Genomic DNA, 122,291 nt, shown 5'->3' with positions numbered 1-122,291 from the left:
CCCTCGTCACCACAGATGACTTCAATGATGGCAGTCTCAGACTAAAGTATGTAGCGAACAACAGAGCAGCGGAATCATTTAGTGTGAGTCATCAATCAGGCTAGTCATCGGGTAGAACTTTTTAACTAAAGATTTTTTTTCTACAAAACTTTTACACATATGTTGACTGGTATGTTGCTGGAGATAATGAACATGTGGTGGAGTTGCCCTTTAACATCTACTCTATAGTAGTGTTGTCTTCATGTTTTGGTGGGATCCATGTGTCTTGTAAGCTCACTGATTCTCTTGTAGTGTTTTTATATTGTTAGAGGGAGAGAAACTACGCTGTGTAGGCTTTACTATGAATGCTGGATCGACACTGAGGGTGTCATTATATATAAGACTACAGTGCAAGTGTGTATGTAGTTTGTGGAGATAGTCTAATGGGGTCATCCAAACTAACAAATAACCCTCCATATAACAAGTAGCAGAGAAACAGGTCCCAATGTATCTAAAGAGAAACTCTGAAGGAATATTAAGGAGTAATATTAAGTAAATTAACTCCACATCAGCTATGGTGATATCCAAGCAATATATGTTAGTATGATACTGAATCTACATGACAGAGACTGAATATGAGTGTACATTTCCAGTCCTATGTCATGTCATGAAGGGGTGGTAGGTTGGGAAAATCTGTCAAGGGCAACATGCTCTCTATGGAGTCAGCAGAGGGGTAGGGAAAAGGATGCACATTTCACTTATGACATCATGACGTCCACAGATACCGAAGGATTTGTTGCTTTAACATGACCAGAACATGGCCAGATCGCCTGATTAGACTACCGTTAGATTAGGTGTCATGCTACTGTCCTGATGGGATCTTTTTCAGTGATGCCATTGGTTTCCACCTGACCATCTCACTGTTTGTCTATTCATTTGTCTATATGTCTGTCTGTGTGCATATCACAGGTTCAACGTTGCTCTCTGGACCAGCTACATTTTCTCCTCTCTTCTCCTTGTCATTCTCTCCTACTGTTTCTTCTTGCATGTAATCTGCCTCTCTGTCACAGAGCTGGCCCTTCCTCGTCCATGTAGCTGATGTGTTCCATCATTTGGGAGCATCCCTCCCCCCTCTCCCCTCCCCACTCCTGCATCTCAAGCTCCAGGTGTCCTGCCTCCAGCCTGGGGCCCCCCTGTGTCTCCCCACTCAGAGAGTCCAGGGAGAACGGCCCCGGGAAGAAGGGCGAGGGGTTAAGACAGGACGTGGGAGGGATGAGGTTAGTGGAGGAGGAAAAGGTGGGGCTGACCACCCTCAGCCCATGGTCTCCAGGTGAGGAGATGAGTGACGGGGGAGCAGAGCAATGGGAGGAAGGCGGGGGTGGGGTCTCCTGGGAGGGAGGCGGGGGGAACAGGCCCCTGCTGTGGCTACTGTGACTGCCTGGTCGAGAATGGTGGGGTCCCTGGCAGGGAGAGCAGGAGGGCGAGGAGGAGAGCGACAGTGAGAAGGAAAGGGAGGGGGACGGGGTGCGGGAGGCAAGGGGAGGACGGTCCTGGACAGGGAAGAACCCGTTGCTAGAGACCGGGAGGTTGGAGTGGTTAGAACCGTTGGAGAGGTGGGTGGACCCCTCTGTGGCTCCTGTCCCAGGGGAAGGGGGGTTGGAGCAGAGTAAGTCCTTGGAGCATCTCACTGGGGAGATTGGAGAATGGGCCTGGGCTGGAGGCCTCTGTGGAGGGGGGGTGGGGAGGAGGCAACCTGGCAGGTCCACCCTCCCTGTGTCAGCACTGTCCACGTCCAATAGTGAGCAGGACTGCGTTCGCCGGGGGTGGGGTTGTGGGGAGCAGGGCGGGGCTGGAGGTGGGACCACCAGAGGTGTCCTGGAGGACGGTTGGCTGGCACTGCTGGGGGGTGGAGTCAGGATGGGCGCCATGGCTGTCAGGATTGGCTGAGGCGCCACGAGGAGGAGGGGCCGGAGCAGGCGGGTCATTTCCTGCAGTTCCTGGCTGAGCTGAGAGACTTGCTGGCAGAGACTGCTCATCTGTGGACACAGACGAGAGATGCGTGAGTGTGACTGAAACCGGAATATTAGTGTTTTTACGTGTTATGTTACTATATATTATGTTTTAGATTCATGACCAGTAATTGATATGTTTTTATGGATCACCCTGAAAACAGTGATGATTGTTGACCAGCTAGAACCACTCACCTCGTCACTCAGCTTAGAGACACTCTGTTTGATTTCTGACTGCTCCTGGATCCCTACACGAGCACACACACACACGCACACAGACGGAGAGGTAAGTACATGTTGGAGAGAGAGCAGCAACAGACTGGTGGAGAGGAGATTGTATTACCTAGTCCTGGGGATGGTGGACCACTGTGTAGAAGACTGGAGCTAAACTCAAACTTTTGGGTTGAGTTCACATTTCTCTCTGTCTCAATACCATCCACAAACCTAGAGGGAGAGAAAGCGAGAGGGGGAGAGACAGAGGGAGAGAGAGTGAGGATCCAGATAATGAAAGAGGGGGAAACAGTTGTCAGAGAGGAGTGGAGGATTTAAGCCTATGTTCAGCCCTGCCTTCCTCATTCCTTCTCCCCCTCTACTCTACTGTAGGTCTCTTCTCTCTCCCTCTGGCTCTCCCCCTCTACTCTACTGTAGGTCTCTTCTCTCTCCCTCTGGCTCTCCCCCTCTACTCTACTGTAGGTCTCTTCTCTCTCCCTCTGGCTCTCCCCCTCTACTCTACTGTAGGTCTCTTCTCTCTCCCTCTGGCTCTCCCCCTCTACTCTACTGTAGGTCTCTTCTCTCTCCCTCTGGCTCTCCCCCTCTACTCTACTGTAGGTCTCTTCTCTCTCCCTCTGGCTCTCCCCCTCTACTCTACTGTAGGTCTCTTCTCTCTCCCTCTGGCTCTCCCCCTCTACTCTACTGTAGGTCTCTTCTCTCTCCCTCTGGCTCTCCCCCTCTACTCTACTGTAGGTCTCTTCTCTCTCCCTCTGGCTCTCCCCCTCTACTCTACTGTAGGTCTCTTCTCTCTCCCTCTGGCTCTCCCCCTCTACTCTACTGTAGGTCTCTTCTCTCTCCCTCTGGCTCTCCCCCTCTACTCTACTGTAGGTCTCTTCTCTCTCCCTCTGGCTCTCCCCCTCTACTCTACTGTAGGTCTCTTCTCTCTCCCTCTGGCTCTCCCCCTCTACTCTACTGTAGGTCTCTTCTCTCTCCCTCTGGCTCTCCCCCTCTACTCTACTGTAGGTCTCTTCTCTCTCCCTCTGGCTCTCCCCCTCTACTCTACTGTAGGTCTCTTCTCTCTCCCTCTGGCTCTCCCCTCTACTCTACTGTAGGTCTCTTCTCTCTCCCTCTGTCTCTCCCCCTCTTCTACTGTAGGTCTCTTCTCTCTCCCTCTGGCTCTCCCCCTCTACTCTACTGTAGGTCTCTTCTCTCTCCCTCTGTCTCTCCCCCTCTACTCTACTGTAGGTCTCTTCTCTCTCCCTCTGGCTCCAGATGTTATGTTCAAACAGCAACACAGCTGCCACCCCACTGAGTACATGTCAGGTGTGGGCTTCTCAAGCAGGGCTGGCAGGCGGGCTATGCAGTGTGCTGAACACACACACACACACACACACACACACACACACACACACACACACACACACACTCTCACCCTCTCTCTGCAGCCAGGTCACTCAAGATCCAAAGTAATATTCGACAAATAAGATTTGATTTGATTTGATGTCCGCCGGGGTCGGGAATCGCCTTCAATACCGGCCACTAGGGCGAACGGTGAGCACTATATTCCCATCAAGTAGGCTCTGGTTAAGGTAAGGGTTAAGATTTGGGATAAGCTTAAACCAAAAAACGATTGCGTAGCACTGGGATTGAACCCGCTAGTCTCATGGACAAACATTGGATTCTGAAGTCAATTTCAAAATTTTGTGAGATCTTGTTGCATACTGAGCCTGCTGCCTGGTGTGGAGGGAAATCCACACTCCCTCCGCTGGGACCCAATAGCACCGTCAGTTAGTTGCCATGGCAGCCAGACAGGCACTGGAGGATCAACGCTCAAGTGTTAATTGTGTTCAGTTCCAGTTCCTCTACCAGCCACCATGAAATAGACAAGTCTACTGTATTACAGCAATTCAATCCTCTGCCTGAGTTTACACCAGCTTGTTACAACTGTATACAAACTGTGGGGTATGATTTGTGTGTGTATGGGAGTGAGGCTGTGTGTGTTTCTCCTACCTGGGACTAAGCTCCAGCGGTGCGCTGCTGAAGCTGACCACAGGTATCTGCAGGGTGGCGGGGCGGGTGTGTTCTGAGGGGGCGGAAGGGCCGAGGGGGCAGCAGGGGGGAGCGCAGGGGTGAGTTAAGAACCCTGGTGAGACGTAAAGGGGAACGGGGGGCACACGATACAGAGCTCTGTTCTTCATCACCCTCCTCATCCTCCTTAATGGAAGAAAGCTTCTTCACCAGGCCTCCGTTACTCTCCCAGTCAACCTAGAGAGAGAGAGATAGAGAGAGAGATGAGAATGGTAATCTGATAACAGGGAATTCTATACAGATGGGTACAGGTAACTTAACATCCCATCATGCTTAGGGTCATGTATAAAAATGCTGGGCAGGCCATTATTTTGCCCCCAGAGAATGACAATGCCTCCATCCACAGGGCACAAGTGGTCACTGAATGGTTTGATGAGAAAATGATGTAAACCATATGTCATGACCTTCTCAGTAACCAGGTCTCAACCCTATTGAGATTCTGAAGCGGCTCCTGAGACAGCGTTTTCCACCACCATCAAGAAAACTTCAAATGATGGAATTTCTCATGGAAGAATGGTGTCACATCCCTCCATTAGAGTTCCAGACATATAGAATCTATGTCAAGGTGCATTGAAGCTGTTCTGGGTCGTGGTGCCCAACACCCTATTAGGACACTTTATGTTGGTGTTTCCTTTATTTTGGCAGTTACCTGTATTATATCCAGTTCCTTCAAATCTGCAAAATATGAAATGGTATTATTGTTACTGTTTTCTGACCAGGCTAGTGGAAGGAGAGGAGAGTGATCCATTCCACAAGAAGACCAGCCAGTACAGAGGGTGCAGTAGCAACAGAGTACCAGTGGGAGGCAGACTTGTACAACTCTACTCCCAGCTTCTCTCTTTCTCTCTGAGTTTGTGTATGATAGATCCATTCCTCAAACACCTTTGTCCCTCCATGCCCCCTCTCACCCAGCCCACCCCTCGCCAACCCCAAATTAATAATTCAACAATGTCCTCAGAGGCACACAAATGACTTCCAAAACCCGTGCAGCCAAACAGAGCATCAATTAGCGGGCTGTGAGATTACATGAGAAGGCGTAATGTTGAAAGGACAGGCTAAATCCACTAGTCTTAGACAACAAACACCACCTGCTACAACACATTACTAATGGATTGGAAAGGTGGCATGTTGGTGTACATGGCTGAGACAGAGAGGGAGAGAGATAGATGGAGATGAAGGAGGAGGTGTGTTCTATTTGTTCTGCCCTTACAGATGCCAGGTGATGCCAGGTGTTGCCAGGTGGGGTGGTGGGTGTGTGTGTATGCAGATCTCATCCACTATCTAAACAGAGAGCTTGTACCTGAATCCATGTCCACAGGCCTATTCAGTAAATGAGCTAATGAATGGGTGTGATATTCCACCATACTCCGCCAACGCCCCACTCTTTCTCTTTTCTTCCCTTCTTTCACCTTGATCAAAGACATTCGTTCCTTCCTCCCCCTCTCTCTGTCCTTTCTTCTACTGTCATCCCCCACTCCCCTCATATCAATTCGCCCTTCACAGTAGAGAGTCTATTTTTAACTCCCACTTTCTAATCTTAGCTCACAGCCCCAAAGGCAAGCAGGGGCTGCTTTACTGTGCGGGGGTGGGTGTGTTCACGTGCCTGTGTTCCTTCACATTCACATGATGTGTTTAATGTATGCATGGCGTGACTTCCATGGCCACAAGCATGCTGGAATGCAAGCAAGCGTGTAAGTGTGTGTTTAGTCAGAATGTTTAAGAATGAGTATTTATCTGCAGCCTATCTAGAGACATGTGTGTGTGTGTGTGTGTGTGTGTGTGTGTGTGTGTGTGTGTGTGTGTGTGTGTGTGTGTGTGTGTGTGTGTGTGTGTGTGTGTGTGTGTGTGTGTGTGTGTGTGTGTGTGTGTGCACATGAAAGCAAGAGCACGCTCGTGTGTGTGAACCCCAGTAGGTTGTATGTAAGTAGGGGAAGCGAGCCTGTTTCTGTAGCATGAGGCAGCTTGATGTACCAGTACACCCCCTGGACAGGACACTAGTCTGTCTCCTGTTTCTGTAGTGAGGCAGCTTGATGTACCAGTACACCACCCTGGACAGGACACTAGTCTGTCTCCTGTTTCTGTAGTGATGCAGCTTGATGTACCAGTACACCCCCTGGACAGGACACTAGTCTTGTCTCCTGTTTCTGTAGCATGAGGCAGCTTGATGTACCAGTACACCACCCTGGACTGGACACTAGTCTTTCTCCTGTTTCTGTAGTGAGGCAGCTTGATGTACCAGTACACCACCCTGGACTGGACACTAGTCTTTCTCCTGTTTCTGTAGCATGAGGCAGCTTGATGTACCAGTACACCCCCTGGACAGGACACTAGTCTTTCTCCTGTTTCTGTAGTGAGGCAGCTTGATGTACCAGTACACCACCCTGGACAGGACACTAGTCTTGTCTCCTGTTTCTGTAGCATGAGGCAGCTTGATGTACCAGTACACCCCCTGGACTGGACACTAGTCTTTCTCCTGTTTCTGTAGTGAGGCAGCTTGATGTACCAGTACACCACCCTGGACTGGACACTAGTCTTTCTCCTGTTTCTGTAGTGAGACAGCTTGATGTACCAGTACACCACCCTGGACTGGACACTAGTCTTTCTCCTGTTTCTGTAGTGAGGCAGCTTGATGTACCAGTACACCACCCTGGACAGGACACTAGTCTTTCTCCTGTTTCTGTAGTGAGGCAGCTTGATGTACCAGTACACCACCCTGGACAGGACACTAGTCTTTCTCCTGTTTCTGTAGCATGAGACAGCTTGATGTACCAGTACACCACCCTGGACAGGACACTAGTCTGTCTCCTGTTTCTGTTGCGTGAGGCAGCTTGATGTACCAGTACACCCCCTGGACAGGACACTAGTCTGTCTCCTGTTTCTGTAGCATGAGGCAGCTTGATGTACCAGTACACCCCCTGGACAGGACGCTAGTCTGTCGCAGGGACTTACCCCCAATCCCGTTCATACTGAGTGCCAAGCAGAGATGCATCAGGTCCCATTTTTACAATCTTTGGTATGACTCAGCCAGGGATTGAACTCACAACCTTCCAATCTCAGGGCGGACACTAACCACAAGGCCACGGAGTTGGTATCAAGGAGGTTGGTGGCACCTTAATTGGAGAGGATGGGTTCATGGTAACGGCTGGAGCAGAAACCATGTGTTTGATGCCATTCCATTTACTCCATTCCGGACATTATTATGAGCTGTCCTCCCCTCAGCAGCCTCCTGTGGTTTGAACGTGTGTGTGTGTGTGTGTGTGTGTTTACTACATGTGTCTGTAAGTGTGTCTATGCATACACTACAGTGTGCACAGAACTGACTGGTGTACCCAGTACATTGTGTTCCCTCCAGCGCCTGGCTCATGAGTCTCAGTCTTTCAGTCAGAAGTAAGTGAATCAGCAGAGACAGTGGGGACGGAATACATTCATTGCTGCTTTCACAAAGTTCCCAAACCCTCCAGCACACACACACTCTCTCTCTCTTCTCTCTCTCTCTCTCTTCTCTCTCTTCTCTCTCTCTTCTCTCTCTCTCAGCACACAATAACAAAATCAACATACTTAATAAAATAAATCACATTCAACTACATGGAGGTCCTCAATCAATCATTTAAACTTCCTGAGTGGCACCAGCACATGTAACTGCAGTCAACTCTGCATATTGTTTCACAAATTAGGGGCACAAAAACAAAAGACTCAAGGGATCTCTAATGTGATCCATTCCTGAGAACTGGTTTGTTAACTTATGATTCTTAACTTAATAACTAATGAAGTTATATATGAAGGGGGTTTTCTGTAAGATTTCTTTGTAAATATATCAAAGAGAATGCAGCTCTCTTCTTACAGACAGAGAGGTCCATCCCACATTTTATACAGACTACAATGATGAGTCCTAAAATTGTCCCCTGTGATAAAATATTGCAGACTGGTAGACTGCGTCCATGGTTTTCAAAACAGAGGTTGTCGCATGCATGTAAACAATATCACCTAAATCCAATACAGGGAGAAGCGTTGTTTGAACAATCTTTCTCATATTTTCAATACTGAGGCATGATTTATTTAAATATAAAAAAACAATTTTGCATCTTAGCTTCTTAGTCAGATTTTCAATATGCATTATGAAGAGGACAACTTGTAATCAATCCAGACACCTAGGTACTTATATTGAGAAACAAGCTTCATTTGGGCTCCATTTGTAGCGTAAATACGCAGGTCCTCACGGTCAACATTTCGTGACATGGTTTTACTTGCATTTAACACTCATTTAAGATCCGTAAGTGATTTCTGAATTGAATCAAAGTCATGCTGAAGTCCACGAATGGCCTGCTGCACCGAGGTGGCACAGGAATACAAAACTGTGTCATCTGCATAGAGAGGAATTCTACAAGTACTAACAGTGTTTCCTATGTCATTAATATACAAGGTGAACAATAATGGACCAAAAATCAAACCCTGAGGAACACCTTTTTGAATCTCAAGAAATTCAGATTTAACACCCCTCTGTCAAGATAACCTGAGTTGTTGCTAAGACAATACATTTTCCGAGCAGGAATCTGTTTCGTGATGGGCATGACTTCTGATAAATCCAATAGCTTCAGGAAAACAAAGTGTACGGGAATTTCGGATATCCACCAATCTAACCATTGAGCTTCCCATAATAATGGTTGATGACTGCTGTCCATTTCGAGCCGGAGCCCTCAGCCCAACCCTAGCCCCACCAGGGGCTCCTCTAAATTGCGCCCCACAAATGACAGGAATAGCAGAGCCCACCGTAGACCCCGGTAAACCAGAACCCACCGTAGACGCCGGTAAAGCAGAACCCACCTTAGACCCCGGCAATGCCATCACAACATTGGCCGATAAGGAATAAGCTCTTTGGATGCTATATGAGACAAACAAACACAAACACGCATGCATACATGCTCATGCGCACGACAACATGCACACACAGACACACACACACAGCCTTTGGGGCTGTAAGCTAAGATTAGAAAGTGGGAGTTACAAATAGACATGCTATTCTGTGAAAGGTGGAGACAGACCTCTTGCGTGTGTTTGAAGGAAGTGGTTGTGAACAGGAGAAAAAAAAGAAGAAAGAGTGCTGAGCCCTCCCTCCTCCACTGCCTGGGCTATTTTTATCCTGCAGGATCCAATCTTAGCAGGACCTGCAGGGGACACAGCCTGTCAGCGAGAGCCACTGACATCCCCGACGCTATTCTTAGCTCCGGCACACACTCCAAACTGCTGAACGCTGCTATTCCTGTCTCGTTGAGTTTGACTCCGCTGCACACGGCCAGCCAGATGTGTGCGTAGGGAGTGGTGTGTGTGTTTGTGTATTTTGAGGAGGGAGAGGGGAGGTGGAGTAGTGATTATGCATACAATGCATGATGTGGCCTCTGAAGGTGAATGTCCCCTCAGGCAAGTCCCTCAGAGTTTTATAATGCAGCATTAGCAGATAACACAGAGAGAAGAGAGGGACTCCATTTTGTTACTAGTCTCACCACTGTCCCACAGAGAGACAGACACACACACACACATGCATCCCTCCTCACTCGATGTTCTCTGTTGATCAAACAAACCGGGTACAGCTGCAGGCTGTACGCCTAACAATGTACTAGTGTGCGTGTGTCTGTGTGTGATATTGTGCGTTTGCATGTTTTTACTGCATGTATAGTAGTGTATGCCTGCACGTGTTGCGGTTTTACTCACGTCAGCTCCGTGGCCCTCTCTGAGATTGTATGTGAGGTCGTGTTGTATCTCGGAGATGAACTTCTGAGCATACTCTGGGTAGAGCCTCAGCACCTCCCTCAGCCCCTTCAGACTGATGTACTGCAGGTCACAGTAGGTCAGGGCCTTCACGTTGGCATTGGTCTTAATCACCTGCTCCTTGGTCAGAGAATCACTGCCGATCAAGTCCCCTTTCCCTGGGGGTATGGAGGAAAACACATTACACACATTACGTCACTTGCAGTCTGTGCTTTTGACTGAGCTTTTCCAATTATTCCAACATCAGAAAGACATATTTTCTATAAGGCTATTTGTGTCTCATGTCATAAAAGGCACTTGAAAGGGTCGGCAGTGGACATGGTGTGTATGAGTGTAATTTGTGTGTGTATGTGTGATGCAGTCAGTAAAAAGCTCTGTTTAATTATTACAGTATATTGAGGTCATGTATACAGTATGGATGATGACTATTAATAGGAGTAGTCATTAAGCATACCGGTATGTAATTGGGTGCTCTTTGTTTCATTGCACTAAATAAAGTATGAGAATGTATGTGTGTGTGTCCGTGTGTGTCTGTGTATGTGTGTGTGTGTGTGTGTGTGTGTGTGTGTGTGTGTGTGTTCGAGGTAATGTGGTTGGGTGATGGACGAAGCCGACTGCAGCGCCTCCCTCAGATGATCTTTTGGAACTTTTGTTTAGTATATATTTTACTTGCTTTGGCAATGTAAATATATGTTTCCCATGCCAATAAAGCCCTTAAATTGAAATTGTATTGAGAGAGAGAAAGAGAGCGAGAGCGAGAGAGAGAGGGAGAGAGAGAAAGAGAGCGAGACACTTACAGCAGTGAGGAGGGGGAGGGGCTCCAGGACAGAATGAGGAATGGGGTGATAGAGGGAAGAGGGGAGGGCCCCACTGTGCGTAACTTCTCTCTACCTCTTCACCCTCATCTCCACCCAGCAGACTACCATTCTCTCTCTCTCTCTCTCTTCTCTCTCTCTCTCTCTCTCTCTCTCTCTCAATTTCAATTTAAGGGTGTTATTGGCATGGGAAACATATGTTTACATTGCCAAAGCAAGTGAAATAGAGAATTAACAAAAGTGAAATAAACAATAAGAAATTAACAGTAAACATTACACTCACAAAAGTTACAAAAGAATAAAGACATTTCAAATGTCATATTATGTGCAAATAGTTAAAGTACAAAAGGGAAAATAAATAAACATAAATGGGTTGTATTTACAATCTCTCTCGTGTTCTTTATTTGCACTCTCACTCTGTATGCAGCCCCTCCCCTTGGTTTATATGACCTCCCCCCCATTCATTCTCTCCTTCTCCTTCTCCTCTACCTCCTCCTTCTCCTCCTCTACCTCCTCCTTCTCCTCCACCTCCTCCTTCTCCTTTCTTCACCATAATTCAACTCACGTATGATAGACATCTACAGGACTAGAAAATCAAGGTTTCAAGGAACCACTTTATAAAAATTCTTAGTTCAACATGACATTTGAAGAAGTGAAGCATCATTTTAACCGTTTTTCATTAAGAACATGCCCCCGCTCACCCTCATCTTTTTCTTTTTTTGTGGGCTATACAGATGTTATATTTCTGAGTATTGAGATGCAAAACTGCATGTATAGGAACACTTAGATTGTGTACATGTATGAATCCAGTGTTGAGTGTGAATGTATGTTCAAACATGGGTGTATTCATCCGGTATGCTTAGCCTCCGTCCTTGACTCTAGTCCATGTGCATGGGTGTATTCATCCGGTATGCTTAGCCTCCGTCCTTGACTCTAGTCCATGTGCATGGGTGTATTCATCCGGTATGCTTAGCCTCCGTCCTTGACTCTAGTCCATGTGCATGGGTGTATTCATCCGGTATGCTTACCCTCCGTCCTTGACTCTAGTCCATGTGCATGGCCTACATCGAACCATGTTTGTGTGTGTCAATATGTTCTGACTCCTTCCAAGGCAACCCCCTCCCCCCTCAGTCCCCTGTGTTAACTCTTTGTCTCCCGCTGACTCTGTGTTTGAAGGTAGACCTGGCTAGATGTACTCTATGGGCCGTGCTCCACTGCTCCCTGCTTGGTTTTACAGCTCTGGATTAATAATCCAAGGGTTTTAATCCTTTCATATCCATCCATTAATAATCTGAGCTGTGATGTGGCTCACCTGCCTGCCTTCTCATTGATGTGTGTGCCATGATTAGAGATATAGGCTGGGAGCTTGGCAGATTAATACCCTCACACACACACACACACACACACAGAGTATACCAAACATTAAGAACACCATAACTCTAACCAGTCATCAATCCAGTATCATCTGACCTTTTGAGACCCTGACATGTGGATCTATGACACACATGACCCATAGATCATGTCAGGGTCTCAAAAGGTCAGATGATACTGGATTGATGACTGGTTAGAGTTATGGTGTTCTTACATTTTTTTTCAATTGCTAACAAGCATCGGTCAATAGTCAAGCCACTCTATCAACAATTCTCACTCAGAAAGCATAGTCACTCATAACACACTGGCCTAAAAAACAGTAACAGGGAGCACTACATCAATTATGAACTTGTCTTTGAAGTTTGAATGATTTGTCACATAAATCAGTATTTCATAGAATAAGAACACATTTTCACTTTATTGACTGTACTAAAGTAATATGTAACAATAATGATTTGGAAATGCAGCTATTTGCTTCAATAGCCTTTATTTTTTCTATATCTTTGCATGTAGAAATTGACTTGAAATTGACTTGAAAGTTGAAACAAAAAACAAATTCCTGAAATTCCAGGGCTGCAAATTATATTTACAAAAAAGACTACATTATAGTATAATCACTCATACTGTACAGTACTGTGAGGGTTCTAGTTCTCATCAACATGTATAGTATAATCACTCATACTGTACAGTACTGTGAGGGTTCTAGTTCTGGCAGTCTGGCACACCCTGGCAGTCTTCAGGAGAAGTGTCTCCACACCCTGCCAGTCTTCAGGAGAAGTGTCTCCACACCCTGCCAGTCTTCAGGAGAAGTGTCTCCACACCCTGCCAGTCTTCAGGAGAAGTGTCTCCACACCCTGTCAGTCTTCAGGAGAAGTGTCTCCACACCCTGCCAGTCTTCAGGAGAAGTGTCTCCACACCCTGCCAGTCTTCAGGAGAAGTGTCTCCACACCCTGCCAGTCTTCAGGAGAAGTGTCTCCACACCCTGCCAGTCTTCAGGAGAAGTGTCTCCACAGCCAGTCTTCAGGAGAAGTGTCTCCACACCCTGCCAGTCTTCAGGAGAAGTGTCTCCACACCCTGCCAGTCTTCAGGAGAAGTGTCTCCACACCCTGCCAGTCTTCAGGAGAAGTGTCTCCACACCCTGCCAGTCTTCAGGAGAAGTGTCTCCACACCCTGCCAGTCTTCAGGAGAAGTGTCTCCACACCCTGCCAGTCTTCAGGAGAAGTGTCTCCACACCCTGCCAGTCTTCAGGAGAAGTGTCTCCACACCCTGCCAGTCTTCAGGAGAAGTGTCTCCACACCCTGCCAGTCTTCAGGAGAAGTGTCTCCACACCCTGCCAGTCTTCAGGAGAAGTGTCTCCACACCCTGCCAGTCTTCAGGAGAAGTGTCTCCACACCCTGGCAGTCTTCAGGAGAAGTGTCTCCACACCCTGCCAGTCTTCAGGAGAAGTGTCTCCACACCCTGCCAGTCTTCAGGAGAAGTGTCTCCACACCCTGCCAGTCTTCAGGAGAAGTGTCTCCACACCCTGGCATCTTCAGGAGAAGTGTCTCCACACCCTGCCAGTCTTCAGGAGAAGTGTCTCCACACCCTGCCAGTCTTCAGGAGAAGTGTCCACACCCTGCCAGTCTTCAGGAGAAGTGTCTCCACACCCTGGCAGTCTTCAGGAGAAGTGTCTCCACACCCTGCCAGTCTTCTGTCTCCACACCCTGCCAGTCTTCAGGAGAAGTGTCTCCACACCCTGCCAGTCTTCAGGAGAAGTGTCTCCACACCCTGCCAGTCTTCAGGAGAAGTGTCTCCACACCCTGCCAGTCTTCAGGAGAGTGAAGTGTCTCCACACCCTGCCAGTCTTCAGTGTCTCCACACCCTGCCAGTCTTCAGGAGAAGTGTCTCCACACCCTGCCAGTCTTCAGGAGAAGTGTCTCCACACCCTGCCAGTCTTCAGGAGAAGTGTCTCCACACCCTGCCAGTCTTCAGGAGAAGTGTCTCCACACCCTGCCAGTCTTCAGGAGAAGTGTCTCCACACCCTGCCAGTCTTCAGGAGAAGTGTCTCCACACCCTGCCAGTCTTCAGGAGAAGTGTCTCCACACCCTGCCAGTCTTCAGGAGAAGTGTCTCCACACCCTGCCAGTCTTCAGGAGAAGTGTCTCCACACCCTGCCAGTCTTCAGGAGAAGTGTCTCCACACCCTGGCAATCTTCAGGAGAAGTGTCTCCACACCCTGCCAGTCTTCAGGAGAAGTGTCTCCACACCCCGCATTCACAACATCCATTAAGGACATCTGGTCATGTGGATGGTGGTCATAAACCTTCCACCTCCAAGCAGAGAGAACCTCCTCTATGGGGTTTAGGAAGTGGGAGTATGGAGGCAGGAATAGTACTGACATCCTGGGATGTGCAGCAAACCAGTCTGTGACTGCAGCAGAGTGGTGGAATGCCACATTATCTCACACAACAACGAAGGTAGGTTTCTGGCCCCTCTCTCCTCCGCTGGCACAAGTCGATTACGCAGGTCATCCAGAAAATAAATGAGCCTCTCTGTATTGTAGGGGCCAATGAGTGGTTTGTGTAACAGCACACCATCATTGGACAGTGCTGCACACAATATGATGTTAGCTCCTCAGGACTGGGACATCCAGGTTGAATCCAGCTTCATCCACAAAGATGAATGTATGTGCAGTTTGCCTGTCTTCCATCTCCATTACTCTATAAAATACAGTAAATCCACAGTTTTACAGTACTTTACATTATGCATAGTTGTGTATGTACCCTGTTTGGTTATTGAACAGACATCTTACCTGGACATATTGATACCAGAGTTCTTTCACACGTTCACCGTTTCTCTCAAAGGGTACAACTGCTTCCTCCTTATTTCATGTTTCTCTAGGACTCTGGCAACTGTCGTTGTGCGTACCGTATTCACATTCCCAAAAGTAATATTGTCTGCCAGCACTCTGTCCCAAATTGCCCGCAGTTTTATTACATTGTTGCCAATTACCATGTCAACAATGGCAATTTCCTGCGCATCTGATAATATTCTGCCTCTCCCTCCTGTGGGAGGCAACCTTTGGATCCTACTGAAAAACACAAAACAATCAATTTATTTCAAAATGTCAGTACATGTAAAAATGTGAACATACTGTATTGTACTGTAATATGTAGTTCAATTATCATTGAAGGAGGCACATCTCACCTGTTGTTTTGCCGGAAAATTCGTACTGTTAATGCAACTGTTGAACGCTGCAGATTTGGTTGCACCCTTAAACCGTCCTCTCTCAAAGAGAGACCATGGTTTACAACATGGTCAATAATTGTGACCCTTATCTCGTTAGAGACCAATGCTCTTGGTCTTCCTCTCCTTTGTCCTCCATGCAGTCTCCCTGCCACTCTTCTTTCCCCACCAACCTGTCTTCCTTGATTCATGTTTCCAAACTAAATCATTCCAAAGCCGTCCTCTTTTGTGTATTTGGTAACGAGACTAAGAACAGGACACTTGGGTCGGCTTTCAGCTGAAATTACAATCAGCTGTGTTTGGAATGATGAAATATTCTGCTGAGATTTTCTATGTTTCAATCTGATTACTGCAGAAATGCACAGCATTTGCCATTACTCTGTTTTGAATGTGTTTTTAACAGTTTTGGAAACAGTGTGTTAGCATTTGAAAACATATGCTGCAAATATATAGTTTTGCAGGTGGTGGAGTATGAATGAGAAAAGAGATCATGGATTTCGGAGAATGTGGTCATTGAATGCATTTTGTGTGAAAGCAATGACAAATTATTCACAGTTTGGTCCACATAGACTTCTATTTCGCTGACTGAGTGAAGAGTTTTGACAATGTGACTTCAGTTTTGACCAATGCACTTTAACAATTGAAAAAAACTGTAATGCACACACACACACACACACACACACACACACACACTGAGTATACCAAACATTACAAACACCTTCCTAATATTGAGTTGCCCCCCCCCCCCTTTTGCCCTCAGAACAGCCTAAATTCGTCGTGGAATGGATTACAAGGTGTCAAAAGCGTTCCACAGGGATGCTGGCCCATGTTGATTCCAATGCTTCCCATACTTGTGTCAAGTTGGTTGGATGTCTTTTGGGTGGTGGACCATTCTTTGGGTGGTGGACCATTCCAAATCCTTATTTAACCTGCCTCCTTCCCTTCATCTACACTGATTGAAGTGGATATAACAAGTGGCATCACTAAGGGATCATAGCTATCACCTGGATATTCTCTCTCTCGTCCGGCCAAACCGACACGACAGCCTTCTCAAAAAGCCATTGAGTCATACAGAGGGATTTGACAGTCACAGGATGGTGGTGACTGGGCTAAGGCAGTATATTTGAAAAAGTATTGATACATTTGATATCCATGCAATATCCATCCCTCCATCTGTTTATCTGATGGCACCTTTCTATTCTGCCTTAGTGACGTTAGAAAGAACTGTTTCCAGCTCAGTCAACCTCCAGCTACAAATCCCCCAGGAGGACCCAGTCAGTCGGTGGCTGCTCAGCGCTAACACCTATCTGTCCCCTTCCATAGTCCCCGGGGGCAGACAGACAGGACTAGACCCACTGGAGCATGATCTCTCTCTCTCTCTCTCTCTCTCTCTCTCTCTCTCTCTGTCTCTCTCTCTCTCTCTCTGTCTCTCTGTGTGAGAGGAGACAGAAATAATGAATACTTTATAAGACACCAACACACAGAGATAGAAGGAGAGCAAGACTAAGGAAGAGAGTGATGCTTGAAACAGGAGCGAGGAGGAGGATGGAGAAAGAAGTCACAAAGAAAATCTACAGAGGAAGTACAGCGAATTTCCAAAGTATTATTCTTCACTATATTATGCTCAGTGTAATCCCATTGAAAACAAATAGAGATCAAATGTTGGAAGAGGGTTTTGTTGTTGATTTTCCAGTAGCAGTAGGACAAAGGTGCATAATTAGACTATCTGAAGCATTTCCACCCATGCCTTCTCACCGTGTCTTAGAGGGACACTGCTCCTACATAATTCTAGGGTCTACTGAACCATGTCCCCTCCCTCACAACCCTCGTTCCATGGACACACATGAATCCCAATAGCCCTAATGCTGAAATGGTATGACAACTCCAGTGCCACTTCCTCTCTCTCCTCTCTCTCTCTCTCTCTGTCTCCCTTTCTTTCTCTCTATGTCTATCTCCCTCTCTCCATACCTGATTAAAGTTATATTCCACGCGCTTCAACTAAATATACAGTAGTAACCATAAAGCGCATCACTATAGCCCCTGTGCTACAGGACTAACCATTCCAGGCACGAAGACTCACACGTCAGTAGACACAGGAGCTGCTTGCTTACCCCCCACGAGGGAAGGAGAGAAACAAAGGCTAGAGATGTGCTGTTAGAATCAAGAAAGACACAGACACAAGAGAATATACTGAACAAGAAAAAGGGAATGAATGAAAGACCACATCCTATAGACAGTCACAAAGTATTGACTTGACCTTCCACATGAATAGAGATCATTTGATATGTTGCTTTGGGGACATATTTAAGGAGATGATACTGTGCGTAAATCCCTCTCTCTCTCTGCTCCAACGACAGACAGATAGACGAAGGTCTGACACACTATGTTGATAGACAGCTCGATGTACTGCTGACTACTCTGCACTATTTACACATTACAATAACATACACACGCACGCGAACACACGCACCCCTTAGAGAAGTGCGTCCTATCCCTCCTATCCCTACAGACACACCTATCGAACCACACACATGATGTGACCCACTGCTTATACAACCACATAACATCTCTATTAAGGCAGCAATACGCTGTACAATCACACGCAGTCTGCAGTAGGCTGAACATGTGTCCCTGGCACACTCTGGTCTGTAAAGGACGGCAGCAGAGTGAAAAGTGAAGGGGGATCATGCATCAACGTGAAACCCTACACCAGCGACACTCAAACCAGGGCCTCAAGGTTAGCAACGCTGCTGCTTTTCTTCTTTCCCTGGAAGTAAAGACTCAATCAGTCCCTCATTAGAGGGTAAGGCTTGAAAACCAGCAATGCTACCGACCTCGAGGCCATATAACGCCCTCTTTACATATCATCTTTGAATGATAGTCAAGTGCTGCATGTGGGACATCATCCCCTTTAAATGAGGAAACTAAGCCGCCATGTTGATGCTAACCGCTAGAGGCTTAACCTTCATCATTACACATGACTATGGGGTCTGTTATCACACAATACACTTGGAAGACACAGCTCCCCCTCCATTTATATGTAAATAGATGTGCTTGCTGTGTGTGTTGTTTCATGTTTTTATGTATCACTGGTTGAAAACACTGTATGTGCGTAATGATGATAGGTATGTGTGTGTGAGCCAATACATTAGTCCACGGCGGGGAGCAGAAGTGTGTGTGTTTGTGAGTGATGATGTGAGCTAGAAAAGTGTGTGTGTCTACTGACGTGTGAGTCTTCGTGCCTGGAATGGTTAGTCCTTTAACCCAGGGCCTATAGTGATACGCCGAAGAAGTATATTTATGTTGACAAGGGTTTCATGATTACTGCTGTATATTGAGTTGAGGCACGTCGAATATAACTTGAAACGGGTATGTGGATCCAGAGGAAAGAAGAGAAGACTTAGAGAGAAAGAGAAGGAGAGAAAGGGAAAGCAAGACAGAGTAGGAGAGAGAGAGAGAGAAAAAGAAAACAGAGACAGAGCGAGAGACAGAGGAAGGGGCACTGGAGTTGTCATAGCATTTCAGCATTAGGGCTATTTGAATTAATGTGTGTGGCCATGGAACTAGGGCTGTGAGGGAGGGGACATGGTTCAATAGATCCTAGAATTATGTAGGAGCAGTATCCCTCTAAGACGGGGTGTCATGACGTTAGCCTGGGGGTAGGTTTATGACAGTCATAAATACCTCTTCCCCCCTTTTTTCCTCTCTCTACCCTACTGATGTTACATTTGCAAAACCCTTGGTTAACATAGAGATTCTGGGAACATCAGAAGGTGGGGGGAAATGAACTATATTCTGGTAATCCAGATGCGGTGGTACTTAATGAATATGATGTCAGTTCGGTTGTCATCTGAGACAATGATAAGATGACATAAACTCTACAGTGGAAAGTCTACACATCAGAGTTATCGGATTCACATGGAATTGTTGTTCAATTTAAAATGTGAGATTTGGATTTTCATAAGGTAGGGCTCTGCTCAATCAGTGGCCCGCCCCTGTGAAGGGACATGGGCTATAAAACTTTTCAAACACGCCCTCCTCTCCCTTCCTATATAAAGCCTTGACGACAATATAACCTCCTGTTCTGAGGATGTGAGGACGACGGTCCGATGTCAGAATGGTTCAGATAATAACTACAGAACGAAGCCAACATCAGCGTGAGCTTTGGTTGCGAATAGTATGAACTTTGAACTCTTATTCATTACAGAAGTGATACCTCCTAGCCGTTGAGTTAGCAACAGCAGCTGCAAATGCAGGTTAGGAAGGAACAGACAGAGTACTCCGTCTACCACACAACAACATTACTACAACGTATCCAATTTACCAGCAGAGACATTCTTCAAAGGACTCGGTTGGGCAACACGGCCTTCCATCTACCACCAACCTAACGAAGCGCAGCTCAGAGTAAATATTTATTGCATTTTCCTTTTCCAAATGGGCAGTAATTTAGAATGCATAAGATACTGTATTTACGATAGCACAGCTTCGCCCTTTGTTCCTCAGTCTTCCCACTCTTTCACTCAAACCCAGCCCCTTTTCTTTTGTGTAACCAGCTGTCATCTGTTCCGCCCGCTAGGGACATTTTCCTTTATGACGTAATTGGTAATCAAGTTATGATTAATTATGTATATGTGTAATTCTGTGTGAATAGTTAGGTATTTAGTAAATAAATAATTAAACCAAAATTTTGTATTGCTGATTCAACTTGTTAGCCAGGGTTCGTGAAGATAACCAAGAATTTACAACTTTCAGATGAGACTGAATTAAAGTGACGATTAATATTGACTGCTATTGATGTAAAATATTTCTAGGTCTTTAAGAGTTTATTCGGAAGATAATAGCTCTATAAATATTATTTTGTGGTGCCCTGACTCTCTAGTTAATTACATTTACATGATTAGCTCAATTAGGTAATATTAATTATGGATAAATTATTTTATAGAATAGCATGTCATATCACTTAATCCGGCATAGCCAAAGACACGACAGGGGTAAGAAGGAATGGGTGGAAAGGGTTAAGGGTTAGGGTTAGGATTAAGGGTTAATGACAATAGGATTTAGAATTTCGGTCCCCACAAGGATAGTACAACAATGAGCTAGGTCTCCTCTCAGTCTCCAGGTCTGTCTGATTGAACGTCAGCTCTCTGTGAAATTTATTGACTGTGGCCAGTCTACACTACTGGTCAAAAGCTTTAGAACACATACTCATTCAAGAGTTTTTAAAATGTTTACTATTTTGTACATTGTTCAATAATAGTGAAGACATCAAAACAATGAAATTACACATTTTGAGATATGTAGTAACCAAAAAAATAATTAAACAATTCAAAACATATTTTATATTTGAATTTCTTCAAATAGCCACCCTTTGCCTTGATGACAGCTTTGCACACTCGTAGCATTCTCTCAACTGGCTTCATGAGGTAGTCACCTGGAATGAATTTCATTTAATGGGTGTGCCTTCTTAAAAGTCAATTTGTGGAATTGATTTCCTTCTTTGAGCGATTGAGCCAATCAGTTGTGTTTTGACAAGGTAGTAGGGGCATACAGAAGACAGCCCTATTTGGTAAAATACCAAGTCCATATTATGAGAAGAACAGCTCAAATAAGCAAAGAGAAACGACAGTCCATCCATACTTTAAGACTTGAAGGTCAGTCAATATGAATACTTCAAGAACTTTGAAAGTTTCTTTAAGTGCAGTCGCAAAAAACCATCAAGCGCTATGATGAAACTGGCTCGCGTGAGAACCGCCACAGGAATGGAAGACTCAGAGTTACCTCTGCTGCAATGGATACGTTCATTAGAGTTACCAGTCTCAGAAATTTCAGCCCAAATAAATGCTTCACAGAGTTCAACTAATATACACATCTCAACATCAACTGTTCAGAGGAGACTGTGTGAATCAGGCCTTCATGGTCGAATTGCTGCAAAGAAACCACTACTAAAGGACACCAATAATAAGAATAGACCTGCTTGGGCCAAGAAACACGAGCAGTGGACATTAGACCGGTGGAAATCTGTCCTTTGGTCAGGAGTCCAAATTGGAGATGTTTGGTTCCAACTGCCGTATCCTTGTGAGATGCGTGTGGATGAATGGATGATCTCCACATGTGTATTTCCCATCGTGAAGCATGGAGGAGGAGGTGTTATGGCATGGGGCAGCTTTGTTGGTGACACCATCTGTGATTTATTTAGAATTCAAGGCATACTTAACCAGCATGGCTACCACAGCATTCTGCAGCGATACGCCATCCCATCTGGTTTGAGCTTAGTGGGACTATCATTTGTTTTTCAACAGGACAATGAGCCAACACACCTCCAGGCTGTGTAAGGGCTATTTGACCAAGAAGGAGAGTGATGGAGTGCTGCATCAGATGACCTGGCCTCCACAATCACCTGACCACAATCCATTTGAGATGGTTTGGGGTGAGTTGGACCGCAGAATGAAGGAAATGCAGCCAACAAGTGATCAGCATATGTGGGAACTCCTTCAAGACTGTTGGAAAAGCTTTCCAGGTGAAGCTGGTTGAGAGAATGCCAAGAGTGTGCAAAGCTGTCATCAAGGCAAGGGTGGCTATTTGAAGAATCTTCAATATAAAATATATTATGATTTGTTTAACACTTATTTGGGTACTACATGTGTGTTATTTCAGTAGTGTTGATGTCTTCACTATTATTGTACAATGTAGAAAATAGTAAAACTAAAGAAAAACCCTTGAATGAGTGCTCTAAAACTTTTGACCGGTAGTGTACTGAGAAAGGATCCTTTGTCAGTCTGTCACACAGTCAACTCTGTTTGTCTGTGTGGGTGTGTTTGTTTGTGTGGGAGGGGGTACTTGGACATTAATTTGTTGTTTCTTTACATGGCCTTGAATGACTTTTCCAACTGACAATAATTCATAATTCTGAGCGTAGTTACCCTAATCAACTTCAACATTTCAATATGTCATTGCAGTAATACTAATAGACCCCTTCTTCAACACAAGTCATAATCTGCAACAAGATATCACAGTCTCATGTCATTTCTTGACGTCCTTGGACAAACATCTATTTTTGCCTAGTAACTCACTTAATTTCATCCTGATTGGTTAAGTTAAGGGTTAGGGTTTGGGATAGGGTTAAAATAGGAATAACTCTAGGATTAAGATCAGGCAATAATTCCGATTGGTTAACAGTTCAGGCATTCATTCTGATTGGTTAAGTTAAGGATTAAGGTTTGGGATAGGGTTAAAACAGAAAAACACCTCCAGGTTAAGTTTAGCCATTAATTAAGACTGGCCTTGCTAACTCATTGTGGATGGATGGCTCAGTGGTCTAAGCAGTGAGCTCCAACTCCATAGACTGCTGGTTTAATTCCAGCTCCTGGCACTTGTTTTGAGTTGTTGTTTTTTTGCCCCTAGTGGACAGTTTTGACAGCTTCTCCTGACATCCTGGGGACCTGCAAAAATGCCACATTTCTACTTGAATCTGGAGTGATCTCTCTGGTCATAATATTGCCTAGTTCCCATCAATACAGATCAGCCTGTAGATATAAGATATGATGCACCAGCTGCTTGATACTGTAAAGGTTAACTAGATTTAAACTGGTATAGATTGGGGTTAGGGGGTTTCCAATCCAGTGCTCCCCTGTATTTCAACCTGGACTCAGGGGTACACGTAACATAGTAAATGTAAACCCAGGACATACCAATTGTGATATGTTACGTTTCGTATGGTATGCATGAATTTGTGGATGTCCATCATCCATTTTGTATGATATGTTACAATTTACAGTTTGAACAATATGTTACGAATTTGCAAATAGTGTGACATTCCAATTTGTTGTGACTAACATTAGCTAGGTGGTTAACACTAACATTAGCTAGGTGGCTATCGTTAGCTAGGCTAGGGGTTAAGGGTAAGTTTAGGGTTAGGGGAAGGATTAGCTAACATGCTAAGTAGTTGCCAAAGTAGCTTTTGTGTTTTACGCCTACCCATCCACCCGACCAACCACCTTACTTTAGTCTAATACCAAACGTAACATATCATACTAATCTGGGTGTCCCGGATATATGTTTACTATGCTACGTCTAGTATGAGACCAGGCTGTGTAATTCACTGCAAATGCATGTGTATTGTGTGATTGTTTAGAAAACAAAAGCAGGTCTGTTAGAATGTGTATGTCATCAGGTATATGCACTTATGTTTGTGTGCCTGTGTGCGTGTGTGCGTGTGTACATGTGTGCCTGCGTGCGTGAGTCTGTGTGCCCTATGTCTCCTTACCTAGTATAGCCAGCACAGTGTTGTCCTTCAGCACCTCCATGGACCCGGAGCAGACAAAGTAGATGGCCTGCAGGGCGTCTCCCTGGCGGATGAGGAACTCTCCCGGGGCGCAAAACGACGTCTTGATGATGAGGGACAGGGAGCGCAGACACCCCCTACTGGCCGACTCAAACAGCGGCAGCTGAAGCAGCTCCTTATTCAGGTGCATGGCGATGTCCGCCCTCAACTCGTCTGGGAAGTCCTTCAACAACTAGAGAGAATGGGGGATGAGAAAGAGAGAATAAAAGATGAGAGATAGAGTTTGGACAGAGAGGATTGACAGGTGAGAGAGAAAGTTGAAGAGGTAGAATAGGGGGAAGAAAGAGAGGCAAAACAAGTTATTGAATTGAGAGAAGAATCAATACAGGAGGAATTACATGTTTAACCAACAGGAGCATTGGGAACATGAAAATAATACAAGAAAGAGAGAGAGAGGCAGCACAGTCGTAAGAGAGGGACTGCTTAGTCCACTTTTGTTATAACCCACCTCGCTGACGTCGATGCCATTGTTAACAGACCAGGTTGTCTGGAAGCACTCCAGCATACGTTGCTCCAGGGCTTTGGGCAGGCGGTGGACCCTGATGAAGTCCTTCAGGTCCTTGGTACGGGTGTGGTAGAGGGATCGCCGAGAGTACATCCTCTGAATGATGGCAGTCACGTTACCAAACACCACCGCATGCATCAGGGCTGGTGGCAAAGGGACAGGGAGAGGTTAGTGTGTGTGTGTTGCTGTGTGTGGAGGGGGGAAGTGGGGGTGGGGGTGTGTAAGTGTGTGTGTGTGAGTGTGTGTGTCTGTGTGCGTGAGTGTGTCTTCAACGTAAGAATCAGTCATAGATAATACTTAATGATACTAACAGAAAATAGTTTCACGTACAAGATACATATACCAGATGCACAACAATCATCTACACCAAGCCCAGGAAGATCAGACAGTAATCTGTTACAGCCATACTGTATCTACAGAAGGTACATTGCTCATGTAACAGTGTTGCTTCCGTCCCTCTCCTCGCCCTAACCTGGGCTTCAACCAAGGACCCTCTGAACACATCAACAACTGCCTCCCACGAAGCATCATTACCTATCGCTCCACAAAAGCCACGGCCCTTGCAGAGCAAGGGGAAGCAACTACTTCAAGGTCTCAGAGCAAGTGACGCCACGGATTGAAATGCCACTAGCGCGCACCGCTATCTAGTTAGCCACACCGGTTACACTCACAGCGTTTCAATAGCATACCCCTGCCAAAATAGAGGTCTAATCGCACTGCCTCTCTCTCTCTCCCTCTGATTTTCTTTCTTATCTCTTTCTTTCCTGCTTATCCTTCTCTCTGTGTGTCTGATTACGGCTCTGCTCTTTCTACCACCCCCTCTTCCATCGCTCTCTCTCTCTCCACACACACACACACACACACACATACTTTTGTTTTACTCTCCTTGTGGGGACCAAAACATTTATTCCCTTTCAAAATCATATTTTCCCTAACCCTAACACTAAACCTAAACCCAACCTTAAATCTAACCCTAACCCTAATTGTAACCCTAACCCTAAGCCTAACCTCTAAGCCTAAAATAGCCTTTTTACTTGTAGGGTCTGGGGAAATGTTCCTTGTTTTACTATCCTTGTGAGGAATTCTGGTCCTCACAGAACAATTTGACTCTGCGTGATTGTGTGGGTTGTTGCTTTTGGAGGTTTGCAAGGATGGGTATGTGTGTCTCCAGTGACTGAGGTTGAGAGTGTGTGTAAGTCTGATAGAAGGGGCCACTAACAAGGGTGCTGTGACTGTGTGTACATGGATGGTTAAATATCAGAGCCAACTGAAGCAGACACATTGAAGGGGCCCATTCTAAGAACTCTCTCCTGACCGATTAGACAATCAGTGAGTTCCTCAGTCCTATGATCCTAGATGGTCATATCATTCTTATTGTGTAACAGTCTGGTTCTGGGTAGACAGGTTGTTGTTTCTCCCTGTGAGGATGAAGCTCTCTAATATTCTCCGTCTGTCTGGCACATCGCCACGGTTACCTGTAGGACTATAGCCAGCTTATCTGTATTTAAACCGTGTTTAAACTTCAACTCTCCAGGCAAAGCAGGTTAAATGTGCCTATTTTGACATGTTCCAATGAGACAATTTTGGGCAGGATGTATGAGTGTTTTGTGCTGTGTTTGTGTGCGCACACATTAAATGTGTATGGATGTGTTACTTTCAGTGTTGAGCAGTGTCTTTTTTAAGTGTATGACTCTGTGTCTGTGTTGACACTAGAGAGTGTGTTAATGTGTGGATGGCATTTCAGCTGTCAGCTGGCTGGGACAGTAATGGCACAGTGCTATGCTCTGGTGACAAGCCTGCCTGCCTGCCTGCCTGCCTGTCTGCCTGTCTGCCTGTCTGTGTAGCCTCCACACTTAATTACAGCACTTTAATTGCACTGAGGCCTAAGAATATGCCCTCCTCCTCTTTCTCTTTACTGCCCCCCTCTTATTGAAGAAGCACCAGACTGCCTGCGTGTTGAATGGCACCATATTTCCTATATTGTGCACCTTTGACCAGAGCCCATAGGGATGGCTGAAAGTAGTGGACTATGTGGAATAGGGTGCCATTTGGGATACATTCATAGACATTCACCACTCTCAAGTTACATCATTGACAGTTGTTCCATTTGCAAGAAGCCCTGGGGAAAGCAGGTTGCTGCGAACACGTTGCTGTTTTTTCATCTAAGCTAATAATATGCAGACAGTTTCCATTTGAACCATTTATTATGAACTAGTCTACCAGGCATGAACTCAAATGAACCAACCAACTCCAAAATGCGACAAGGAGTGGGCTTGATCAGTGTGATGTGGCCTCATGGGAGATGTAGTCTAAGGATCAGTGGGGAACTGTAAGGGCATTCAGCACAAAAGGATTCATAATGATTTATAAAATGATTTATATTTTTGTATTTAAATTTCGTTGTAATTTCTATTGAATCTTTTCTTCTATTTAAACAACATTCTATTTCATTTCTTCAGTTTGTGTTGGAAAGGGAATGGTTAACACTGAACATAAACAAAATCCAATTAGGATTGTTCTTTGGTGGTCTCTGGGGAGAAAAATCTAGCTAGCCATTGGCTAGGCCCTCAGAAGCTAGGCGGAATGCATCTGCATTCAACTGTATTAGGGCAGAATTTTGGAGTGACAGAGAAAACAACCAATCGCATTTTGCAATGGGTGGGACAGTTTTTTTCTACTTCCGCCTTCACGAAGGCCTAGACAAGTCACTGCTGAGTGCGAGCGGTATCCTAGTTTGAGGTTTTTTTTAGGGGGTAGATTAGCTGTAATATTGCAGATAGAGTTGAAGTCGGAAGTTTACATACACTTAGGTTGCAGTCATTAAAACTCGTTTTTCAACCACTCCACACATTTCTCATTAACAAACTACAGTTTTGGCAAGTCGGTTAGGACATCTACTTTGTGCATGACACAAGTAACTTTTCCAACAATTGTTTACAGACATATTATTTCACTTATAATTCACTGTATCACAATTCCAGTGAGTCAGAAGTTTACATACACTAAGTTGACTGTGCCTTTAAACAGCTTGGAAAATTTCAGAAAATGATGTCATGGCTTTAGAAGCTAGGCTAATTGATAGTCTAATTGACATTACTTGAGTCAATTGGAGGTGTACCTGTGAATGTATTTCAAGGCCTACCTCCAAACTCAGTGCCTCTTTGCTTGACATCATGGGAAAATCAAAAGAAATCAGCGAAGACCTCAGAAAAAAAATTGTAAACCTCCACAAGTCTGGATCATCCTTGGGAGCAATTTCCAAATGCCTGAAGGTACCACATTCATCTGTACAAACAATAGTATGCAAGTATAAACACCATGGGACCACACAACCGTCATACCGCTCCTAGAGATGAACGTACTTTGGTGCGAAAAGTGCAAATCAATCCCAGAACAACAGCAAAGGCACTTGTGAAGATGCTGGAGGAATCAGGTACAAAAGTATCTATATCCACAGTAAAACAAGTCCTATATCAAACATAACCCGAAAGACCACTCAGCAAGGAAGAAACCACTGCTCCAAAACCGCTATAAAAAAGCCAGACTAAGGTTTGCAACAGCGCATGGGGACAAAGATCGTACTTTTATGGAGAAATGTCCTCTGGTCTGATGAAACAAAAATAGAACTGTTTGGCCAGTGACCATCACTATGTTTGGAGGACAAAGGGGGAGGCTTGCAGGCTGAAGAACACTATCCCAACCGTGAAGCACAGGGTGGCAGCATCATGTTGTGGCGGTGCTTTGCTGCAGGAGGGACTGGTGCACTTAACAAAATAGATGGCAAATGGGTCTTCCAAATACGAATTGAATGTATGTAAACTTCTGACCCACTGGGAATGTGATGAAAGAAATAAAAGCTCAACTAAATCATTCTCTCAACTATTATTCTGACATTTCACATTCTTAAAATAAAGTGGTGATCCTAACTGACCTAAAACAGGGAATTTTAAATGTCAGGAATTGTGAAAAACTGAGTTTAAATGTATTTGGCTAAGATGTATGCAAACTTCCGACTTCAAACTAATGTACTTGTCTTCTTGCTCAGTTGTGCACCGGGGCCTCCCACTCCTCTTTCTATTCTGGTTAGAGCCAGTTTGAGGCGGTTCTGTGAAGGGAGTAGTACACAGTGTTGTACGAGATCTTCAGTTACTTGGCAATTTCTCGCATGGAATAGCCTTCATTTCTCAGAACAAGAATAGACTGATGAGTTTCAGAAGAAAGTTCTTTGTTTCTGGACATTTTGAGCCTGTAATCGAACCCACAAATGCTCATGCTCGAGATATTCAACTAGTCTAAAGAAGGCCAGATTTATTGCTTCTTTAATCAGAACAACAGTTTTCAGCTATTCTAACATAGTTGCAAAAGGTTTTTTTAATGATCAATTAGCTAATCCAAGTTTATAATTTTAAAAGGCTAACACCGTGCCATTGGAACACAGGAGTGATAGTTGCTGATAATGGGCCTCTGTACGCCTATGTAGATATTCCATAAAAAATCTGCCGTTTCCAGCTACAATAGTCATTTACAACATTAACAATGTCTACACTGTATTTCTGATCAACTTGATGTTATTTTATTGGACAAAAATGTGCTTTTCTTTCAAAAACAAGGACATTTCTAAGTGACCCCAAACTTTTGAATGGTAGTGTACAGTATATTATGTCCACACTATGAAGTTGGATTAGTACTGTGAAATTGTGAAAATAATGTCAATTTCGTTTTAGTGAAATAATTGTTTGAAAAGACTGCCTGAAATTCAGCCAGGCTGTTTTGGTGGGATGGAGTTTTGGCCTGCCTGGCGTCCTCATAAGTTAATAGACCAATAACAAAGACAAACGTTCCAACCCAGCTAGTTTCCCTTCCCCACTCAGACCACTCCCAGACAAACATTCTTGCTTGAGAAATTGCTCTTTACCAAGATGCGATTTTTGTTTGTTGTTGACCATTTTAATGAAAACATTTTTACCCAGATGTTAAAGGCTGCATTGGGCCTTTCATGTCGCCCTTCAAGGTGAACTTTAAAAGTGAAGTTTAAGATGATCATCATTTGGTGAGTGGCAGTGGCACCTGCTTGCTGTTAGGTATCTCTTTGTAAATATTGCGTGTGAAACATTGTTGCATTTAACCTTTACATCACCGGTTACTTTGTGTGCTGAACAAGATAAAATATGTTTGCAATGGGAAATAATAGCTGTACATTTCGATTTGGAAATGCTTAATGGTTGTATTTTTGTTATTATCGCAGGGGCCTACTGGATTCTTGTGAACGGGCTGTTTTTACAGTAGGCTATGCTGTGTGTGACTGCTCTCTTTCTATTGGCCGTGTCTATGTGATTTACTAAAAGGGTTTCTCTCCTGCACGGAGCGTGTAGAATACGGTCGCTTTCCATTCAGCACCACAAGCTTTTTACCTTTGATGTGTCACTGTTGTCATCGCTAGGCTATTGGTGATAGTGATAGTGTTAGGCTACTGTAGGATGTTTAAACTGTTGTTGTTGCTCGTCGCATTATTCCATGCAGGGCGTGTGCGTGACAGCCCAATGCGTGGCTTGTAATGATTAATTCATGATGTCAGCAAAAATCATTGCTACTCAAATCACATTTTAATTGTCACATGCTTCGTAAACAACAGATGGAGACTGACAGTGAAATGCTTATTTACGGGCCCTTCCCAACAATGCAAATAAAGAATTATAAAAAATTATAATAATAGAAAAAAAATGGTAACACAAGGACAAAATACAAAATGAGCAATGATAGCTTGGCAAAATACACGGGGTAACAGTACCGAGTTGAGGTGCAAGGGTACAAGGAAATGGAGGTACATATGTACAGTGCATTCGGAAAGTATTCAGAACCCTTGACTTTTTCCGCATTTTGTTTAAGTTCAGTCTTATTCTAAAATGTATGAAATTGTTTTTGTTTACCTCATCAATCTACACATAATACCCCATAATGACAAAGCAAAATCTGTTTTTAGACATTTTTGCAAATATATTAAAAACGGAAATTTCACATTTATGTAAGTATTCAGACCCTTTACTCAGTACTATGTTGAAGCAACTTTGGCAGCGATTACAGCCTCGAGTCTTCTTGAGTACGACGCTACAAGCTTGGCACACCTGTACTTGGGGAGTTTCTCCCATTCTTCTCTGCAGATCCTCTCCAGCTCTGTCTGGTTAGATGGGGAGAGTTGCTGCACATCTATTTTCAGGTATCTCCAGAGATGATCAAATGGGTTAAAGTCCGGGCTCTGGCTGGGCCACTCACGGACATTGTTGTGAAGCCACTCATGCGTTGTCTTGGCTGTGTGCTAAGGGTCGTTGTCCTGTTGGAAGGTGAACCTTTGCCCCAGTATGAGGTCCTGAGCACTCTGGAGCAGGTTTCTTCCATTTAAGAATGATGGAGGCCACTGTGTTCTTGGGGACCTTCAATGCTGCAGAAATATTTTGGTACCCTTCCCCAGACCTGTGCCTCGACACAATGCCTACTGACAATTCATTCGACCTCATGGCTTGGTTTTTGCTCTGACATGCACGGTCAACTGTGGGACCTTATATAGACAGATGTGTGCATTTCCAAATCATGTCCAATGAATTCAATATACCACAGGTAGAATCCAATCAAGTTGTTGAAACATCTCAAGGATGATCAATAGAAACAGGACGCACCTGAGCTCAATTGTGAGTCTCATAGCAAAGGGTCTGAATACTAATGTAAATAAGGTATTTCTGTTTTTATTTTTAATACATGCGCAAAAATGTCTGCAAAAACCGTTTACACTTTTCATTATGGTGTATTGTGTGTAGATTGATGAGGAAAACATATTTAGAATAAACAAAACAAAATGTGGAAACCGTCAAGGGGTCTGAATACTTTCCAAATGCACAATCTACAGTTGAAGTCGGATGTTTACATGCACCTTAGCCAAATACATTTAAACAATTCCTGACATTTAATCTTATTAAAATCCCCTGTCTTAGGTCAGTTAGGATCACCACTTTATTTTAAGAATGTGACATGTTAGAATAATAGTAGAGAGAATTATTTTTTCAGTTTTTATTTCATTCATCACATTCCCAGTGGGTCAGAAGTTTACATACACTGAATTATTATTTGGTAGCATTGCCTTTAAATTGTTTAACTTGGGTAAAATGTTTTGGGTAGCCTTCCACAAGCTTCCCACAATTTGTTAGGTGAATTTTGGCCCATTCCTCCTGACAGAGCTGGTGTCACTGAGTCAGGTTTGTAGGCCTCCTTGCTCGCACACGCTTTTTCAGTTCTGTCCACAAATGTTCTATAAGATTGAGGCCAGAGCTTTGTGATGGCCACTCCAATACATTGACTTTGTTGTCCTTAAACCATTTTGACACAACTTTGGAAGCATGCTTGGGGTCATTGTCCATTTGGAAGACCCATTTGCAACCAAGCTTTAACTTCCTGACTGATGTCTTGATATGTTGCTTCAATATATCTACATAATTTTCCTCCCTCATGATGCCATCTATTTTGTGAAGTGCACCTGTCCCTCAAGCAGCAAAGTACCCCCACAACATGATGCTGCCACCCCCGTGCTTCACGGTTGGGATGGTGTTCTTCAGCATGCAAGCCTCCCCCTTTTTCCTCCAAACATAATGATGGTCATTATGGCCAAACAGTTCTATTTTTGTTTCATCAGACCAGAGGACATTTCTCCAAAAAGTACGATCTTTGTCCCCATGTGCAGTTGCAAACCGTAGTCTGGCTTTTTTTATGGCGGTTTTGGAGCAGTGGCTTCTTCCTTGCTGAGCGGCATTTCAGGTTATATCATGTGGCAGACCAGGGGGTTTGGTCAAGACGTTTACATAGATCAGACACGGACAGAGTAGGATTAGCTCAGTTTCAAGGGTGTTTATTAAATAATAAATCAAAAAGAAAAGAACAGGTCTCCCCCATGAGACCCTCTCCGGGATACCTTCTCCTGGGCTCCGGGTCTTCCTGTATCCTGTCGGGCAAACAAACTCAACTCCCTCGGCTTAGCTCGGGTAACCGTATCCAACCACATGGAAGTCACCTCACTTCCCCTCGTCCTCTCCCTATGTGCTGCCCTTCTGGCAGCTTTATGGGCCTCGCACAGCTGGTGAGAAAGCCGCCTTTGATTACTCACCAGCTCCTAATCAGCCCCAATTTGTCCTGTCCGGAGAGCCCGTCGAGACCTGGCACGTCCAGCAGATGTGGCCACCGCCTCGTGATGTAGACTTCATCTGTTACCAGGCCTCAACGAGTCTCCCCCTGGTGGCTGACCTGCTGTACGCCACAGTCGATATAGGACTAGTTTTTCTGTGGATATAGATACTTTTATACCTGTTTCCTCCAGCATCTTCACAAGGTCCTTTGCTGTTGTTCTGAGATTGATTTGCGCTTTTCTCACCAAAGTACATTCATCTCTAGAAGACAGAACGCGTCTCCTTCGTGAGGGGTATTACGGCTGAGAGGTCCAATGGTGTTTATACTTGCGTACTATTGTTTGTACAGATAAACGTGGTACCTTCAGGAGTTTGGAAATTGCTTCCAAGGATGAACCAGACTTGTGGAGGTCTACAATTGTTTATGTAAACTTCTGACCCACTGGAATTGTGATACAGTGAATTATACGTGAAATAATCTGTCTGTAAACAATTGTTGGAAAAATGACTTCTATCAAGCACAAAGTAGATGTCCTAACTGACTTGCCAAAACTATAGTTTGTTAACAAGAAATGTGTGGAATGGTTGAAAAACGAGTTTTAATGTCTGTAAAATTCCGACTTCAACTGTAGGTAGGGGTAAAGTAACTAGGCAACAGGATAGATAATAGACAGTAGCAGCAGCATATGCATTAGAGCTAGATATAAGGTTGTGTGTTTTAACTGATGATATTTCTGTTATTTGTCTTGATTTTTTAGTTGAAGTTTGACGTAATACAACTTTTCCCCCCACTGAAGGTCCAATAGACATGGTTCGATACTGAAGCTGCATTCTCTGTTTCCTTGATAGAGCACATACAGAGAAGCTTGAAGCACTGTAGAGGAACACCTGCCCTACTGCTGGGAGACCTGGGTGTTTGACGCTCGTGGCAAGAGAAGAAGAGATTCAAATTGAACAGAGGAGAAGACCAACACTATCCTTGCTGCTACTGTATATTCATGTCTCAGTGGGGTCCCGGCACCAGTTAATGAGTTAAGTGAATATTTAGGCCACTCCACGCTGAGAGGCTCTCTGGGAGGGCACACACACGCCCTCGGCCCTGGCATATACTGCTCAACTCGAGGGAGGGAGAGGGGGGGGGAAGAGGGAGGGAGGAAGGGATGGAGGCAGTGAGAAAGGGATTAGGGAGGGGGATATGGAGGGAGTGTGTTATACCACTCACTTATGTCATAATTACTCAATAACAGTTTGCCATTGTCAGTATTGAAGAGCCACTTCTGCCGATATCGTTAGAATCTCTGGTACACTACATGATCAAAAGTATGTGGACCTGCTCAATGAACATCTCATTCCAAAACAATGGCATTACTATGTAGTTGGTCCCCCCTTTGATGATATAACAGCCTCCACTCTTCTGGGAAGGCTTTTCACTAGATGTTTGAACATTGCTGTGGGGACTTGCTTCCATTCAGCCACAAGAGCATTAGTGAGGTCGGGCACTGATGTTGGGCGATTAGGCCTGGCTCGCAGTCGGCGTTCCAAGTCATCCAAAAGGTGTTCGATGGAGTTGAGGACAGGGCTCTGTGCAGGCCAGTCAAGTTCTTCCACACCAATCTCAACAAACCATTTCTGTATGAATCTCGTTTTGTGCACAGGGGCATTGTTATCCTGAAAAAGGAAAGGGCCTTCCCCAAACTGTTGCCACAAAGTTGGAAGCACAGAATTATCTAGAATGTCATTGTATGCTGTAGCGTCAAGATTTCCCTTCACCGGAACAAAGAGCCTAACCCCAACCATGAAAAACAGCCCCAGACCATTATTTCTCATCCACCAAACTTTACAGTTGGCACTATTCATTCGGGCAATTAGCGTTCTCCTGGCATCCACCAAACCCAGATTCTTCCGTTGACTGCCAGATGGTGAAGCGTGATTCATCGCTCCACAGTCCAATGGCGGCGAACTTTAAAACACTCCAGCCGACGCTTGGCATTGCGCATGGTGATCTTAGGCTTTTGTGCTCGGCCGTGGAAATCCATTTCATGAAGCTCCCTATGAACAGTTATTGTGCAGACGTTGCTTCCAGAGGCAGTTTGGAACTTGGTAGTGAGTGTTGCAACCGGGGACAGACGATCATTACGCGTTATGCACTTCAACACTCCGCAGTCCAATTCTGTGAGCTTGTCTACCACTTCGCGGCTGAGCCGTTGTTGCTCCTAGACATTTCCACTTCACAATAACAGCACTTACAGTTGACCAGGGCAGCTCTAGCAGGGCAGATATTTGACGAACTGACTTGTTGGAAAGGTGGCATCCCATGATGGTGCCACGTTGAAAGTCACTGAGCTCTTCAGTAAGGCCTTTCTACTACAAATGTTTGAATATGGAGATTGCATGGAGGTGTGCTCGATTTTATACACGTGGTCAGCAACGGGTGTGGCTGAAATAGCCAAATCCACTAATTTGAAGGGGTGTCCACATACCTTTGTATATCTAGTGTATATTTATAAACAGTATACACCAGAGAGCGATAGCAGAGGAGGCAAACATCATTAGAAGGTGGTTTCCTATCCCCTGACACCACTGAGACCTGACGTTCTCACCAACCAATAACGTCCCTGTTGTATCTCCAGGGACTCACCTCCTATGAGCATGGTGCAGATGGAGAAGATCTTCTCTGAGTCTGTGTTGGCTGAGACGTTTCCGAAGCCCACGCTGGTCAGACTGCTCAGAGCGAAGTACAGAGACGTCACGTAGGAGCTCCTCACTGATGGACCCCCACCCAGAATCCCTCCACCCTGTCCCCCACCGACCCCCACACCACCAGCCAAGGCCCTCGCCCCAGTCCCTGTGACGTTCCACTGGCTGGAGTTCCACGAGTCCTGCCCTGCTAGCTCCAACCCGGACACGTTCCATTGGCTACTGTTGGCCGGGAAGGCGTTGACAATGGCGGGGTGCAGCAAACCAGGAGCCAAAGTAGCAAGGGGAGACAGGAAGTAAGGGGTGCCCAGACGCTTTCCCAACTCGTGGAGCCAACCTGAGAGAGGGGGGGGGGAAGGAAGTGGGAGAGGGAGAGGGAGACAAAGAGAGGGAGAAGGAGAGGGAGGGAGGGAGGGAGAGAGATAGAGGGGGGAGAAATACAAAAGGAAAGTTACATACAGATACCTAGCTGAATAACACATTGTGGACAGCCTGTCAGCGATCCACATAAACACACTCATGGGGGAAGAAACTGTAGCTTTAACCTTGTAGTTGAACTGGGCTGCCCAATGTACACAGTGCGCACACACACACGCACACACACACACACACATGCACGTGCACATGCACACAGACGCACGTACGCACATGCACACACACGCACATGAACACACACACACACACACGCACATGGACACGCGCACGCACGCCGCACGCACACACACACACACACACATGCACGTACGCACGCACATGCACACAGACGCACGTACGCACATGCACACACACGAACACACACACACACGCACGCACGCGGACACGCGCACGCACGCCGCACGCACACACGCAAGCACACACACACACACACACACTGAAGCTGACCCAGTGTATAAACAAGGCGCACTAATGAATGTCTCTGGGTAGTCTCAGTGAACTGAATAAACCAATATCATTAGGAATGTTACACCTCAGTTGTTGCCTAATTAGCTTGTCATTATGCAAACTAGCATTTCTAGGACATGTTGAGTATAATCTTTCTGATTTATGTGCCAGCGTGTGTGTAGTGTGTGTACGTGTTGGTTAGGTGTGTGAGTGTGTGTCAGTATGCAGCAGTATGTGTGTGAATACATTTGTTTATCAATGTGTTTGTGCACCCGCAGTGTGCACTGGGGTGGGTCTTTTGAATAGGGTTGCTTATATGGCTGTGCGAACATAACAAATTATGTAAGAACTTGGCAGAACTGTCTCAGTCAGCTTTTCTGTCCATGCACAGCCAGATACATATACTTTGCTGTCCGTGGTCCTGAACTAACTCTCTGGCAACTCCTCTTCTCTTACCTTGTCCAAGGTTCTGAACATACCCTCTCTCTCAACTGCCTCCTGCAGTCTCCCTGCCTTTGTCCATTTAACATACAGTATCTGTCCTCCTTTGCTCTGAAATAATGCTGTCCATGGTGCTGAACTCCAGGCCAGACCTCTATATAAGGCTGCTAGCAGGCTACTCTCCTCTCTCTAAGAAACTGTATCAGAGCCAAAGCTTGATTGATTTGTGATCTGTCTGCAGGTGTATCCCAGGAGGTTACATACTGTTATTCTAGCTCTGTCTGTCAGCCTGTCAGTCACCCAGCCCACGTCTTTGATAGATGTAGCAGGAGAAGCACAGACGGTTCTACTGAAGTTGTGAATCTTTGACGTGACACTCAAAAGATAACAACCTCTCTGAGAGTTCAGTCTTCACAGCATCCAAAACAACAGGTAGGGAGAGAATGAGGGGGATGAGAAAGAGTGAAATGACAGATGGAGAATTCTAGATGAGGTGCTGACAGAGACAAAGTTAGAAACTACACACACGAGTGCATACACATCACACTGAGTCCCATATATTCCATTTGAATAAACTGCCTGAATGCTATCTAGTGTCCCCGAGAACTAAATAAAATGTGCCTTTCAAGATTCTAACATCAGCCTTTAGTCAAGTTCTCACCAGAGACGTTCTCTCTCCTTCTCTCTCTCTCTCTCCCTCTCTTTCCCTCTCTCTCCCTCCCCCCTCCCTCTCCCTCCCTCCCTCCCTCCCTATATATTGCACTACTTTTGACCAGAGACATATGGGTCCTGGTCAAAAGTGTGCACTATATAGGGAATAGGGTGACATTTGGGACAAAGTCATATCCTAGTCAAGGACTTATTTGATGCAGCATTCATCTGCTTAGTAATTGCTCTTTTTGTTCTCTTAGACATTGTGAGGATCCAAGGTCTCTCATACACCCACACGGATTTCAAACACATATTCAACACAACAATGTTTACTTTCCAGCAATGGCTATTCCCTTTTCCATTATACAACTCTAGAATACTATAATTGATGTGGCAGCCTCGCTCTAGCCCGTTCTTCTACCTCCCCCTCCTTCTCCCCGTCTCTCTTCTGCTCTCTATTGCCTGTTTATTGCCTAGCTCAGTGGACACTCCACCACAGGGCTCTGCAGTAGTCTGCTGGATAGCTGGCCATTTGTAAGGAAGGGCAGGGTGCAGGGAGCTGAAAATCATTTGTCAGGCAGTATTGCGGCTGTGGATGCGGAAAAGAGAAGGGTGCAGAGAGATATATTGTGGCTATGCTAGCATGGAGGAGCAGGGTGCAGAGAGATATATTGTGGCTATGCTAGCATGGAGGAGCAGGGTGCAGAGAGATATATTGTGGCTATGCTATCATGGAGGAGCAGGGTGCAGAGAGATATATTGTGGCTATGCTAGCATGGAGGAGCAGGGTGCAGAGAGATATATTGTGGCTATGCTAGCATGGAGGAGCAGGGTGCAGAGAGATATATTGTGGCTATGCTAGCATGGAGGAGCAGGGTGCAGAGAGATATATTGTGGCTATGCTAGCATGGAGGAGAAGGGTGCAGAGAGATATATTGTGGCTATGCTAGCATGGAGGAGCAGGGTGCAGAGAGATATATTGTGGCTATGCTAGCATGGAGGAGCAGGGTGCAGAGAGATATATTGTGGCTATGCTAGCATGGAGGAGCAGGGTGCAGAGAGATATATTGTGGCTATGCTAGCATGGAGGAGAAGGGTGCAGAGAGATATATTGTGGCTATGCTAGCATGGAGGAGCAGGGTGCAGAGAGATATATTGTGGCTATGCTAACATGGAGGAGCAGGGTGCAGAGAGATATATTGTGGCTATGCTAGCATGGAGGAGCAGGGTGCAGAGAGATATATTGTGGCTATGCTAGCATGGAGGAGCAGGGTGCAGAGAGATATATTGTGGCTATGCTAGCATGGAGGAGCAGGGTGCAGAGAGATATATTGTGGCTATGCTAGCATGGAGGAGCAGGGTGCAGAGAGATATATTGTGGCTATGCTAGCATGGAGGAGCAGGGTGCAGAGAGATATATTGTGGCTATGCTAGCATGGAGGAGCAGGGTGCAGAGAGATATATTGTGGCTATGCTATCATGGAGGAGCAGGGTGCAGAGAGATATATTGTGGCTATGCTATCATGGAGGAGCAGGGTGCAGAGAGATATATTGTGGCTATGCTAGCATGGAGGAGCAGGGTGCAGAGAGATATATTGTGGCTATGCTATCATGGAGGAGCAGGGTGCCTGTGCCTGTATGGAGAAGGGTACGGTAAGGAGGGATGGAGGCAGCAGCAAGGAGCAGGGAACTGAGTATTAGACAGTATTGTGCATCGTGGCTGTGGTTGCATCGAGGAGAAGGGTGTACGCAGGGAGTAGGGAACTTAGTATTAGACAGTATTGTGCATCGTGGCTGTGGTTGCATCGAGGAGAAGGGTGTACGCAGGGAGTAGGGAACTTAGTATTAGACAGTATTGTGCATCGTGGCTGTGGTTGCATCGAGGAGAAGGGTGTACGCAGGGAGCAGAGAACTGAGCATCAGCCCTGACTAAGAGCTGCTCCCATGGACTTGAATTATTGATATGTATGCAGACAAAAGGTTCTGCAGCCGTTCACAGTACAACCCTACAGTACCTGCAGACACACACAAACACACAAACACAAATGTACGCCTGTGGTCTATCTGTTGATATGTCTTTGTTGCTGTTATTGTTGTTGCTGTTGTTGTTGTGAGCTGCTGCTGCTGTTGATGTGTTTGTCATGTTACTAGAGCCGGTCTATAAATACTGCTGATCTATAATAATAACAGATGAAAGAAAACAGGCTTATAAGATGAGAGGGTTTCTGTGTGTTTGTATAGGAAATTGAAAATATGCTATTACATTTGGTGCTTTCATGGAATGGTTTGGCAATGCTGATGGCTATGTAAGGCTCGAAAGACAATTCATGTTTGACAATCTCCCACCTAAAGAAATATTTTTGTCTCAAATAAATGTATCAATCTCATATCACTACAGTATAATATGAAACTGGTCCAACTCGCTTTTATACTACCCAATCAACTGTAATCATCCTAATGAATTAAAGATCAGTATGACCTTGCTTTAGCATTTGAAGGGCACTCCGCTTTTCTAAACCAACTAAATCTAACAGCTCAAGAATGGCTATGGCTACCACCAAAATCACCTCCCACAACGTACCAACTTTCCCACCAATCAAGCTTTGAATAGTACAGGCTCAATCAACTTACAGAAAATTGCAACCGGTCAGGAATGGCTGTGGGTACCATTAAAATCAAACCCTAAACTTCTGAATACAAACTGACCACCATTAAAGCCTTGAATAAGCATGAGCAACCAGGAAATGCCTGTGAAACCAATGACAGTCTCTGAAAAAGTTGGGTTCATGGCGCTTGAGTCCTGGGGCTGGGCTAAAGATATGCAGCAGGCCTGGCTGGAACACCCTGGGGTACAGTGCCTTTGTAAAGTATTCAGACCCATTGACTTTTTCCACATTATGTTACGTTACAGCCTTACTCTAAAATGGATTAAATGAAGAAAAAAAATATCTGCATTCTACACACATTAAAGCATAATGACAAAGCGAAAACAGGTTTCTAGAAATGTTTGCAAATGTATTAAAAATAAAAACAGAAATACCTTATTTACAGTATATGCGTATTGACCCTTTGCTATGAGACTCAAAATTGAGCTCAGGTGCATCCTGTTTCCATTGATCATCCTTGACATGTTTCTACAACTTGATTGGAATCCACCTGTGGTAAATGCAATTGATTGGACATGATTTCGAATGGGATCCACCTGTCTACATAAATGTCCCACAGTTGACAGTGCATGTCAGAGCAAAAACCAAGCCATGAGGTTGAAGGAATTGTCCGTAGAGCTCCGAGACAGGATAAGTTGAGACACAGATCTGGGGAAGGGTACCAAAACATTTCTGCAGCATTGAAGGTCCCCAAGAACACAGTGGCCTCCATCAAATGGAAGAAGTTTGAAACCACCAAGACTCTTCCTAGAGCTGGCTACCTGGCCAAACTGAGCAATCGGGGGAGAAGGACGTGAGGGAGGTGACCAAGAACCCAATGGTCACTCGGACAGAGCTCTAGAGTTCCTCTCTGGACATGGGAGAACCTTCCAGAAGGACAACCATCTCTGCAGCACTCCACCAATCAGGCTTTTATGATAGACTGGCCAGACGGAAGCAACTCCTCAGTAAAAGGCACATGACAGCCCACTTGGAGTTTTCCCAACGGCACCTAAAGACTCTCAGACAATGAGATTCTCTGGTCTGATGAAACCAAGATTTGTTGAATGCCAAGCGTCACGTCTGGAGGAAACCTGGCACCATCCCTACAGTGATGCATGGTGGTGGCAGCATCATGCTGTGGGGATGTTTTCATTGGCAGGGAGTCAGGATCGAGGCAAAGATGAACGAAGCAAAGTACAGAGAGATCCTTGATGAAAACCTGCTCCAGAGTGCTAAGGACCTCAGACTGGGGCAAAGGTTCACCTTCCAACAGGACAACGACCCTAAGCACACAGCCAAGACAACGCAGGAGTGGCTTCAGGACAAGTCCCTGAATGTCCTTGAGTGGCCCAGCCAGAGCCCGGACTTGAACCTCATCTAACATCTCTGGAGAGACCTGAAAATAGCTGTGCAGCAACGCTCCCCATCCAACCTGACAGAGCTTGAGAGGATCCGCAGAGAAGAATGGGAGAAACACCTCAAATACAGATGTGCTAAGCTTGTAACATCATACCCAAGAAGACTCAAGGCTGTAATGGCTGCCAAAGATACAAAGTACTGAGTAAAGGGTCTGAATACTTATGTAAATGTGATATAAAAAAAAATACAATCAAAAAAATGTAAAAAAATGTCTAATCCTGTTTTTGCTTTGCCATTATGGGGTATTGTGTGTAGATTGATGAGGGGAAAAAACAATGTAATACATTTTAGAATAAGGCTGTAACGTAACAAAATGTGGAAAAAGTCAAGGGGTCTGAATACTTTCCGAATGCACTTTATATTGGTGCTTTGGTACTGGTCCAGGACATAAAGATACTGTCAGTATCCTTTCTGGGGATCAGTGTCTCAGAGTAAGGGTGCTGCTCTAGGATCAGATCCCCCATCTTATTCATCATGATCTAAAATGAAAAACTGAACCTAGGTCAGCACTCCTACTCTGAGACACTATAAATATCGACTTCTGAGCCATTTAATATTAGGCTGTGGGTCAGACTATGGACAGGTCCACAATGACTAATGTTAATGATGCTCTTGATTCCAGGGGCGGCTCCATAAAGTGACTGACCACTAAGGTGTATTGATCAGTCAGTTACTGTGTCTCAGGCAGGGGTTGGAAACAAAATCATTTTCCTGGGGCCCCTAAGGCAGTAGAGCTGGCAGAGAGGACATGGTCTAGACCTGGCCAGTCGCCCACTGCCATATCTGCTACAGTTCAGAAAGTCAAAACAGATTACAGTTCACTCTCTGACTAAGACAGAGTGTGTTTGTATTTGTGAGTGTGTGTGTGTGTGTGTGTGTGTGTGTGTGCGTGTGGGTGTGTGTTTGTGTGTGTCTTTTTCTACCTACCCAGAGGATTTTAAGATGCAGTTTTCTATTTAGTGATGCATGTAGAATATCAAGGAGGTTTCGCGTTATTAAAATCATCTATTGTATTTATCATGAATACTATGAGGGAGACTCATCCTCCATAACAGCATAACTGCTGTTTCCTGATCAAATCTTAGGCTAAAATGATTAGACAAATCCTTTTGCAACAGCCAGACACGTTAGAAGTCCTGAATTGAATTACATCATGAATAGTCATTGTACAGAAGGTCTAGTAAGACCCATGTACAGTGCCTTGCGAAAGTATTCGGCCCCCTTGAACTTTGCGACCTTTTGCCACATTTCAGGGTTCAAACATAAAGATATAAAACTGTATTTTTTTGTGAAGAATCAACAACAAGTGGGACACAATCATGAAGTGGAACGACATTTATTGGATATTTCAAACTTTTTTAACAAATCAAAAACTGAAAAATTGGGCGTGCAAAATTATTCAGCCCCTTTACTTTCAGTGCAGCAAACTCTCTCCAGAAGTTCAGTGAGGATCTGTGAATGATCCAATGTTGACCTAAATGACTAATGATGATAAATACAATCCACCTGTGTGTAATCAAGTCTCCGTATAAATGCACCTTCACTGTGATAGTCTCAGAGGTCCGTTAAAAGCGCAGAGAGCATCATGAAGAACAAGGAACACACCAGGCAGGTCCGAGATACTGTTGTGAAGAAGTTTAAAGCCAGATTTGGATACAAAAAGATTTCCCAAGCTTTAAACATCCCAAGGAGCACTGTGCAAGCGATAATATTGAAATGGAAGGAGTATCAGACCACTGCAAATCTACCAAGACCTGGCTGTCCCTCTAAACTTTCAGCTCATACAAGGAGAAGACTGATCAGAGATGCAGCCAAGAGGCCCATGATCACTCTGGATGAACTGCAGAGATCTACAGCTGAGGTGGGAGACTCTGTCCATAGGAAAACAATCAGTCGTATATTGCACAAATCTGGCCTTTATGGAAGAGTGGCAAGAAGAAAGCCATTTCTTAAAGATATCCATAAAAAGTGTCATTTAAAGTTTGCCACAAGCCACCTGGGAGACACACCAAACATGTGGAAGAAGGTGCACTGGTCAGATGAAACCAAAATTGAACTTTTTGGCAACAATGCAAAACGTTATGTTTGGCGTAAAAGCAACACAGCTCATCATCCTGAACACACCATCCCCACTGTCAAACATGGTGGTGGCAGCATCATGGTTTGGGCCTGCTTTTCTTCAGCAGGGACAGGGAAGATGGTTAAAATTGATGGGAAGATGGATGGAGCCAAATACAGGACCATTCTGGAAGAAAACCTGATGGAGTCTGCAAAAGACCTGAGACTGGGACGGAGATTTGTCTTCCAACAAGACAATGATCCAAAACATAAAGAAAAATCTACAATGGAATGGTTCAAAAATAAACATATCCAGGTGTTAGAATGGCCAAGTCAAAGTCCAGACCTGAATCCAATCGAGAATCTGTGGAAAGAACTGAAAACTGCTGATCACAAATGCTCTCCATCCAACCTCACTGAGCTCGAGCTGTTTTGCAAGGAGGAATGGGAAAAAATTTCAGTCTCTCGATGTGCAAAACTGATAGAGACATACCCCAAGCGATTTACAGCTGTAATCGAAGCAAAAGGTGGCGCTACAAAGTATTAACTTAAGGGGGCCGAATAATTTTGCAGCCCAATTTTTCAGTTTTTGATTTGTTAAAAAAGTTTGAAATATCCAATAAATGTCGTTCCACTTCATGATTGTGTCCCACTTGTTGTTGATTCTTCACAAAAAAATACAGTTTTATATCTTTATGTTTGAAGCCTGAAATGTGGCCAAAGGTCGCAAAGTTCAAGGGCGAATACTTTCGCAAGGCACTGTATGTTATTTTATTCATTAATATTATATTATTCGCTATATTATACAACTGGATGCCTCTGATGCTGCATCTTGGCTAATGCTCCCTTGACAAAACAGATGACAATCTCAATGTGCAATGCAGACATCCCGGTGTACTGACCGATGTCCCAGGAGTTGGGGCTGTTTTCGATCTCTCTGCGTCCGATGAAGTACCAGACGCAGGCCATCCAGTGGGCCAGCAGGGCGAACATGGACATGAGCAGGGTGAGGACTACAGCACTGTACTGGGAGTAACGCTCCAGCTTCTGTAGCAGCCTCAGCAGGCGCAGCAACCGCACTGTCTTCAGCAGGTGGACCCCAAAGTACTGTAGAAACACATAGATACAGGCACACATATCTCGGTTCTGAAGGTAAAGTACTGTAGAAACAAATAGATACAGGCACACATATCTCGGTTCTGAAGGCAAAGTACTGTAGAAGCACACAGATACAGGCACACATATCTCGGTTCTGAAGGTAAAGTACTGTAGAAACACACAGATACAGGCACACATATCTCGGTTCTGAAGGCAAAGTACTGTTGGATCTCTGTGGAAAAGATTGTTTGATGAAAAGTGACATCATAGGTGTCAGTTCTCCTGCAGCTGCATTCCACAGAGCTACTTGGTTCTAGTTCTCTACGGAACCGACTGGCCATACATCCCCATACAAGCACTAGACCAACCAAATCTATTACTTTTCAATATCCACAGTCCCACACACACCCTGACACCCACTCACCACGCTGACGTTAAAGGCATAGAGCAGGTCAAAGGGCAAGGCAGCGATGAGGTCAACAAACAGCCAGGTGGTGACGTAGTGCACACATATGGAACGGGCATCATACACCACCTGGCCCGACGTGCTCACAAAGGTTGTCCGAAAGTTCAATGCAATATCTGCACAATGACAAGAATACATAGGATTTATTTACAATTCATTTCTTATTAACAAATGAATTCATGAATTCATGAATAGCTCAGACAAATAGCACATTTTTGATGGTTGATACTGTATAAGTTCCCTGCTATAGATATCATGGCTTTATTGACTCGCGTGGCTTTTATATTAAAAGGGTAAATTAACAATTGAGGGAAATGGTCCATAAGTGGTTTGTAAAATTGAATGGCTGCAGATGGACAGAATGTATTCAGTTAGGCTTTTTATTTGTTAAAAACAATTGAGAGAAATTGTGTATTGCATGTGGTTCATAAATAATTTTACTAGAGATGTATCGTTAACACTGCAGTTAGTGAACTTTTATGATGCCCAGCTGAGAGAGAGAGAGAGAGAGAGAGAGAGAGAGAGAGAGAGAGAGAGAGAGAGAGAGAGAGAGAGAGAGAGAGAGAGAGAGAGAGAGAGAGAGAGAGAGAGAGAGAGAGAGAGAGAGAGAGAGAGAGAGAGAGAGAGAGAGAGAGAGAGAGAGAGAGAGAGAGAGAGAGAGAGAGAGAGAGAGAGAGAGAGAGAGAGAGAGAGAGAGAGAGAGAGAGAGAGAGAGAGAGAGAGAGAGAGAGAGAGAGAGAGAGAGAGAGAGAGAGAGAGAGAGAGAGAGAGAGAGAGAGAGGAAGGATGAACAGAGTTTTCCACATGGGCTGCTAATAAAATGCTTAACAAATAAGTGTTAATTACCATTAACTTTAATTTAATAAGATGACTGGATGTATTCTCCCACAATGAATGTACTAAGTACCTGTAGGCAATAGAATTAGTGTTGGATGAAATTAATGCAAACGTCAACTCAATGAATGTCAAGGGGAGTCTGTGGAGGCTTGAGTACACACAGTGTGTTAATGTATTTGTGTAGAGGAAGGTACCCAGCCATAGGTAAATGCAGTCGACTGAGAGACATAGAATGTCATAATCATAAAGTCTTTAAATAGGGATGAGCAGCCGCTGCACCTGCCTTAATTAACATCTGCTAATCTGTGTATAACCACAAATAAACGTTGTTTAGATTTTTATTTGATTTCAAATAGTGTTGGAATAATGTTATAATGCAATACTTATAGATGCAGTTGAACATGTTAAATATTATTAAAACATCCAAATAATGTGCGATTCTTTTAACCGTAATGTGAGAATAACTTGAAGTTCTATTCCTTGTCTCCTCACCTAGCATGAAGAGGATCTCCACTAGGATGTCACTCACACTGGGGGGGCTGCGGGGGGCAGAGCTCCCTTCGTCCCGCCCCCCCACCACAGTGAAACACACATTATAGGGCACCGTGACTGCCACATAGAAGGTAGCCAGCAGGATTAGCCAATCCCAGCCTGCCTTGAAGGTCCCGTAGTGGAGCAAGATGAATCGGGACTTCTGAATGGCTGCCACCTTGTACTCTGGGATGGGTGGCTTGTCCCCAAACATGTTCTGGAGGGGTGAGGAGGAAGATAGGCACGTCAAGAACTGGACTTACATACGGTACTAGTAACACAACATACTACTTCAGGAAGTTTTTCATGAGAACATGACCTAAGCAGGAAAAACTCTAGGTTCTGGTCAGTTATAGTTATAGGCAATAGAATAAAAAGGAGGAGTTCTCTCTTTTGAAAACGACTGCATGTCTAAATGAACAGAAATACGAATGCAAGGCTATTTTCACCAAAGTCGAGGAGAACGTGCACAGCTCAGTCAGTCAGAACCTGCTCAGTCAACCTTCCTCCCATCTGTACCCTTCAGTAAACCTTATTTATTGGTGTATTTCAGAAAACTCAGTTTAATCCTGGAATGAAAACTCAGCAACATGACTATCATTGTAAATCCTGTGAATTTGACCCTGGGTTTGGACTGAAGACACTTTACACTGTGGGTTGGATGGGCTTGGTCTGGAGCTACAAGGTTAATCTATTCGACATCTACGGGTTGTTCAGGATTGTCCTCAAAGCAAGCTTACTCAATGTCATTGTAGCACTCCTTGAGATGTGTTTGGACACTTAGCTGTCGAGGCAAGGTGTGTACGTGTACAGATGTAGGATCTTAATTTGATCACTCTTTTGTTGATGAGAATTTTCCTGGACAGCAGAAAATGCATACTTGTAGTATATTCTTGGCTTAAAAAGGCTTCTAAAGTTTGTCATTTCCACTTGAAAATGTAAGACTTGATTTGCAAGTATGTATCAACCCCTACATTGTTTTCATCAATTATAATCCACATAATGATTCACATTTCCTGTTGCTGCATGATTATTTTCCTGCTGTAGCAAACTGGCTCAAATGACTATCCTATATCTGTATGTGTGTGTGTGTGTATGTGTGTGTGCAAGAGTGTGTGTGACACAGAGCAACTCACATTGTTGAGTTTGATCTTGCTCTTGTCCTGTTTCTGCAGGTGTCCAGACAGGTGGTAGAGCACTGCCCGGCTGCGTCTGCGGTTGGTGTTGAAGCCTGGGGGACGGGTGACCTTGTGCACTTCCAGACCCGTTTCCTCATCTGGGGACAGAGAGAAGGTTGTGGAATTCATTAATCATTTAATGAATTATTTTGTAGACATCTATATTTTATTTGACACATTTAACTGCTTAAACGCTGAGCGGTTGTTTTGGGCCCTTTGGGGTGTACCCCCCAAAAATACAATTAATCATAAATAGAAAATGATATATAATTTGAAAGCTACAGGCCTTTTTGGAAATCGTACTCAAATCTTACTGCTGGAAACATAAGAAGTTTGAAGTTTATTCACCTGTCTGTGTTATTTCCAAAAAACAAACTCCGTGACTTGAAAGCCCTGATTGGTAAGTTCATTTTAAGATGATAGATCCATTCAGTCATTTTGGCACAGTGTCTCACTACCCAAACCAGGTGCAACTGGTTTCAAGAGGCCAAGAGATGTCATGTGATCTCCTACTGCTATCTAGTAGGTGAACTGGGAATCAGACAGAGGATATATTTACATCAATGGATAGGTAGAGACTTCAGCTTTCTCCTCATATCATTCCTGTAAAATGAGAGGTGAAGGTATGGCACATTGCACAAGCTCTGCACTTTTAAAATGGCTGTGTTCCAATGGGAATTTGTGCATGTTTAGAGCGACACTATTACTGTAGGTAAAAGATTTGACAATTATTATTATTCTATATTTTTTTCAATTTTATTCCTGTTGGAACTGTAAATGGTGACATATTTTATCTCAAACCTTTCAAATCTCAAATTTTCCAACATGTGGACAACTGGGGTCCCCTAACCCTCAAACAATTCTAAATAAAAACCTGTACATTTCAGTATTTTTTGCTGTATCTCAGGCTCTGTAGTAGTCACATTGTTTCTGATATCTTTATCCGAATCCCACAGTACTTAACTTTCTGAATAGTAAGCATGCGTGGGTAGGATTTATAGTTTTGAAACCAAAATGTGTTTATTTTATGTGTCGTTTCGAAAATGCCACCAAAGGTGGTCAGAGTTGAACATTAAGGTACATAAAAAGTTGCCTCAGCCATGTGAGCACAACAACAGACACATTCTGAAATCCAAATGTAGGAAAGGAAAGTGTTTCTATCCCCACTTCCTGGAGTCAGGTGTATCTTGGCACCACTTTTAATGAGACACCATTACAGTGTATAGGGCCAGAGGTGAGTCTACAAGGATGTAACTGAATGACTCATCAGTAAAGATGACAGAGAGTGGGGGGGGGAGAGTGGGGGGGACAGAGAGTGGGGGGGATGGGGGACAGAGAGTGGGGGGGATGGGGGACAGAGAGTGGGGGGGGGGGACAGAGAGTGGGGGGGGGGGATGGGGGGGGGACAGAGAGTGGGGGGATGGGGGACAGAGAGTGGGGGGGGGGATGGGGGACAGAGAGTGGGGGGGATGGGGACAGAGAGTGGGGGGGGATGGGGGACAGAGTGGGGGGGGATGGGGGACAGAGAGTGGGGGGATGGGGGACAGAGAGTGGGGGTGGGGGGGGATGGGGGGATGGGGGGACAGAGAGTGGGGGGATGGGGGACAGAGAGTGGGGGTGGGGGACAGGGAGTGGGGGGGATGGGGGACAGAGAGTGGGGGGGGGATGGGGGGGGATGGGGGACAGAGAGTGGGGGGGGATGGGGGACAGAGAGTGGGGGGGGATGGGGGGGGGGGGGGGGGGGGAGAGTGGGGGGGGATGGGGGACAGAGAGTGGGGGGGGATGGGGGACAGAGAGTGGGGGGGATGGGGGACAGAGAGTGGGGGGGGATGGGGGATGGGGGACAGAGAGTGGGGGGATGGGGGACAGGGGGATGGGGGACAGAGAGTGGGGGGGATGGGGGACAGAGAGTGGGGGATGGGGGTGGGGGGACAGAGAGTGGGGGGGATGGGGGGGATGGGGGACAGAGAGTGGGGGGGGATGGGGGACAGGGGACAGAGAGGGGGGGATGGGGGACAGAGAGTGGGGGATGGGGGGGATGGGGGACAGAGAGTGGGGGGGATGGGGGACAGAGAGTGGGGGGGTGGGGGGGATGGGGGACAGAGATGGGGGACAGAGGGGGGGATGGGGGACAGAGAGTGGGGGGGGGGATGGGGGACAGAGAGTGGGGGGGATGGGGGACAGAGAGTGGGGGGATGGGGGACAGAGAGAGGGGGGATGGGGGGCAGAGAGTGGGGGGATGGGGGACAGAGAGTGTTTTTCTTTTACACTTCTGTCTGATTTATTATAGAGCAGACAACAATAGAGTGTGTAGGTGTGAAAACACTGCCAGGACCTTTGGGGGCCCTAAGCGAGATTTGGTTTTGGGCCCCCAACCACCTCACGGGCAAAACATTTTAGTAGCCCCCTTGTTGACGGCGGAGAGTAAGATTTAATTTAAAGTTAATATCCTGCAATTCTACACATTTTACCATGGGGTGTAGAGACATTTTTGCAATTTTAAAGCTCATTTCCGGTTAATCTACACATTTTACCATGGGGTGTAGAGACATTTTTGCAGTTTAATAGCTAATTTCCTGCAATTCTAAAAATGTTGCCGAGACTTATACCACGTTAATGATATGTGAGTGAGAGTGATCTACAAAATCAATGGGGGCTCCCTGGAGGTCAGGGCCCCTGGGCAGGTACTCTGCGTGCCCATTTGGTATTCGGCCATGATTACTACAAGTTTAGACAGCTGGCCAGACTAACTGACCATTGAGTGACTGTCAGTGACTGACATGACAAGAGAAAAACCGCTGAGGCACAATCAAATTTCAAACTTGCACCTTTTGTATTCTACTATTCTAATTCTCAACAGTAAATTGAGACCCCAACTGAGTTCCAAGCTGAAAGCGACCGCTTATGCCACTTATGCCTGCAGCCGGCCCTGAGGACACCTGTCTGGCCACGAGGGTCCACACTAAATGTAATGTTCTCATTCCCTAGAGTTGTAGATAGGGAAGGTATGGAAATGTCAAAACTAATTTCAGAGTTTAACCAACCAGACAGAATAACCAAGTCTCTCCCTCCCTCCCTCCCTCCCTCCCTCCCTCCCTCCCTCCCTCCCTCCCTCCCTCCCTCCCTCCCTCCCTCCCTCCCTCCCTCCCTCCCTCCCTCCCTCCAGTCTTACACACTCATTCTTATAACAGTGTAACACTTGTATGCTCTTTAAAGGTTACAGTCATTACATCTTCGTGAAAAATCACAGAACAAAAACATGACCACCTCTCTCTCTTCTCCATCCCTCTCTCTACCCCTCCCTCCATCCTATCTCTCTACCCCTCCCTCCATCCTATCTCTCTATCCCTCCCTCCATCCCTCCACCCCTCCCTCCATCCTCTCTCTATCCCTCCCTCCATCCTATCTCTCTACCCCTCCCTCCATCCTATCTCTCTACCCCTCCCTCCATCCTATCTCTCTATCCCTCCCTCCATCCTATCTCTCTATCCCTCCCTCCATCCTATCTCTATCCCTCCCTCCATCCTATCTCTCTACCCCTCCCTCCATCCTATCTCTCTACCCCTCCCTCCATCCTATCTCTCTACCCCTCCCTCCATCCTATCTCTCTACCCCTCCCTCCATCCTATCTCTCTACCCCTCCCTCCATCCTATCTCTCTACCCCTCCCTCCATCCTATCTCTCTACCCCTCCCTCCATCCTATCTCTCTACCCCTCCATCCCTCCATCCCTTCCTCCATCTCTCTACCCCTCCCTCCATCCTATCTCTCTACCCCTCCCTCCATCCTATCTCTCTACCCCTCCCTCCATCCTATCTCTCTACCCCTCCCTCCATCCTATCTCTCTACCCCTCCCTCCATCCTATCTCTCTACCCCTCCATCCTCTCTCTCTCTATCCCTTCCTCCATCCCTCTCTCTATCCCTCCCTCAATCCTATCTCTCTACCCCTCCCTCCATCCTATCTCTCTACCCCTCCCTCCATCCTATCTCTCTACCCCTCCCTCCATCCTATCTCTCTACCCCCTCCATCCCTCCTATCCCTTCCTCCATCTCTCTATCCCTCCTCAATCCTATCTCTCTACCCCTCCCTCCATCCTATCTCTCTACCCCTCCCTCCATCCTATCTCTCTACCCCTCCATCCTCCTATCTCTCTATCCCTTCCTCCATCCTCCTATCCCTCCCTCAATCCCTCCCTCCATCCTATCTCTCTACCCCTCCCTCCATCCTATCTCTACCCCCTCCCTCCATCCTATCTCTCCAGCCCTCCCTCCATCCTCTCTCTACCCCTCCTCCATCCTATCTCTCTACCCCTCCCTCCATCCTATCTCTCTACCCCTCCCTCCATCCTATCTCTCTATCCCTCCCTCCATCCCTCTCTCTACCACTCGCTCCATCCTATCTCTCTACCCCTCCATCCTCTCTCTCTATCCCTTCCTCCATCCCTCTCTCTATCCCTCCCTCAATCCCTCCCTCCATCCTATCTCTCTACCCCTCCCTCCATCCTATCTCTCTACCCCTCCCTCCATCCTATCTCTCTATCCCTCCATCAATCCCTCTATCTATCCCTCCCTCCCTCCATCCTCTCTCTCAAACCCTCCCTCCCTCCATCCTCTCTCTCAATCCCTCTCTCTATCCCTCCCTCCATCCTATCTCTCTATCCCTCCCTCAATCCCTCCCTCCACCCTCTCTCTCAATCCTCTCTCTATCCCTCCCTCCATCCTTTCTCTCTATCCCTCCCTCAATCCCTCGCTCTATTCCTCCCTCCATCCCTCTCTCTATCCCTCCCTCAATCCCTCTCTCTACCCCTCCCTCTCTCTACCCCTCCCTCCCTCCCTCCCTCCATCCTCTCTCTCTATCCCTCCCCCTCCCTCCCTCCCTCCCTCCCTCCCTCCCTCCCTCCCTCCCTCCCTCCCTCCCTCCCTCCCTCCCTCCCTCCCTCCCTCCCTCCCTCCCTCCCTCCCTCCCTCCCTCCCTCCCTATCCCTCCATCCCTCCATCCCTCCCTCCATCCCCTCTCTATCCCTCCCTCCATCCCCTCCATCCCTCCCTCCATCCTATCTCTCTATCCCTCCCTCCATCCTCCATCCTATCTCTCTATCCCTCCCTCCATCCTATCTCTCTATCCCTCCCTCCAACCCCTCTCTCTATCCCTCCCTCCATCCCCTCTCTATCCCTCCCTCCATCCTATCGCTCTATCTCTCCCTCCAACCCCCTCTCTATCCCTCCCTCCCTCCATCCCTCACTCTATCCCTCCCTCCATCCTATCTCTCTATCCCTCCCTCCAACCCCCTCTCTATCCCTCCCTCCATCCCCCTCTCTATCCCTCCCTCCCTCCATCCCTCACTCTATCCCTCCCTCCATCCTATCTCTCTATCCCTCCCTCCAACCCCCTCTCTATCCCTCCCTCCATCCCCCTCTCTATCCCTCCCTCCCTCCATCCCTACTCTATCCCTCCCTCCATCCTATCTCTATCCCTCCCTCCAACCCCTCTCTATCCCTCCCTCCATCCCTCCCCTCCATCCCTCCGTCCATCCTCCCTCCTCTATCGCTCTATCCCTCCCTCCATCCCCCTCTCTATCCCTCCCTCCATCCCTCTCTATATCCCTCCCTCCATCCCTCTCTCTATCCCTCCCTCCATCCTCTCTCTATCCCTCCCTCCATCCCCCTCTCTATCCCTCCCTCCATCCTATCTCTCTATCCCTCCCTCCATCCTATCTCTCTATCCCTCCCTCCATCCCTCTCTATCCCTCCCTCCAACCCCCCTCTATCCCTCCCTCCATCCCTCTCTCTATCCCTCCCTCCATCCTATCTCTCTATCCCTCCTCCATCCCCCTCTTTATCCCTCCCTCCATCCCTTCCTCTATCTCTCCCTCCATCCCTCTCTCTATCCCTTCCTCCATCCCTCTCTTTATCCCTCTTTCTATCCCTTCCTCCATCCCTCTCTTTATCCCTCTTTCTATCCCTTCCTCCATCCCTCTCTCGATTCATTCCTCCATCCCTCTCTCTATCCCTTCCTCTCCCTCTATCCCTTCCTCCATCCCTCTCTCTATCCCTTCCTCCATCCCTCTCTTTAACCCTTCCTCCATCCCCCTCTATCCCTTCCTCCATCCCTCTATTTAACCCTTCCTCTCCCTCTATCCCTTCCTCCATCCCTCTCTTTAACCCTTCCTCTCCCTCTATCCCTTCCTCCATCCCTCTCTTTAACCCTTCCTCTCCCTCTATCCCTTCCTCCATCCCTCCCTCTATCCCTTCCTCCATCCCTCTCGTTAACCCTTCCTCTCCCTCTATCCCTTCCTCCATCCCTCTCTCTATCCCTTCCTCCATCCCTCTCTCTATCCCTTCCTCCATCCCTCTCCCTATCCCTTCCTCCATCCCTCTCTCTATCCCTTCCTCCATCCCTCTCTCTATCCCTTCCTCCATCCCTCTTTCTATCCCTTCCTCTGGGTCCTGGTTTGGGTCCTGGTTTAACCCAGGGTAACTCACCAGTCTCTGGGCCTTGCTCTGGGTCCTGGTCTAACTCAGGGTAACTCACCAGTCTCTGGGCCTTGCTCTGGGTCCTGGTCTAACTCAGGGTAACTCACCAGTCTCTGGGCCTTGCTCTGGGTCCTGGTCTAACTCAGGGTAACTCACCAGTCTCTGGGCCTTGCTCTGGGTCCTGGTCCTTCTTGTTGTCAGTGATGTCCTTGTGGGACACCAGAAACAGCACCACCTCTCCCTTCTCATTCTTAATGGGCACGATGTCCAGCAGACACCAGAACTGGGTACCTGGAAGAGACACAGTCAATCAGTTACATTTTAATACACACTCTATGCCCCTAGCTAATCAGCTCATCTCCAGCTGTCTACAGAGACTTGAAAAGCTTCTGCCATCCCACTGCCTCCCGATAAAACCCAGTGAACATGTTGATTTCAATTGGAAATAGAGAAAAGCTATTTACACTGAATGATCTAGTCCCAATATGATACAATATCATCAAAACCCAGAAAACAACAACTCACTACCTCACTTTATGTGTAGTGTTAGTGTGTGTGCCTTACATTCTGCACCCTGAGTCCCAGAGCTCTATCAGACAGTTATTACTGATGAGACAGAGAGAGATGAATGCAGGATGTCTTTATTGCATAAAAGCTTTTTCATTTCAGGAAGCGTAGCTCTAATTTGGTCAATTCAGGAAGTGAAATGAGTTTGGCATGAAAACAATGAAGCGAAAAAACAAACAAATATACAGCTTTATCTGAGACCGGAGAAATAGTTTGCTATTCTCTATTCAATTGACATCATCCATACTGTATTCATGTACATCCACACAGCACTTCACGCGCTCTTTCTTTGCCATACTGTATGGCGTGTTGTGCCTGGCAGTGAGAGATGTGTGGCATGCTATGTCCTCCCAGCTGTCTGGCAGGCAGGAAGGAGAGTGACAGAAGAGATAACATGTAGAGGTGTGATGTGAGAAGTGGCTGACCCAGGTCATACAGGTCTGTGAGTCGCTCTCCTCACACTGTGACACCACTACAGATCACCATTACACTTGATACACCCAACTCTCAGCCAAGGTGAAGGGTTTCACATTGTCTGAAAGCTGTGGTTAAAAACAGGTGGTGATGATGATGATGACAATGAAGAAGATGAATATTCATATGATTTCATTTGACTAATCAATCTCCGCCAACTATATGAAGGAGCATGAATGTGCCGGCAGGCATTATCCAACCTGTCATGATAAGCACAACACATAGAGTATATTGAACACCACAGCGTTCAGCATGGATGAGGAGCAGGCCTGCCAGAAGCACACAGCTGTCCACATACCGACTACATCCTCTACGGACTAAAACCACAGGGGAAAAAAACAATTCTCTTTGAATCTAACACATCTGGTACCTACACTACAAGACCAACTGGCTCCCAACACATCCACGTGTACCATGATTTGATATCTCACCAAGTGAATGTGAGGGTTTTTGATCAAATGCGATCAGCAACACTTAACAGCCATCGTGAATCTGTGTCTTTGTTGATTTGAACAAGTCAAATACCCATGTCAGACCTTTCAGTGCTTCAAATGCCCGAAGAAGACAGATACCGTCGAAACACATTGCGTGCACCATAGCCAATGCATTTGTACCCAATTCATTTCTTTTCTGAAGTTCTTATTTAGAGTGTATTCACAGTTGAAGTCAGATTACACGCGGCAACTTCTACATTTTTATCTGCAAAGATTCATTAACTTGTATTTGTATATATTTCATACCACTCCGCCTGTCTGTCTGTGCTGCAACTGGAACATCAAAAACAAGCTTGACAAAGTCATAAGACAGTGTGACATGGTGGTGGACATGTTGTGGCTGTACATACATGCATACGATCAGGAGAAAACAGCCTCACATTCGTAGAGAGGAATAGAGTCCTATTACTGTTATGGTTAACGGTGTGTTTTCATGGTCCCAGTTGGGTGTATATTTAGATGAAAGCTGGATTACATCCCCAAATATGGGCAGATACAGTATGTGCACCACGTCATTGCTTTCTCTCTCGCTCGCTCTGCCGAGTGTGCATCTTGCTAGCTGTCACTCAAATGGCGAGGGGCTGACGCTCATTGTCTGAAATTAAAATTGCTATGGGGCTGGCGCACGTGTAGGGAACATGGGGCTGGCGCACGTGTAGGGAACATGGGGCTGGCGCACGTGTAGGGAACATGAGGCTGGCGCACGTGTAGGGAACATGGGGCTGGCGCACGTGTAGGGAACATGGGGCTCTTAGGGAACATGAGGCTGGCGCTGTCAGGCTGGCGCACGTGTAGGGAACTTGAGGCTGGCGCACATGTAGGGCATGAGGCTGGCGCATTGTCTGAAATTAAAATGAGGCTGGCGCACGTGTAGGGAACATGGGGCTGGCGCACGTGTAGGGAACATGGGGCTGGCGCACGTGTAGGGAACATGGGGCTGGCGCACGTGTAGGGAACATGGGGCTGGCGCACGTGTAGGGAACATGAGGCTGGCGCACACATGGGGCTGTAGGGAACATGGGGCTGGCGCACGTGTAGGGAACATGGGGCTGGCGCACATGTAGGGAACATGAGGCTGGCGCACGTGTAGGGAACATGGGGCTGGCGCACGTGTAGGCTGGGAACATGGGGCTGCTGGCGCACATGTAGGGAACATGAGGCTGGCGCACATGTAGGGAACATGAGGCTGGCGCACATGTAGGGAACACGCACATGTAGGGAACATGAGGCTGGCGCACATGTAGGGAACATGAGGCTGGCGCACATGTAGGGGAGGCTGGCGCACATGAGGCTGAGGGCGCACATGTAGGGATGACATGAGGCTGAGGCTGGCGCACATGTAGGGAACATGAGGCTGGCGCACATAGGGAGGCTGGCGCACATGTAGGGAACATGAGGCTGGCGCACATAGGGAACATGAGGCTGGCGGGTAGGGAACATGAGGCTGGCGCACGTGTAGGGAACATGAGGCTGGCGCACGTGTAGGGGCACGTGTAGGGAACATGAGGCTGGCGCACATGTAGGGAACATGAGGCTGGCGCACATGTAGGGAACATGAGGCTGGCGCACGTGTAGGGAACATGAGGCTGGCGCACGTGTAGGGAACATGAGGCTGGCGCACATGTAGGGAACATGAGGCTGGCGCACATGTAGGGAACATGAGGCTGGCGCACGTGGGAACATGATGAGGCTGGCGCACATGTAGGGAACATGAGGCTGGGGAACATGAGGCTGGCGCACATGTAGGGAACATGAGGCTGGCGCACATGTAGGGAACATGAGGCTGGCGCACATGTAGGGAACATGAGGCTGGCGCACATAGGGAACATGAGGCTGGGGAGGGAACATGAGGCTGGCGCACATGTAGGGAACATGAGGCTGGCGCACATGTAGGGAACATGAGGCTGGCGCACATGTAGGGAACATGAGGCTGGCGCACATGTAGGGAACATGGGGCTGCACAGCTTCCATAAAATAGTTGCTTTCAAATTAGGAATTTCGTGGCTAATTGAGGTAAGACAGTAATTCTGCTCATAGATGATGCATGTATGAACTACACATTGAGACATCCAGCCCAAAGTGAGAGGTTTGAAAAAGATGTACTAGTCACCAAAGTTCCGGAGCATGTCTAATAAACCTTGAACTGTTCTGAAGGCTCAGGTTGTGTTGTGTTCATACATGGGGATAAAGGAGGGATGTGAGAACACAAGTATACACTGTCACACACATGGACACACACACACACACACACATTCTCACAAACACACACATACGCACATTCTCACAAAAACTCACATACACATAAACGCTTCTTCTGTTTTTTTATGATCTCATCATCTTTAACTCCTTTCAGTCCCAGGCCTTGATGATGGAACTCACAAAACTTTACTAAATGTGTTTATTATTTCCTTTCCCTGCCCCAGAAGGCTGTAAAATGCAAAAGTATGCATATGCAGGGCCAGTAATGCTTGAATGAACCTTTAATTGGTCTTTTTTCTGTGCTTCTCTTTGTTTTAAGGCTTATATCTTCCAATAGCATCCGTCTAGCCCTCTATCCAGCCAAGCTAGTCTTCTACCTTTCTCCTCTAAAACCACTTGGTCTTCTCTTCAATGTCAGTTTTGTCCTTCTCGTCAAACATTATCTCTCCTATGGACCAGTTCCTTGTTGCCTCTATCCGTCTCATCAATCTCTCCTACTGGGCACAGATGTCAGTTCAACATCTAATTTTGATTTAAATTCAACTAACGTGAATTCAACAAAAAATGTCACCATGTTATTGGACTGAGGTAAGAAATTGGCACAATTTGTTTTTCTATCTATCTATCTATCTATCTATCTATCTATCTATCTATCTATCTATCTATCTATCTATCTATCTATCTATCTATCTATCTATCTATCTATCTATCTATCTATCTATCTATCTATCTATCTATCTATCTATCTATCTATCTATCTATCTATCTATCTAACTATCTATCTATCTATCTATCTATCTATCTATCTATCTTACTATCTATCTTACTATCTATCTTATCTATCTTCTATCTTACTATCTATCCTTCTCTCTCTCTCTCACACACACACACACACACACACACACACACACACACACACACACACACACACACACACACACACACACACACACACACACACACACACACACACACACACACACACACACACACACACACACAGGCCTCATTTACACCTAGCCTCTGGTTCATTCTCAAGAGGCTATAATAAGCCCAGGTGGGTTACTAGGGTGTGACTGACTGTCTCTCACCTCCTTTCTTGTAGAACACCGGCTGGGTCTATCTGTATGCATCTGAAATGGCCCCCTATTCCCTATTATTTTAGTGCACTACTTTTGACCAGGGCCTAACCAGGCCTTGGTAAAAAGTAGTGCACTATATACAAAATAGGGTACCGAACCAAATCTCCCTCTTGTGGCCTCATGGGTGGCATATTCATATGTATTATCATTTTTTTCTATATCAAACAGTTATGTTATATTTTAGTCTTCTGTAATGTATATAAAGTGTAATATTGAGATGCAAACTCAAAATGTAATAAATATCAACTCTATATCTGTCAAAGTACAGGTGTCTTCTTTTTTAAGCCTATAACTATGTGTGTGAGGTGTATATTTTGTTTGAAAGTAGATTTGTTTAAGACTAACAAGAAACAGTCTGTGTGACCCTGATGTAGCCCACTCCAGTAACAGGTTAAAGATGGAACATGCAGTAGAAGGAAACAGTGCTATTGGCCACCCCACCACCGTTGTTGTTTTTGTTGCAGATCTGAGGAGTGTTTTGTAGCATAGTAAAATATATATACCGTATATATTGTGCTCTTCTGTAGTGCGTCAAATGATGTCCGAGAGGAAAAAAACGTTTTCATTGCTTGCAGTAACATCTTTGTTGTTGTAATATTGCAAACGGACATCGCTGTTTCACCATTATGGATTCCGGATTTAAAGGGGCAGTACAGTCTGTTCAGTTGGGACGGACTTTTTGACCCACAGCACGACACCACAATCTGATCTGATTATTCTGACCAAATAACCAGTCATACTTTATTTGCATATGCACAGTGCATTTGGAAAGTATTCAGACCCCTTGGCTTTTTCCAAACTTTGTTACGTTACAGCCTTATTCTAAAATTGATTACATTTATTTTTTCCCTCATCAATCTACACACAATACCCCATAATGACAAAACAAAAACAGGTTTTTAGAAAATTTGGCAAATGTACAGATGTGGCAAAAAAAAAACACCTACTCATTCCAGGGTTTTTCTTTATTTTTACTATTTTATCAATTGTATACATGTAAAAAGTGGTAAAATAAAGAAAAACCATTGAATGAGTAGGTGTGTCCAAACCTCTGACTGGTACTATATATATATATATATATATATATATATATATATATATATATACAACTGAAATATCACATTTACATAAGAATTCAGACCCTTTCCTCAGTACTTTGATGAAGGACCTTTGACAGTGATTACAGCCTCGAGTCTCCGTGGGTAAGACGTTACAAGCTTGGCACACCTGTATTTGGGAAGTTCCTCCCATTCTTCTCTGCATATCCTCTCAAGCTCTGTCAGGTTGGATGGGGAGCGATTTTTAGGTCTCTCCAGAGATGTTAGATCGGGCTCAAGTCCGGGCTCTGGCTGGGCCTTTCAAGGACTTTCAGAGAATTGTCCCGAAGCCACTTGGCTGTGTGCTTAGGGTCGTTGTCCTGTTGGAAGGTAAACCTTCGCCCCAGTCTGAGGTCCTGAGTACTCTGGAGCAGGTTTTCACCAAGGATCTCCCTTTACTTTGTTCATCTTTCCCTCGATCCTGACTATTCTGCAAGTCACTGCCGCTGAAAAACATCCCCACAGTATGATTCTGCCACCACCATGCTTCACCGTAGGGATGGTGCCAGGTTTCCTCCACATGTGACGCTTGGGATTCAGGCCAAAGAGTTCAATCTTGGTTTCATCAGACCAGAGAACCTTGTCGCCAGGTGCACGGTGTTTCCTCTGACGCATTGGTGCGGCTGGCTTCCGGGTTGGATGCGCGCTGTGTTAAGAAGCAGTGCGGTTGGGTTGTGTTTCGGGGGACGCATGGCTTTCGATCTTCATCTCTCCCGAGCCCGTACGGGAGTTGTAGCGATGAGACAAGATAGTAACTACCAAGAAATTGGGGATAAAAAGGAGGTAAAAGGTCTTGGGGACCTTCAAAATCGCATATATTTTTTGATACCCTTCCCCAGATCTGTGCCTCGACCCAATCCTGTCTCAGAGCTCAATGGAAAATTCCTTCAACCTCATGGCTTGGTTTTTCCTCCACTGTCAACTGTGGGACCTTATATAGACAGGTGTGTGCCTTTTAAAATCATGTCCAATCAATTGAATTTACAACAGGTGGAATCAATGGAAACAAGATGCACCTGAGCTCAATTTCAAGTCTCACAGCAAAGGGTCTGAATACTTCTGTATTTGCTAAAAAATGTAAACCCTGTTTTCGCTTTGTCATTATGGGGTATAGCGTGTAGATTGATGAGGATGTCTTTAAAATATATATATATTTTAGAATAAGGCTGTAACGTAAGAAAATCTGGAAAAAGTCAAGGGGTCAGAATATTTTCCGAATGCACTGTATCCGGCAACTTTGAAGGGGTAAGCAGTGTAGGTTTTAGTACAGACCAAAGGGGTGCACATTTTCCCTGGGACCAGGATTGAGAACCACTGGTCTAGATGATCCTATCTGTCAATCAGGGCTGTGTATGTACATTACCGTTCAAAAGTTTGGGGTCACTTAGGCCAGCATCACAGAGTCGCCTCTTCACTGTTGAGACTGGTGTTTTACGGGTACTATTTAATGAAGCTGCCAATTGAGGACTTTTGAGGCATCTGTTTCTCAAACTAGACACTCTAATGTACTTGTCCTCTTGCTCAGTGGTGCACCAGGGCCTCCCACTCCTCTTTCTATTCTGGTTGGGGCCAGTTTGCACTGTTCTGTGAAGGGAGTAGTACACAGCATTGTACGAGATCTTCAGTTTCTTGGCAATTTCTCGCATGGAATAGCCTTTATTTCTCAGAACAAGAATAGACTGACAAGTTTCAGGAGAATAGTTCTTTGTTTCTGGCCATTTTGAGCCTGTAATCGAACCCAGAAATGCTCATGCTCCAGATACTCAACTTCTAGGTCAGTTTTATTGCTTCTTTAATCAGGACAACAGTTTTCAACTGTGCTAACATAAAGGGTTTTCTAATGATCAATTAGCTTTTTAAAATGATAAACTTGGATCAGCTAACACAATGTGCCATTGGAACACAGGAGTGATGGTTGCTGATAATGGGCCTTTGTACGCCTATGTAGATATTCAATAAAATATCTGCTGTTTCCAGCTACAATAGTCATTTACAACATTAACAATGTCTACACTGTATTTCTGATCAATTTGATGTTATTTTAATGGACCAAAAAAAGTGCTTTTCTTTCAAAAACAAGGGCATTCTAAGTGACCCCAAACCTTTGATCGGTAGTGTAAATATATTTAAATTTGTATCAACACGCCCAAACAATCAGACTGAGCATTTCAAGGGCAAAATGAAGGCTCAGGGAAATAAATGATGAAAAAATGCATTTGGAAATAAACACACAAAGTGATTTATTAGACCGTGAGGATTAAAAGACTTAAGCCCTGTTTATACCTGGTTCTAACATGGGTCTTTTTTTCCTGATCCACATTTTGATTTATGCCCACATTTGTAGGCAGGTTTAGATGATTAAAAGACAAATTGTGATCTGGTTGCCATCAGATCACACTGGCATCTGACTACCTCTAGAGGTAGTCAGATGCGTTCTGCCTGGGTATCTTACAAGTGTAGACGGATCTGGACAGTGAAACCATTTAAATCATCATTATTCCAAATCATTGACAGGTGTGTCACCATTGACTTATGGCATCAATATGTATCTTAAAATAAATAAATACATATTATTTTGAAGGAATATCTATCAAATAATTTGCATACATAGAGGAACCAGGATATCTGGTCACAATGAGGACACATTAACGGCTACAATGTGGGCACTATCATAATGTGGATAAGATCAGGACAAAGGACGCATGTTAGCAGCAGATATAAATGAGGCTTGAGTCTGTAGAACACCAGCTCGGTCTCTCTGGATGTGTCTGAAATGGCCCAGTATTCCCTATATAGTGAACTAGTTTTGACCAGAGCCCTAGGGGCACCCCCTGTCTCTGAGTCTCTCACCTCCCTTCTTGTAGAACACCAGCTCACTCTTAAATTCCCCCCTGTCGTCCAATGCCCCCTGGATCTTCGCCGTCAGCTGGTCGCTGGTCTCCGGCCCATACAGGAAATGACATGCGCAGCTCTTCTGCATCAGTTCGGCACGGGCGTAGCCGGTCAGCTCACAGAAGCCATCCGAACAGTAGACGATGGGGTAGAGGGACTGTACCTGGGCGTTACCCAGGACAAAGTTACTGTCTGTAGCAGAAGGGGGAGAGAGAGGGAGGGGAGGAATAAAGGGAGGGAGGGGGAGGTCGAGGGAGAGAGGGAAGGAGGAAGAGGGAATGAGAGGGACAGAGAAAGAAGAGAGAGGGGTTATAAAACTAAGAAGATGACACAAGGGACATTTTGTATAGCTCTGAAATTATTAATTATCAGCTCGGCTCATTTGAGTTTCAGGCTCATTTTCATTCCAACAACTTTTCTCTTCGTAAGCAGCAGGGAATCATCAGCCTCGTGTTGGGACATCACTGTGCTCCAGGAAAACCAAAAGAGAAAGAGCTGGGGCAGCAACCCATAACTTCAGACAGACTGAGAAAGAGAGACATGAGGGGATGGCCCAATGTACTGTAGACAGACATGCCAAAATGTCCTGTTCTTTCATTACAGTTTCATGTAAAAGCCAGAACAGATTTGGTTTTCTGTCACTAACAATGTCTCATGTAGGGACAAACATACCCCAACTTGAACCTCCATTTGTTGTGTTGATGGGTCTGGTCTTTCATTGTGGAGATGAGGGAGTGTGTGTGTGCTTGTGTGTTTCTCTGTCTTTGTGTCTGTCTTTATGTCTGTGTCTCTGTGTGTGTGTGTGTGTGTGTGTGTGTGTGTGTGTGTTTCTCTGTCTTTGTGTCTGTCTTTGTGTCTGTGTCTGTGTGTGTGTGTGTGTGCGCGTGTGTGTTTCTCTGTCTTTGTGTCAGTGAGTGTGTGTATCTAGTTTCACGCTCTGAATTCTGCGTGCCTGTCTCTTTGGGTGTGTGTGTGTTAGGTTGAATAGTACATTTGATCTGTCCCTTCTCTATTCTATTCACCTTTTCAATTGGAGGCCGCGGCAAACGAGATGGACAAATATTTCCCTTGACTATTTATTGCTTACTGTCCGGTTATTCATGTTGATCCATCAATCGCAAGGCTCCCCTGGGAGATACTTTTGTAAATATTTGATGGTGTAATGGTTCTGGAGGGGAGATTGCTGTATTCTGCTGTGTACTCTATGTGCAGATGGTAGATGGTAGATGGTAGATGTTCAATTGAAGCACGTAGTTGATTTGACTGCTGTAATGATGAGTGGGAAGAACGAAGGAGGGAACTAATCAAATCACTGAGACATGAACATAAACAGGATGTCAACACACCTGACTATGTGTGAGAAGGGGGTGTTTGTGTGGGAAGGGGGTGATGATGAATGTACTGTATGTGTAGAGAGAGAGAGAGAGAGAGAGAGAGTGTGTGTGTGTGAGGGACTGAGCAAGATCGAGAAAAAGGAGACGAAGAGTTGCACAGTCAGCTAGAAAGTCAAACTGGAGAGAGGGAGGCAGTGAGGCATAGCTGGCAACTCTGATCTGTTGGAGCCAATAAGTTTAACCCATCCCTCAGTGTAAGCTGGTTAGGGGTGTGTGTGTGTGTGTGTGTGTGTGTGTGTGTGTGTGTGTGTGTGTGTGTAAGCCGGTTAGGGTTGTGTGTGTAAGCCGGTTAGGGTTGTGTGTGTATGTGTGTAAGACGGTTAGGGTTGTGTGTGTGTGTGTCTGTGTGTAAGCCGGTTAGGGTTGTGTGTGTGTGTGTGTGTGTGTGTGTGTAAGCCGGTTAGGGTTGTCTGTGCGTGTGTGTGTAAGCCGGTTAGGGTTGTGTGGTCTCCTCATATCTCCCAGTGTGCGTCCAAAATGGAGTGCACTACTTTTGACATATAGGGGAGGGGAAAAGCAGTGCACTATAAAGATCATAGGGTGCCATTTGGGCACAGTGTGGTTGGAGCATTAGGCCTGTATGGGCTGGCTGAGCTAGACCTCCCTGGGGGCACGCTGAACACTCACAGCCTCTGGAGTACAGCCAGATGGCCCTCAATGATTTAGCCAGCACAGTGTAACACTGATCATGCAACAGGTGTGTACATGGGAGAGAGAAACTGTGGGTGTACACATGTGAGTGCGTAGGTTAAAGTTGAACTGACAGTGTTTTAACAACTTTGCAGGTATGAAACAAACATACAATCATAATATCAGTCAAAAACATAAAATTCTCAGTTTATGCTACAAAAGCAACTATATAAGAGGTTTTAAAAATAGGTTCTATTTGATTCAACATTCCATAAAGTAAAGTAAGGCATTGTTGGCAGAATAGATGAATATAGTTCAATGCATAATTAATATAATCCACCAATACATTTCTTGGTAGTCCAAAGAATATTGCTATCAGGTTGTAAATCAGATGGCCTAGTGCATTGATTGCTGCCTCCATTCGAGATGCACTGTTTCAGTTTCAATGACTCATTTTTAATGACTAATGTAACTAAGGCTGGAAATGTCAATACACTCAAACTAGCAAGGGCAATGATCACAAGTCAGACGTAATGTAGCTAATAGGCTAGCATATCTATTTATGTAGGAGGCTAAAAACATGGAGCCTAATGTTAGCCACCTAGCTAGCTGCTAGAAGGATGTAATTTCATTGGATGCATGGGTGAGTGACTGACTTTTCCTCTTCATTTTTTGCTGGCTCTACATAGCTAGAGATGCAGGTGTTATTTGGTTAGCTAGCAAGAACTTGAATGATTGCTATCCAGTTAGCATATCGCTTGCGTTCGTAAATTCACTCTGGCTATCTACTCTGATTTCAGAGCGCAGAAAAACGGATGAATTTACTAATGTGCAAACACCTGCTGAATATGGCCGGTTCAGGAAACGTAGGCAAAAAAAGTCATAGTTAATCACGAACGCTCTATCATGTAAACAGCACAACCAGCTCTACTACGGCGAGTAAAATGGTCAGAGTGAGGTGTTCTCTCATTTGTATCTGGAAGTAGCTAGCTAGCAAGCTAGCCAAATTTAGCCAGTTTGCTTGGGTGCTTGGTTGGGACAAACATGCATTGGCAGGCAAGCTGCAGAAGGACGTTTATCAGTGCAATTTTGACGGCCTACTAGCTGAAAAGGTTTGAAAAGGTTTATCTAATGTTTCTTCGTTAGATTTTAGCTCATCTTGCTCTGGCTAGCATTAGTTGTTGATGTGCATGACTGTGGGAGACAGAGCCTACCTTTTCAGGGTTGTTTGATCAATAGAACTACCGTGGTATTGACATATTTGCAGAAATCCATACAGGTGTATTTTGTGGCTTTTAGCAAATGTGTTCTAAAGTCACAACTGCCTGTAAACACACAGTCCAGTTCAAAGTGAAGGATGGCCGTATAAAGGCCTACTGTAGCTCACCGGTCTGTGTCGACTCTGGTCTTGGACAAGACAGATGTTTTATTTACTGCAGTACTTATTAATTGTCCAAATGCACATCCACTTTCCCACACTATTTAAATTTTTTTAAACTAGTCAGTTAATAACAAATTCTTATTTTCAATGACGGCCTAGGAACAGTGGGTTACTCCCTTGTTCAGGGACAGAACGACAGATTTTTGTCAGTCCGGGGATTTGATCTTACAACCCTTTAGGTTACTAGTCCAACGCTCTAACCACTAGGCTACCTGCCACCTCTGTATTGCTATAGAATTTACTTACTTAACATCATTCCCAAACGTTCTAAGAATTTATGAAAATGTGAAAATGACCATATTTAAGTGCTTGCTTCTCAGAACATGTTTTAAAATGTGTCATTCTCTCTGGAGGTGTATATGAACAGAATTGAATAAGATTTCATCTCGCTAAAATGCTGTCAGTTCCACTTTAAGTACTGTTCAAGAGATCAGCCCACTCATCAGTCAATGAGGAAATCCATTGCGTTCTCTTAATCACTCTCTTAATCGTTTCCTGGCAAGTGGCCAATTCTCTTCTCACTTCCTTGAAAGCTCATTTAACATCTCCTGCTGGTTCAATTCTTCTGGTTCAATTCACTGATTGATGGATAACTGCACAGGAATCAGCTACCTGAGTTTTTTTGCGAAACAATATATTGCCTTCTTCCTGTGGGTCCACAGGATACTATGCTACGCTAACAATAATGGCAACTAGGAGAGACCAAAGATGATCTATTATATTGACAAGATAGCCGAGTGACCGTTTTAAGAATGGAAATGCATTTCCTCAATGACTGAAGGCAGGCGAGATCAGGTGGGCGGTAAATCCTCTCGCTTTGCTTCTTTATCTCTGGAGAGACACAGGACTGTGTGTGGCCACTCTCTCATAACGTGATTATAAGATGTTTAACAGCAAATTCACATCAAAACAGTTCACACGGCACTTTGAGACATTGGTTTCTTTATAAACAATCAGCCTCTACTTGTTTACTTTGATGACTTTTTGCTTCTTGTTAGCCGTTGCCTGGATACAGTTCCCATATTAAAAAGCTAGACCTGCTGATTGCATTGATCAGAGTCCAGATCTCTCTTTTTTTCTCCTGATTTTCTTTCTTTCTGATGCCACCCCCTCTTTCTATCTTTGTCTATTTTTATCTTCCTCTATCGCTGTTTCTCTCCCACCCTCTTTCTCTTCCTCTCTCCCACCCTCTTTCTCTTCCTCTCTCCCTCCCTCCCTCCACCCCCTCTCCCTCTCTCTCTTCATCTCTCTCATTCTCTCTACCTCTCCCCCTCTCACTCTCTGCCCCTCCCCCATCTCTCCTTCTCCTCATTATAGACACCTTAGTGTGATAGCGGTTCAGACATGGCTATACTGGAGTAATTGATGTCTCTAACATTCCCTGTGATACCGCTCACTGCTCTGCCCTCTTTTTGTCCTCCTCTTTTCCCTTATACTATTTGTTTCATGAGGGTCTTGTCTCTTACTGTCAGTTCTGAGGGACATGGGAGTTGAGTCACTGTGTGAACTGTCCCTGTTCACTATGCAGAGTCCAAATGAAGGACAATAGTTCAGTTGTCCAGCTATGCCAGAGACTCTGAGCCACTCTTGATGAAACCCATGTTTGTTGGGTTTCATCCCTACTTTGCAACTTGCCTGTACATTCCAAATCAAATAACCTGTATCTTGTTATTTGTCAGAGCTCTCTTTGCTCTTTGATATAAAGATTGGAGTAGAAGGCCGTTACAATGTCAATGAGAAAAGCCACCACCCCCAATCTCATCAAATTGTCAATTGAGCGATCCACTTGTGCTCTGGGCAACAGTTGACAGAACGAATGAATACGCATGAACAGTAGCACCAGTGCAGTGAGGCTCTGAGGTGCTCCTGGCAACAGCCCCCTTAGTATTGTCCAGGCTCTGAAATCAAAGCACTGTACTTCAGATGGTGACAAGTGAGAAATGAGGTTTTTAAAATGGCAATTGAAAGGTTGTCACGAGAAACAACAAGGTGGAAATCCACAGTGTTCTGTTCTTGTTATTCCCTTGATGAGTGTGTGTGTGTGTGTGTGTGGGGGGTGTATTTGTGTGTGTGTGTGTGTGGGGGGGGTATTTGTGTGTGTGTGTGTGTGGGGGGGGTGTATTTGTGTGTGTGTGTGTGTGTGTGTGGGGGGTATTTTGTGTGTGTGTGTGTGGGGGGGGGTGTATTTGTGTGTGTGTGTGTGTGTGTGTGCGCCTGTATGTGTCCTACATTGATAAGTAGGTCTACGTGTTAATAATAAACAAATTGAAACACCCCTAGCCAGTTTAGTCTAGACATTAATAATCAGTGTTGGGACAGTGACCCGTGAAGGACGTGCAAGATTTAATCAAAATTGGCGAATAAATGAAATAACAGTTTTGAAGCATCCACTTTACTGCTGCTGGTACAAGCCTGCCCAGGGTTATATATAACCCGTGGAATGTTAATCACAACTTAGTTCTGAAAGACTGCATGAAATATGGATTAAATACATGGACTGTATGACCCAGGCCCCTTTTTTACACATGATATGAATTTTTAACTAACGCTTTGTCATGGACCATTTGATGCAACAGAGGGGGGAACCTGTCTGGCTGTCTGAACTGCTTGGGAAGCAGATTTGGTTTATTTATTTACACTGAACAAAAATATCAAGGCAACATGTAAAGTGTTGGTCCCATTTTTGATATGCACAAAAACCTTATTTCTTTCAAATTCTGTGCAAACATTTGTTTAAATCCATGTTAGTGAGCATTTCTCCTTCGCCAAGATAATCCATCCACCTGACAGGTGTGGCATATCAAGAAGCTGATTAAACAGCATGATCATTACACAGGTACACCTTCTGCTGGGGACAATTAAAGGCCACTCTAAAATAAGCAGTTTTATCATACAACACAATGCCACAGATGCCCCAATGAGTATTTCTGTCTGTATTAAAGCCATTTTGTGGGGAAAAACTCATTCTGATTGGCTGGGCCTGGCTTCCCAGTGGGTGGGCTTATGTCTTCCCTGGCCCACCCATGGCTGCACCGCTGCCCAGTCATGTGAAATCCATAGATTAGGGCCTAATGAATTTATTTCAATTGACTGATTTCCTTATATGAAATTATATGAAATCTTTGAAATTGCAGTATGTTGCGTTCATATTTTTGTTCAGTATGCTTTCATAACCGAGTGTTTGGGCCTGCATTACGGACGTGTGCACACAGAGACACTTGAGGGCTATGCGGTTAAGCTCTAACCGTAGGGGTGTATAATAACATGAAGACACTGGCTCCTCTCTCTCTCTCTCTCTGTTAATCAAGTAGTCATAGAAATGTAGTCAGCGTGACAGCGGAGAGGCATGGTGAAGTGCTGTTGACTCACTCTCCAAAGACAACCCTCTCCTGCAGTCAGTCAGAATCCAGATCTCTGATCTTATCAGCATAGCCTATATAACATGACTCTGTCTGCTTCTGCAGTGAACCTTTTTCATTGAACCTTTATTTAACTAGTCAAGTCAGTTAAGAACACATTCTTGGCCACATTCTTTAATGTTAAGAACACATTCTTATAATCAGACACCAGATATTTGCATTCTCCTTCAGTTTGAGGGCCTCTAGACAGTGTACAGTATACATGGGTATGGTGACAGTGCCCCCAGTGGCCAGGAAGTTTAATAGCAGGGTCTCTCTTTCTGCACATCTCAATGATGTTGTTTTGTGTTCCATGTCAAACCCACAAGTAAAACGTCTGAGAGGTCTAATCTATAGTCTTGATTTGCTAGGCTGGCTGTGTGAACAAGAGGGTAGATGGAGAAAGACAGAGGGAGAGGGTGAGATTAGGATATAGCTCTGGCCAAAGTAGCTATTGAGCCTTGAAGAATAATCAAAGATGGCTGACATTGGCAAACTGCAGATGTTGGGCTGTGGGTTATAACTGTGTGTGTGTTGCTGGACAGCAAGTCATTATTTAGTTATAAGGGGTTCTAATAATCACCCCCCAAAAAAACAATAGGTACCCCCACATACTCCAAACAATTGTTTAGGGTACTATGGAGTACTTTGGGGTACCTGTTTAGGGTGATTAGTAAGGGCTATTGGGCTACACTCCGTACTTTTCATTGGAGCTGCTTGGTCTCTGGCCATGTGAGGAGTTGGATTGAGGCTCACACACACACGCACTCACACACCCCGTCCCTGGCCTCTCTAACCCATACACACCGCTGACAGAACGCTGGGCTACACACTCTCACTGCACTCCAGCTGCTCCGTGTATTAGTCTCACAGCAAACACACACACACACACACACAGCTCTATGAATATTACATTCTTTAGCGGACGGGGATTGGTCACTGAAATACACACACAGATATTCAGACAGCTAACATACAAACTTCTCAAACACACATACCCACATACACTCAAAGACATATACACCTACAACACACACACAAACACTCAATGTGTTGAGTTTTCCCAATAACTTATCTATCTACCAGTTTAAGATCAGGTATCCATGGTTCTCAGGCATGGTGCCAATGACCAGGGCTGGTGAGATTGACACTCTGGATTCATTAAAGATCTGATCCTAGACCTACTATGGAAATCACCTGACCGTGCTGCTGCTCCAGTTTCAACTGTTCTGCCTTATTATTATACGACCATGCTGGTCATTTATGAACATTTGAACATCTTGGCCATGTTCTGTTATAATCTCCACCCGGCACAGCCAGAAGAGGACTGGCCACCCCACATAGCCTGGTTCCTCTCTAGGTTTCTTCCTAGGTTTTGGCCTTTCTAGGGAGTTTTTCCTAGCCACTGTGCTTCTACACCTGCATTGCTTGCTGTTTGGGGTTTTAGGCTGGGTTTCTGTACAGCACTTTGAGATATCAGCTGATGTACGAAGGGCTATATAAATACATTTGATTTGATTTGATTTGATCAGTTTGAGGACGGACCCCTCACAGTTTAACTGAACCCAAGTCCGTGCCAATTCCAAACGGTGCATAGTCATCAAGCACATCAATCTAAGCCCAAACAGACAGTTAGTGTCAAGTCAAATCCAGTAGACAACTCCAGTCATTAAGCCCCTCAATCCAGATGCTTGTTGCTATTGTTGTTAATCAATTAATCGTATTGATTAGCTATCGATTGATGGAAGTCACACAGACCAGGTTACACAGGTTCACTAATTAGTCCCTGGTTAAATGGCAAGGATGGAAAACTAGATCAGCGTCCTGAACGTGGAACGAGAGGGCTCAGTTTGTTGTTTTGAACGTTTCTGAACAAGTGTTTTCCTGACGGAGTTGAATTAAAATAATCTACCTGTTGAAATTGGAGCCTGTGACGCGTGGCCTCAGATGCTGGAATCGCTACTATCTCTCCTAGGATCTTACAAACCAAAAGTCTGAAGCTGCTTGGTCTGCTAGCATCACTGCTATCAAGCTAGTTATGCTTCCTTGACAGCTTGAACACAGCCCACAACGCAGTTAGCCCTTGTGGCTGGGACTGCGGATGGGTCCAGGCTTGTGGCTGTTTAAATCCCTGCTTTTGCTGTTTTCCATCTGCCCTGCGACTTGTCCTGGGGCTTGAACTGCACAGAGTGCCAGCGTTAGCCTACGCTGCTCCCATGCCGCCCAAAGCCAATGGAGAGAACAGTGTTTCTCTATCACAGGTGAGTAATGTTTTAAATCCACAAATATGTGCGTACAGGCAGTTATTACAGCAACAGGAAAAGAGCTAAAAGATCTTTGTCCAAATAACGGTGGATTTAATTCACAAAATAATGAACGAGCTGACCAGTGAGGTTCAAGACCTTAAGAACAGTTTGCAGTTCTACTAGGGAGAGGTGGATGTCCTGAAAGAGGATTGCAGCAAGATGACAACAAACTGTAAGTCCACAAGAGATGACATCAGCACAGTCTGTGAATCATTATTAACAAAGACTGGGAAAACAGAGTATCTAGAGGGACAGTCCAGACCGAATAACATTGTTGTGGATGGCATGCCAGAGCCTCCACATAACAACTGGACGGAGTCTGACGAGAAAGTGAGAATAACTATCAGTGAAAAGCTGCAGATGGATCATAGGAAGATTGAGGTGGAGCGCTCCCACGGACTGGAAAACCTGTAACCAGCTCAGGTGACAGACCCAGGCCGATAGTGGTCAAGTTCCTAAGGTTCAAGGACAAGATGGCTGTTCTGGAGAGAGCCCAAGAACTTGAGAGGAATCAACACACTACTCGGAAGCTGTGTGCCAGAGGCGGAAAGAACTTATCCCAGCCATGAAAGCTGCCAGAGAGTGTGGGGACATTGCTTACATCCACGACGACAGGCTAATTGTCCATCCTCCGTCCCAAACGCCTGGGTGTAGTAAAAGAGCCAAGCTTCTGGGTCAGTAGCTTCAGCCCCACACACACACACACACACACACACACACACACACACACACACACACACACACACACACACACACACACACACAGCAACTGGCACTCACAAGTGCCTGATTGACTTACTCTATTAGCCGAACAAGGTTCTTTACATGCTGATTTATTTTTAATATTTTTATATTATATCTATCTCCAATAAGATACCCAGGAAATTGCAAAAAATAGCACCCAGATAATTCCTTTGATGATGTAGCAATACAACGTCTACAAAAGAGACAGGAATGCCTATGGAGGAGGTGTTGCTGTATATGTTCAGAGCCATATGAGAGGGGATCTCATGTCCAATGATGTTGAAGTGTTGTGGTTGCATGCTCATCTGCCTAATCTAAAGCCTATTATTTTGGGGTGTATGTGTGCAATGCTTGATAATGTGTGTGATGTTAAGAGAGATCTATTTTCTAAGTGGCCTGAAAATAGACTGGTTTTCATGTAGCTTTCTGCTCAAGAGGAAGCTGCTTACTGAAACCAGTGCCTGTCATCTGGTTCAGGTTATGAATTAACCTATAAGGATCTTTACAAACAGTACAGGAACTATATCATCCACATGTATTGATCACATTTTTAACAATACTGCAGAACTCTGCTCTAAAGCTGTATCCGTACCTATTGGATGTACTGACCATAATATAGTGGCATATCTAGAAAAGCCAAAGTTCCAAATGCTGGGCCTAAAATCGTGTAAAAGAGATCATACAAAATGTTTTGTACTGATTCCTATGTTGAAGATAGAAAAATATGTGTTGGTCTCATTTGTGTAATGAGGAGCATCTACATTCTACAAGTTCTAGATGAATCTGTTGAACAAGTTGAGACCTAATTACTTGGTATTACCTTAGATTGTAAACTGTCATGGTCAAAGCATATAGATTCAATGGTTGTAAAGATGGGGAGAAGTATGTCCGTAATAGATGCTCTGCTTTTTGACACCACACTCCACAAAGCCAGTCCTGCAGGCTCTAGTTTGATCTTATCTTGATTATTGCCCAGTCATATGGTCAAGTGCTGCAAAGAAGGATCTTGTTAAGCTGCAGCTCGTCCAGAACAGAGCGACACGTCATGGTCTTCATTGTAATCAGAGGGCCAATATTAATACTACGCATACCAGTCTCTAAAAACAAATAAAACAACAACTCACGGCACAACGCCTCTCCCCCATGTGACCTACTTGTTGTGTGTCTGTATTGACATGTACAGTACCAGTCAAAAGTTTGGACACATCTACTGTAGTCATTCAAGGGTTTTTCTTTATTTCTACTATTTTCTATAATGTAGAATAATAGTGAAGACATCAAAACTATGAAATAACATATGGAATCATGTAGTAACCAAAAAAGTGTTAAACAAATCAAAATATATTTTGTATTTTAGGTTCTTCAAAGTAGCGACCCTTTGTCTTGATGACAGCTGTGCACATTCTTGACATTCTCTCAAACAGTTTTGCCTGGAATGCTTTTCCATCAGTCTTGAAGGAGTTCCCACATATGCTGAGCACTTGTTGGCTGCTTTTCCTTCACTCTGCGGTCCAACTCATCCAAAACCATCTCAATTGGGTTGAGGTTGGGAGATTGTGGAGGCCAGGTCATCTGATGCTGCACTCCATCACTCTCCTTCTTGGTCAAACAGCCCTTACACAGTCTGGAGATGTGTTGGGTCATTGTCTTGTTGAAAAACAAATGATAGTCCCACTAAGCGCAAACCAGATGGGATGTCATATCACTGCAGAATGCTGTGGTAGCCATGCTGGTTAAGTGAGCCTTGAATTCTAAATAAATCACTGACAGTGTCATCAGCAAAGCACCCCCACACCATCACACCTCCTCCTCCATGCTTCATGGTGGGAACCACACATGCGGAGATCAACTGTTCACTTACTCTGCATCTCTCAAAGACACAGAGGTTGGAACCAAAAATCTCCAATTTGGACTCATCAGACCAAAGGACAAATTTCCACCAGTCTAATGTCCATTGCTTGTGTATCTTGGCCCAAACATGTCTCTTCATCGATTGATGTCCTTTAGTAGTGTTTTTTTTTGCAGCAATTCAACCATGAAGGTCTGATTCACACAGCCTCCTCTGAACAGTTGATGTTGAGATGTGTCTGTTACTCTGTGAAGCATTTATTTGGGCTGCAATTTCTGTGGCTGGTAACATTAATGAACTTATCTTCTGCAGCAGAGGTAACTCTGATTCTTCCATTCCTGTGGCGGTCCTCATGACAGCCAGTTTCATCAGGGCACTTGATGGTTTTTGCGACTGCGCTTGAAGAAACTTTCAAAGTTCTTGAAATGTTCCGTATTGACTGACCTTCATGTCTTAAAGTAATTATGGACTGTCATTTCTCTTTGCTTATTTGAGCTGTTGCGTTCCTCTGTATTCACTGTGTGCAGAATGTGATTGTGCGTAGGGAAATATGATATGAGCTGTGTGTGTGTGTGTGTGTATGTGTGTGGCTAATGCCTGTTTCAGGACTGGCTAGTTATCTGGTTTGCCTGCTAATAAAAGTGCCTTTGAAGGATCTCTCTGCAGCAGTTTTGAAAGCAAGGGGAAGGGTTGTTTGAACATGGAGAGTGCATCTTTCTTACACACACACACACACACACACACACACAGACACAGACACAGACACACACACACACACCTCATGGGTGAGTCTGCTACGGTGCTAAATGTCAGTATGTTTGTGCTTGTGTGTGAGAGAGAGGGAATTCATGCAGATATGTAGTGTCATCCAACAGTATTCAATGCAACGTTCCTAAACCATGGGCATCTGCTTTGAAAACCAAAACAACATTCACTGCCACCACAGAATGTGGCCTTTTTCAGTTTGAAGCTTGTTAAAAAAAATAGAAATATGTGTAAAACTGGGGTTTGGACATTAGACAGCAAGCAATTTCTCAGCACTGAGCGGCTGGTGAGTGCAGGGCGGGTGTAGGTTTGGCAGTCTTATTACCAAGCTGGCTGGCCTGAGCTGCTGTGTGTGTGTTACGTGTGTGTGTGTGTATGTTCATGCGTCCGTGTGCGTGTGTCTGCTCACAAGAGGAGGGACCGAGTCTCCCACCACACAACACTCACTGCAGGGCACAGAGGGCAGGGGGAGCAAGGCTCCAAAAGACTAACAAGGAACAAAAGAGGGGGGAGGGGCATGTACGTGCTTGTGTGCGTGCATGCCTCCCCGCATCAAAGACGAGAGAGAGGAAGTGGAAAAGAGAGAAAGTCAGACAGATAAAGGCAGTGAGAATGAAAGAAATAGACAAAAGGAGACAATACAATAGAGTTAGACTACCATTGGGCAATAGAAGCCAAGGTGTACTAGACAGGGCTTTGGCCCTGTGCTGTCAAGGTGACAATTAATGCCTGACTGGGTGCTACAGAGGCCAGGGCTAAAACAATCCTTTTTTCCAAAATAGATCAGCATAGAATGCAATTACTGTGCCAATTATCCCTCTGCCATAAAACACTACAACCCTTCAATCAGTGTGTTTGTGTGTGTGTGTCTGTCTGTGTCTGCCACCAATTACTACCACCTGAAGACTCCAGCTCCAACCCAACACACTGCCAGTCAGTCAGTCAGTCTCTCTGTGTGGGGCAGGGATGAATATAGATCTGCTGCCAGAGGAATGAGAACAGGACACTGTGTGCTTGCTTGCTTTTTTCAGACTAGGATCATGCATAAGGAATCAAATCAATAAGACACATCTAAAAATGAGGAGATTTGCACAACACAAAAATAATATAAGCGGTGTGCCTCCTTTGACTTCAAATCAAACCCATTCTGAAAGTTTTGTAAAAATGTGATATCTGCCCAGGTTGAATCCTGGCCTTGCATTCTATTGGGAGAGGCACACCTGACACAAAGAAGGAGTGAGAGGACTGAAGAGAGAGAGAGAAAGGGCGTTGGAGTGTGTGAGAAAAGAGAAGAGGGCGGAGAGAGACTCTTCACAGAAGGACAGACTATTCTCTCCTCTGGGACATGCTGTGGAGTGCCTCTCTTCGATTCTCCTCTCGTTTATAGAATGAACACACACTAATGCCTTCTGAGAGACTGTCTTTCTCCTCTACAGAAAGAACTGAGGAGGTACTTGAAAGGTGTGTGAAAGGCATGTCAACTCCACAGAGGTTCCTATCAACGTTAAAGCCAGGTCAAACGGGTTCAGAGAGCTGAAGTGCACTTTAGAAACTAAGATAATTAATTATTTTCTTTACGGCATCTTCTTCAGATTCAATAACAAGATTAATATCAAGTGTGAGTCACTATAAGTGGCCAGTAAGGGGTGAACTAACAAGAAGCTGGGTGATGCACAGTAGCCATTTGGCACCTGATTGCCCATCACTTACCTGTCAGTTGTTGCTTTTAAAGTTCAGGCTGTGTTTCGCACGACTGTTCTGCAGCGCTTATGCTGGTATTGTCAACTCGACTGTGATATGCAAAAGTATTATAGGGTTACACTAAGGTCTTACAGACCACAATCACCACTATTCCTTCCATTCTGATAGAAGAGAGGTCATAGCAGAGTTACTCACTTGCTTCTGGCTAGTGTTGTTCCACACATCACATTTTTCTGAGTGAAGGCTGAGTTAATGGAGACAAATAAGCCTTTTCTCTTCCTCTCCCTCCTCTTTCTCCTCTCCCTCGTCTCCGATCTGCACTCTCTTTCTCTAAACTGAGAGTGGCTGGGTCCCACACAGACATCACATAGGATCAGACGGGGTGAGAGATGTTGATCACAACAAAGAGAGAAAGGAACAGAGAATTGAAGAAAAGGAAAGTGAGTCTCTTAGGAATGAAACACAGCCAGTTGTCTCTTCCTCTAATTCAGACTAGTGTGAGTAGTTTCTTCCTTTCTAAGACAGACTGGTGTGAGTAGTCTCTTCCTCTCTAAGACAGACTGGTGTGAGTAGTCTCTTCCTCTCTAAGACAGACTGGTGTGAGTAGTCTCTTCCTTTCTAAGACAGACTGGTGTGAGTAGTCGCTTCCTCTCTAAGACAGACTGGTGTGAGTAGTCTCTTCCTCTCTAAGACAGACTGGTGTGAGTAGTCTCTTCCTCTCTAATTCAGACTGGTGTGAGTAGTCTCTTCCTCTCTAATTCAGACTGGTGTGAGTAGTCTCTTCCTCTTTAATTCTGACTGGTGTGAGTAGTCTCTTCCTTTCTAAGACAGACTGGTGTGAGTAGTCTCTTCCTCTCTAAGACAGACTGGTGTGAGTAGTCTCTTCCTCTCTAAGACAGACTGGTGTGGGTAGTCTCTTCCTCTCTAATTCAGACTGGTGTGAGCAGTCTCTTCCTTTCTAAGACAGACTGGTGTGAGTAGTCTCTTCCTCTCTAAGACAGACTGATGTGAGTAGTCTCCTCCTCTCTAATTCAGACTGGTGTGAGTAGTCTCTTCCTCTCGAATTCAGACTGGTGTGAGTAGTCTCTTCCTCTCTAATTCAGACTGGTGTGAGTAGTCTCTTCCTCTCTAAGACAGACTGGTGTGAGTAGTCTCTTCCTCTCTAATTCAGACTGGTGTGAGCAGTCGCTTCCTTTCTAAGACAGACTGGTGTGAGTAGTCTCTTCCTCTCTAATTCAGACTGGTGTGAGTAGTCTCTTCCTCTCTAATTCAGACTGGTGTGAGTAGTCTCTTCCTCTCTAATTCAGACTGGTGTGAGCAGTCGCTTCCTTTCTAAGACAGACTGGTGTGAGTAGTCTCTTCCTCTCTAATTCAGACTGGTGTGAGTAGTCTCTTCCTCTCTAATTCAGACTGGTGTGAGCAGTCGCTTCCTTTCTAAGACAGACTGGTGTGAGTAGTCTCTTCCTCTCTAAGACAGACTGATGTGAGTAGTCTCCTCCTCTCTAATTCAGACTGGTGTGAGTAGTCTCTTCCTCTCTAATTCAGACTGGTGTGAGTAGTCTCTTCCTCTCTAATTCAGACTGGTGTGAGCAGTCGCTTCCTTTCTAAGACAGACTGGTGTGAGTAGTCTCTTCCTCTCTAATTCAGACTGGTGTGAGTAGTCTCTTCCTCTCTAATTCAGACTGGTGTGAGCAGTCGCTTCCTCTCTAAGACAGACTGGTGTGAGTAGTCTCTTCCTCTCTAATTCAGACTGGTGTGAGTAGTCTCTTCCTCTCTAATTCAGACTGGTGTGAGCAGTCGCTTCCTTTCTAAGACAGACTGGTGTGAGTAGTCTCCTCCTCTCTAATTCAGACTGGAATGAGTAGTCTCTTCCTCTCTAATTCAGACTGGTGTGAGTAGTCTCTTCCTCTCTAATTCAGACTGGTGTGAGTAGTCTCTTCCTCTCTAAGTCAGTCTAACATGAGGCATCAGTATTCCCCAGTGGGCCGTGCGATAGAGGTCCTGACCTCATCCAGTACAGTAGAGCATTGATCCTGCCACACGCAACGCACACATACAGACCGGTTCACATCAAACAATCCACTGATCACTGATACCCTCACACCCTCTCAGGCAAACAGATCACTAACACACACATACAGACCAGTTCACGTCCAACAATCCACTGATCACTGATACCCTCACACCCCCTCAGGCAAACAGACCACTAACACACACATACAGACCGGTTCACGTCAAACAATCCACTGATCACTGATACCCTCACACCCTCTCAGGCAAACAGATCACTAACACACACATACAGACCTGTTCACGTCAAACAATCCACTGATCACTGATATCCTCACACCCTCTCAGGCAAACAGATCACTAACACACACATACACTCTCTGTCCCTCTCTTCTAAACTGGTGGAGCAGAGCAGATGACAGTGGGGATAATAAGTAGGAATGTAAATGAGTTGCTGTCATAGCCAGTACCATGGGATGATGTAAGAGCTGAAATAAAGAGAGAGAGTTTGTACTTTAACTATTTGCATATCATTACAACACGGTATATAGACAAAATGACATTTGAAATGTGTAATGATTACTGTTCATTTTTCATTGTTTATTTCACTTTTGTTTATTATCTATTTCACTTGATTTGGCAATGTAAACATGTTTCCCATACCAATAAAGCCCCTTAAATTAAAATTGAGAGAGTGAGAGAGAGCGAGAGAGATACTTGGTTATTCTGTCTGGTTGGTTAAACTCTGAAAATAGTTTTAACATTTCCATACCTTCCCTATCTACTACTCTAGGGAATGAGAACATTACATTTAGTGTGGACCCTCGTGGCCAGACAGGTGTCCTCAGGGCCTGTTTTAAGAAGGTCATACCAAGGATCATATCAAGGATCATTTAGCTATTTGATTTTGAGTTTTAGGACCCTTAGGAATAACATGTTTTTATTTTGGCCTTACTGCTATTAGCCCATAGAAATGCATTGAATAACAGATTCATACTTGGAAAAAAACAGATAGTCGAAAAATGAATCAAAATAAGTTTGTTTTAAAGTGTCTATCCTATATCTGAGAGACAGAAGAAAGATCAGGAAATCATTTATGTATTTTTGACCCATATTTAACAAAGGAAATTGGGCACTAAACTACTTCCATATATACTTCCATTCAACCAACATGTACGTGTTCGTGAAAGTCTCACCTTTCCATAGAGGGGTCATATTAGTGTGTAGCCCAAACCGTTCGGACGCTACAGACATTTACACGAGAAGACTCATTTTCGGGACGTCACATGGTCTGACAAACACCACTGTAGCCCAGCCACCTTCCACGGCAGATGCGGAAGGCAGCCATTGACGGATGCGGAAGGCAGCCATTGACGGATGCGGAAGGCAGCCATTGACGGATGCGGAAGGCAGCCATTGACGGATGCGGAAGGCAGCCATTGACGGATGCGGAAGGCAGCCATTGACGGATGCGGAAGGCAGCCATTGACGGATGCGGAAGGCAGCCATTGACGGATGCGGAAGGCAGCCATTGACGGATGCGGAAGGCAGCCATTGACGGATACGGAAGGCAGCCATTGACAGATGCGGAAGGCAGCCATTGACGGATACGGAAGGCAGCCATTGACAGATGCGGAAGGCCGTCATTGGCGGATACGGAAGGCCGTCATTGGCGGATACGGAAGGCCGTCATTGGCGGATACGGAAGGCAGCCATTGACGGATACGGAAGGCAGCCATTGACAGATGCGGAAGGCCGTCATTGGCGGATGCGGTGGATTGATATCTTTAGCTTAAACAGCTGGATTTTGATGGGAATATTTGTCTTATGCTAATTATATTTCCACAGGGGTTAATAAAGGAAAGCATGTTTCATAACTCATCTTTTCACACTTACATAAACACAGGACTACACGCACACAAACACACACATTCAGAATATTGCCTTAATCTACATCTGACAACCATAGAACAGTGCAGCATGTAGTCGGAGGGAGGCAGAGCATCAAAGGGAACAGCCTCTGCACCAGAAACACAAGATGATACACAACTCCTGGGCTGACAGCTACTCTGACAGCTGAGTGAAGCCGTGTGGATGTGGGTTAGAGAGACGTGTGTGCCGTGTGTCTGCTCTTTACATGTGGAGCCAAGTGTGTGTGTGTGTGTGCGCACACGTGCGTATTTCTGTGTGTAAGCGAGCATTTATATTTTGATGTATGCGTGTGTGTTTGTGTGTGTAGGAGGCTGTGTTGCCAGGCAACATGCACCAATTGTGTTTCCTTTGGTCGCCACGGAGACAGTGGCGGATGGGGCTTTGATGAGGGAGGTACACAATAACAATGTGGTCTAGCGAAAGGCCCTATAAACTCAGCAATATGAGACAACAAGGGAGTTGGGAGAGACATTCATCTATCCTCTCTACACTAACAGACCATCAACAGCAAAGATGCTGTACACACATTGCTAGATAGAAGTGAAAATAATGTACTGATGGGACTGAAGCGTCCTCTAAAAACAGGACTGGAAATCAAATGACTTGTTCATTCAATAAAAAAGAAGCACAAGACAACAGCGCTGTCAGCTCTTTGGCTGTATTTTGAGGACAGGTGGATCAATATTAACCAGGGTTAAAATGCTGAAATTGGATATCCATATTTACTCCAACGTTATTCTCTTTTATTCTCTAGTCTAAACCAGCGGAGGGCAGTTCTGGCTAGAAAAATGTGTTTCGACAATGCTGAGGTAGGTAATGATATGGGAGCTCCGTATTTCCTCCAACATTATTTCAATATTGTAAAAATGTATTCCCTAACTCAGTGCAGAGCAGTTCTATTCCGTATAAGGTTTTTCGACAGCGCAATATTGCAGTATAGGTCTGGGCGCTTGGTAAATCCACAACTGTTCATTAATAATGAATGGTGTGGAACCTGATGTGGCAGATAAGACAACATTCTATTCTCATTTAGCCCTCTCTGTTGTTCATTAGACGGAGGCATTGTTCTGGACCATTTGAATGATAAGGACGGTAATGATGGCAATTATTTTCAGTTAATTTGCATACTGATCGTAATATTGCAGATAAACCAAGGTGAAATTGCAACTAATGTTATGACTTCTGACCAGGGCCCGGTTTCACAAAAACATCTTAAGGCTAATTTAATTTTAGAACCATAGGATCCTATGATTCTAACGATGAATCACTTTAATGAAACATGGTGTTCATGTCCAATCAGACTGTATTACTGCAAATAACTAGCAAAAGGTTCATTCCCAAACTTCTTGTTAGCTTTAACCACGTCCATGAAATGGCTGAAAAATTTAGCAGCTCTGATCAGCAGGGACTCAGTCAGACACCCCAACCCTGGGTGCCTGTTCCTGGGGAGTGGAGGGAGGTGCCAGCCCTGAGAGAAGTTGCCTGTTCCTGGGGAGTGGAGGGAGATGCCAGCCCTAAGAGAAGTTGCCTGTTCCTGGGGAGTGGAGGGAGATGCCAGCCCTGAGAGAAGTTGCCTGTTCCTGGGAAGTGGAGGGAGATGCCAGCCCTGAGAGAAGTTGCCTGTTCCTGGGGAGTGGAGTGAGATGCCAGCCCTGAGAGAAGTTGCCTGTTCCTGGGGAGTGGAAGGAGATGCCAGCTCTGAGAGAAGTTGCCTGTTCCTGGGGAGTGGAGGGAGATGCCAGCCCTGAGAGAAGTTGCCTGTTCCTGGGGAGTGGAGGGAGATGTCAGCCCTGAGAGATGTCACCTTGTACAGGGGAGTTGTAGAGGTAGGCATCACTCTGCGGGACTAGAAGTAGCTCCCGTCAGATCTCCCCCTCCAGGTGCCTGGTCATGGGGATTTGCCAGTGGGAGGTATCTGTCACCACTGGCTCACCCCCCTGAGGTTCTAATGGGGACACTGCATCTCTGTAAATCTCTCCAGCTCCAATTAGTGGGTGTCAACCCAGCTCAGGCATGGCGTGGGCGCAGACAGGAAGGCGGCTTCTGCTGATCCAAGATCAGTTTTGGGCAGGAGCTTTTTGGTGAGTCACATAGAATTTTGGATGTGTTCCCTCCTCTACACAGTACACAACCACTCTGTCATTTTGTTATTCTGTTAATCTGTCATTCTGTCTACCTGCCTGTCTGTGTGCCTGCCGGCCTACCTACCTGCCTGCTTCGTCTGACTGCCTGCCTTGCTGACTTGGGGAACATTCCCAAGGCGGAATAGATCCTGCAGCCGCTGTGTGTTTGTACGTGTGTGAGCTGTCCACATTCCCTGCCCCTGGCCTCCCTCTAGTTCCATTAGCAACAGGCTAGCAGCCAGGCTGATTTACCACGGAGTTTGCTAAACTTGTAAAAAGTGTGTTTACCCTGTCGATGCTGTTCTCATGGGCTACTAAGCACATTCTCTCTCTCTCACACACAAATACAGTTGTTGTTCATAACCTGTGATAAGGAGAGTGAGCTGGGCAGTCAAACGTGATACAGCTCAGTGCAGTGGCATGTGCAAATGGTCAACTTTAAGGCCATCTTCCCTAACTCAGCCATTCATCAACGCATCGATGACAATAATCCATAAAGCTTTTCAGCAACCTTTTCTCAGACCCTCAGCAATCATGTTTTGAAATCTGGACACTGAAACCTGGACGAATATCACTAGCTTTAAGGATTGATAGCATAGGAGAGGATGTGACTCTTGGTTTGAAAAATAGTTCTGTGTCTAGCCAAAGGAAATAAGGGGATCGGGGGGGGGTCAGAGCTCTTAGAGCACACTACAATCATGAACTCACTCAGAACCAGCTCCTCCAAACCGCTCTAATTCAGCAACTGTAAGGCCATGGAAAATCAGATCTATTGTTAGATTCTCCATTGCTACCCTGTGTGTGTGTGCGTGCATGCATGCATATGTGTGTGTGTGTATGTCTACCGTGTATGTTAATGTGTGTATTATCATTTGGGTGGGACACAAGGGTCTAAAACATGCCACACACTCCAGTCTCCATACCTGCTCCTTTGGCATAAACTCATACACTCAACGTCCTCTCTCCTCTGACACACCATTAACGACTCATTAGGAAGTTGGCTGGTGGTAAAAGGAAGTTGATCATTAACCCTGTGGGCAAGGCAGCTGTGGTTGTCACGGAAACTGCTGGCTTCCCCCAGCTGGTGTCGGGGTTGGTTCCTTGTCAATCATTTCCTTATTGGTGAAATCAGCCATCAGATAATATCTTTAAGTAAATCAATCATTCATTTATTAATGCAATTGCAGGCAGAAGTTGACAACGGGAACATTCAGTGGGGCAAAAAAGTATTTAGTCAGCCACCAATTGTGCAAGTTCTCCCACTTAAAAAGATGAGAGAGGCCTGTGATGTTCATCATAGGTACACTTCAACTATGACAGACAAAATGAGAAATAAAAATCCAGGAAATCACATTGTAGGATTTTTAATGAATTTATTTGCAAATTATGGTGGAAAATAAGTATTTGGTCACCTACAAACAAGCAAGATTTCTGGCTCTCACACACATGTAACTTCTTCTTTAAGAGGGTCCTCTTAAATACACATATTTTAAATACTTTATATTAATCCACAAATCACATCACAGTCGAGAAGGTTTCCAACATTTCAAACGGTATGGATTTCTGGACACTTATGGATACAGATAGCACCACCTTCTCCACACAGCAAGGCTGCAAATGAGCAGCACCTCGCTAACGTTGGCTGCTTTGCCTTCGTTCTATGCAAGCCTGCAATGTGAAAGCCATGTACTGTCAGCTGATGTACATGGCTGAGTCTCCTGAAAATCAGCACCAAAATCTTTCATTGTTAAAGCGTGACACGAGGGCTGGTATTTCAGTAACTTGTCACACACACACACACACACACACACACACACACACACACACACACACACACACACACACACACACACACACACACACACACACACACACACACACACAGACCTCAAATGATCTTCCAGTCCCATACATTTTCACTACACCTCCTCAGCCTCTGCTCCATCCATCTCCCCGTTGCTGCTAGCTGAGCTTATCGGCCTGCTGTTCAGCAGCTGTGGGGGAATGAAAGCAATGAAAGCCAGAGAGAGAGAGACACTCCTGCTTGCCTTTCCACATCAAACCAACGACTGGGTCTCTTCTGGCATACGTTTCTGTTTGTTTCAAATCAGCGGGTGGGAGAATTCTGAACGAGACGTGACAGCCGCATATTCTCTTCTCCCTTCTAATATTCTTTGACTCAACAAGTGAAGGGAAGAGAATCGGCATGTTGTTTTTCCTAATGTGAGAAAGTAATACAGACTGGGTTTGAACATAATTGTTAACAAGTTGGCTGCAGACCTGGGTTCAAATACTATTTGAAATCGTTCAAATACTAAAAGCGTTTGCTTTTAGCCTGTCTGGATGACAGAAAGGTGGGTTTTGCAGTTTTGCAAATATTAGTTAATTGAACCAGCCAAGGTCAATCAAGTCCAGATAAAGTATCTGAAATAATTTCAAATAGTATTTGAACCCAGGTCTGATTGGCTGAGTCAGCCCATGGATGGTGATGTAATAGACTTCTCATCCTGGAGGTGAGGTTAGGAACATTGAGAAAAAATGTAAACGGTAGGTTCGGAGAGGGACAGAGAGAGAGAGACAGAGATGCTAGAGAGAGAGACAAGCTAGAGAGAGAGAGACAGAGATGCTAGAGAGAGAGACAAGCTAGAGAGAGAGAGACAGAGATGCTAGAGAGAGAGACAAGCTAGATAGAGAGACAGAGATGCTAGAGAGAGACAAGCTAGAGAGAGAGACAGAGATGCTAGAGAGAGAGACAAGCTAGAGAGAGAGAGACAGAGATGCTAGAGAGAGAGACAAGCTAGATAGAGAGACAGAGATGCTAGAGAGAGACAAGCTAGAGAGAGAGAGACAGAGATGCTAGAGAGAGAGACAAGCTAGAGAGAGAGAGACAGAGATGCTAGAGAGAGAGACAAGCTAGAGAGAGAGAGACAGAGATGCTAGAGAGAGAGACAAGCTAGATAGAGAGACAGAGATGCTAGAGAGAGACAAGCTAGAGAGAGAGACAGAGATGCTAGAGAGAGAGACAAGCTAGAGAGAGAGAGACAGAGATGCTAGAGAGAGAGACAAGCTAGATAGAGAGACAGAGATGCTAGAGAGAGACAAGCTAGAGAGAGAGAGACAGAGATGCTAGAGAGAGACAAGCTAGAGAGAGAGAGAGAGAGACAGAGATGCTAGAGAGAGAGACAAGCTAGAGCGAGAGAGACAGAGATGCTAGAGAGAGACAAGCTAGAGAGAGAGACAGAGATGCTAGAGAGAGAGACAAGCTAGAGCGAGAGAGACAGAGATGCTAGAGAGAGACAAGCTAGAGAGAGAGACAGAGATGCTAGAGAGAGAGACAAGCTAGAGCGAGAGAGACAGAGATGCTAGAGAGAGACAAGCTAGAGAGAGAGACAGAGATGCTAGAGAGAGAGACAAGCTAGAGAGAGAGAGAGACAGAGATGCTAGAGAGAGAGACAAGCTAGAGAGAGAGACAGAGAGATGCTAGAGAGAGAGACAAGCTAGAGCGAGAGAGACAGAGATGCGAGAGAGACAGAGATGCTAGAGAGAGACAAGCTAGAGAGAGAGAGACAGAGATGCTAGAGAGAGAGACAAGCTAGAGAGAGAGAGAGACAGAGATGCTAGAGAGAGAGACAAGCTAGAGAGAGAGAGAGACAGAGATGCTAGAGAGAGAGACAAGCTAGAGCGAGAGAGACAGAGATGCTAGAGAGAGACAAGCTAGAGAGAGAGACAGAGATGCTAGAGAGAGACAAGCTAGAGAGAGAGAGACAGAGATGCTAGAGAGAGACAAGCTAGAGAGAGAGACAGAGATGCTAGAGAGAGAGACAAGCTAGAGAGAGAGAGACAAGCTAGATAGAGAGACAGAGATGCTAGAGAGAGACAAGCTAGAGAGAGAGAGAGACAGAGATGCTAGAGAGAGAGACAAGCTAGATAGAGAGACAGATGCTAGAGAGAGAGACAAGCTAGATAGAGAGACAGAGATGCTAGAGAGAGACAAGCTAGAGAGAGAGACAGAGATGCTAGAGAGAGAGACAAGCTAGAGAGAGAGAGACAGAGATGCTAGAGAGAGACAAGCTAGAGAGAGAGAGAGACAAGCTAGAGCGAGAGAGACAGAGATGCTAGAGAGAGACAAGCTAGAGAGAGAGACAGAGATGCTAGAGAGAGAGACAAGCTAGAGAGAGAGACAGAGATGCTAGAGAGAGAGACAAGCTAGAGAGAGAGAGACAAGCTAGAGAGAGAGACAGAGATGCTAGAGAGAGAGACACGCTAGAGAGAGAGACAAGCTAGAGAGAGAGACAGAGATGCTAGAGAGAAGACAGAGATGCTAGAGAGACAGAGATGCTAGAGAGAGAGACAAGCTAGAGAGAGACAAGCTAGAGAGAGAGACAAAGATGCTAGAGAGAGAGACAAGCTAGAGAGAGAGACAGAGATGCTAGAGAGAGACAAGCTAGAGAGAGAGACAGAGATGCTAGAGAGAGAGACAGAGAAGCTAGAGAGAGACAGAGATGATAGAGAGAGACAGAGATGCTAGAGAGAGAGACAAGCTAGAGCGAGAGAGACAGAGATGCTAGAGAGAGACAAGCTAGAGAGAGACAGAGATGCTAGAGAGAGAGACAAGCTAGAGAGAGAGACAGAGATGCTAGAGAGAGAGACAAGCTAGAGAGTGAGACAGAGATGCTAGAGAGAGAGACACGCTAGAGAGAGAGACAAGTTAGAGAGAGAGACAGAGATGCTAGAGAGAAGACAGAGATGCTAGAGAGAGAGACAAGCTAGAGAGAGACAAGCTAGAGAGAGAGACAGAGATGCTAGAGAGAGAGACAAGCTAGAGAGAGAGAGACAGAGATGTGAGAGAGCGAGACAGAGATGCTAGAGACAGAGATGCTAGATAGAGAGACAAGCTAGAGAGAGACAAGCTAGAGAGAGAGACAGAGATGCTAGAGAGAGAGACAAGCTAGAGAGAGAGACAGAGATGCTAGAGAGAGAGACAAGCTAGAGAGAGAGACAGAGAAGCTAGAGAGAGACAGAGATGATAGAGAGAGACAGAGATGTTGGAGAGAGAGAGACAAGCTAGAGAGAGAGACCAGCTAGAGAGAGAGACAGAGATGCTAGAGAGAGACAAGCTAGAGAGAGAGACAGAGATGCTAGAGAGAGAGAGACAAGCTAGAGAGAGAGACAAGCTAGAGAGAGAGACAAGCTAGTGAGAGACAAGCTAGAGAGAGAGACAGAGATGCTAGAGAGAGAGAGAGACAAGCTAGAGAGAGAGACAGAGATGCTAGAGAGAGAGACAAGCTAGAGAGAGAGACAAGCTAGAGAGAGAGACAGAGATGCTAGATAGAGAGACAAGCTAGAGAGAGACAAGCTAGAGAGAGACAGAGATGCTAGAGAGAGAGACAAGCTAGAGAGAGAGACAGAGATGCTAGAGAGAGAGACAAGCTAGAGAGAGAGACAGAGATGCTAGAGAGAGACAAGCTAGAGAGAGAGACAAGCTAGAGAGAGAGACAGAGATGCTAGAGAGAGAGACAAGCTAGAGAGAGAGACAGAGAAGCTAGAGAGAGACAGAGATGCTAGAGAGAGACAAGCTAGAGAGAGAGACAGAGATGCTAGAGAGAGAGACAAGCTAGAGAGAGAGACAGAGATGCTAGAGAGAGAGACAAGCTAGAGAGTGAGACAGAGATGCTAGAGAGAGAGACACGCTAGAGAGAGAGACAAGCTAGAGAGAGAGACAGAGATGCTAGAGAGAAGACAGAGATGCTAGAGAGAGAGACAAGCTAGAGAGAGACAAGCTAGAGAGAGAGACAGAGATGCTAGAGAGAGAGACAAGCTAGAGAGAGAGAGACAGAGATGTGAGAGAGAGAGACAGAGATGCTAGAGAGAAAGACAAGCTAGAGAGCGAGACAGAGATGCTAGAGACAGAGATGTTAGATAGAGAGACAAGCTAGAGAGAGACAGAGATGATAGAGAGAGACAGAGATGCTAGAGAGAGAGAGACAAGCTAGAGAGAGAGACAAGCTAGAGAGAGAGACAAGCTAGAGAGAGACAAGCTAGAGAGAGAGACAGAGATGCTAGAGAGAGAGAGACAAGCTAGAGAGAGAGACAAGCTAGAGAGAGAGACAAGCTAGAGAGAGACAAGCTAGAGAGAGAGACAGAGATGCTAGAGAGAGAGAGAGACAAGCTAGAGAGAGAGACAGAGATGCTAGAGAGAGAGACAAGCTAGACAGAGACAAGCTAGAGAGAGAGACAGAGATGCTAGATAGAGAGACAAGCTAGAGAGAGACAAGCTAGAGAGACAGAGATGCTAGAGAGAGAGACAAGCTAGAGAGAGACAAACAGAGATGCTAGAGAGAGACAGAGATGCTAGAGAGAGACAGAGATGCTAGAGAGAGACAAGCTAGAGAGAGACAAGCTAGAGAGAGTGACAGAGATGCTAGAGAGAGAGACAGAGATGCTAGAGAGAGAGACAAGCTAGAGAGAGACAGACATGCTAGAGAGAGAGACAAGCTAGAGAGAGAGACATAGATGCTAGAGAGAGAGACATAGATGCTAGAGAGAGAGACAAGCTAGAGAGAGAGACATAGATGCTAGAGAGAGAGACATAGATGCTAGAGAGAGAGACAGAGATGCTAGAGAAAGAGACAAAGATGCTAGAGAGAGAGACAGAGATGCTAGAGAAAGAGACAGAGATGCTAGAGAGAGAGAGAGAGAGAGTGCAAGAGAGAATAAGACAGGCTTGACATTTGATCTCATCTGTGGCACTAAAAGAACCATCACAAATTGATTTCCAGGAATAAGGGCATGAAAGTGACACTGTGCTCTGTGGGGGTGATGCAGTGATGTGGTAGAGGGGGGAGCTTGAGTATGTTTTGTGTATTGCTCCATTCAGCATCCATGTAATTGTCATGAATCTTTATTGTCATGAATCTTGACCTGCAGGCAGAACTGAGTGATTTCCACATAGAAATGTATGAACATGTGCTTTTTGTCCTATTGAAGGTTAAGGTCAGACATTAGGGTTACCAGTGTGTTTAAGGTTAGTGCTAGGTTTGATGACCATTTGGGTGTGCCAGCTAGTAACCACTTTGCAGAGCTGCCTCCAGGGCAACATTCATGACAATAAATGCCAGCCAGCTAAACATTCACTTCCTCTCATAATCCATATTGTTTGCAGGCCCCCCATAGAACTATAGAGAACTCCCTGATCCATCTTAATGTACTATTGACGTGTAGTCTTATACGTACACACACATTTTAAATACTTTATTTGAATCCACAAATCACATCACAGTCGAGTAAGATTCAAACATTTCAAACGGTATGGATAACTGGACACTTCTTCTCCACATAGCAAGGCTGCAAATGACCACTGACACAGAGCAGTACCTTGCTAGCTGCTTTCCCTCTGTCCTATGCAGGCCTGCAATCTGAAGGCCACCTACTGTCAGCCTATGTACATGGCTGAGACTCATGAATATCAGCACTATAACCAAGGCTGTTAAGGCGTGTTAAGGCATGTTAAGGCTGTTAAGGCGTGTTAAGGCTGTTAAGGCTGTTAAGGCGTGTTAAGGCTGTTAAGGCGTGTTAAGGCTGTTAAGGCGTGTTAAGGCTGTTAAGGCGTGTTAAGGCTGTTAAGGCGTGTTAAGGCGTGTTAAGGCTGTTAAAGCGTGTTAAGGCTGTTAAGGCGTGACACGAGGGGACGGTATTTCAGGAACTTGTCACACACACAAGTTTATTTTACTCCTTTGTGGAGACCAAAGAATTGATTCCCATTCCAAAACCTATTTACCCTAAACCTAACCCTTAACATAACCTTAACCTTAACCCTAACCGCCTAACCGTAATTCTAAAATAGCCTTTTCTCCTTGTGTGGACCGGCGAAATGTCCCCAATTATCCAAATTCTCCTTGTTTTACTACTCTTGTAGTAAAACCAAACATACATGCACACACGCATGCACGCACGCACACGCACACACACACACACACACACACACACACACACACACACACACACACACGCACGTCTCCTCAAATTATCTTCCAGACCCATACATTTTCACTACACCTCCTCAGCCTGTGTTACCCAGAGTGTCAAAATGTTTTCTGTTTCCTGCTCTATCCGGCTCCCTGTTGCTGCTAGCTGAGCTTATCGGCCTGCTGTTCAGCAGCTGTGGGAGAATGAAAGCAGTGAATGCCAGAGAGAGAGACACACGCTACATGCCTTTCCACATCAAACCAACGCCTGCCTCGGAGGGCTAATAAACAAGGGAAAAAGGAGGGAGAGGTAGAAAGGGAGAGAGGGTGGGAGAGAGAGGTGCTAAAGAGAGAGAGATGCTACAGAGTGACAGAGAGAGACAGGCTTGAAATTTGATCTCGTCAGCACTAAAACAACCATCAGAAATTGATTTCCAGGGCTAAGGAGCATGAAAGTGACATGGGGGGGAGTAGTGAACTACATATGGAATAGGGTGCTATTTGGATCTCATGGACAGACTTTAGGCTTGGTCCCCCAGTCTCCAGCCGTGCTAAATCTCATCAACATTAACAACCGTCAAGTGCTCTAACCAGAACAGCCCACTCCTGATGTGAACACTCCTGATGTGAACATTCCTGATGTGAACATTCCTGATGTGAACACTCCTGATGTGAACTGATGTGAACATTCCTGATGTGAACTGATGTGAACACTCCTGATGTGAACACTCCTGATGTGAACTGATGTGAACATTCCCGATGTGAACATTCCTGATGTGAACTGATGTGAACATTCCTGATGTGAACTGATGTGAACACTCCTGATGTGAACATTCCTGATGTGAACACTCCTGATGTGAACTGATGTGAACATTCCTGATGTGAACACTCCTGATGTGAACTGATGTGAACATTCCTGATGTGAACTGATGTGAACATTCCTGATGTGAACACTCCTGATGTGAACTGATGTGAACATTCCTGATGTGAACTGATGTGAACATTCCTGATGTGAACTGATGTGAACACTCCTGATGTGAACTGATATGAACATTCCTGATGTGAACTGATATGAACATTCCTGATGTGAACTGATATGAACATTCCTGATGTGAACTGATGTGAACACTCCTGATGTGAACTGATGTGAACACTCCTGATGTGAACTGATGTGAACATTCCTGATGTGAACTGATGTGAACATTCCTGATGTGAACTGATGTGAACACTCCTGATGTGAAGATTCCTGTTGTGAGTGCATACAACTCCCATATGCAGATACCTTGAACATTTGCATACAACGTATTTGAATTGGGTATGCTGAGCCTCAGTGAACTTAAACAGAGTTTTGGGTGATCAGATGTGCACTCCACAGCAGCCGACATTGACACTACACCGTATGAGCATTGGCATCAGGTGGGATAGAGAAGGTAATACCTTGCCTTACTTAATTTTTTATAGCAGTGTGACATTCGAGAATATGGCCGAAAGATGAGACATGGGGGATGGAGAAATGAGTGAGAAACAGAAGCAGAGCTGAGGACAATCTCATTGGCACCTACTCAGGTTTCAGTATGAGGGATGTGTAGAACAGCAGACGGAGCAGAGTCTCTATTGTATTTCTCCCAAACCACCTCCACTCATCACCCGGACCAAACCATGTTTTTAGGAGAATACTTTTTCCCACAATTGGACAAACTGCACCAGGGGCCATTGAGTGATAGTTTCCCTTACATTTGAACTTTGCCTTACAGAAAATGTTTGTCCTCTTGTCATTGCCAACAAAGGGTATATAACAAAGTATTGAGATAAACTTTTGTTTTTGACCAAATACTTATTTTCCACCATAATTTGCAAATTAATTCATTAAAAATCCTACAATGTGATTTTCTGGATGTTTTCTTCTCATTTTGTCTGTCATAGTTGAAGTGTACCTATGATGAAAATTACAGGCCTCTCTCATCTTTTTAAGTGGGAGAACTTGCACAATTGGTGGCTGACTAAATACTTTTTTGCCCCACTGTACATGTGAGTTTCAGCATCGTACTCAGACCGCTGCTTCTTATTCATCTCCAACCCAGACTCTGGGAAGGTTGAACTTTCAGAGAGGTTTTGTTTGTTTCCGTCTTTCAGAAACACTTCAAAGCAAACAGAGGCTGGCAAATTCATCACCAGTAGAGAAATAAAGCACCAGGGATGAGGAAGCGTTTTGGCATCTTCCAGACGTGGCCCCGTTTTCCCAGCTGAAAGGTCAGTCTTCATTATTTCCCTGGCTCCAGCTGCCTCCTCCAGTCTCACTAAACAACAGCATGTGTCATTCCCACTTCTCTCTCAGCTTTGTCAAAGACTGGTTAAATCACAGGCACAACATCAACACTACTGTTCCAGAACATAGGAATAGAATCAGGTTCAAATTCTGATTCTATGGTTCTAGTTCTGCTTGGCTTGCCTTGACAGAGAGTGGCCAAGAGCTATATATGGCTCTTTCGTCACTCTATGGGCCATAGATACTTTTTAAAATTTCTGACAAGCATCAACTCTGACCTTTACATCAATGTCTCTGCTAGATCCTGAGTCTGACGTGGAGACACACGCTTAATAAACCCTCAAACTGCTCAACAAAAATGTGTTTGTTGTTCATGTGTCTCCGGATATGTGAAGCAGAAATTAGAAAAGGAAGTGAATGAGAGGGGGAGGTGTAGGTCTACCAGCAGAGATGTTTGTCTGAGAGAGATGGAGGAAGTCTGAGGGTTGAGCATTAATCAGAGAGAGAGATGTTATATTTGTATACCTCTCCTTGGTTAAAAGGTGAGCTGGCCCACAGGGCCATACATTCAAGCTAATGGTCATCATATTCACTGGATCCAGATGGGTTTTTACCTTGAGAGGATCTTTACAAATGGAGGTAAGGTTGGGAGAGACAGGTGCATTAAACTCTGTGATGGGGAGACCAGACACACACCAGACTTTGCCTGCCAGTCACAACCGAGGTCACACACACACTGAATAAGGCACCCAAACATCCCCAGTGCCGTTGGTTAAGGCATACTTATGTAAGTAGGTTGGGGAGACCGGGAGCAGGAAGGGTAGGCAGCATACAGGGGTGTGTGTGTGTGTGTGTGTGTGTGTGTGTGTGTGTGTGTGTGTGTGTCTGTGAGTGAGTGCATATGTGGGTATGAGTGTGTGGAGGTATGTGTGCATACATTCTTGCATATGTGTGTGTATGTGTGCCCATGTCCATCATCAAATCATCTGAGTTGATGAGGGCTCTTGGTAATTAGTCTGATTTAGTTGAGGGGACACTAGAGGGTTTAGAGCATTGCAGTCAGTCTTCCAGTACAGTAAACAGGGACGCAGAGTGAGGTTGACACAGAAGTGAGAATCCATTCCTGTCCCATCATTGTTTTCCCAGTACTGTCCTGATCCCAAAACAGTTCTACAACTCCGGCACTTTCCTGTCCCGTCCCGATTACAATTACTGCCGTCCCGTCTTAATTTCTACACGCAGAAATCAGAAATGCAAAAATCTGCTCTGCATGCGAGTAGCCATAGCAACTGCTCCGTTTGGCTGCTTCTCAGCTCTCATGAGACAGTTGCCTGCCGTGCACACACAGCTTATGAGATTTTTGTTATAAAGGCAGCCCTTCTACTTACCCAGAGTCGGATGAACTCAATTGCTCTCTTGAAGGGTTCATCATTCCTTGACGAATGTCGGCATCCGAGGTAAAGTAGTGACTGTGACTGAGGCCATGGCTTCTGCGCAGTCAGAATGAGCGAGGCATGAGAGTGTGCCGATGGAAGGAGGGGGGGGAATTACCATTCTTTTGCATGTTTATTAAGCAATCTATCCGCAATATTAAAGCTGATCTACCCCCTAATTCATTTAAATAAAAAAAACATACACAAACTCAGCAAAAAAATAAACATCCTCTCACTGTCAACTGTGTTTATTTTCACTGTGTAAATATTTGTATGAACATAACAAGATTCAACAACTGATACTTAAACTGTACAAGTTCCACAGACATGTGACTAGCAAATGGAATAATGTGTCCCTGAACAAAGGGGGGGGTTCAAAATCAAAAGTAACAGTCAGTATCTGGTGTGGCCACCAGCTGCATTAAGTACTGCAGTGCATCTCCTCCTCATGGACTGCACAAATTTGCAAGTTCTTGCTGTGAGATGTTACCCCACTCTTCCACCAAGCACCTGTAAGTTCCCAGACATTTCTGGGGGGAATGGCCCTAGCCCTAGCCCTCACCCTCCGATCCAACAGGTCCCAGATGTGCTCAATGGGATTCAGATCCTGGCTCTTTGCTGGCCATGGCAAAACACTGACATTCCTGTCTTGCAGGAAATCACACACAGAACGAGCAGCATGGCTGGTGGCATTGTCATGCTGGAGGGTCATGTCAGGATGAGCCTGCAGGAAGGGAACCACATGAGGGAGGAGGATGTCTTCCCTGTAACACACCTGGAAGATGTGTCTCCTTCCTGAGCGGTATAACGGCTGCGTAGTTCCATGGTGTTTATACTTGCGTACTATGATTTGGAAATTGCTCCCAAGGATGAACCAGACTTGTGGAGATCTACAATTTTTTTTCTGAGGTCTTGGCTGATTTCTTTTGATTTTCCCATGATGTCAAGCTAAGAGGCACTGAGTTTGAAGGTAGGCCTTGAAATATATCCACAGGTACACCTCCAATTGACTCAAATGATGATCAGAAGCTTCTAATGCTATGACATCTTTTTCTGGAATTTTCCAAGCTGTTTAAAGGCACAGTCAACTTAGTGTATGTAAACTTCTGACTCACTGAGTCACTTCTGACTCTGTCTGTAAACAATTGTTGGAAAAATTACTTGTGTTATGCACAAAGTAGATGTCCTAACCGAGTTGGCAAAACTATAGTTTGTTAACAACAAATTTGTGGAGTGGTTGAAAAACGAGTTTTAATGACTCCAACCTAAGTGATTGTGAACGTCCGACTTCAACTGTATACACACGCACACGCACACACACACAGGTTTTTTTATGAAATGCCCCACACGTTACATATTTCTACCCCCCCCAAACAAAATACAACTCACTTGATAACTATTCCTGTACTGTCAGTTCCTGTGGACTGTCGATCCTGTCTCATCCTGTCCTGAACTTGAGCAGGTCAATAAGAAGAGCTGTGACAAGTGGGATATCTAATTTCCACCAGCCTGAATTGACATGCCATCCACCAGACGGCGGACAGAATGTAAGGAGAAGGTTTAACCATATCAACGATTGATGAGCAGGAGAGGAGAGGACGGGAGATGAGCCACTTTACAGTCATTTCACTACAACATCCATATAACATTGTCCAATAATGTTTCACAAGCTGCAAGTTAAAATGGTTGTCAGTACAGCTGTAGCATTAAATGACTTTTGAACCTAAAAGTGTCAAGGAACCACCACCAGTGTAATGTGCTGAAATGTGCTTTGAGCACTAGAGGCACGTGGACATGGTCCTGTATCAATGTGACCAAGGATGTGGGAGTGGTAAAAAGACCGTTCTCCAAAGGGACACTAAAGTGGCTATGTGCAGAAAGAGAGAAGGAGAGATGGACAGATATAGGAGAGAGAGAGAGAGAAGGGTAGAGAATGTGAGAGAGAGAGAGAGAGAGAGAGAGAGAGAGAGAGAGAGAGAGAGAGAGAGAGAGTGTGAGAGAGAGAGAGAGAGAGAGAGAGAGAGAGAGAGAGAGAGAGAGAGAGAGAGAGAGAGAGAGAGAGAGAGAGAGAGAGAGAGAGAGAGAGAGAGAGAGAGAGACAGAGAGAGAGAGAGAGAGAGAGAGAGAGAGAGAGAGAGACAGACAGACAGACAGACAGACAGACAGACAGACAGACAGACAGACAGACAGACAGACAGACAGACAGACAGACAGACAGACAGACAGACAGACAGACAGACAGACAGACAGACAGACAGACAGACAGACAGACAGACAGACAGACAGACAGACAGACAGACAGACAGACAGACAGACAGACAGACAGACAGACAGACAGACAGACAGACAGACAGACAGACAGACAGACAGACAGACAGACAGACAGACAGACAGACAGACAGACAGACAGACAGACAGACAGACAGACAGACAGACAGACAGACAGACAGACAGACAGACAGACAGACAGAAAGGATGGGTGAGAAAAAATGAGGAAGAAGGAGAGAGAGAAAATGGGAGAGAGAGGTGGGGGAGACAGGAAGAGAGATGGTGGATACTGAAGGCGTATGGTCTAGGTTGTATTTACAATGACATAGGTCCCCCATACTTATTTCATAAACAAATACGTGCAACACCTAATGTCCTGTGTGAAAAAGTAATTGCCCAATACACTCTATAACTGGTTGTGCCACCTTGAGCTGCAATGACTCCAATCAAATGCTTCCTGTAGTTGTTGATCAGTCTCTCACATCGCTGTGGAGGAACTTTAGTCCACTCGTCCATGCAGAACTGCTTTAACTCAGTGACATTTGTGGGTTTTCAAGCATGAACTGCTCGTTTCAAGTCCTGCCACAACATCTCAATTGTGATTAGGTCTGGACTTTGACTAGGCCATTCCAAAACTTCAAATGTGTTGCCTTTTAGCCATTTTAATGTAGACTTGATTGTGTGTTTTGGATCATTGTCTTGCTGCATGACCCAGCTACGCTTCAGCTTCAGCTCACAGATGGATGGCCTGACATTCTCCTGTAGAATTCTCTGATGCAGAGCAGAATTCATGGTTCCTTCTATTAAGGCAAGTCGTCATGGCCCTGAGGCAGCATAATGGGACCCATGTCGTCCACAAATATATTATTTTGAATCATCTGTCCATAGAACATTTTCCCACGAGTCTTGATGATCATCCATGTGCTTCCAGGTGCTTTTTTGGCAAACTTGAGTCAACCTTTTGGATGACATGGGTCACATTATGGCTGGTGAAAACCAAACATTGCATTCCACAGTAAGAACCTCATACCAATGGTAAAGCATGGTGGTGGAAGTGTGATGGTTTGGAGATGCTTTGCTGCCTCAGGACCTGGACAACTTACCTCTGCATGCAGGGTCTCTCTCTCCTATCGCTGTCATAGTGTCGTGAACGCTTTCGGTTTTTGAATCTATAAGCCCTCTAAATTAGCAGAAGTGAGGGAGTGTTGGGTTGCATCTCAAATGGCACCCTATTCTCTATAGTGCTCTACTTTTGACATGGGCTGTGGTCAAAAGTAGTGCACTACAGTGCATTCAGAAATATTTCAGACCCCTTCACTTTTTCCAAGTTGTTACATTACAGCCTATTTCTAAAATTGATTAAATAGTTTATTCTCCCACTTTACATCATCTACACACAATACCCCATAATGACAATGCAAAAACAGGTTATTAGACATTTTTGCAAATGTAAAAAATATATATATTTTTTACATAAGTATTCAGACCCTTAACTCACTACTTTGTTGAAGCACCTTTGGCAGCGATTACAGCTTTGAGTCTTCCTGGGTATGACGCTACAAGCTTGGCACACCTGTATTTGGGAAGTTTCTCCCAATATTTTATGCAGATCCTCTCAAGCTCCGTCAGGTTGTATGGGGAGCGTCGCTGCACAGCTATTTTTAGGTCTCTCCAGAGATGTTCGATGAGGTTCAAGTCCGGGTTTTGGCTGGGCCACACAAAGACATTCAGAGACTTGTCCCGAAGCCACTCCTGCATTGTCTTGGCTATGTGTTTAGAGTTGTTGTCCTGTTGGAAGGTGAACCTTCACCCCAGTCTGAGGTTCCTGAGTGCTCTGGAGCAGGTTTTTATCTAGGATCTCTCTGTACATTGCTCCATTCATCTTTCCCTCAATCCTGACTAGTCTCCCAGGCCCTGCAGCTGAAAAACATCCCCACAGCATGATGCTGCCACCACCATGCTTCACCATAGGGATGGTGCCAGGTTTCCTCCAGATATGATGCTTGGCATTCAGGCCAAAGAGATCTATTTTGGATTCATCAGAACAGAGAATCTTGTTTCTCATGGTCTGAGAGTCCTTTAGGTGCCTTTTGGCAAACTCCAAGTGGGCTGTCATGTTCCTTTTACTGAGGAGTGGCTTCTGTCTGGCCACTGTCCCATAAAGGCCTGATTGGTGGATTGCTGCAGAGTTGGTTGTCCTTCTGGAAGGTTCTCCCATCTCCACAGAGGAGCTCTGGAATTCTGTCAGAGTGACCATCCAGTTCTTGGTCACCTCCCTGACCAAGGCCCTTCTTCCCCGATTGCTCAGTTTGGCCGGGCGGCCAGTTCTAAGAAGAGTCTTGGTGGTTCCAAACTTCTTCCATTTAAAAATTATGGAGGCCACTGTGTTCTTGGGGGATCTTCAATGCTGCAGACATTTTTTGGTACCCTTCCCCAGATCTGTGCCTCGACAAAATTCTGTCTCCGAGCTATACGGACAATTCCTTCAACCTCATGGCTTGGTTTTTGCTCTGACATGCAATGTCAACTATGGGACATTATATAGACAGGTGTGTTCCAGATGTGTTCCAAATCATGTCCAATCAATTGAATTTACCACAAGTGGACTCCAATCAAGTTGTAGAAACATCTCAAGGATCATCAATGTAAACAGAATCCACATGAGCTCAATTTCGAGTCTCATCGGAAAGTTTCAGTACTTTATTTTTGATAAATTAGCACACAAAAAAAACAAAAATAGTTTTCACTTTGTCATTATGGTGTATTGTGTGTAGATTGATCAGGGGGAAAAAAAACCATTTAATCCATTTTAGAATAAGGCTGTAACGTAACAAAATCTGGATGCCTGGTCACAGAGTGGCTTGGTGATACATATTCATGGTGGCGACAGACAGACAGACAGACAGACAGACAGACAGACAAGTTCTAGAAAATGGTTAAAGACCTGGAGAATAAACCCTCGTCCTCACATCTGCCCATGTCCCTTAATGTTGATGATGTGGTTGTTACTGACAAGAAGCACATGGCTGAGCTCTTTAATCACCACTTCATTAAGTCAGCCATGCCTCCTTGCCCATTCAACATTTCCTCATCTCCCACCCATTCTAATGCGACTATCCCCAATGCTTCTCCCTCTTTTCCCCCTGCCCCGCTACAAGGTTTCTCCCTGCAGGCAGTTACTGAGTCTGAGGAGCTAAAGGAGCTCCTGAAACTTGCCTCCAAAAAAACATCTGGGTCAGAGGGTTTAGACCCTTTCTTCTTTAAGATTGTTGCCCCTATCATCACCAAGCCTCTCTCCAACCATTTTAACCTGTCTCTCCTTTCTGGGGAGGTTCCCATTGCTTGGAATGCAGCCACAGTCTGTTCTTTATTTAAAGGGGGAGATCAAACTGATCCTCTCTTATAGGCCTATTTCTATTTTGCCCTGTTTATCAAAAGTGTTGGAAAAACTTGTCAATAATCAACTGACTGGCTTTCTTGATGTGTATAGTGTTTTCTCTGGTATGCAATCTGGTTTCCGCTCAGGTTATGGATGTGTCACTCCAACCTTAAAGGTCCTCAATGGTATCACCATTGCCCTTGATTCTAAGCAATATTGTGCTGCTATTTTTATTGACTTGGCCAAAGCTTTTGTTACGGTAGACCATTCTATTCTTGTGGGCCGGCTAAAGAGTATTGGTGTCTCTGAGGGGTCTTTGGCCTAGTTTGCTAACTACCTCTCTCAAAGAGTGCAGTGTATAAAGTCAGAAAATCTGATGTCTCAGCCACTGTCTGTCACCAAGGGAGTACCCCAAGGCTCGATCCTAGGCCCCAAACTCTTCTCAATTTACATCAACAACACAGCTCAGAGAGTAGGAAGCTCTCTCATCTATTTTATATGCAGATGATACAGTCTTATAGTCAGCTGGCCCCTCCCCTGATTTTGTGTTACATGCTCTACAACAAAGCCAACAAGCTTTCTATATTCCCTTATTCTTGTTCTGAACACCTCCAAAACAAAGGTAATGTGGTTTGGTAAGAAGAATGCCCCTCTTCTCACAGGTGTGATTACTACCTCTGAGGGTTTAGAGCTTGAGGTAGTCACCTCATACAAGTACTTGGGAGTATGGCTAAACGGTACACTGTCCTTCTCTCAGCACATATAAAAGCTGCAGGCTAAAGTTAAATCTAGACTTGGTTTCACCGCACCTGCCAAACTAACCCTGATTCAGATGACCATCCTACCCATGCTAGATTACAGAGACATCATTTATAGATCGGCAGGTAAGGGTGCTCTCGAGCGGCGAGATGTTCTTTGCCAGACGGCCATCAGATTTGCCACCAATGCTCCTTACAGGACACATCACTGCACTCTCTACTCCCCTGTAAACTGGTCATCTCTGTACACCCATCGTAAGACCCACTGGTTGATGCTTATTTATAAAACCCTCTTAGGCCTCACTCCCCCCTATCTGAGATGTCTACTGCAGCCCTCGTCCTCCACATACAACACCCACACCTTCTTGCCCTTCGTGCTGTTGTCTGTGCCCAATAATGTTTCTACCATGTTTTGTTCTGCTACCATGTTGTGTTGCTACCATGCTATTGTCTTGTTGTGTTGCTATCATACTGTGTTGTCATGTGTTGCTGCCTTGCTATGTTGTTATTTTAGGTCTCTCTTCATGTAGTGTTGTGTTGTCTCTCTTGTCGTGATGTGTGTTTTGTCCTATATTTATATTTTATTTATTGATGTATTTATTTTTAATCCCAGGCCCCCGTCCCCGCAGGAAGCCTTTTGGTAGGCCGTCATTGTAAATAAGAATTTGTTCTTAACTGACTTGCCTAGTTAAATAAAGGTTAAATAAAATTGTAAAAAAGCTTGAATCGCTCAGCACTATCAGATGGAGAAACCGGGAAGCAGGGCTTTGCTCCACTGGCTTCATTAAGGAGAAAGAGATACTCTAATACTGCCATTAAATGCATCAGCAGTTTTATCTCACAGATGGGGTAGACAATGTAGTGTTACAGAGAACAGTATAGCAGCTATATAAAGCCCTCAATGAGAGGGGAGGCTCAGGCAGTACCTCGGTGCTATTAGATAGAGAGATAAATAATGAGGAGAGAGAGAGAGAGAGAGAGAGAGAGAGAGAGAGAGAGAGAGAGAGAGAGAGAGAGAGAGAGAGAGAGAGAGAGAGAGAGAGAGAGAGAGAGAGAGAGAGAGAGAGAGAGAGAGAGAGAGAGAGAAGCCTGTGTGTTCATGTTATCAGAACACCCCTACGGTTAGCGCATAGTCCTCAAGGATTCCATAGATCATTTCTCAACCTCAGCCGCTTAATCATAATCTTGATGTAAATAAGAATTTGTTCTTAACTGACTTTCCTAGTCAAATTAAAAAATTAAAAATCCCTTTGGAAACGCAATGACTCTGGATCCGTCATCCTGTCCCTCTCCGTCTCTCTCTCTTGTTCTGCTGCTGTGTGAGTGTGTGTGATAGCCTAGATTAACGGGGAATACATTATCCACAACTCGAGGAGGGGTTGTTTGTCATACCTGGATGCACCTGGGAGCTGCATCATACAGGGGACAGGGAGAGTCTATGTCTATGGCCTAGATCCTTAGCTATACAACATCAACCAATCAATCAATGAAACAATATTGACAGAGGTAGCAGTGAGGTAGCAGTGAATTAGCATTCAGCTGTGCTATGTCTATGCTATAGGGGTACAGCTTAGTTGGAAAAAATGGTGTTTGACAGGATACAATGCTATTTCACAGTAAACAAATTGACAACAGACTTTCAGCACGCTTACAGAGAAGGACACTCAACAAGCAAAGCACTTACACAAATGACTGATGATTGGCTGAGAGAAATTGATGATAAAATGATTGCGGGGGCTGTCTTGTTAGTCTTCCATGCAGGTCTTGACATTATCGATCATAGTCTGCTGCTGGAAAAATGTATGTGTTAATGGCTTTACACCCCCTGCTATAATATGGATAAAGAGTTACTTGTCTAACAGAACACAGAGGGTGTTCTTTAACGAAAACCTCTCAAATATAATCCAGTTAGAATCAGGAATTCCCCAGAGTAGCTGTTTAGGTCCCTTGCTTTTTTTTTTTTTTTAACGACATGCTACTGACTTTGAGTAAAGCCAGAGTTTCTATGTATGCGGATGACTCAACACTATACACGTCAGCTACTACAGCGACTGAAATGACTGCAACACTCAACAAAGAGCTGTAGTTAGTTTCAGACTGGGTGGCAAGGAATAAGTTAGCCCTAAATATTTCTAAAACTAAAAGCATTGTATTTGGGACAAAACGTTCACTAAATCCTAAACCTCAACTAAATATTGTAATACATAAATGTGGAAATTGAGCAAGTTAAGATGACTAAACTGCTTGGAGTAACCCTTGATTATAAACTGTCATGGTCAAAACATTGATTCAGTAGTAGCTAAAATGGGGAGAAGTCTGTCCATAATAAAGTGATGCTCTGCCTTCTTAACAAAACTATCAACAAGGCAGGTCTCTCAGGCCATTGGTCACAACTTGACTACTGTTCAGTCGTGTGGTCAGGTGTCACAAAAAAAGACTTAGGAAAAATGCAATTGGCTCAGAACAGGGCAGCACGGCTGGCCCTTGGAGAGCTAACATTAATAATATGCATGTCAATCTCTCCTGGCTCAAAGTGGAGGAGAGACTGACTTCATCACTACTTGTATTTATGAGAGGTATTAACATGTTGATTGCACCGAGTTGTCTGTCTAAACTACTGGCACACAGCTGGCCCCTGGAAATGCTCTTTAGACAGAGTCCTATAATACCACAGGAGGTGGCAAGGGTTTGAGGTGTGGCTTTAGCCCTCAAAGGTTCAGCCTGGGCCACCCCTGTGGTGCAATCCCTCTCTGTTCCCTGCATGGGAGAGAAGGGAACTGAAGCTCTGATCTCCCCCAGAGATGGAGCATCACCATCGGGTGTGAAAACCCATCTGGGCTGGGGGTGTGTGGATGATGGGGGACTTCAGAAGTGAAACTGTAACTGCACATCTATCTGCTGGCCTTTCATCTTTCTCCATTCTGTTACATAAGCCGAGTTCTCATAGTGCTATCCGGTCGATACATCCTTTTGGTCAACGCAATCCTTGCTGACCCTCCTTAACACAAGATGCGCTTACACAATGATGCCAGGTTATGACAGGGAAAAATTAGAGGAGAGAGGAGAAAGGAGAGGAGGGAAAGGGGGTGAGGAGAGGGGGAGAGGGAACTGGGTAGGGTCGTGTAGGACCGCCAAAGTGCTATTCAAATCTGGTCTGGTGTGTTCAACGTGTCTCTCTGTAATGGTCGTCGTATGAACAAGGTGTGGACCAAAGTTCAGCGTGGTAAGTGTTCATGTTGTTTTTTATTTCAACTGAACACAAAACAAAATAACAAAGAGAATGAATGAAAACGAAACAGTCCTGTCAGGTGCAGAAACACAAAACAGAAAACAACTACCCACAACCCATAGTGGGAAAACAGGCTGCCTAAGTATGGTTCTCAATCAGAGACAACGACAGACAGCTGTCCCTGATTGAGAACCATACCAGGCCAAAAACAAAGAAATATAAAAACATAGAACGCACACCCTAGTCACACCCTGGCCTAACCAAAATAGAGAATAAAAAGCCTCTCTATGGCCAGGGCGTGATTTTTTATTTTTATTTTTTTTATTTCACCTTTATTTAACCAGGTAGGCTAGTTGAGAACAAGTTCTCATTTACAACTGCGACCTGGCCAAGATAAAGCATAGCAGTGTGAGCAGACAACACAGAGTTACACATGGAATAAACAAATTAACAAGTCAATAACACAGTAGAAAACAAAGGGGGAGTCTATATACAATGTACAATGTGTGCAAAAGGCATGAGGAGGTAGACGAATAGTTACAATTTTGCAGATTAACACTGGAGTGATATATGATCAGATGGTCATGTACAAGTAGAGATATTGGTGTGCAAAAGAGCAGAAAAGTAAATAAATAAAAACAGTATGGGGATGAGGTAGGTGAAAATGGGTGGGCTATTTACCAATAGACTATGTACAGCTGCAGCGATCGGTTAGCTGCTCAGATAGCTGATGTTTGAAGTTGGTGAGGGAGATAAAAGTCTCCAACTTCAGCGATTTTTGCAATTTGTTCCAGTCACAGGCAGCAGAGTACTGGAACGAAAGGCGGCCAAATGAGGTGTTGGCTTTAGGGATGATCAGTGAGATACACCTGCTGGAGCGCGTGCTACGGATGGGTGTTGCCATCGTGACCAGTGAACTGAGATAAGGCGGAGCTTTACCTAGCATGGACTTGTAGATGACCTGGAGCCAGTGGGTCTGGCGACGAATATGTAGCGAGGGCCAGCCGACTAGAGCATACAAGTCGCAGTGGTGGGTGGTATAAGGTGCTTTAGTGACAAAACGGATGGCACTGTGATATACTGCATCCAGTTTGCTGAGTAGAGTGTTGGAAGCCATTTTGTAGATGACATCGCCGAAGTCGAGGATTGGTAGGATAGTCAGTTTTACTAGGGTAAGCTTGGCGGCGTGAGTGAAGGAGGCTTTGTTGCGGAATAGAAAGCCGACTCTTGATTTGATTTTTGATTGGAGGTGTTTGATATGAGTCTGGAAGGAGAGTTTGCAGTCTTGCCAGACACCTAGGTACTTATAGATGTCCACATATTCAAGGTCGGAACCATCCAGGGTGGTGATGCTAGTCGGGCATGCGGGTGCAGGCAGCGATCGGTTGAAAAGCATGCATTTGGTTTTACTAGCGTTTAAGAGGAGTTGGAGGCCACGGAAGGAGTGTTGTATGGCATTGAAGCTTGTTTGGAGGTTAGATAGCACAGTGTCCAATGACGGGCCGAAAGTATATAGAATGGTGTCGTCTGCGTAGAGGTGGATCAGGGAATCGCCCGCAGCAAGAGCAACATCATTGATATACACAGAGAAAAGAGTCGGCCCGAGAATTGAACCCTGTGGTACCCCCATAGAGACTGCCAGAGGACCGGACAGCATGCCCTCCGATTTGACACACTGAACTCTGTCTGCAAAGTAATTGGTGAACCAGGCAAGGCAGTCATCCGAAAAACCGAGGCTACTGAGTCTGCCGATGAGAATATGGTGATTGACAGAGTCGAAAGCCTTGGCAAGGTCGATGAAGACGGCTGCACAGTACTGTCTTTTATCGATGGCGGTTATGATATCGTTTAGTACCTTGAGTGTGGCTGAGGTGCACCCGTGACCGGCTCGGAAGCCAGATTGCACAGCGGAGAAGGTACGGTGGGATTCGAGATGGTCAGTGACCTGTTTGTTGACTTGGCTTTCGAAGACCTTAGATAGGCAGGGCAGGATGGATATAGGTCTGTAACAGTTTGGGTCCAGGGTGTCTCCCCCTTTGAAGAGGGGGATGACTGCGGCAGCTTTCCAATCCTTGGGGATCTCAGACGATATGAAAGAGAGGTTGAACAGGCTGGTAATAGGGGTTGCGACAATGGTGGCGGATAGTTTCAGAAATAGGGGGTCCAGATTGTCAAGCCCAGCTGATTTGTACGGGTCCAGGTTTTGCAGCTCTTTCGGAACATCTGCTATCTGGATTTGGGTAAAGGAGAACTTGGAGAGGCTCGGGCGAGGAGCTGCCGGGGGGGAGGAGCTGTTGGCCGAGGTTGGAGTAGCCAGGCGGAAGGCATGGCCAGCCGTTGAGAAATGCTTATTGAAGTTTTCGATAATCATGGATTTATCGGTGGTGACCGTGTTACCTAGCCTCAGTGCAGTGGGCAGCTGGGAGGAGGTGCTCTTGTTCTCCATGGACTTTACAGTGTCCCAGAACTTTTTGGAGTTGGAGCTACAGGATGCAAACTTCTGCCTGAAGAAGCTGGCCTTAGCTTTCCTGACTGACTGCGTGTATTGGTTCCGGACTTCCCTGAACAGTTGCATATCCCGGGGACTATTCGATGCTATTGCAGTCCGCCACAGGATGTTTTTGTGCTGGTCGAGGGCAGTCAGGTCTGGGGTGAACCAAGGACTGTATCTGTTCTTAGTTCTGCATTTTTTGAACGGAGCATGCTTATCTAAAATGGTGAGGAAGTTACTTTTAAAGAATGACCAGGCATCCTCAACTGACGGGATGAGGTCGATGTCCTTCCAGGATACCCGGGCCAGGTCGATTAGAAAGGCCTGCTCACAGAAGTGTTTTAGGGAGCGTTTGACCGTGATGAGGGTGGTCGTTTGACTGCGGCTCCGTAGCGGATACAGGCAATGAAGCAGTGATCGCTGAGATCCTGGTTGAAGACAGCAGAGGTGTATTTGGAGGGCCAGTTGGTCAGGATGACGTCTATGAGGGTGCCCTTGTTTACAGAGTTAGGGTTGTACCTGGTGGGTTCCTTGATGATTTGTGTGAGATTGAGGGCATCTAGCTTAGATTGTAGGACTGGCGGGGTGTTAAGCATATCCCAGTTTAGGTCACCTAACAGAACAAACTCTGAGGCTAGATGGGGGCGATCAATTCACAAATGGTGTCCAGGGCACAGCTGGGAGCTGAGGGGGTCGGTAGCAGGCGGCAACAGTGAGAGACTTATTTCTGGAGAGAGTAATTTTCAAAATTAGTAGTTCGAACTGTTTGGGTATGGACCTGGAAAGTATGACATTACTTTGCAGGCTATCTCTGCAGTAGACTGCAACTCCTCCCCCTTTGGCAGATCTATCTTGACGGAAGATGTTATAGTTGGGTATGGAAATCTCTGAATTTTTGGTGGCCTTCCTGAGCCAGGATTCAGACACAGCAAGGACATCAGGGTTAGCAGAGTGTGCTAGAGCAGTGAGTAAAACAAACTTAGGGAGGAGGCTTCTGATGTTGACATGCATGAAACCAAGGCTTTTACGATCATCAGTCAACAAATGAGGGAGCCTGGGGACATGCAGGGCCTGGGTTTACCTCCACATCACCCGCGGAACAGAGAAGGAGTAGTATGAGGGTGCGGCTAAAGGCTATCAAAACTGGTCGCCTAGAGCGTTGGGGACAGAGAATAAGAGGAGCAGGTTTCTGGGCATGGTAGAATATATTCAGGGCATAATGCGCAGACAGGGGTATGGTGGGGTGCGGGTACAGCGGAGGTAAGCCCAGGCACTGGGTGATGATGAGAGAGGTTGTATCTCTGGACATGCTGGTTGTAATGGGTGAGGTCACCGCATGTGTGGGAGGTGGGACAAAGGAGGTATCAGGGGTATGAAGAGTGGAACTAGGGGCTCCATTGTGAACTAAAACAATGATAACTAACCTGAGCAACAGTATACAAGGCATATTGACATTTGAGAGAGACATACAGCGAGGCATACAGTAATCACAGGTGTTGAATTGGGAAAGCTAGCTAAAACAGTAGGTGAGACATCAGCTAGCATAACAACAGCAGGTAAAATGGTGTTGACTAGGCAACGGGGGCCGACAGATAAAACATAAACAAGCAGAATGGAGTACCGTGATTAATGGACAGTCCAAAGTGCATCAGCTATGTAGCCAAGAGATCAGTGTCCAGGGGGCAGCGGTGGATGGGGCAGGGAAGCTGGACTGGCGAGTGTTATCCAGGTTGAGAAAAAGTTAACAATGACTAAATAGCTTGTAGCTAGTTGTAGCTAATAGCGATTCCGTGTCACATTGGGTGAGGCAGGTTTCCGGAAAGGTATAAACAGATTAAAAATCAAAAAGAGATAGAAAGTGAGTATGGGTCCGGTGCGTGTTTGGGACGCGGCGATTCAGACGGTTAGCAGGCCTGTGCTAACAAGCTAACAGTTCGTGACACTCTCTCATCACTCAAAAATCCCTCCAATCGCCAACCGGCCCTTCTCTTCTGAAATGAACCAGGATGTGTGTAAGGATTTTAGGACATAGATCTATTGTTTTTAAGGATCCCTGTTGTTGAAGTCAGCCTGGGGTTCAGGTGGGAGATGTCCCGGTGTAATCACATTGATACTGAGGTTCCCCAGACACACATAGGGACAAAACGTCACTATAGCTTCTCTTCATTACTGTGGACAACTGACCTATTGACCTCTCAGGACCCACACACGTACCAAGCCCACACACTTACCGGTTGTCCACCTGAATACTTGTTCCGAGAGCACACTAGCCTCAACTAACAAGTAAAAAGGAAAGGGTATTGACCCTCCACCTACATGGCCAGACAGGGATAAACAAAGTATGATGTCGATTGGAGTTACTTACAGTAAAGCTCCATACAGGATCAATGGAGTGGGTGGAAGGATACATGACAGAGAGGTCAGTAGACTAATAGGGAAGTCCCCATTTTGTCCCCTCCAGCTAAACATATGTCCGGATAAACATGCAGTACCAGTCAAACGTTTGGACACACCTACACACCACACCGATTCAAGGGTTTTTCTTTATGTTTTACTAAATTCTAAAATATAAAATATATTTTGATTTGTTTAACACTTTTTTGGTTACTGTATGATTCCATATGTGTTATTTCATAGGTGTGATGTCTTCACTATTATTCTACAAAGTAGAAAATAGTAAAAAATACAGAAAAACACTTGAATTAGTAGGTGTGACAAACTTTTGGCTGGTACTGTATGTTTTGTATTATTACTGTTATTATTATGATTTAACACTTGCACTTGTCTTTTCCTACTAGCACTGACTTTGCTGATAACTACTTTGAGGAAAAATATACTTACTATGACTATGATATGTGGTTGTCTGACCTAGCTGTCTTAAGATGAATGTACTAACTGTAAGTCGCTCTGAATAACAGCATCTGCTAAATTACCAAAATGTAGTGCACTACTTTTGACCCGGGCCCATAATCAAAAGTAGTGCACAATGTAGGGAATAGGGTGCCATTTGGGATGCATATTAAATGTTATGGCCCCCATTACCCCTACTTCCAAAGCTGTGCCTTCTCAGTGACCACAAACGCTGACTCAATATGACATGGTGTCAACATGTTCACAACTTCTCTACAACATTAGAACGACATTACAATAATGTTCTAGACAGCTGTGAGGACATGCTCCAAACAGAAGCAACCTCCTAACTCCTCTCTTTATTGTCTTCATCCCACCTGATAGGGATGTTCCATTGTGGAGCTGTCACTGACTACATCCCAAATGGCACCCTATTCCCTTCATAGTGGGTCATGGTCAAAAGTATATAGGGAATGGAGTGCCATTTGGGACGCAGTTACTGTCGGCTGAATGGCTGGCTGGTGTAGGAAGGAGCAGGAGGAAATATCCATCCATTCTGTTTGTATATCAGCCCTCTGTCTGCTCCCTCTCTCTCATCCACATTAAGAGACAGCTATACAGACTCCTCAGAATAAGAGCCTCGTCACAGACGTTGACTCAATTTCCAGCTCTATCTGTCAGTGTGGCGGGGAAGGTAAGTCTAACAGGCAGACAGACAGACAGACAGACAGACAGACAGACAGACAGACAGACAGACAGACAGACAGACAGACAGACAGACAGACAGACAGACAGACAGACAGACAGACAGACAGACAGACAGACAGACAGACAGACAGACAGACAGACAGACAGACCCAGTGAACCCACTGTGGGTTTATCATAATGTCTACTTAATAAAGGCCTGCATGGGATCAATAGAGAGGGAGATGGTACAGTCATAGAAAGAAGTACTAGAACAAGATTCCTCATTCAAGCCAATGGGCCTGTGATGATATTGAGATAGAGAATAGTACCTATTTCTATGGATACAGTACAGTGTGTCTAAGGCTGGAGTTACTGTGAGAGATGAGACAAGAGAAATGGAAGATGAAAGTGAATAATTGTGACTGCCTGACTTTCAAGCACTGCTTCTAGCCAGCCAGCCGGGCAGGCAGGTAGAGGGATGGAATGGTCTGCTCTCTGGGTGCTACTAACTCATACTGTATACAGTACCCTGTGACTGTGGACTGGACATAAATACATGTAACACCCTGTTAAAACCATGTATTAGAAACACTATGTTTACTACAGCTTTGCTGTTGAACATATTGTAGCGACACGCACAGACAGCTGTGTGTTATGTGTTAGGCTATTAGTTGGTTGTGTTGTACACAGTGTTCGCGGGGTCCGCCATGCCAATCAACCTGCTATCTGCCAATCAAGGGAATGCCTGGAATGTTCTGATGCTGGGCATCCTGGTGGTTGGTGGAGTGGCGTTGAGGGGTGTTGGGCAGGGGATGGAGCATTGGAAGTTAAGATCAGGTTTAGCCATTGTTCTCTCTCTTACGTCTGGCCTTCACAAGAGAAGGTCACGGTTGTTTTATAGGGTATCCTTCATTTATTTGGCGTGGGCTACGGCCAAACAGTAGCCTGTGTGAAGTTGGGTTAATAAACCGGAAATTCATAAACTCACTCCTCTATCTGGACAATTGTTTCTTTATGATCTAGACAGGTCATTACAATATTTTGTAATTGCATTGCATCAAACAAATGTGTTGATTTCATGTGCAGAATTTAAAGAAACAACCTGTCAATCATTTAAGAGACACTGTTGGTTTTAATTAGTTTGACCTTTTAGGTTCTTTTAGGTTCAAGTTAACTAAAGTAACATGGTTTAGTTTAGCCAATTAGAAGCCGTTTTAAGTATTTGGGCCTCTCACGTGAACTCTCGGTTTGCTGTTATGAAGGAATACTTTGAAGGGCACATGAACGAGTGATGCTGCTCGAGATTTGAGGGAAAGGGAGATGGACACTATTTGTTGAGCATAAACTTTTACATCTCAAGAGATTTATGAACTGAATTAGCCAAGTGACTGTTGCTTAATTTTACTTACCTGTTACAATTCTAGAGAAAGTCTAGTGAAACCCCAATCTATCAAATTTAACTGAATTTGCCTGCTGTGGAGAATTTGCTAGCCATTGTCGGTTAAATTAGCCTGGCTGTCGTCGGATTGAGAGCTCAAAGGGAGCTGCTTTGTTCCGAGATGAGTAAGGACTTCGCCATGGATTATAGATGGGCATCAGCCTTGGGAGTTATTGTTTTCAGGGAGGTTTCTATGTGAGTAACATTGGGTTGTTTCATTCATTTTCTGTATCATTGGTCATACCTTCACTGAACTCCAAGGTGCGCCAACTTTAGCTTGCAAGCTTGCTAGGTCGACCAGTGTCAATGACAGAGTTCTATAAGAATGTACTCTATACCTAGGGGGTTCTATTAACTGTATTCAAAGTGTGGTTTTATTTCATCGAGTCATACTGCATTCATTCTTATTGCATGTGAGAACATTCTGAAAACTGTACTCTAAGCCTTTATATATCTATACTGTATATTAGTAATAATGACCCTCTTGCCTTTTCCTCCTAGCGAGTCACAATCATACAAGTTTGGATTTGACTGAGATGTCCTTTTCACCAATATTTCCATGCTGATTCATCCGAGCCTTGTGGTGGGAGGGGAACACACATGCATGGACGAAATGACACACACACACACATGTACGGACAAAATGACACACACACACACACACACACACACACACACACACACACACACACACACACACACACACACACACACACACACACACACACACACACACACACACACAGAGAGAGGGTGAGTATACACAAAGCACACTCAGGGTTCTCAAACACACACACAGAAAGCCATAATGTTGTGCAAAGCAGTGATATGGTATAAGTGGAAAGCTTTCTGTAAACTATGACAGAGGAAAAGGCCCTGTCTATTCAGTGGAGAGAGAACCTCTAGTCAAGTGCTCTCATAATGGATACATAGCCTGACATTTCCTCATACATACTGTCCTCCCTCCACCTCTACCTCCATTCACAGAGGGAACACCGTCCTCACACAACCTCACACAACCCGGCTTCCTCACACACAAACACGCACGAATGCACACAAGCACACACACTCAACACACTCACAACCCGGTCCCCTTTCTATTTCACTTCCTGACTGAGCCAACCAGCCAACCAGCCAACCATGAAATGTGCTTTATTTAACCCCAAAAATGTCTCAAAAAAAAATATGAGCAATATCCTTAAAAATGAAGTCAAATGAATCAAAGTGTTTTCTCTACATTTCCAAACTGCTAAAGCTCTCTCGTTCACATTCATAAAAAAACTAAACACTGACAGAAAAACTCACACACATGCAACATGTAAGGAGACCCATGCAATGCAACAAAGGGGAGACCCCTTTTTTGGGCTATAATAATAATATGAATCACAACTTAAACTTTAAAGCAATTTTTTTACCATCCATAAAAACACAAACAACAAATGTTCATGGCGCTAGCTCTCTGGGGGACTAATGCTTAGTTCCCTGAGTCAATCAGATTCCTCTTGTTAGTAAGTGTGCTCCATAAGGGCATTGACTGGCGCACATCACACGTCTGCTCCCCACGGCTGCACAGCAGTCCCCAAGCCAATCAACTGCACTCTGGGGTATGAAAAAGAAAGTAACCATAGAAAGACTGTAGAGACACATTTATACTGTATCCCTGTCTGTGTACAAACAGACTCTGAACACACTGGACGCATCATACTATGTCGCACCATCTACCCACAGCAATCTGTACTTCTTATTATAGACTGCATGAGAGTGAGAAAGAGAGAAAAAGACAAATACACCAGAGACAGAAAGAGTGAGAGAGTGAGACAGAAAGAGTGAGAGTGAAAGAGTGAGACAGAAAGAGAGAGTGAAAGAGTGAGAGAAAGATTGGGAGAGAACAAGGAGAGACAAACATATATTTTTTTAAATAAGCGAAAGAGAAAAATAAAATAAAAGAAGGCAACGGGTGAGCAACGCAATGCTTCAAATCTGCCCTGACACAGCGGGAGGCGTGGGGGTTTCTTTACCACCATCAGTATCAATCAGTGGCCGCTCTCTCTCTCTCTGTGCAGCTGTGTGCCTTAACATCATGGGAGAGAAAGAATTCACAAAATGGGACAAACACCAAATTGAGACTCTGCATGCAGAATTCTGCAAAAACATCCGCATACAACGTAAAACACCAAATAATGCATGCAGGGCATTCGGACGACACCGGCTAATTATCCAATTCCAAAAAGAGCTGTTAAATTCTACAACCACATAAAAGGAAGCGATTCCCAAACCTTCCATAACAAAGCCATCACCCACAGAGAGATTAACCTAGAGAATAATCCCCTAAACAAGCTGGTCCTGGGGCTCTGTTGACAAACACAAACAGACCTCACAGAGCCCCAGGACAGCAACACAATTAGACCCAATCAAATCATGAGAAAACAAAAAGATAATTACTTGACGCATTGGAAATAATTAACCCAAAAAACTGAGCAAACTGGAATGCTATTTGGCCCTAAATAGAGAGTGCACAGTGGCAGAATGCCTGACCACTGTGACTGACCCAAGATTAAGGAAAGCTTTGACTACAGTATGTCCAGACTAAGTGAGCATAGCCTTGCTATTGAGAGAGGCTGCCGTAGGCAGACATAGCTCTCAAGAGAAGACAGGCTATGTGCACAAACTGAGCTGCACTTCCTAATCTCCTGCCAAATGCATGACCATATTAAATACACATATTTCCCTCAGATTACATAGACCCACAAAGAATTTGCAAACAAATCTTTGATAAACTGTCATATATATTATTTGAAATACCACAGTGTGCCATTACAGCAGCAAGAAGAACAAACACCCTTGTAAATACAACCCATATTAATGTTTATTATTTTCCCTTTTGTACATCAACTATTTGCACATCGTTACAACACTGTACATACCAATAATATGATATCCGCCATTTGGTTGCTATTTTCTACATTGTAGAATTATTAGTGAAGACATCAAAACTATGAAATAACACATATGGAATCATGTAGTAACCAAAAGTGTTAAACAAATCAAATATGTTTGAGATTCTTCAAAGTAGCCACCATTTGCCTTGATGACATCTTAAAATAGGGCTACTTAATGTTAGATCCTTTCCAAGGCAGTTATAGTCAATGAACTAATCACTGATCATAATCTTAATGTGATTGGCCTGACTGAAACATGTCTTAAGCCTGATGAATTTATGTTGTTAAATGAGGCCTCACCTCCTGGTTACACTAGTGATCATATCCCTTGTGCATCCCGCAAAGGCGGAGGTGTTGCTAACATTTACAATAGCAGACTTCAATTTACAAAAAGAAACGACTGCGTTTTCGTCTTTCGAGCTTCTAGTCATGAAATCTATGCGGCCAACTCAATCACTTTTTTATAGCTACTGTTTACAGGCCTCCTGGGCCATATACAGCGATCCTCATTAAGTTCCCTGAATTCCTATCGGATCTTGTAGTTATGGTAGATAATATTCACATTTTTGGTGACTTTAATATTCACATGGAAAAGTCCACAGACGCACTCCAAAAGGCTTTCAGAACCATCATCAACTCAGTGGGTTTTGTCCAACATGTATCCGTACCTACTCACTGCCACAGTCAGGACCTTGTTTTGTCCCGTGGAATAAATGTTGTGGATCTTAATGTTTTTCCTCACAATCCGGAACTATCGAACCACCATTTTATTATATTTGCGATCTCAACAAATAATCTGCTCAGACCCCAACCAAGGATCATCAAAAGTTGTGCTATAAATTCTCGGACAACCCAAAGATTCCTAGATGCCCTTCCAGACTCCCTCCACCCACCCAAGGACGTCAGAGTACAAAAATCAGTTTACCATCTAATTGTGGAACTCAATTTAACCTTGAGTAATACCCTAGATGCAGTTGCACCCCTAAATACAAAAACATTTGTCATAAAAAACTAGCTCCCTGGTATACAGAAAATACCCGAGCCCTGAAGCAAGCTTCCAAGAAATTGGTACGGAAATGGCGCTACACCAAACTGGAAGTTTCCGACTAGCTTGGAAAGACAGTACTGTGCAGTTGAGGGCCCTCACTGCTGCTCGATCATCCTATTTTTCCAACTTAATTGAAGAAAATAAGAACAATCCCAAATGTATTTTTGATACTGTCGCAGAGCTAACTAAAAAGCAGCATTCCCCAAGAGAGCATGGCTTTCACTTCAGCAGTGATAAATTCATGAACTTCTTTGTCGATAAGATCATGATCATTAGAAAGCAAATTACGGACTCCTCTTTCATTCTGCGTATTTCTCCAAAGCTCAGTTGTCCTGAGTCTGCACAACACTTCCAGGACCTAGGATCAAGGGAGACACTAAGGTTTTAATACTATATCTCGACACATTGATGAAAATAGTCATGGCCTCTAAACCTTCAAGCTGCATGCTGCTTCCTGTGCCTGTGTTGAACATAATAAACGGCTCCCTATCCACCGGATGTGTACCAAACTCACTAAAAGTGGCAGTAATACAGCCTCTCTTGAAAACTATCGGCCTATATCAAATCTTCCGTTCCTCTCAAAATTTTTGAAAAAGCTGTTGGGCAGTAACTCACTGCCTTCCTGAAGACAATGTATACAAAACGCTTCAGTCTGGTTTTAGACCCCATCATAGCACTGAGACTGCACTTGTGAAGGTGGTAAATGACATTTTAATGGCATCAGACCGAGGCTCTGCATCTGTTCTCGTGCTCCTAGACCTTAGTGCTGCTTTTGATACCATCGATCACCACATTCTTTTGGAGAGATTGGAAACCCAAATTGGTCTACACGGACAAGTTCTGGCCTGGTCTTATCTGTCAGAAAGATATAAATTTCTCTCTGTAGATGGTTTGTCCTAAACTTCGGTGTTCCTCAAGGCTTTGTTTTAGGACCACTATTGTTTTCACTATATATTTTACCTCTTGGTGATGTCATTCAGAAACATATTGTTAATTTTCACTGCTATGTGGACAACACACAGCTGTACATTTCGATGAAACATGGTGAAGCTCCAAAATTGCCCTCCCTGGATGTATGTGTTTCAGACATAAGGAAGTGGATGGAGACAAATGTTCTACATTTAAACTCGAACAAAACAGAGATGCGAGTTCTAGGTCCCAAGAAACAAAGAGATCTGCTGTTGGATCTGACAATTCATCTTGATGTTTGTACAGTCTCAAATAAAATTGTGAAGGACCTCTGTGTCTCTGGACCCTGATCTCTCTTTTGATGAACATATCAAGAATATTTCAAGGATAGCTTTTTCCGTCTACGTAACATTGCAAAAATCAGAAACTTTCTGTCTAAAACTTATGCATAAAAATTAATCCATGCTTTTGTCACTTCTAGGTTAGACTACTGCAATGCTCTACTTTCCGGCTACCCAGATAAAGCACTAAATAAACTTCAGTCAGCACTAAACACGGCTGCTAGAATCCTGACTAGAACCCAAAAATGTGATCATATTACTCCAGTGGTAGCCTCTACACTGGCTTTTTTATTATTTTATATTTCACCTTTATTTAACCAGGTAGGCCAGTTGAGAAGTTCTCATTTACAACTGCAACCTGGCCAAGATAAAGCAAAGCAGTGTGACACAAACAACAGAGTTACACAAGGAATAAACAAACGTACGGTCAATAACACAATAGAAAAGTCTATATACAGTGTGTGCAAATGAAGTAAGATTAGGGAGGTAAGGCAATAAATAGGCTATAGTGGCGAAATAATTACAATTGAGTAAATAAACACTGGAGTGATACAGTACATGTGCAGAAGATAAATAAATGCTTCACAGAGTTCAAGTAACAGACACATCTCAACATCAACTGTTCAGAGGAGACTGTATGAATCAGGCCTTCATGTTCAAATTGCTGCAAAGAAACCACTACTAAAGGACACCAATAATAGGAAGAGATTTACTTGGGCCAAGAAACACGAGCAATGGACATTAGACTGGTGTAAATCTGTCCTTTGGTCTGATGAGTCCAAATTTGAGATTTTTGGTTCTAACCACTGTGTCTTTGTGAGATGCAGAGTAGGTAAACGAATGATCTCTGCATTTGTGGTTCCCACCATGAAGCATGGAGGAGGTGGTGTGATGATGCTTTGCTGGTGACACTGTGATTTATTTAGAATTCATGGCACACTTTACCAGCATGGCTACCACAGCATTCTGCAGCGATACACCATTCCACCTTGTTTGCACTTAGTGGGACTATAATTTGTTTTTCAACAGGGCAATGACCAGAAACGCACCTCCAGGCTGTGTAAGGGATATTTGACCAAGGAGAGTGATGGAGTGCTGCATCAGATGACCTGGCCTCCACAATCACCGACCTCAACCCAATTGAGATTATTTGGGATGAGTTGGACCGCAGAGTGAAGGAAAAGCAACTCAGCATATGTGGGAACTCAAGACAGTTGGAAAAGCATTCCCCATGAAGCTTGTTGAGAGAATGCCAATAGTGTGCAGAGCTGTCATCAAGGCAAAGGGTGGCTACTTTGAAAAATATAAAATATATATATTTACACTTTTTTGGTTTCTACATGATTCCATGTGTTATTTCATAGTTTTAATGTCTACACTATTATTCTACAATGTAGGAAATAGTACAAAACAAACAAAAAAAGTGTGTCCAAACTTTTGACTGGTACTGTATTTCACTTCCTTTGACAATGTAAACATATGCTTCCCATGCCGAGAGAGAGAGAGAGAGAGAGAGAGAGAGAGAGAGAATCTGACAGATAGACAGCTAGCCTTTCATGATCATTTGTGGTGCCGATGTTGTTGTGGGTGAGAGAGTGAGGGAGGCAAGGAAACCGAGAGCGCGGTATGGAAAGGGCAAAATAGAAAGAGAAAATAAGAGGAAGAGAGGGAAATATGTGCCATTGTAAGGTATGGAGGTTCTCTAAATGGCGTCATCTCAATTAATCTAGTCACTGTTGTGACAGCAGCGTATCCTGCAATAGAAAGGGATTCAATAATGGTGCCCAGGCCTACAGTACATGTGAAGCTATGTTGAAAATAATCACTATCATTATACTGTAATGGCTAGAAAGGCCTGTCCTTTCATTTTCTAAGATGCCACACTAGCAGTCTGGCATTGAGCCCAGATAGACTTCACCCAGCCTGTTGCAGCACAGTGGTATAGAATATTGCAGCAGTTAAATATTGCCCATAGCAGGACAGTCTATGGTGGACTTCTTCCATTACACACGGCTGGAACAGGAAGCAGATTAAAAGCAGCCTCCAGAATAAAATCTGCTCCATTACATTACGCGCCCATAGTTTTAGACTAGAGCTGCTACGACCCTTGAGTGTCCCCCAGGTGCCACAATCTCCTCCTTTCACCCAGCACAGGTGCTGTCCCTCTGGGGAGGAAAGGGGGGCTGGGGGTCAGGAATTCATTTGATCGCTCTGTTGTCGCAGCAGGAAATGCAAACTTGTAGTTTATTCAAGGTTTTAAAAGTATTCTAACATTTGTAACTTCCACGTTAAAAAATCGGACTTGATATGCCCTAACAAAAACTTATCAACCGCTACACCAGTTTCCAATAAATATAATCCATATTATAATTCACATTTCCTGTTGCTGCAAGAATATTTTCCTGCTGTGAGGAACTGGTCAAATTAAGATAGTAAATCTGTACGCATCATAGCAGCTCAACTGCCTTGGAAGACGGAAAATGGAAAGACAAACTTTGATCTGGATGGCTGTTATTCTGTAAAGACTGGATCTGTGTCTCAAATGGCAACCTATTCCCTACAGATGTAGGATCTTAATTTGAGCCAGTTTGCTACAGCAGGGAAATAATACTGCAGCATATCGTAAACTGATTAAAAAGCATGGTCATTACACAGGTGCACCTTGTGCTGGGGACAATAAAAGGCCACTAAAATGTGCAGTTGTGTCACACAACACAATGCTACAGATGTCTCAAGTTTTGAGGGAGTGTGCTATTGGCATGCTGACTGTAGGAATGTTTGTTGATCCCTCCTGCATAATGACCATTTGCTCCTGAACCCACTCAGCTCTACAGATCATTAGCTTTTTTAAAAAAATCACGATGGATTAACAGTCAATTGAAAAATCAGTGCCAGACAGAGAGCTGCCGCCGACTCCATTTATAGTCATTTGAAAGCTTAAAACAGCTAAATAGTATTCTGTTTGTTGGTAAAGGCTCTCCCAATACTACAAGAGGTTCTTCACATTACAAGGTAAGGCAGCTAGTTATGGGGTCATGTAATCTGTGTGACTCTCATTTCTACCTGCTGGGCTGTCATTGGAGGAGGGTGTGTGTATGTGCTTGAAGGCGAACGGTTCCCATAGCTTCACACCTCAACGTTCCCCACGGACTCCCTCCACTTCTCCCCACCTCTCCCCTGCTTCCCCCTCCTCTCCTTCCTGGACATATTTCTCCCTCTAATTTTCTCTCTTTCTATTTTGCCCTTTCCATACCACACACTTGGTTTCTCCCCCCTCCTCTCCCCTGCTAGAGGGGGCTGGTGTTTACTTCCTGTGCCCTGTGGAGTAAAGAAGATGAAGACCCCCTAGGGAGATTCACACACTCCCTGAGGTGGGCACAAAGTGACCTATAAATAAGCAGCCCCATCAGAGACATCTGTTGCTGCTGCCTAGTCTTCCTCCCTCTCCACTCCTCCTCTTCCTCCACCTCCACCTGCTACCCCCTGCTACTCCTAGTCCCCATGGTGAGGGACTGCCCATGACAGCACTGGGAAGTCACGACACACCATGTGTGTGTGTTTGTGGTAGCTGTGGCCGATTCTAACAAGGCACACATGTAGCCTGAAGCCACACGTGTTGTAGTCACTCGTTGTTTCCACCAGTGTGTGTGTGTGTATATGTGTGTGAGTTTGCATACATCCGTGCGCCCGACATGTGTGTGAAACAGGGATAGGATAGTAACCTCCTCTTATGCTAATGTATGTGTAGCTTGCTGCTGTATGCTGTCGCCTGTGCACCCCCCTGTCCCCCTCTACAGGCTAGGGGTCAGAGGTCATAGTGGATCCACAGTGGGGGTCTGGGTGATCCCACTGTGATGTGATGTATGTGTTCTGGCAGAGATTTAGCCCACGCTAGCCAGCTACTGTAGCTACAGTACCACTGTTACATCATGACAACTACCTCAGCAGAGGGAGAGCTGAGAGATAGGGAAACAGCAGAAAACCCCACTGTTACATCATGACAACTACCTCAGCAGAGGGAGAGCTGAGAGATAGGGAAACATTTTCAACCCGATGTGTTTATGTGGGCAGATACAGGCTGCTGTTGGTGCAGATGATGGAGGTAAGGGTGGGAGTGTCACGTCTACTCCTACGCACCCAACATGCATGCACATGCACACAACACACACATGCTGTGCAGCCCCTGATGCCAATCCCACGATTCCCTTTGGATCATCTTCAAAGTGCTTCCCTCCCCCGTCTTTATGCTGGTGCATGAGGCTGAAGCTCGCTCTGTCACTCCAAGGGAAAAGACACCATCTTTATCACCCCCCCCCTCTCTCTCTGTTTCTCTCTACCTCTCACCATCCTTTCCTCTCCCTCTGTCTTTCTCAATCCATTCTCACCTCTACAACAATTTTTAACTCCACTCAAATGTGACATGATAACCATTCTGTACACGCATCTCTGCACCTTATACTGTGATACATTACGGGGCTGTGATACATTATAGTTTCCAATGAGTAGCTACACCACCACAGGTCAGCAGTGCGGTACATCTCCTCTTCACTACAGTATAATGATCTAAATGATGATGGAATAGCCTCCAAATATGCTGTCCTCATCTCTCTCTCCTCCTGTCTCTCTTTATTTTAGGTTGATGAATGGATGTGAGGTTACACTGCTCTCATCTGTTACCTCTACTGGCCCGTAGCACCTCTCGTTAGGAGAAATTAACGAGCATGTCTGCCTTGTCTCTATTGGGATTATGTTATCAGCACAACCAACTGAACAGAGTTTGATCTGAGTACTGGGCTGGAACCCAGAGGCAGTGTGTGTGTGCTTGCGTACACGCGCACACACATGTGGTGAGTGTGTGTGTACAGGAAGGGGTGTGTCCCTCTCTTTAATCTTCCAGCATCTGCTCCATGACAGCGGTACATCTCTCCATCCCTCCCTCCCTCTCCCGTTGAGGGATTTATTCATGATTTATATATTGAATATCAATATTGTTGTGTTAATATTCCACAAACTGACCCCCAAAACGTTGAGTTGTTTAAAAGTTACAGTCTGGGATCTGGGAATCTGTTAAGAGAGCGCTTCGGGTTGTGTAAGGTCTGCGGTGTGGTGGTACCAAGAGATATGGGTCTATTTTAGAGCAGAGGAGACTGAGTTAAAAGGGGTCAGAGTGTGAAGTCTATGAAGCAGATGTGTTCCTGGAAATACAACAGTGCAGCCTGAGTGTAGCAGACTATGGATCCCCATAGTGATAGATAGAGTAGGTCCTGAGCTGAAGAACAGCCAA

General features: G+C 45.0%; 1 protein-coding gene across 1 annotated transcript; it reads right to left on the bottom strand.

Moving 5' to 3' along the window:
• Positions 1-2,220: 2,220 nt before the first annotated feature.
• Positions 2,221-62,900, bottom strand: LOC112238049 (potassium voltage-gated channel subfamily H member 8). Its single transcript, XM_042318934.1, has 14 exons — positions 62,673-62,900; positions 54,006-54,140; positions 47,334-47,473; positions 46,159-46,414; positions 44,788-44,945; positions 44,168-44,372; positions 35,444-35,503; positions 35,108-35,248; positions 24,248-24,447; positions 23,722-23,971; positions 9,993-10,207; positions 4,209-4,463; positions 2,332-2,432; positions 2,221-2,236 (listed from the first exon to the last, which is right to left on the bottom strand). The coding sequence occupies exons 1-12, from the start codon at positions 62,800-62,802 to the stop codon at positions 4,215-4,217; spliced, it is 2,139 nt and encodes a 712-aa protein (XP_042174868.1). The 5' UTR covers positions 62,803-62,900; the 3' UTR covers positions 2,221-2,236; positions 2,332-2,432; positions 4,209-4,214.
• Positions 62,901-122,291: the final 59,391 nt, after the last annotated feature.

This window comes from Oncorhynchus tshawytscha, linkage group LG03, assembly GCF_018296145.1.
Source record: "Oncorhynchus tshawytscha isolate Ot180627B linkage group LG03, Otsh_v2.0, whole genome shotgun sequence".
Taxonomy (NCBI): domain Eukaryota; kingdom Metazoa; phylum Chordata; class Actinopteri; order Salmoniformes; family Salmonidae; genus Oncorhynchus; species Oncorhynchus tshawytscha.
This window is presented reverse-complemented; position numbering and strand designations above follow the sequence as displayed.

What these genes read in the sequence shown, in the direction of transcription:
- LOC112238049 (XM_042318934.1), bottom strand. Translation starts at nt 62,802, where the DNA reads ATGCAGAAGAGCTGCGCATGTCATTTCCTGTATGGGCCGGAGACCAGC. An exon ending in CTGCACCATGCTCATAGGAG is followed by an intron (nt 24,448 to 35,107) that starts GTGAGTCCCTGG and finishes CTTTGCCACCAG; the next exon opens with CCCTGATGCATGCGGTGGTG. An exon ending in CACTGTGCTGGCTATACTAG is followed by an intron (nt 10,208 to 23,721) that starts GTAAGGAGACAT and finishes CCATACCCCCAG; the next exon opens with GGAAAGGGGACTTGATCGGC.